The 109859-nt window shown below is 37.7% G+C and overlaps 6 protein-coding genes across 15 annotated transcripts; 4 read left to right on the top strand and 2 right to left on the bottom strand.

Annotated features, from left to right (window-relative positions):
• The first annotated feature begins 13827 nt into the window (after positions 1 to 13827).
• On the top strand, positions 13828 to 16000 carry rassf11 (Ras association domain family member 11). 2 transcript variants are annotated; one of them, XM_038289872.1, is made up of 3 exons: positions 13828 to 13934; positions 14085 to 14245; positions 14325 to 16000. In XM_038289872.1, exons 2-3 carry the CDS (start codon positions 14143 to 14145, stop codon positions 15647 to 15649), a joined length of 1428 nt encoding a protein of 475 aa, XP_038145800.1. In that variant the 5' UTR covers positions 13828 to 13934; positions 14085 to 14142; the 3' UTR covers positions 15650 to 16000. The 2 variants fall into 2 exon arrangements, with proteins under 2 accessions (XP_038145800.1, XP_038145801.1); XM_038289873.1 differs by having other exon boundaries at positions 13831 to 13930.
• A 2814-nt stretch (positions 16001 to 18814) lies between these two features.
• On the bottom strand, positions 18815 to 38561 carry csde1 (cold shock domain containing E1, RNA-binding). 8 transcript variants are annotated; one of them, XM_038289910.1, is made up of 22 exons: positions 38474 to 38561; positions 35481 to 36118; positions 33927 to 34182; positions 31387 to 31585; positions 31102 to 31268; positions 29308 to 29394; positions 29090 to 29187; positions 28932 to 29013; positions 26591 to 26719; positions 26376 to 26501; positions 26026 to 26241; positions 25764 to 25931; positions 25500 to 25664; positions 25354 to 25365; positions 23459 to 23566; positions 23155 to 23333; positions 22947 to 23059; positions 22736 to 22855; positions 22465 to 22643; positions 21151 to 21314; positions 20935 to 21067; positions 18815 to 20251 (listed from the first exon to the last, which is right to left on the bottom strand). In XM_038289910.1, the coding sequence occupies exons 3-22, from the start codon at positions 34050 to 34052 to the stop codon at positions 20204 to 20206; spliced, it is 2619 nt and encodes an 872-aa protein (XP_038145838.1). In that variant the 5' UTR covers positions 34053 to 34182; positions 35481 to 36118; positions 38474 to 38561; the 3' UTR covers positions 18815 to 20203. The 8 variants fall into 8 exon arrangements, with proteins under 8 accessions (XP_038145838.1, XP_038145837.1, XP_038145839.1 ...); XM_038289909.1 differs by lacking the exon at positions 33927 to 34182 and adding an exon at positions 32172 to 32360; XM_038289911.1 differs by lacking the exon at positions 33927 to 34182.
• Positions 38562 to 42265: 3704 nt separating this feature from the next.
• On the top strand, positions 42266 to 47837 carry sike1 (suppressor of IKBKE 1). Its single transcript, XM_038289927.1, has 5 exons — positions 42266 to 42670; positions 44948 to 45053; positions 45128 to 45270; positions 45348 to 45461; positions 47570 to 47837. Exons 1-5 carry the CDS (start codon positions 42512 to 42514, stop codon positions 47702 to 47704), a joined length of 657 nt encoding a protein of 218 aa, XP_038145855.1. The 5' UTR covers positions 42266 to 42511; the 3' UTR covers positions 47705 to 47837.
• A 2966-nt stretch (positions 47838 to 50803) lies between these two features.
• Positions 50804 to 57802, top strand: micos10 (mitochondrial contact site and cristae organizing system subunit 10). 2 transcript variants are annotated; one of them, XM_038289903.1, is made up of 4 exons: positions 50804 to 50938; positions 53620 to 53667; positions 53915 to 54021; positions 57563 to 57802. In XM_038289903.1, the coding sequence occupies exons 1-4, from the start codon at positions 50875 to 50877 to the stop codon at positions 57569 to 57571; spliced, it is 228 nt and encodes a 75-aa protein (XP_038145831.1). In that variant the 5' UTR covers positions 50804 to 50874; the 3' UTR covers positions 57572 to 57802. The 2 variants fall into 2 exon arrangements, with proteins under 2 accessions (XP_038145831.1, XP_038145830.1); XM_038289902.1 differs by having other exon boundaries at positions 57560 to 57802.
• A 6776-nt stretch (positions 57803 to 64578) lies between these two features.
• htr6 (5-hydroxytryptamine (serotonin) receptor 6) lies at positions 64579 to 78960 on the top strand. Its single transcript, XM_038289860.1, has 5 exons — positions 64579 to 64694; positions 64766 to 66187; positions 69046 to 69180; positions 75278 to 75671; positions 78498 to 78960. Exons 2-4 carry the CDS (start codon positions 65276 to 65278, stop codon positions 75632 to 75634), a joined length of 1404 nt encoding a protein of 467 aa, XP_038145788.1. The 5' UTR covers positions 64579 to 64694; positions 64766 to 65275; the 3' UTR covers positions 75635 to 75671; positions 78498 to 78960.
• tmco4 (transmembrane and coiled-coil domains 4) lies at positions 77689 to 100984 on the bottom strand. The gene is made up of 14 exons (XM_038289861.1): positions 100881 to 100984; positions 97595 to 97715; positions 97333 to 97507; positions 93162 to 93189; positions 92940 to 93069; positions 92736 to 92833; positions 92498 to 92641; positions 91071 to 91190; positions 87397 to 87561; positions 87179 to 87315; positions 85252 to 85336; positions 85044 to 85161; positions 84814 to 84931; positions 77689 to 78666 (listed from the first exon to the last, which is right to left on the bottom strand). Exons 1-14 carry the CDS (start codon positions 100921 to 100923, stop codon positions 78217 to 78219), a joined length of 1932 nt encoding a protein of 643 aa, XP_038145789.1. The 5' UTR covers positions 100924 to 100984; the 3' UTR covers positions 77689 to 78216.
• Between the last annotated feature and the right edge of the window lie 8875 nt (positions 100985 to 109859).

The following is a 109859-nucleotide window of genomic DNA, read 5'->3' as shown; positions in this document are numbered from 1 at the left end:
ACTGGAAAATATCTGAAAAATCTAAGTTCCTTTTGAGTAAGTTTGTTGTGCCATCCATCCATCCATCCATCCATCCATCCATCCATCCATCCATCCATCCATCCATCCATCCATCCATCCATCCATCCATCCATCCATCCATCCATCCATCCATCCATCCATCCACCCACCTTTTCTTCATTTATTCAATCTGTCTGTAGCTGGGAAGGAGACATAATCAATTTTACTGACTTACAATGTTTTGTTGCTCTATTACTTTGAGAAGACATTCATGAAAAAAATGTTAAATACAAAACTATAACAGAAGTATTTACACAGTTTGCATTTTTACATTTTTTTTTTTTCCAAAAAATCTTTTGTGTACACTGGATAAACGATCTAGAAATAAGTAAAAAGTTCTTAAATTAAAATGCACTTGAAATAAGACAATGCAATTGTGTTTTCTTATTTTAAGTGTAAATTGTCTTGTTCCATTCGAAAAATGTCTTTGTTACCTCCTCAATCCAAGAGCAAATGCACTTATTTTAAGAAAAAAATGACTTATCTAGATTTTGTTTTTTTTCCAGTGTTACAGAAGAGAAAAGGTAGATAATGTATTGCTTTAATTTTTTTCTGATAAATGTTCATCACAATAGCTCTTTCACTTCCATACTGATGTATGAAAATTAGAGAAACCATTTCCTTGGATAGCTGCTAATCATTAAATAAGGTCCATCTTTCTGTCATTTCACCTCAGTATAAACTAGCTGTTCTGTGAATGCTGCAGAGGTTTGCTGCACAGCAAGCAGTGTCCTACACACCAACAAAAGAAACAGACCGGTCAGGGAAAAAGATGAGGAGAGGTTTATGGCAAACAATTACAGCAATTATTGACAGTAAGGGAAGCAGTTATTTATGCATAAAAAGGCTAAAGGAAAGGCATAGGAAGTATTGTGTGCAGCGCTCTCAATGTATGACCTACATGCTGTGTTGCAGAAAACTAACACTTAATCACCCTGAACACGACATTCACACCAGGTGGTGGCAGCATTATGGTGCTTTTCTTCAGTAGGCTAGTGAGCAAGAGCTGATGGGAAATCCAGGAAGAAAACCTGCAAGGGGAAACAAATTACTTAAGAGTAGTGTAACGCTTTAACGACAGATGCTGCAGCAGTTTCTTCCCCATCCCCATCAGAATGCTGAACTTTTGAAAAAAACTCCCCACAGCCTCCCCTCTGGGTTCCTGAGTAAAACCCTTAACCCCACACTGCTCCCTGAGCACCACACAATGGCAACCCACTGCTCTTCAAGGGATGCAGAGAGTGAATTTCCCCATTGTGGGACAATAAAGGGATTTACATAATTTTTTTCACATAACACTAAACCAAAAATACAGAATATTTGCACCGTATATATTATTTAGTGTTGCGCCAATGCAGTATATGTTTCAAATTGATGTGAGTGTGTATATATGAAGAACTGCATACTTGGATGTAAAATAATTGCCATCATGGCTTTGTCAAGCTGCTGCCTACCTTTGTGAAGCAGGAAAAAGACTAATACAAAGTGAATCCAGAAGAACTTTTTATTGCCTACCTGGAATGGGTGACAATAGTTGAATAAACTTTTGGCTCTAAAAATGGTATCGTGCCCTATTTGTTGGTACTCGCCGATACCGATACCATTTTAGTGCTGGATCGGGGCCCCACCTGATACTGGTATCGGTGCAACACTAATATTAATGCTCTGAACTTCCATATCAATGCATTTTTTGCATCATGTTTTTTCTCCCACACTGTTTACATTTGATCACTGCTGCACTTTATGGATTGGAAATGTTCATTGACTGCCTGAAAAGCTGTACTAAACGAAATTTCTTTTTGTATACACACTGGGTAAACAAAATGACAATAAAAGTTGTCTAAGGCAACACAAAACATGCAGCTACGGCTAAAATTACCAGGTTAAGATCAAACTATATTTGTGTGTCACATGTCCCATGATCAGACATCAAAATGAATGTCTTTTTTCTATGCAATCTGCATAAACTTCAGAGGTTTTTGTACAGGTGAATAAGTAAACAGTTCAGTATCTTCATGGAAAGACCCACAGCATTAAAAGATGCCAAGTTATAGACTCCAGAGAAATGGACCCAAACTCATAACATGCTTTAATGTTTAACTTGTAAAAAAAAAAAAAAAGCATAATATATCATTTTAATTTGTTCAAGTTGTTGATTTATTGCATCAAATCCCAACAAAAGTAATTAAAGTTATACTGACTGAAAAAATGTGGAACGGTTTAAAAAGCTTTCAGTGCTATATTAGCCTTAATGCTCTAAAAACTCTTTCCTATGCCCATGTTGTTACCCTTTAATAGCCCCTATCAGTTTACAAAACACCACATTTTTAGTTTTTTTTCGACAGAGGCTCCTCACATATCATGTTTGTCAAAATATGTTATTTGCAGCACATCTGCTGTCTGTTCATCCTGTCTGAGATGCCTGAGAACGTGTCGCTGAACATCTATTTTTAGTTATGCAATCCTAAATGTCAAAGGTTCTCTTCCAGTACAACTAGTTAAAGAGATCGGGTTAGAAAAGGCCAACCATTCAGTTCAGCTTTCAAATACCAAAAGGAAAATTTGTGTTTTGTTGTTTTTCTTTATTGTTTCCAAAACCCCAACAAAACACATTCTCTTTGATAGATCCTAAAGAGTTATAAACTGTAGCTGAAAAGTTTTTTAACCTCCGTAAATTCCTAAAATGTTTTCTCTGTTTCATAACCAGATTTACACATAAAACCAGATATTCTGGTATAAACAATCAGGAAATAACCATTTATTTTTTTCCCCCTTCCTTTAACTCAAATATTTCTGCATTTTATTTAAAAACTTTGCTAAACTGCTTAGATAAAAACAAAATTGAATCACATACGGAAAGACAAATTGCAAACAACCCAAAAGAACAAATCTCCCGGCCAACTAAAATAAAAGCCTATCTTAAGGTTTGGTTTTGTCTGGATGGGATCAGACTGTTCCTGAACGTTAACTTGAGATGTTAATGAGACGTTTTACACGGGAAAGACGAAGCTACGAATCAAACCTCACCCCACTCATATTACCCTGATCATTGACAGAGACCCCCTAGATTACATAAGGTGTAAACAGTATCCTAAAGCACAGCAGTTATTTCTTTTGATACTGGATATTCTACAATACAAACATCTATTAGACAATTAAATAGGTTAAAAATATATATATTTTTTCAGATTACTTGATTATAATAATTTTAAGCGACACATCTTTACCAGAACATCAAAGGAAACATCACCCTGACTCCTCCATCGATGGATTCACTGTCTTCTTCTGGTGTTGAAAATGTAGCCATCTTGTTTTCGCTTGCTGTAAATCTCACATTTGTATCACATTTTCTAAGAAGGCCCTCCTGGATGTGAAGAAGAGGCCAGGTCATTTTTCTTCCATCCTCGATGGCTTTGCTAACGAGCTAAGGACTATTGAATTCTGCTGAGTACTTCTCTGTACTGGGATCACCATACAGAATGTTCCTGAAAGTACTTTTAGGATTTATTTTCACTCCATCTTTAACTTATAGAGATTCAGTTCACCTTTATGAGAGCAGCCCATGAGGATGGGTGGCTTAAATGTGGTTCTGTGTCCTTTACTAGGCTCCCTGGAGGATTATTTTTAAATTTTAATTTTAGGTTTATATGTATGTGTGTACTTACCTGTTTATAATTGCAGTTTAGGACATTTTTTAGAATGATAATTGACTGTATTCAACTTCAGTTTATTTATAAAGCACCAATTCTCAACACATGGCATCTCAAGACATTTTTACAGAGACAATTAAATCAGATAATACGGGCAGATTGATTAAAAGTTTTCAAATCAAATCCAGCTGGTTGGATTCACTCTTCCTGGACAGTAGATATTTGCCTGCTTTTGTCATTAACTCTACAACACTCCCTCACACTGAGCATGCATTCAGCGACAGTGGAGAGGAAAGACCCAGTTTTAATAGAAAGTAATGTCCAGCAGAACCAGGCTCAGTGCGGACTGGCAGTTCAAGGAGACAAAATTAGACATACAAATGGAAACATTGAAGCACTAATCCAATATTTTCTATGTTAGAAAAGATAACGGTAAATTACCTCCACATGTGGCTTTGGTCTGGGAAAGACACGTATTAGCTCTGATCCAGTTTTCATGGATAAAAGAGCGCTTGTACAGTTACTCACACTAAAAGCCAAACCCATAGATATGTCTAGGAGAGAAAAAGGACTAAACACCGAGCAAAAACAGACCCAGCTCTATCATTGAAGATTTTGATGGCAGCAGCCCAGCTGATAGTTCTCTAAAAGATGGTGTCACAGCCAAAAAGGAACAGACCAGACTAAGCTACCATGATGGGAATAAAACAAAAAGAAAATGAAGACCAGGGTTGAAACAACAAAAACTACAGAATTGGAGGATAAACACAGAATGATAAAAAGTGGTCTCTATGTCCTCCAGTGGTCTAAGCTTACAGCAGCATAACAGTAGAGATAACTCAGGATAACCTCTAACTGTAAACTCTGTTAAAAAGGAAAGTTTTAATCCTAGCCTTAAAAGTAGATGGGGTCTCTGTCTGCTAATTAATAATAATTGCAACTTTCATTTAAATAATCAAATATGCAAATTCTGAAAAGCCCAAAATATTTATACCACCAACAGATTTAGGTGAAACTTTTACCAACTTGTCTTTTCTGAATGGATGCAATTTTAATGTTATAGAGTAGTCCAATCAATCAGCAACCTGACTTGAAACCAATGGATAATCTGTAGAGGGAGGTAAAGATGTAGTGCCGATGAGACGACTTCCAAAAGTTAATGATGACATGAAACTTAAATCATGCAAAGACATTATGAGAATAACTATGTTTACAGTAAAGAATATCCGTAGTTTAGTACATTGTAGTTCAGTTTGAGCACTCTAAGTAATAGATTAAAAGAGATGATCAAAGGTATTCTAAATCTGAATAAATTTAGTAGAATCAGAGACCAGCCTCAGCTAGGTGCCTGCTGGGGTTAATTCCTACATTTAGTTTTTACACCATGAGAATAACAGAAAGGAAACCACATCCATCTAATGGTCTGGATGACCCTGAGGAGATGGCGCCCTGGGCGGTGAGCCACATCATCCTTTTTAGGACCACTACTGGTGTAGAGCACAAACATTACCATTAGCTCTTTTTCACAGTTGTTTCTGTAGCTTGCTCTGAGGAATCGGTACATGCACAGGACAGGCAGTGCAGAGTTACAGCTTGTTTACATGTTAGACTTGTAATCGCTCTTTTCCTGCTGAAAAGATAAAAAATGAACGTCCACAGCCTTAAAACATCTCAACTGTTCAAAAAAAATAACAAGTTGATCCATGTCATGCTTGTCACAAACTGGACTGAATGTTTTGGAAACATTCAGAGCCATTGCAACAGAGCTTTAAATAAATAAAAAAAACATTTAAAAAAACACTATAATATCCTATGCTGTTTTTATAAATATAAAATATTAAGAAATTGGTGACATACAACTGGATTGTATGAAACACCATTTCAGTTTACTATTATGCTGACGATCTTGTGATATTCTGTCCATATAGTGCTGGTCTGCAGCAACTGTTAAGGGTTTGCTCTCAGTATGGGTTACAGCATGACATTAAATAAAAACAGCAAAACATTAAATGTTTTGTTTTGTTATGACTTTATTAATTTACTTATATTTGCTTTTTATTAAGTGTTCGAAATAAATGATCAATAAAAAATACAATGCAAAAAAGAGCAACATCATGATTGTTAAGAGCAAAGAAGACACTAAATTATCTTTTCCTGACTTCACTCTGTCTGGCAGCATCCTCCAGGTCACTGATGAGGTCAAATATTTGGGACATTACATCACTGCTGACCTGTCTGATGATAAAGACAATTACAGGCAGTGTTGTATTCAATATGAACCAGCTAATATTCTCTTCGGAGGTTCTCCATGTGCTCAGCATCTGTCAAAATTGCACTTTTTAAAGCATACTGTACTCCAATGTTTACAGCCCACCTGTGGCGGCATTACAGGAAAAGCAGTATGAATAAACTTCAGGTCCCTTATAATGATGGCACGAGGATGCTGCTTAGTCGATGGTGTAGTGCAAGTCAGATGTTTGTGAATGTCAATGTACCAACCTGCGCTGCTGTGCTTGGAAACCTTCTGCACAGATGTATGTGGAGATTAGCAGACTGCAAACAGTATCATTCAGACTCTGACCAATCCTGTTCAAAGCTCAGTGAGATTCTTCTCCAGTTTGTGGAATCATTGGTGCTTTAGTTTATATGTCACTGATTGATTATTTTATTATTTATATTTTTTTTTCTCTTTTTTTATTATTGTTCTTGTTTTTGTCTGTTTATGGACCATAATTGTGTCTAAATAAAGAGATTGATTAATTGATTGATTATTATAATTAATCATCTGCTTATGGGAATAATCTTTAACACAGATATCGAACACTTAGATTTAGAAAAAAAAAGAACTGAATTGAAGGTCACACAGTGGATATGAAATATTTAATTCAAAACAATCTGGGTATGTAAAATGTATCCTGATTGAATTGCTATAGTCTACTGTCTTTTTGCATACGTACTGCAGCACCACTTGGCTGTCTTACATGAGAACTTAAAGCTACATAGTCACACTATCTGCAGGGGCGGAGCTAGGGACGGAGCCCCCCCATACACTTTTTTCCTGTAATACAGACAGTGGTAACGGTAACACTCTCAAGTGAAATATTCAAACCATTTTAATTTTTCATATATTAACATTTACTTGACAGCAAAGACACTGTGATTAATTATGCACACAAATATACTGAAATTAAAGATAAGTACAGAATTCATGCTCTTTTCAGAACTAGATTTTGTGTTATATAGGGTAAAGAGAAAATTATGTGTCTCTGCAAGGAGTCATCAGGGAAATCATGGATAAATAACTATTTTAATAAAAATATATTAAATAGTCAATTTATGTAGATATTTTTACTAAATATAATTTTTTGCAGAAGGATTATTGATAAAAAATAAGTAATCACAATGGAAAAGATGTTTTCCACAGAACTTAAACCTGAATGAATTGTATCAACTATATATGCTTCTATTTGTTAGCAAAGGCTGTAGGAAAGGATAGTTTGTCTTCATTTAGAAAATATGGATGCTGTGCTTAATAATTTTTCTGTTGGAACAGGATAGATTGACCCTGAGGTTCTGGCGCCTATCCACTTTTAGGCACTTTTAACGTACATTGGTTATTGCATAACCACCCTTATAAAAAATGTCTGGCTACGCCTCTGATTATATGTCTTTAACATAAGACCAAAATCCAGTTAATTATGATAAAATAAGGTTTATCTACTCCAATTATCTGTCCTGATAGTGTTTTCATAGTCCTTTTGAAGCCTAAATAGAACTGGGAGCGATGGGTTAACATGAACAGATGTGGCGCCATCTGCTGGTAGGACAGCTGAACTACTAGAAAGCCAGTTGGTGTCCATTGGTGCAGCTACTAAATCAATCCTAACTGTGCTGCAATGAAAAAAGAAACACCTCAGAGAATAAGGCATTGCAAACATCAACTGCACTAATAGTAATGGCATGTACTCAAGGGTCTATCAACTTTGCGGTGACATCAGAATGCTTCCTGAGCTTTAGCTCCAGCTTTAGAGAACTTCAACAGTAATAATGTTTTCTCAGCAAAACTCTGGTTTTATCCCTCTTAGAATCATTCATCTACTTATGCCTTTTTACACCTGATCTTATTCTTGAAACTACAGGGGTAGTTCCACATTTGCAAGCCTCCATTGCTGAGCAAAATCAAAGCTTAAAGACAAAACATGATTTTGTAATTAGTCATAAAAATGTTGCATGCAGCCAGAGTGAGTGACTATAGTTAAAAAATGTCAAATAGTGTGACTATATACCTGTAAGCCGCTTTGCAGGACTGATTCACTGATAGAAATCAGACATTTTAACCAATTAGTCAATTAAGTTGCATATTTCACTCTAAAGAGCTCTTTAGAGCAAAATGTTAATGGCCTGAAATCATAAAAATTACAATTTTTGTAATAGAGCTGCATTCTTTAGAAATGTGGCAGCCTTTCATTGGGTATGTAGCAATATTATCATTAAAATCTATGGACCCATTGTAAACGTTGAACAAGTCTGACTGTAAACCAACACTAATACCCAGACACAATGGCTCAGAGTTCATGGTAACAATAGTGTGATAGATATTTCCACTTTCTTTTTTTCTGCAATGGACTTTTCGCTTATCTTATCAATTAGTTTTCCTTTTTTTAATTTGTCGTATAAGTTACTGTGAGTATTTTTCATATGTTATATTGAACTTTAATGGTATTTAGTTATACTGCTATCCCATAATGGAAAACTGTACAATAAAGTATAAAAATGGAGCTGCAATTTACCCATAAACAGTAACACTTAGTGTTACCCATAAATACTTAGTGTTTATAAGTTCAGACCATTTTTCAGTGTAGTCCTGTTTCTCTGATTTTGACTGGCTGGATGTGCTCTCTTCATCCTCTGACATGGGAACAGGCTTGGAGCTCGTCTGCCTGGCTGTGTGTTTCCTGGACCGGGCCGCCTGTGCAGCTGGTTTACAGTTGTCTTTTGTATCTTCCTTTTCTATGTCAGCAGATGGCCGCTCACACTGAGCCTGGTTCTATTGGAGGTTTCTTCCTGTTAAAAGGGAGTTTTTCCTCTCCACTGTCGCTACAAGCATGCTTAGTGTGAATCGGTGCAATCAACTGGTTTTCCTTAGATAGAAAACTCTGAATCAACCTGACTGTATGATCTGGTGAGCTGTAAAGTGCCTTGAGATGACATGTGTTGTGAATTGGCGCTTTATAAATAAATTGAATTGAACTGAACTGATTGGCCACATCATAGAGGGAAGGTTTTATTACCAAGGATGATCGTGATCAGTCTTTGTTCTAATGTGATAGATGGAGGTAACGAATAGGATGTATCACTAGTGCTACATGAGACGACTATTTATGATCATAAACTCATCTCAAAATGTTCAAAATTTAAACCTAAAATAAAGTTCAGCCGGTCCAGGCAGGCCAGGATTGCTTAGTAACTACTCTTTTTGCTACACATTTTGCTTTTCTCTATTTACATTTAAAGCAAATGGTTATTCTTTTCCTCTTGTAGCAACATTTTCAGACTTGTATGCCAAGGATTACACTCCATCCATATCCCCATCAGCTCTGAGCAGCTTCCCAATACCTAATAATAAAAAAAAATCCTCTCCAAACCATGTTGTCACCACCACCACATTTCACAGTGATGATTGTGTGTTCATGGTGATGAAGTGTGTTTATATCCATAAATGGAGCAGACCGCTTATTTCCTCTATTGCTGTGTTTTTGTTTTGTGGGAAACTGGATATAAACCTTATTATGGCTTTCCCTCAACTCTGTCCTTCTTTTTGTCAATCCTCAGGCTAAATCAACTGTTGCCGTCTTTTTAGATTCTTTTACAGGAGTTGTGAACCTGTCTTTTGGAGTTTCCATAGACTTTATGGCTGCTTCTTTGTCTGTTTACTTTCCATATTCAGTCTAAAGCCATTTCTGCTTTAAAATTCTTAAACCTTGATCTGTGTGATGTATTTTTAACCTGCATGATGCTGTTTGTCCGCTAAGTTTCTCTTACAAACAACCAAAAAATAATTTATACTTTGATAAAATCCAATACAACTGGACTCCATTTCCTGGTGACTTCTTAAAACAGTTGGTTGTGTTGGAATCAGAGTAAAAGGGATTTATAGTTACAAACCTCCTTGTTCTGACGTGTCAGATAAAATCCTAATGAAATACATAGAAGTTTCTAAAGTATCACAATGAATTGTGGGGAAGCTGGAGCGGTATAATGTATAGACATAGAAACAACATCTTTTGCATGTTTCTTTTTCAGTCAAAGTCTGTTTCATTGATTTTCCTTTTCTAATAAAAAAACAACAACAACAACAACAACAACAACAAATACAGTTCAACAGGGAATCTAAACATTGCTAAAAACAATAACAAGCCAGGACAGAATAGGTAATAACATGCAGGGTAGAGATTACATCAAAAAGAGAAAAAAAGAAAGAAAAATTAAATTAGAAAAACAAGTAAAGGAAAATATTTAACAGTTTAACAAATCAGCTATAATCAAAGAAAAATTAGAGATCATGTCAAGCTTTTAATCCATAGGTACCTTTGTAGTTTTCTAAAGGTAAACGAAACAGAAAAGCATTTTAATGTTTTTCAGCCTCCCCTGTCCTTTACAGTCATCCAACTTAGCAGTGTTTAATCAGTCACCTATAAGTGGAAAGAGTATTCTGCAACTGAAAATCTTTTAGCGGTAGTAATGGGAAATGAGGATGATCTTTGCAAATGTTATCTGACTTTTAAAGTTATACAATGTGTCATGCTTTTAATAAAGCAAATGCATCCTTTGAAGCCAAAAGCTGTTTAAATGAGGATGCTTTTAGTCTTTGAAGGCCATAGTTGCTACTAGCGGTCCGTCTCTCATATTTAGATATCCCTATCTTCACCTAAGAGATGTCAAGAAGACCATCCACTGACAGTGGTGGATCTAGACCAGTTTCACCAGCAGGGACAGAGTTGGGCCAATCTTATTTCATTAAGGCACAGAGCAAGACGCTAAATAAAAAAATATATCATATATCAAGAGAGCCAAGAAGCCACTCACAACTGTGGAGACCCTGATCTAGTTCAAGAAAACTAATCCTAATTTATTATAGCTCATGGTAAAAGTAAAACACATTCATGTCTTAAACATTAGTAAAGTAAAACTGAAAATTATTAAAAATTACATTTGTTGAATGGACTAATCAGGTACACACTGCAAAAATGATCTAGAAATAAGTAAAAATTTCTTAACTCAGGTGTATTTAACCTTAATTATAGTAGGTTAATGAGATAGTTTGCCAATGGAATTATTATTTTTACTCATAAAATAAGATAATTAGATAATATGCACTTGAAATAAGACAATGCAATTGCTTTTTCCTATTTTAAATGTAAATTTTCTTGTCCCATTGGCAAAGAGTCTCACTTACATCCTCAATTCAAGAAAAAATTCACTTATTTAAAGAGAAAATGACTTATTTAGATTTCAACTTTGTGCAGTGCAGTTTCTGTGCCAATCCATATAATCATAAAACAATTGATTTAGCCCTTACAATGCACCTACTTAAAAATCTATTAGTGCAGCAGGGTAACGATTTGGTCATGATGATTTTATGATTATCTAATGTTCACCGGTCTGCTGATTTCCTGCCTTGACATTCTTAATAAATAGGCCCCCTCTACTGGAGGTGGGGAGAACTGAGTGATGGGGTGGATGCTCGGTGGAAACTGGACAAAATCATAAGGATGTTCCACCAACTTCAGGCAGGATCACACTTTGCCTTACTCACTATCACAGACTTCCACTCTCTCCTCGAATTATTAGGGATATTTTAAAACAACCTGCACTGGAAAAAAATCGAAATCTAGATTTATCATTTTTTTTTTTAAATAAGTGCATTTGTTCTTGGATTAAGGAGGTAAAAGACATTTTGCTAGGTAAGACAATTTACACTTATAATAAGAAAACACAACTGCATTGTCTTATTTCAAGTACATATTATCTAAGTATCTTATTTTAAGAGTAAAAATACTCATTCCATTGGGAAACTATATCATTCATCTACTCAAATTAGGGGAAATTCAGTTTTAAAGACATTTTTACTAATTCTAGATCGTCTTTTCAGTGTGGATGTAAAGGTTTGCATGTTTACCCCCAGAGTCATGTTCACACTTTTTGCTGAAAACTTTCTTCCTATTGCAGCAAACTAGAAAGACATTGTCTTCTTTTCATCATTTGTCAGAGTGTGAAAACTCGCCCAACAACAGTCTTAACAGTTTGATCCGTGCCATGAAATGAATACATACAGAGTGAAATAATTACATATAAATTGAAATGTGTTTTTTTTTAATGAACCTAAATTTAAAGGCATTGTGGAGGAATTTCTTAAAAGACTCACCCTCTCCACTTTACGCACAAGCCTATTTCCCATGCAATGCTTAAAAGTTGCTGTTCTCATAGCTCATGCAAGCTTATTGTCGCCGAATGTCAATCCTAACCCCTAAATCCCTCCATCAGTATACAGAGCGGGGCCTTTATAGTGAACAACTTACCGTTCGGACAGAGGATCACTTCCTTGTTGGTCCACAGTGTGGTGCCTGCACCATCTTTGTTAATAGTGACCGCTGTCGGGTAGCAGCAGCAACTCCCATAATGCTTTGCAAGGAGAGCTCTGTACGCATTCCGTGATATATCTGCCTCTTCTGAGGTCTTTCTTTTCTTCTCATTGACTTTTTAGACACTTTTTCTATCACAACCCTCGGCCATTTTCAAAGAACCGCGGTGAGAAAGGTGAGCTTCAATGACTGTCTGAAACCGTAGCTCACCACAGATATATGCCCGACCATTTATTTAGATGATCCATCCGGAAATAAAAGGCGTCCTCTATACCTTTAATTTTTGAAATGACGTATGTTCAATTATTTAATGACACGTTTTATTATTTCATAGCCAGTTTCAGAATTTTATTACTTTATGATTTTTTTCAAAACAAATAAATGGCTCATGTGATTATTTGATGGCACTTTATTTTATCTTGCTTTTATACATTTCATGGTATATTAACATTCACTTTTTTGACATTGATTTCTTTAAATTTTGCCCTATTTAGAGGTTAATCCTTCTCTCTGATTTATGTTTGCTGTTAAGTTCTAGATGGGTCGATTGCAACCTTTTTTGTTAGCCCCAACTATTGTGCAGAAGGCACCTGGGGGCCCTCATTAGCTCCGCCCCTGGACTGAGGCACAGCAAGAAGAAGGAAGCTTACATGTTTTCTTCCATCTTACCCTCAAATTCAACCACTTTTAAATTCTGAAGAATCGTTATCTGAGTTAAAGATAAAAAACAAATGTTTTGTCAGGAGCTTCAAAGTTCCAGTAAGACAACAGTAGTACACTGCAAAAACCATCTTGAAATAAGTAAAAATATCTTCAATTAAGTGTATTTACCCTTAATTTTTATTTATATTTAAGAGTATTTATTTATATTTAAGAGTATTTTTACTCTTAAAATAAGAAAATTAGATAATATGCAATTGAAATAAGACAATGCAACTCTTTTGTCTTATATTAACTGTAAATTATCTTGTTCCATTGGCAAAGTGTCTCACAATTCAAGACAAAATGCACTTATTTTAAGAAAAATTGTTACTTAGATTTCAATTTTTTGCCATTTTACAGTTGCACAGGAAAAATTATCTAGAAATAAGTAAACATTTCTTAAATTAAGTGTATTTACCCTTAATTTGAGTAGGTAAATTAGATAGTTTGCCAATGGAATTAGTATTTTTAGTATTAGTATTTTTTTTTTAAATAAGATAATTAGATAAAATGCACTTGAAATAAGACAATGCAATTTGACTTTCTTATTTTAAGTGTGAATTATCTTGTTCAAATGGCAAAATGTTTCTTTTACCTCCGTAATCCAAGAACAAATGCACTTATTTTAAGAAAAAAATTACTTATCAAGTTTTTGATTTTTTCCAGTGTGTCTGCATCCTTTGGTGTTGCTCTGATGTTTTTTTTTTTTTCCATGATGCTAATTATGTGAGATGGGTGGGATCTTAAAATGTCCACTGAGGTTTCTGCCTTCAGGAATTTTAATGAGCTATAATTGCCCTGCTGTTCCTCTCCATCAGAACATCTACATCAAGACAGAAAAGGTCAGAGGATGATTTCTACAGAAAGGACGGTCGGGTAGGTCTGTGTAATTTTTTATTATACAGAATCATCAGCATTGGCAGAGAATATTACAGCCACAGTCCGCCTGCAATCTTGCTTGATAGGCTGACTGATTACTGTCGGATAATTAGGGGTCATTAAGTTGTCTCCGCTGCTTCCTCCTGGACAGAAACAAGAACTCCGTTTAGTTAGAGACCACTTCATTTACAGCTCAAGAACTGAGCAAAATGGAGGTGAAGGTGTCTGTCAACGGCATCCAACGGGTTGTGTGTGGAGTTACGGAGGAAACAACGTGCCAAGAAGTGGTCCTAGCGTTGGCTCAATCTCTAGGTAAGAATTCCTCTAAGTCCAGATCCAATTCATGCTCAGACATATTGGGTAAAGCTGTACTCTCAATCTCCTTCTGCAGGGCAGTCAGGGCGCTACACCTTGCGAGAGAAATTCAAAGACTTTGAGCGGTGCTTGACCCCTGATGAACGCCTATTGGAGACTTTGGAGAGGTACAGCGAGCAGGCCAAGGAGGTGCAGCTCAGTCTGCAGCACAACGGGCCTTCCACCGCAGAGGAAATGGCCAGAGTAAAAGTCGGCAGATACCAGCCCTGCCCGCCACTGAGAAGAAAAGACGTAGGACCAAAAATGCGTAGAAGCAGCGGCTCCCTAAGTTTGCACCGTCAAAGCTTGCCGCCACTTTCATGCTTGAGAGAAGAGGCTGAGGAGAAAAAAGACAACCTGAAGACGCCTAAAAGAAAGTCTCTATCTCTGGTGGAAGAGGCTTGGGAATGGCTGGAAAGTCTTGGTAAAGGAAAGGTCTACAGTACGGCATGTGACAAGCAAAGCAAGAAGAGGACAGATAAACGGGGCCGTGCCTCTTTAGATTTGTCCCTCTTTGTTACAAAAGAAAACCAGGAACAAAGCTGCAGAGGTGCAGACACAAGTCAGAAAAGTCTGAGGTCTGACTTGGACCATCAAACATCCTGCTGCATTGGAAGTCCCACAAAGGAGAAAAACAAGTGCTCAAAGAAAGGTCGAGAGCTCAAATCTGACCAGAGCAGCTCAATCTGCGCCGCAGTAACCAGAGATGAAAAGAATCGACTCAGAGACTCCATCATATGCCAGCTGCTCTGCTTGCAGGACCTACAGGTCCAAATAGCAAACACAGACACACAGATCTTTGACCTCGAGCAAAAGCAGAAAGCCAAAAAAGCTGAAGAGGAAGCCCAGGAGAGATTGGCTGAAGAAGAGATGGAGCACATCAGATTTTGGGAGAACGAACTGAAAGCAGAGGAGAGTTATGAGAAAGAGCTGCAGCATCAGTTCCTCCAGCTGAAAGCCAAGGCTGTGGATTGCAAAGCTACGTTAGAGGAATACAAGCGCAGGATGCAGGGGTTTGATTTCTTTGCAAATCTGAATATTGCTCAGGAGGACACAGAGGCAGCCGGTGAAAAAGATGCAGTCAAGATGGCTGCCAGCTTGAAAAAGGAAGAAAATCTGGAAGGATGTGATTCCAGTGTGGATGGAAATGTCAACAGGAAGTTCCTGCCCAAAGAGGACCACCTCACTCCTCACGCTCTAGTTCCTCCAAATCAGATAAAGGAGCGGCGGCCCACAGGGCCCACAGAGCTGAGGGAGTGGTGGAAACGCTGGTCAGCAGCTCAGAAGACCCAATCCTTAGAGGAAAGGAAGGTGATTCACCGCTCTGAGCTCACCGTATACCTGAGAAGTACCAAAGTGTAGAACCAACTGCTGAAAACCTGCTTCCTCATCGTTATACCTCCATCAGGACATTTTTAACCCCCAGAACCAAACTATGAAAGACTTCTACTTTCACTTCCTTCCTTATCCTTCAGGTTTTGATGAAAACCAATTGATCATATTTTAAATTTTAATCTTTTATGTAGCTCTATAGAATTCCATTCCTAATCAAACAAATGACTGCATTTCAAATGTTTCCTGCTTTTAATTTTTAGTCTAAATAAAAGGAGAAAATGGTTGGATATACAGAGCTGCGAAAAAGTATTTATCTTTATCCATATTCACTTTTTGAGTTTTATTGTAAAACTTCATTAAATGAGCTCTAATGCCAAAGATTTAAGTCATTTTGTTGAGAAAATAAACCATCTATAACGCTTCATCCTTTTTAAAGAGTATTTGCTGTTTAAGCCTAAGAACCTAAGGTGTGTTTGTGGGGACGGGCATCGAGTTCTTTTATATCACTGTGGGGGAGACTGGGCTCAGCTTTCTGTGGAATATTTTCAATTCTTCCTCTTTTAAAGGTTTTGGCATTCATTTCCCTGTTTGTGACCTCTAAAAAAGATTCAAGTCCAGACTTTGACTAGGACAGTCCTAAAGCCGAGGAGACCTGGTGTGCTTTAGAATTGTCAATCTATATGGGAAGTTTACTGGGCTTAATATGAGAAACTGATGTCCTGGGATTTAAAGCTATAGAGCACTTTTTTTTTTATTACTTTAAAGAGAAACAGGTACATTAGACCGATAAAGGTAAAAGGGGTATATTACAACCTGATACAACAGAAAGGAACACATAGAAACAAAACAACAAAAAACAGTATTAGCTCCAGCACCGTGCATTCTTGCCACTGAAAGTTCCATATTTATTATGTCAATGTACGTGTTAAACCATTGGGGCTTGGTTACTGTATGTGGAGGTTTCCAGCGTAAAGCCAACATCTTTTTGGCAGCAGTGATGCCGGTTAGGAGAATACGTTTTTTCCAGCATGTCAATTTTAATGAGGTGGTATTATTCAGGAGTAACACAACGGGAGAACATGGTACATCAACCTCCAGCACATTAGATAAAGAAGAGCAAACCTCACCCCAGAAAAACCTCACATCCTTGCATTCCCAGTACATATGTAAATAGGATCCTATAAGTCCATCTGGGCACAGGGTGCAGACTGGAGATGCCAAACGTTTCATGAGGAAGTTTAGGAGTGAGGTAAGTCCTGTGTATATAGTTGAAATGTATCTGTTAATGGTTAGGGTTTTTTGAGGCCAAGACAATTGAAGACCAAATCATGTCCCAGTTCAATGAATCACCTCCAATGTAGTGCTTTATTTCACTGGACCACACACGTTCTATAGGAAGGGTTTTATAGGAGGCATCTCCAATAAACTATAGAGCAGACTTTATTGAAGGTCCTAAAGCAGCCAAAGAGCATCACTGACACCAGTCTGGACTCCTTTTATCAGGGTTTTGTCTCAGTCTGCAGAATATTTTTCAAAATGTTCTCAGGGATCAACCTGTTTTTTTTCTGTCAGCAAACCTGAGACATCTTTTTCTTTTGGTTCCTTTAAAATCTGAAGTTTTTATCTTGTCCAAGAGTCTCCCTTATTTTATATTGTGGAGTAATTTTGATTCACCACCGTTTATATTTTATCCATTTGTTAAAGCCTCTCCGTATGCTGCATTGGAGCCGCACTTCATTTTCCCTACAAGTCATACATTGAGTAGAGTTGGTCAAATTAAACACAAATGTCAAAGAAAAAAAAATATAAATGTTCAAACATTTGACAAACGTGTAGGAACATATATACTTCTTAACTTCTTATTTTGTAGTAAACTTTATGAACGATTCAGATGTTTAACTCATTTATTCGGTTTCCAGCTATCTTTAATAGCTGAGAGATCTTATAGTTTTTGAAAATCCTATGACCGACACAACAAAATGCTATTAAGGCCTTTTTTTTTATAATCCATTGGACACATTTCAATTATCAGTTTAGGAATATTGTTGCATTTATTTGACAAATTGTTTAACCTTAAAGGAATAGTACACCCAAAACATGATTAGCCTTCATTTTCTACTCACCTCCATGCTGAACAACACTCTGGAGTACTTTTTTGATATCTCAAATGCATCTGGAGATCTGGGAGGCTTCTTGCTGTCTGCTGACATTCAAATAATGGAGGTCCATGGCGCCCGAGACAGAAAGGTCCATAAAAGTCCACAAAAACGTGTCAATATTCCTCCATACTGCTCGTCCAATGTAATCCAAGTGTCCTGAGTGGGTAGCATCCAGAATTTACTCGAAACGAAGTCATTTAGAATGTTTTTAGAGCATAAACAGTAGTGTATAGGATTTCCTAATAGCGCCCCCATGCGCGCTCACGATTCTACGGAAGCCGGCAGACCAAACCGGAAGGAAGTGCGCATTCAGCGTCTGGTCTGCCGATAATGCAAGCGTAGAAGAAGAAATGTGCTGTTTACCTGTGCAAAGAAAGAAACAACGAAAGAAAAATGTCTGAGGACTTCAGTGTTGAGGAAGAGCATGAGTTCTTTGCCGAGCTGAATGCGCTGGTTTGGTCTGCCGGCTTCCGTAGAATCGTGAGCGCGCATGGGGGCGCTATTAGGAAATCCTATACACTACTGTTTAGGCTCTAAAACGTTCTAAATGACTTCGTTTCGAGTAAATTCTGGATGCTACCCACTCAGGACACTTGGATTACATTGGACGAGCAGTATGGAGGAATATTGACAAGTTTTTGTGGACTTTTCTGTCTCGGGCGCCATAGACCTCCATTATTTGAATGTCAGCAGACAGCAAGAAGTCTCCCAGATCTCCAGATGCATTTGAGATATCAAAAAAGTACTCCAGAGTGTTGTTCAGCATGGAGGTGAGTAGAAAATGAAGGCTAATCATGTTTTGGGTGTACTATTCCTTTAAGTCAAGTAAGCGGATCAGGAACATTAGACAGAGTTTAAGGTATTTATGACTTTCAACTATGACAGATGCATGAGAGGGGTTGGTTTTAGATTTGTCACCACTAGATGGTGCTGCAGTTCTTGAAGTGCCTCAAACTCAGAGAAAAACATCAAAATATAACATTTGTAGAAAGACAGAAATGCTGGGTTTGTTTTCGAAAAATGACAAAAAAACAGATTTTCATAAAACTTTATTCATTTCTTTTTCCATTCAAGCCCAATAACAAAGGACATGAGAACCTCCGTTCGTGGTTCAACTGAAAACCTGTTGATCAAAGAAAATTAGATCTGACAGCAATGTTATGTTCACAGGCACAACAGGTCCCCCTTCTGTCTCCAGAGAACAAAACAGATCCTGATTCATAGCTTTTTATTTTTTAAATCAGAATTCCTGACAGATAACCCATCTCCTTAAATTATGTCAAGTTTGAGCTTACACTCAGAGAGGGAAAAAAACAAAACAAAAAAACAAACGCACACATATACAGTATTCAACCCACAGGTTCGGGATGCATATTTGTATTATTCCTACTAGGGAGAAAAAAAAAAAGCCACCCTAAGATCGTTTTGAATATTTTGGCGGTTGGCTGGGAACATAACGCATCTAATTTTTATTATTTTTTTTTTCCTTTTTGTTTGAAGTTTTAGGCACCTTATTCTTATTCAATATTAGCAGACCAAGTTTCAATAAAAAACAAAAACAAAAAAAAACAAAAAAAAAAAGACAAGCAAAATTATGCGCAGGAAAAGAAATAGTATAAAAGAACTGCAGATATAAGATGCCACAAGGAATTCTGCACCTGGGAAAAAAAAAAAAAAACCTTCTGAAGTGGAGCATGTGAATACCATAAAGGCATCTCAAGGCTCTAGACTGGTAAATTCCTTCAGAGAAACTACTTCGACATTCACATACACACTCACGCCATGCTTTTATACTACAGCCTTTCAAATAAAGCATTTTAAAACTGCTCAAAAAAACCGAGCAGAGATGGATCCCCAAAAGCTCGCACATATAGGACATATGATCCTCCGCATGGAGGAGACATTGATTTATGCAGTTTGAAGGAAAGCATACATAGAAAAGAAGCTTGGTAACCAAAGTTTCCACATGTAAAGGAGAATTGAGGAACAAAAAAGGAGCAGATTAACGACATGCCAACAATCATAACCCATCTAACCCATTCAAACTTACAGGTGCAGAATTCCAGATGAAGCAGACTTTAGAGACAGCCACACAGTCCTCATACTGACTTAGAGAGACAAGGCCCCTTAGGAACAAAACCCCCAATTCACTCTAATCGCTTCTAGGATACGTCACACACGCATACAGTCAGGGATTCCCACGTACTCTGCAGTAAGACACCAGAGCTCTTCATAGATGGGAGGAGGGGAACGTTTCCTTACATGTTGAAATGAGGGCAAGGATTACACATGCCAGTTACTGCATGCGTGTGTATATTTTTTTTGGATAAGTTGGTTAACGAGCATCATGTCAAATCAGTTTCCCTTATCCCCTGCGGCTTTCCATAGGGACAGCATCCCTCCAAGGCTGGCTGTGTATTGCTCAGTCGATGACACCAGGCTGCCGAGTCTTGCGCTCCACACTGAAGCCCTGCATGAACGGAGAAACAAAAAGTTGAATTATTTTCTCAAAGAAGATTTTTAAAGTCGTAGGGAAGCAGCTGCTCCGAATTCTCCTTCGTGGTGCCCGACATTACACAAGTGAATAAAGTGAATGTGATTGGTCGTTTATCAAGAGGGCGGGATGGTTGTGGAGGAAGGTTCGCAAGCAAGTTTGATTGTGGCCGGTTTTCCCTCTGGGATTATTAAAGTATGTCTGAGTCTGAGTTGTCAGAAGCATCTTGCTAACCAGTTAGCAACTTAGTTAAGTGCTAGCAGGGAAATTACATTGGGACCAAGTAGCACAAAATTGGTGACTTAAGGCCTATTTATGCTTCTGATACAGCCTCTGCAACCGTCAAATCTATCAATTTGAGTTGAGAATATTATACTTTAAAGCGTCACTATATGGACCCATATTTATGTTGCATGCTCCCGTTCTCCTAAAGTCCACACTTTCCTGTGTTCCTCTCAAAAACATATTTGGCAAGGACACAAGTCTATACTCGCGTTCTTGTGAATTGAGAAACAGCCAACAATTCGCTCTCCAACTGTACACCTGTAACGGTCACCACTACTCTGCGAAAAGATTCTCATTTCAACCGTTGCGACTCTAAAACCCTCTAACATGCTGCTCAATGTATAATCCTTGCATTTTAAAGGTCAGTTACCTACCTTTGAATTGTCGGGACCGCGAGGCTGTCGAACGATGACCAGACGAGGAGCGCTGGCGTCATCCAGGGTGATGCTTTTCAGGCGGTTCACCAGGCGGTCGGGACGTGGCGTCGCCACTGGTTTGGGTCCCTCGCTGTGACATCATTTCAAAGCTTACAACTCAACCATTTCACAAATTGCTTTTAAAGACTGCATCCTCCAAAAGCTGGTTCTTACCTAACTCTGCGTACGTTGCAGGCGCTACATTTTCCGGTGCGTTGATTGAAGACCACTGAAAACTCCACCTCATCTCCGATCTGGAGCTCAACGCCGTCCTGCACCTCTTTAACGTGGAAAAACAGCTTCTTGCTCTCTCCCACCTCATATGTGATGAAGCCAAACTGAGGGAAAAAAAAGAATTTTCTCTGCATCACATGCATGAAACTGCATCTGGCTTAAGCAGCATCAGTGCAAAGTCTCCCGATCACACAGAGAAAACACGTTAAACGCAAAACAGCTCAAATATAAGCCTTTTTACCCCGAAACAGTTCAGGTGAAAGTTAGTTCACGATAACTAGAAAACTTCCAGTCATGGTAAATGCTCTGAACCTGGTAACATGTGAATTCCACATCCAACAGGCTCCTCCCAGCCATTAGCCCAGCTAGCTGAATCAAAGCTGCTGTGGAAGAAATTGCCCAGCATTAACAAAGGCGGACAAAAATGAGGCTTTCCAGATGTTTAGGCATCAATGAAAACTTTTTAAAGGCTGAGCAGTTGGGATTTGCCTGCAGCGATATATTCTGACCCGTTTTTAAAAGAAAGATATTTTATCTGAAGTCCTTCAGCTCGTCTACCTCGTGATGAGCTGTTGGATAACATATCGTCTACCTCATGCGTTACGTTTATGTAGTATTGTTGTTTACATAGAAACAGGAAAAGTCAATATCTCAAGTACATACAGCTGCTGATGGATTCTTCGTAAGCAGCAGTAAAAAAAAATTGTATTTAGTGTCATTTTATCCATTTTCAGTTCTATATAATAATCTTGAGATGAGAGAAAAAAACAATTATGTAAGAAATAAAGTCTGGTAATTTAAAGTTAACTTATAATAATTGAACTTTATTGATCTCACATTGGAGAAATTGACCTCTAGATCTAACCCATCCCCTGGGGGAGCAGTGGGCTGCCAGTTTGCGGCGCCCGGGGAGCAGTGTGGGGTTAAGGGTCTTGCAGAGAGACCCAGAGTGGCAGTCTGTGGGAGTGGGGCTCTAACTCAGAACCTCAGGATTCCAAGCTCTATGACCGAACCACTAGGCCGCCAATCCCCACTCAACTACATGATTACATCAGACTGGATTTTAGATTTTTCCATAATCTGGACATTGATAACATCTGGTCATAAACTACTGTGATTATTTTAGCCTTATATCTCATTGTACATATTATCAAAACAAGTAATGAACATAAACAGAAACTTTTACAAATCCCTGCATCATAAACAACATTGTTAATTCCAGCGTGTAGCTAATCTATAATGGATGAACCATACCTGGTCTTTGACACACTCCACTGGAGCTCTGCGCTGAGGGATAACATTGCAGGCCATCTTCTGGCCGGTTTGGGACACGGTGCAGACCTGGAACTTAACATGCTCTCCCTTCTGCAGACAGTCTGCCTTGTTTGTCATCCCCATTATACCAAAGGCAAAGTTCTGCCCTTTTTCTCCACCTATAAATATAAGGGTATTAAAAAAACTCTACTTTAGAGTTGATGAATATGATGTGGGTGTTTCGCCGTTGAATTTGTAACACGACACAGACCTTCCTCTGTGACTTCAATCAGGCCTTGGTATTCAGTCTGAGAGGGATCCACACTGCGGATGGGTCGGATGATTTTCCCAGCAAAAACTGATGCGCCAACATCTTCGCCGGTACCATTAACTAAAATTACAAAGGTAGTATGTTTATCATTTTATCTGCCCAAGTTTTATCCATAAAATGATTGGGAACCATTAAGAGGTCGACCTCTTACCTGCAGACACCTTGGTGACCTTTTCAGCGCTGACTTTGTTTCCTTTTCCCTTAGAGAGGGTATACTCCACTGTATCACCTAGCTCCAGGTCATCCACATCCCCACACATTTCACTGGAAGAAAACCCAAATACATGCGTCAGTCATTTTCTTTGCATGTTTTTTTGTATTTTTTATTTTAAAAAAACCCTCCTCCAAAGACCACCTACCTGTAGTGAAAGAACACTTCCTGGTCATGATTGGCTGTTTCAATGAAGCCAAAGTTATCCTTCAGCGCAGCGACAAATCCGTGCAGCCTTCTGGAGTTGGAGGCATTACGGTTGAGAACCCTGATAGAAACTGCACTCTGATGGCCCGTTCGCTTCACCTCATTAATGCAGAACTCAACCTACACCAAAAACATTTGTTTTACCATCCAACAGACATCAACTCTAAAAAGAAACTTTAATATTTATTTTGTTTTACATCTGTAAACATACCCTTTAGCTTATGTTAAAACAATAACAATATTACCTTGTCTCCAGCTTGAGGGTACGGTCCTCCCTCCAGGTCTCTGACATGATACGGCACAGTGAGCTTCACACCGCAGTCTTCATATGCAATTACTCCCTCTTCAGCTTCCTACAGACAGGGTGACAGATTACATTAGTCACTGTCCCTTTACATAAACGAGTCACTTTTCACGACTTGTTGAATAAAACCAAGCAGTTTCTTATTCGAAGACAAGTTTTTTTAAAAGATCTTCAACACTTGAAATCATTAATAAAACCAGCTCAGGTGGGTACAAAAGCATTAGCTCACTCTGTAGCAGCAGTGTTTGTTAGCATCAGCCTGGACCTACATTGTCACGTTTTAACTAGAAACATGTCCACATAAAACAACATAGCTGTAATCAAATAAATACAGGATAAATGCTGGAGAGCTCCTTCAGTGGCAGACTGCTGCACCTTAAATGCACCAGGGAGCGTTATCACAGATCCTTCCCCCTAGCAGCTGGAAGAATATTACCACCAGTTCCCAACAACCTCAGTAAGTTGTTGCAGTTTCTACCGTAGTCAGTTAAATAACATGCTGCTGTCATTTTGCACATCTCTGATGTTGTTGCCATTTTCAAATATCCATTACTGTAAAAAGGTCCGTAGCTGCATATCGGTTATTTATTCTCCAGGTGCACAGCGTGTAACGTTGTCAGGGTGATTTGGCACAAATTTTTTTTTTATGAAGGATAAATGATTATCTCTACAGTGATCTTTAATTATTAAAAAACAGGATGTCTTGTTTATGTGTAGGAATTTACATAATTGTCCACTATGAAAAACATCTGGTTTACGGAAACTGGGGGGGAGGGGAGATTTTTTATGTGTTGATAGTTGACGAGGTGGGTGTATAGCTAATGCTGGCAGTGTGGGTCAGGCCTGGTGGTGAACGGCGCCCCTCCAGGTGAAAGAGACCATTAGCGTGAAACAGATCATCTCATCCCCAAGATTCATAGAAAAGACACTTGTTCTTTTTTAGTATTGGACAATACGGGATTCATTTGATTTGGTGGTTTTGAACTTAATAATAATCAGGTGTAAGGACCATATGACTGTTTGTTGTTTTTTGTATTAAATTATGCCCAGGGCGGCGTAGGCGCCAGTTGCGTGACGTGTTACAAGCATTTATACTGTAAAAACACTTTACAGTATAGTATTTTCAGTTCAAATGAACTACAAACAGCCACAAGTTTACAGAGAGACGTTTACTTTACAAACCAAGTCTGCTGCTTTTAGCATCTTTAAGTGACTGGTCCTGCAGCAGCATCGTGCTAGGTTCTCTCCCAGCCTTGGAAACCTTAGTTAAACAGGTCAGACCATCCAGATCCCATTCACAGATTAACAATTATATAATTTCCTATTTTCTTTCTTTAAACAACATTTTAGTTTAAATCCATTTTATTTGCAAGGTAGAAATCACAGGGCTGATTATTAGAAAGCACCACGCATCTCTGCTGTTTTCTAATCCATCACCTACACATAGCTGCCAGATATATTTGAAATAAAAACAACTCAAACCCCTCCCTCTAAAAAGAAATCACAGCGCAAGAATTGAAAAACTACTATAATTTCTTATTTTCAATATAAAATGCAGATTTTTACAGATAAACACTAGGTTTATCAATGCTCTGCTGTTTACTACAAAACAAAGGGTATGAAAAGAAGTAAGAAATAAAGCTTTTCTACAAATTTATTCTTAAATAGAAATTCAGAATTCAATGTAACTGAGCTAATATTAGTGGAGTGGTGAGATGGTGAAATAACTAAGGCATCAAATATAGTGTTAGTGAGCCAATAGTTCCAGCCATCAACCAGGTTTTTCCTCTAAAGGACGTCCCTGTGCATGTAGCTTCATGCAGATTTCTGTCCTACCTTGTCTTTTTTCTAACCAAAGAAGCAAGAACAGGAGGAGTTCATCGAGGAAGAAAACAAAGACCAACATTAGAACTAAAGAAAAAAACCAAGGTGGCCAAAGAGGGGAGGAAAAACAAATTTTTAGAGGAGGTGCAGAAATATACCTTCTCCTTTCCCTTGGTGGGACTTGCATTCTTATTGGCGGCTGAAACCACCTCCTTCTCCACGACGCCCACAAACCGCTGCTCAGACTGGGTGTGGAAGGACACCGTCCCTTTGGGGAGTTTCTTAATGCGCACTGCGTGGTTTCTCTGAGCGGACAGCATATCCTGGGGACGATATTTGCTTAAGTTTTTTTTTGAAGTGACAAACAATCAGAATGTACTTTTTTTAAAAAAAAAAACAAAACAGTTTCAGGTAATACATACTTTTGTGAAAAGCTTAACAGAACCTACAGGCACAACAGTGAACTCCACTTCATCCGAGATGTGCAGCTGGCTCTCCTCCAGGACCTCGCTGAAGTGGAAGAACATTCTTGCATCTCGATCCACACACTTTATGAAACCAAAGCCATCTCGTATGGCTGCTATCACCCCCTGAGAGAAAGGTTCGGTGGTTAGACACTTGACTTGATGAAACCACAAGCTAAAGCTCATTGTTGAGAGAAGGGAACAAAAAAAATAATCAAACCATTTCACGGGTCTCCTTGGTCAAGTCGAAGGTGTCTGGGAGGATTTCAATGTTTGTAGCCCTCTCTAGTTTATCTCTGCGATCGGTGGAGATGTTGAACTGAATGTGGTCTCCTTCCAAAAGAGTCACCTTAGACTTTGTGTCCTTCTCTCCGAAGGGAAGCTCCTTCTCAGAGAATCCAATCCTAGCACTGATGCGTCCAGGCAGGGGGTCACTCTGCAAGGGGAGGAGGGATTTTTTTAGCTTTGTTTTCTTTTTTTCTTTTTTTAAACACTATAAACCAAGTTAGTGAATTTTCACCATCTGTTACTGTTATATCATCCAATAAAAACAGCTTCTGTTCTACTTGCCTGATTTTTTGTGGGAACCTTAGGAATAACTTTAACAACAGTGCCTTCAAATTGCTCAATGCTTATATCTTCAAAGATGACAGTCCCCTGGGGGAGCAGGCGCACATCTGTAGCTACTTCCTTCCCCTGCAAAAAACAAACAGCATTCGGTTATTTAAATGAATCATCAAGCGGCAAAAGATAAAACCGCACTGTATTCATAAACAGGCGCTTACATTTCTGTCTTTGATGGTGAACTCGACATCATCTCCCGCCTGAAGAGCCTCCAGGTCCCCCTTAAACTCACTGTAGTGGAAGAAGATCTCCTTCACCACATCTGCCCTCTCAATAAATCCAAAGGCCTCCTAAGTGAGAAGCAAAATCACAGGTTTGATGGCTTACATTTACAGTCTTCCCACAAACCAACCCATCTTTATTTACATAGCACTACTGCCCACTACAATGTCAACCCAGTGCTCAACTACTAAACTTGGAGCAATAAAAAAACCACATCAGAATAAAATAAAGCAATAAAAATCAGAACAAAGATGACATTGCTGCAGTAATACGCCAACAATTAGAGTTTTTAATTATCCTGGACGCCTCCCTGGTGAGGTGTTCCAGGATACAGTGGAGGGACTATATTTCTCGGCTGGCCTGAGAACGCCTTGGGATTCCCCGGAGGAGCTGGGCCTCAGTCCCTACTGAAGCTGCTACCCCTGTGACCCAACCCTGAAGTAAGGGTGTCAAAAGTATTGATACTCAAAAAAGTATTAATACTAAAACATATCCGGATACAATACTCATTTTCAAAAGTATCGATACCACTGAAAAGTGTTATTTTCTCTTTAAGTCATAGAATGAAGCAGAGAGAAGTAGACCTCTGTCCAAACTCCATCAAATACAGCCGACTCTACAGTCTATCTTTGACCAACAACAGAAATATGATGCCAAGTCCCCAGAAGCTATGAAAATAAACAAAGCTGTGGCAGGGTACATATGTATGGATCAGGTTCCCATTCAACTGTGGGGAAATCTGGGTTCCAACAACTTATTAAGCAGCTAAACCCAAGGTATGCTGTTCTCTCCCAGAATACAGCATTTATTTTTGTTTGTTGACTGGTTTGGCTAGTTTTATTGTTATGTGTGTAAAGCATAGCCAAGGAAGGAATACTTAACTTGGTGTTGTCATTTTATTTTTTTTTATTATTTTTTTTTAAATCAAGCTTTCTTAATATTGTGCACAGCATACGACCTGAAAATATCATTGTTTATTGTACTCATTTATTGTGTTTTATTTATCAATAAAAAATGTTTCTTTTAAATGTTGGGGTCTTTGTTCTATCCTTGTGGGAGCTAAAATGGTATTGGGTATTGAATATTTTCCTGAGTATCGGTATCGACTTGAAAATTTTAGTATGGTGACAACTCTACCCTGGATAAGCGGGAGATGATGGATGGATAAACCTCAGATCACCAGATTTAAAAGCTCAAGGAAAAGGAGAGTTTCTTTAACAGATTTAAAATCAGCTAAGCTTCCTGTACAAACACAGCAGCCTAGAAAAGGATTTCTATTGGTGGAACTTTCCCCAGGTGCTGGTGAAGATTCTCAGTCTCCATGTCTGTCATTCCAAAAAAAGAAAATTCAAAACAATCCACTTGACTTTGTTTTAAGACGTTTCCCTTCCCATTCAGGAAGCTTTTTCAATGCAAAATGTCAGGCATAGCATTGAGTTTGAGGTTTTATACAGTAGCGCATCAAAACCTTGTTTTTGTTTTGAAAACATGTAAACTGAAACAAACAAAGGTATTAGACTGACGGGTGGGGCTTTGCAGGCTACCAAAAGAAGCTAAACTACCCACGTTCCAAAGAGGTGGACCCCGTTGTCTGTGTTTAATTTGCATGTTTTCAAAAGGATTTGATGGGCTACTGTATAAAACCTCGACCTCAACGCTATCCCTAACATTTTTAATTGAAAAAGCCTCTAGATGGGAAAAGACACGTCTTCAAACTTGGAAACAAAGTCCAGTGGATTGTTTTTAAGTTTCTTGTTGTTGGAACTTTCCTCAGGTTTATATGGCTACAAAAAGGGACAAGTTGGAAAGGCGAAAAGTGTGGCCTCCAAGTCTGTTGGGTAGGCCTCTAGCTTTTTATATCAACAGAATAAAATGTATCCCCCTTAATTTCCCTCCCAACAGATTGAGCACTTTAGCAGCAATTGTTGCTCAAGATGCACTGGCGAGCTGCCCTGAGGGTCTGTGCTTCATTGAGATGCTCAAATAATTAAGTATTAAACAAATTCCACGAATTTCATTCTTAACTAAATGGTTAGTCATTTACAAACGTACTTCAACCAGAAGCCTAAAGAAAACAGCTGATGGACAACAACTGTTTCAAATCAGTGGGAACATGGGAACCCATTGGAATCATTTAATTTGATTCTATATAAAACCAGTATAAAATACTGAAAGCTTGTATATGATGCAAGTTTTTTTTTAGGACAGGTTAAAAAAAATGTTTTAGTTTCATGGATCCTTCGATCAATCTGTGCACCCGTTTCATCTAGTAACCCTTACCTTTGTAGCACACACCACACCCTGGCACCTCGCCTGCTTTTTCTTCACAAGCTGAATATTGCGTGCGCTCACTGCGCCGGTACTGAAACACAAACAAACAATTACTACAGAGTCAAGTGCATGCCATTAAGATAAACTGGATTTAAATTCAAACGTACTGCTTGTTTGTCTCCATATAAAAGCAAACTTTGTCACCCGTCTCCAAAGGGCCACTACCCTCCACATCATCAGGAGTATAGGTCAGATAAAACACTTCCTGCAATGAGCAAACAGTGTTAAAAAGGATTGGGGAAAAAAAGGGCTAATTGAATGAAGAAACATCCATGATGATAAACGTCTGCAAACAGAAGGGAGAAGTTTGAGCTGCTCATCTTACCCCATTTCTCTCATAGCAAACACTGCCGGTGGGAACCTGACCAGGAGCCGCTTTCCCATCCAAGTTTGATGGGACAGACGAGACGACCTGTATTAAAAGAGGAGACAACTCAGCTGCAGGCCAACAACAAACTACAACTCACACAAAATCATTGAATCATATGGTTCAAGGACGGCACAAACATGTAATAATTGAGATCAGTTTGTCAGGAATGTGATTGCATTGAACCCGACTGTCCTTTGATGCGTTTTGCAGGTTGATGAACGAATCCAAAAAATAATGCTACATTCAGACCGCATGCGATAGAAGCAGCAAAAAAAGCTTCTGCTGCTTCATTTTGTATGCTCATACATTAAGATCCGACATGCCTCAAGAGCATCCTTGATGCTCCTGCAGCACGTGTGTACAAGTGTGTACAGATGCTTCGGCTGCTCCTGTGTTCAATAGCAGAGTGGCTTTGCCATATTTGCTGTTATAAGGGGTAAAAAGTAGTCTTACGTTTTTAAGTGAGAAAGTCCAGATAAAAAGTTACTCTGTGCAGTTAGTTCATCAAGATTATTATCCTGACTTCAAATATTTCGCCGTCGGACCAACACAAAACTCCCGTACACCGACGGTGCTCTGTCACTGGAAATCCCCTTCAACAGCAGCCTCTGGCCCAGTCGCCTCTTTGGGGCTTTCCGCTGCTGATCGTGGCGGCTTGAAGGAGATGTTGGTGCTTTTCATGTATGTAACCAGAATAATAAAAGCGAACATATTTTGCCAGTGTTCTGTCAGATGAGCATACCCCGTCAGACCAGCATACCTATATTCAAAACACATGCACAAGACTTCAGATTTGCGTGTTATCCCTTTACTTTTGTACGAGAAATAAACTAAAATACTTCAATGGGTGTGTATCCTTTTAGTCATATACAATTAAAAAAGGAATTTAAGGTCATATCGCCATACGCTTCAAAAAACACCAAAAAAAAGTAAGGCGTCCAGTTTATTTTTCATAAAAACTAAAGGGATAAACCGGTATTGACTATGGGTATGCTGGTGTGACAGAACACCAACAGGTTTCAATATTTTAAGTTAATTTAGGCGTAAAACTGTTTTAGAGGAGCAATTATATGATCTGCATAAGCAGTGCTGTGTCCGTCTCCCTGCAATCATAATCATAGATTTTGCATTTAAACCAGCTACTTCTATGACTCCAGCAGCGTGCGGTCTGAACGTAGCATAAGTTAACACCTAAATCTGTCCAGCTTATGTCTCCGTGAGTCATACTGAAAGGATTAGGTCATCATTTTGTGATTTAGTTTTGACCGAGGTCATAAAAGTTTCCCAAAGAAGTAGATCAGTTGACAGAATCAGTTCATGCAATAACCTTGATCAGGTGTGTTAAGTAGGGATGTCCCGGTCGCCAATACATCCCCCTCAGTCATTAAAGATCAGCGTTTGACAAATATAGTCCTGATTAGATACTAGTGCCAGGGTAAACAGACACAAAGTAGGTTTTGCAAGTTGTGATAAAAAAAAACAAACAAAAAAACCCACAAATGCTGAATACTGAAGCAGACCAAAAATATAAAACAAACAGGACAACAGTATTAAACTGTTATTCTAATAGAGGGCAATTAAAATCTGATGAGGTGGACATCCCATAATGCATGGGATTTAAAATGGATAAGTCATGTAAATGTAAGGAAAAGTCCCCCATATGCTTGTAGCGAGAAACGACAAAACATTTGATTTTCCTCATTAAAGCCGACAGACAATGACAACCAAAAATAAAACGGTGCTCTTAACTGGATGAATATAACCATGCAGCACAGTAAAGGGATAGACGTGCAGGTCTGGCCCCACCTGGCCCGAGATGCGCTCCTCTGGCAGCACTTCTGGCTTTATCTTAAGCAGCTTCACTGCTATGGGCTTGCCAGTGCGCCTGTCAGAGGATACCTCAAACTCTACATCATCTGAGGGCAGGAAAAAAAAGAAGCAGATTTAGAGTAAAAGTAGCAAAAAAGAGCTTTTGATTTAAAAGCAGTATATTTTCCATATCACTAGGTTTTCAAATTCGCCTCAGGTACTGACCTCCTATTTTGAGCTCCTGCAGATTGCCGTTGTATTGGGAGCAATGGAAGAAAAGACGAGCCTGGCGCTCTGAGCATTGGATGAATCCATAGGAGGTCAAGAGCTTCTCCACCACACCGGTCTCTCTAATGCCAGGCCCTGAGCCATTGGCATAGGCAGTATGCCCATTGTTATGAAGCATGCCTGGGTCAAAACTCATCTGAAAAGAGAACAAACTGTTAAATGCATTTGGCAGAGCATTTATATAAACATGTCCAAAAAGGAAAAGGGGTGAGGGAGCAAATTCAATGCAGTGCTTGATGCAAACTTAAAAAAACTAAACAAAAACAAAAAAACATGCAATAACATTAACATTTAGAAAATCTAATAAGTAAACTATGAAAAAATAAATAAAAAAGTAAAAACATGTTAGAACCAGCTGGGATAATCACTTCATTCAGTATATTAAGAACGATACAAAAAAATTCACACCGATTCAGAATACTTAGAATTCACACACTGAATATTCTGAATGTCATCATGCAAAAATAAAAATTCACTTAAACTGCAGTGGACCTTTCCACCAACACAGACGGTTCTAGAAGTTAATGCTGCTCCAGTTAGATGGATCATATGGTTCATCTAAGCACTACCGGCCCAGTGACTGTGTTACAGCGCCATTTCAATAAAAGTCAAAACGTGAACGCCACGATTAATTCATATTCTGCAAACCTCTACAAACCATGCTGTTAGCTGAGTTCACAACGGCAGCTCACAGAGCAGCTTAGTCAATGTTTCCCCCTTACTGATCTCTGATACAAAGGAGTCCGCTTGTACTTTTTACTTCCAGGATGAGGATGGCAAGAGACGGAGGAGGAGCGGGGTATGGGCATGGGGGAGGTGGGTGTGGCAGAGGCTGAGCCACTTTTGCGAGCAACAGGAGGTTCAGAGGAGCCCCTTTCCATTTCGGACACGGGGGATAGAGCCGCAATATGCTGTTGGAAAAGGTCACAGCGTTATACATGCTGAGCAATTTAGCTGAAATTATTGCCCAAAACAAATAAATGCTAGTTTATTGGACACCCCCTTTTTTAAATATATTTTTTTATAAAGATTAACAGTTATACATCACTGTTCTGTGATGGGAAGATGTCTGATCGCCCTGACTTTGCAGAATAGACAAGGAAGGCCAACCTTGACGCCCACATTGTAGCAAATCTAACCTAAAGTATAAAAAAATGTTTAAAACTGTGGGGCCGATAAGTCTTTCCAAGCCCAGCACTGTCCATGCCGCTATGCCAAAATTTTATGAAGGTCTTTGACTCAGTCTATTGCAAGTTGGAGAGGAACGTTGAATTTTAGATGCTGCAACAGCCTCACCTTGCTTTTGTAACCCCCCCCCCCAGAAATTAGCCCCACAAACTCAGTATTATTAGATTGACGACCTTGGCTGAAACTCAAGCAAAGTAATATGAACTTTTAGCTGAAAACAGGCTGATAAAAGTTTAGTTCATACATTTTTTTTTTTAATCAGCCTCCATCATTATCGCATTTTCAATATACTAGTTCAGCTATGGCCAAGTTTGACTGCGATACCATCTTTATGTTGTTAAGATTGTTTTTTTTAACCAACTCAGTGATATCACATCCATTTATTACACATGACCTCAATCTAAAAGGAAAAAGGCCAAGTATGCCTTAATGTGAAACGATTTTAAATCAGATCTAATCATCATTTGCACACAACTTTAATCCAAAATCGCTCATAAATTCCAACAAGTCCCTGCCAGCAGAACTCCCGAAGACTCCTTGTATTTCCGAAGACTCCCTCTTCGGAAATACAAAGGCTTAAAATTTGACCTAAACCACAATAATAGAGAAACACAGAGCAATCAAAAGAAGTCCGATTAAAACCTGAAGGGCATTGCTGCTAATAAAAACAAAACTGAGGATGGAGAGTCAGAAAAACGCAGATGGTTCAAACAGCAGTGGATCTACGGTGAAAGAGCTGGTGATGGATTATGGGTTATGGAGGGAATCCCAGAGAAGCCTCTTTCTGCATTACCGCGATGAGCAGCTCTGGCTGAAACTCAAACACATGAATGTCCATTTACTCTTAAAATTAGGCTTTTTAAAAATATTTTCTTCAGTTTTAGTTAAGGGGTTTAGTTATGGGTGGGCATTTCAGTTTATTTGGCATTTTCCAATCAATTTTCGTTATTTGCTTTCTTGATAAAGAGTGCAAGATCATGCAATCCAAACATGATCTGCTCCGAATGTCCACAAGAGATTATGCAGAGTAGTATATTTAAAAAAACTTAATAACTGAAAGAAGTAAAATTAAGGCTCTCCTGGAATTGCAAGAAAAAAAAAAAATCCTTTAACTTTATATCTAAACATCCCTCGCCCTGCTGGAATATAATTCAGTAGAGGCTCGTCTTGGGAGTCCGAAACAAATGAAAGATTAGGCCATTCATAGCAAAGATGCAGGGCAAGGTGGGTGAATTGGTGTTTGATGGGGGTGGGACTCGTAGTAAAGGAGGTGGGAAGGTGAAACTTACGGATCGGCCATATGGCGACAGGCTGAGTCCCACAGGGGAGGTGCTGCTCAGGTCAGCACTAACAAACGCGGTAGGTGGCGACGCAGGCAAGGTAAACTCAACAAAGCCTTTCCAGGGGCTGCCCATATTTTCCCATAAACTTGAACCAAAGTTGCTTGAGCACTTGCTGAACTTGAATGCTTGTTTAATGTTTGCTTGATTTTTTTTTTCTTTCTAGAACAACTGTTAAGTAACCACCCAATGATACGCTGGATGTCTGCAATGGTGAAGAGAGGAACAAACATGACGGGTGAGGAAGAAAAGTTCAGCCGGTCTGCAGAGTGCCACTAACACACAAAAATATGATGTGGGCTATAACCCAAAGGGAGGGTTGGAAAGGCGAAAATTACTTAGGAAACGACTGAATAAGACGTTGATGCAGAGTTGGGTGAGAGAGCAATTCAAACATTTATCCAAACTGAATGACCAGCTGAGATTAAAGTAGCAGAAGGAGCAGTTCAGCCTGCTACTGCAGTGTTTTAGAAAAAGACTGCAAGTCAATGCACTTCCCAATGGGTTCTAAATTATGACTTGAAAGAACAAAAATCCTAAATGATCTAAAGCAAGAGATCAACACAACGGAAAAGTTACCCAAAACATAGAAAAAAGTTCACTGAACCATTCATACCATAACACTACCAGCAGAGATTGACGCCAGCTAAATATCATCCTCAGCTCTTGCTGGAGCATCTTTACACAAAACGGATCATCTCCACTTTGAAGTCCGACTATGGTTTTTTTGTTGGCTTGAAATTAACCACAGCTATTATCCAATTTTCCAAAGTTTATATGGCAGACATGTTCACAAATTTAGCTAAGGTGATTCCGCTAGATACAAAACAGGTTTTTAGCAGATTTGAATCCAATGGCAACTGCGGAAAAAGATTGGATAAACTTAAGTTTCAAAATAAAACTGCAGGATTATAAAGCACTAAAACCACGACAAGTTTCATTTTTAACTAACAAGAGTGGGGATGAACTTAATGCCTCAAAGTTTTTTGTGCTTATTTGGATTGACACAAGCTTACTTACAGTTACTAATAGTAACCAAGCTAATAAAGGTTTTTTTTAAACATCTTTACAATGATTTTATCTTTGTTAAAAATATACAGCAAGTTATCTCTATATCACCCAATTTCATTTATGTAAATTATTACTGAGAGCCAATGACAGGACTACTGAGTAAAAATTATTTAATTAATAATGTGATATTTTGCTGGCTAAAGTCGGCAAGGTCAAGTTTTGACCAGTTCTGCAGTTTGGAAATCACCCAATTTTCATTCGTGCCTCTAATATTGTGAAGGGTGGGAAAAGCAAAATCAATGTCTGCACGGATTGTAAATGTAATTCAGGATTAACTGGTGAAGTAAAAAAATGCTCTGAAACACATTCCTTTAAAGTATCCATCCACCTAAATATTTCATTTCTAAACCCTAAAGTAATGGAAATAGCACAATAGGTTTGCATACAAATAACAGACAAAAAAAAAAAGTAAATAAAAAGACCAATACTCACCTTTACGGTTTCTTTTATTTCAATTCTCTGGATCTTGATGACTTTGTAGAGCTTCTCACACACAGACACACAGTTTAACACATGCACACTCCTGACAAGTTTCTGGAACAAGATCTAGGTGGTTGCATAAAGTAAGAAAAAAAGAAAAAGGAGAAATCTAGCACACGAAAGGCAGTTGCAGGTGGAATAACACTGCTTAGAAAAGCTATAGAGAAAACAAAAGGAGCAGTAGAGAGAGACGGGTAAACTATGGGAGGGTACTAGCAGATAGCAGCCCACGTGAGTCGGCAGCGTAGTTAGGATGAGGAGGGCTAGGAGCAGCGTTGGGACGTGTGCTTTGTCAAAGCTGTTGAGTAGGCACAAACTTCTGGTTTCAGATCAGTTATCTTCTTAGAATATGCTTGGGTATAGGACTGCTTCTCTTTCACGTTTCAGTTGGGCCGATGTGCGTGTTCTTTGGTCGTTTCAGGATTTGGTTTCTCGTGGTTTAAATCCTTGAAGTGATCCTTTCCCCCCGTCGTTGCTTTTGCGTTGCTATTTATTTTGATCTGGGAGGTTTGTCTTCAGTCCCTTTAGTTGTGATCTGAACTTGAAGCAGTTGCGGATGGTACAAAAATTCAGTTCGGTTTCACTTCATACTGTTGGGAGAAAAAAAGATTGGGTAAGAGGAAAATCCAGTTGCTTTGTGTAAAAACAAAATAGTTTTAGGGAAACTGAAAACTACAGCTGGTAAAATGTGAACTGCAGGTCATCTAGCAGAGTAAATACCCTGATTAATTGGCAGGTGTCATCAGTTTGTGATACTTATGTTTTTCTTGCTGCACTAAATATATTTTTTTTTTCATCTGATATCTCACAGGTGAACAATATGATGCATTTGACGTCTAGTGAAGAACAAACGATAGACCCTTTTTGACGAGGGACAATTATGACTCAATTCAATCCTGGCTAAAAATTCTCCTTTATATTATATGGACAAAACTTTCTCTTAATAGTTGACATTTTTAAAACCTATAAAATAAAGACTGACAAAACACGGATGAGGACTGCTTTATTTTGTAACCAGAGTGTTGTTGACCTAAATACACTGCTTTGTAAACACCATGACTGAACCGTCCTGCGACACTTGAGCCCCAGACTGTGTCGCAACACCACAGATAGGCTACAACTTGAGACCATAACAAGCTTTAAGATGGGTAACATGAAGTTTAACGGGCTGGGAGAAGTGGGATATTGAGAACTTTTAGTAAACATTGAATAAAATCTATTTAGATGAATTTAATGCCACCAATTACGAGGCACTTGGGACATTTATTTATTCAACAAAGAATAGTGAGATATCAGCAAACGAACTGTTACTGGTTAGTTAGCTTTATTGTACCAAATAAAAATGTGTTTCTTTCATTCTGGGTGTTTTTATTGAATTTCTTATAGAAAAACTTCTGTTATTTTTTCTTGATATATTCGGGCCAATTGGCGTTTCTTGTCAATTACATTTACACTCATTTTTGCCATCAAAATATCCATGTTTTTTAGATGTTAAAACGGTAATAAGGTCTGGGTGGTATGGATTCCAATAACACTATTGGCTTGAAATTTTGATTTTCAAAGTATTTAATTGAGTGCCCTATAAAGTGTTAAAAAGGTCATGAGTTAAGAAGAGAGGATAGTTCTTCAGTGAAAAGAAATTGGAGCAAATACACTTCCAATGTAGAAACAAACAACATATATTTATGATAGGGGAATAAACTGAAACATCGTTCTATTAAAGAACAAATTAAAACACAACTCAATCTGTTAGCAAAAGGCCAGGGCCTGAACTATTCCTAGGCCCCAAAGAAAAGCGCTCTGACAGAGCCAAGCATGTGACTTCCTGACAATCCGCTATCCTCTGCTGGAACAGCAGCCATGGCCTGAGCCAACACGTTGCAATATGCACGTCACATCCAGGCTAAGCGAGGCTAACAAGCTCCACTGGAAAAACACATGGAAACGCCAAATACCCCTTTCAATACTGAATAAACAGAGAAACAAAGTTAACATGGACGGTTACTGTCGTCTTGACTGTAATAAATCAGCATGTCGCTTGCATCTAAATCCAAACAGGCTTCGGGAGTGTCCCACTCTTAAAGAGATATTTAAACCCCAAGGAGGAAAATATGCAATAACGCGATTGTTTTTAAAAAGAAATGTATATATATTTGGTAAAAGTAAGACATATAAATTGGGTTTTCATGGACTATTTTCGTATAGAAAGATTAAATATACGTTGGGGTTTCAAGGTTAGTACAAAATGTGACCTGGAACTTAGTAGAGGACTGAGCCACAATGGCGTAATCCCACATCGAGTATCCCACATAATATTTCCATATTATGATGAATAAAATATTTAAGTGTAATTACAGTGCAGTTGGATTTAAATAAAATAAGGGTAAAATTACAACAATTCAAGCTTAGAGTTGACGTTGTAAGGCATATGATAACCAATAAAAGTAGTGGAGCTATTAAATTAACGTAATAGTTACGTTTTTTTTGTTCTGACAGCAAAAAGAGGACAAAACATCCTGAAGGCTAGCGGCACGAGGACTGGAAAACAAAGAAAGTACGTAAGAGCCGCAAGCACACTTTTACGATTCGTTTTACTTATATTTTATCGAGTCAGACATAGTTTCGATAATATAACTATTGAATGTATATATGGGGATAATTGCGAGCATGTTTATTGAAGTTTTCAACAATGTCGTTGAGCCGTTCACAGAGCTAAGCGGCTAGCGACGGTTAGCTCTAGCATGCTGCCGTGCTAACTGGCCCGTTGTGTGAGATTTACACCGAGGCGCCCCCACCCAGGCCCAACGTCTGCGTTAGCGGCTAACGATAGGCACCAAGCTCATTCCGAGCGGTTTGTTGGCCGATAAAAAAATATATATTGACATTGTACGTCTCAGAATTACATTTTACAGTTCAATGAAACTTAAATATGTATAAAAACTTACCCCAACAGCTTTCAGCACTGTCACCAGCGCCGCTAGAAGCAGCACGGCACATTACGTATTGATTAGGGAGGCGGCTCCCGCTATATTTCTTCTTCTTCTTATTGATTTTTTATTGGCGGTTGGCAAAAAACGTTAGGTGAGCATTACCGCCACCAACTGGTATGGAGTGTGGACTACATGGCAGAAAAAAAAAAATAAATAATAAAACTATACCCTATTATAAAACCTAATCTGTTTCAAAAATTCAAATATAACCCGATATCCTCTGCTTCCTGATTCCTTCTGCAATAAATCGACAATGTCAAGTTTCATTTTCATGTCACTAAGTTTCCTTATTAACCTGTTTCTCTGTATCGAATATTTACTACAATTTAAAATGACATGTTCCACAGTCTCATCTTCCCCACAGTCACATTTCCCTGTCTGATGTTTCCCTATCAAAAATAACGATCTATTCAATCCAGTGTGTCCTATTCTAAGTCGAGAAATAATAATCTCTTCTCTCCTGTTCCTTTCTGATCTTCTCATTGGTCCAATTCTCTTTTGTATTTTATAAAGCCACCTTCCTTTCTTTTCTTTTCTTCATTCCATGACTTTTGCCACCTCTCTTTTGCTTTTTGTTTAATTATACCCTTTATTTCTGTTATACCAAAACTAACATTAATGTCTACCCTTAACTTATTGGTACTCTCCTTAGCCATCCTGTCTGCCCTTTCATTTCCTTTTATCTCGTTATGTGCCGGAACCCAAACAAAATTTACCACTAGCCCCATCATATTTATTCTGTAAAGTGTTTGTTGTTCCCGCGATATTTGACAACATCAAGTTCCAGAAAGAGTAGTAGATCTCTCAGCTGGCTCTGAAGTCTCGCGATGATAGACAAAAGGCAACTAAACGGTTGCTTTGTTGGTGAAAATTGACCTCAGTCAAATTAAATATTAGAACACAAGCCTGAAGTCGTGTCGCTGTATCAGTATGAAATCTTTTTATAAGAACATGTTATTCCTTAAACCAAAACCAACCTTATTAAAATACTTTAATGTTTTAATACTTTTTGATACATTCTTGATAGATCTCATTCTGTTTCCTATATTCTGTAAAACTTGTAAGTTATCTTGGGCTAAGGGTGTAACTTTGTGATGAAAGTTAGTGGGGACATTCTAAGTGTGGAGGCTGATGGACCTACAGTTACTCAACACACTTTCAATAGGCAATAGGTTTGTATTTTCCAAAATTGAGCTCAAACATATATTTTTTAAATGCTATCCTATTGTTGAGAACACAAAAGAACCAAAATACACTGATATTTATATTTATGGATAGTTAGACGTATAAAAAAAGGATGAATATCTGCCGATTCTGATGCCAACAGCAATACATCATGCCTCCCTAGTATGCACACAGTTTCAGTCTCATTCATCCATCCATAAAATGTGGATTGATTGATTGGATGCAACTTTCCTTTTATATTTGGTTTCCTAGAAACACTAAGTTAACATTTCTATAGGGACCCGAGTGATTGAAATGGCTCACACCTGACAAACATGTTTAGGCCCAAAGTCATTCATTGGCTCGAGGCCCTGGTGTTTCTTTAATTGGGACATTTAAGGAGACAATTACAATCCTTTAATGTATTATTAGAGAAAACCGTAGATAATTCCTTCAAGCATGGAAGAAAACTGTTTCAACCTTGTGATGCCAATCAAGTCTAGCCTAAAATTGTTCTGTAACTTTGCATGTTTTGTGACAAAAGACAATAAAACCTTGTTTGTATCAAGCTAGACAAGTTTCTGCTCTTTCAAATCTTTGACCTTGGATACATTCACTGACTTGTAGAGAAATGTAAGAGTTGTGCGTAATCAGTATATATCAATTTTCCGACATGCTTAATGGGGTTGAGAGGGGTGCTGGTAGTAATCATCATATTCCATATGGTAAAAGACTCCATAATTCAAGGTGCACATATAAACTAAATGGAGGTGGCCTGGCCTGTAAATGGAGCCTTGAGGAACCGCATATGTGATCTTGAACTGACCATAAATATAACAGCCAAATAAGACATAGTAGCCTGCAATAATCTGCAAGGTGAGATTTAAAAGAGTTAAGCAGAATATCAGGATTCCTCAAACTTGTTAACTTTATTAATCAGTCTGTTATTAAAAACATTGTCACTGCAAAAACAAATAATTAATCTTGCACATTTTATCATGGAAAAATTCACGAGAGTAGAACTTTTTTTTCTTTTAAAAATGATTAACCTTTTGTTAACCTCAACCATAGCAAGATATATTCAATATGCAGTATGGTCAAACCTTTGAAATACTGATTTTATTCTGTTTTTTCATAAGGTGTCCTGTCACACAGAACTGCAGTTAGTGTCAAGCTGCAAGACCCAACAAATTTACCTTCTTAAGCGGATCATCGTCTTTAATGTTCCAAGCTATGTACTTTGCTCTGGGCTTATTTTAATTGTAATAAACACAAAGGTGAAAAAGGAAAGAGAGAGAGTAAAGACTGTCTTTATTCAACATCTACGGTTTACTGATAAAAAAAAAAGCTTGATTTTCTACTCGTACTGGTCTGCTTCTGCCTACCCATAGCGTATGCTTACCCAGCAGTCTTAGCACAGACTCCCAAACTTTCCTCTCTTCAGACACATCCTCCAGCTGCTCGGGGTTATCCACTGTGCCTCCAAATGGTGTGTACCTGGAGCACCTCCTAAAGGAGGCGTCCAGGGAAATTCTAAATGGATGTTTAGAACGTTGCATTAGCTGACTGCTCTCGATGTGAAGAAGATTCGCAGTCTCTCCCTGATGACTGGGCTCCTCTTACTATCTTATCTCTAAGTGAAGGCCCAGCTACATTGAGATGATAGCTCATTTCAGCTGTTTGTATCTGGGCTTGTTCTTTTGGTCATCATCCAGCTTTTATGAATTGCCACCTTAATGTGGTGGAAGAGGTTCAGCGCTCAGACGAGCCCAGAGGCTTAAGGGCCTCTGGTGGGTTCCAACAAGGCTAGCAGTTTTTAAATCGTTTTTATTCAAAAAGATGTTTATTGATGATAAAAAAACAATATGACAAGTATATCTCAAAAGATAAACCAAGCTAAATGTATCACCAACTTATATTTACATTTCATTTTTTATAATAAAAGCTTACATCAAAAATATGCACACCCTTTTTTTAGATAGTCTTGAAGTTTGCTTCTGTAAGGCATTTTATTACAAAGTTTTTTTAGTAGGAACAAATCAACTGATAAAATAAAAAAAACATCAATCAATCAATATTTTAAAGTAAAGTTTTATATATATAATTATAAAACTTTAGTTTCAAATAATGAATATATATATATATATATATATATACATACATACATACATACATACATACATACATACATACATACATACATACATACATACATACATACATACATACATACATACATACATACATACATACATACATACATACATACAAGAGGTCGATCATATTGACCATGTTTATTTTAAAGTAATCCACTAGATGGCAGTATTCTGTCAGACAAAATAAAATATTATATGTCAAGAAAGAAGATTACTGCGGCATTTGTGTAGATCGGAGTTGCCAGCAACACGATATATATGTTGCCGAAATCACATCACGACACACGTGAACTAACAAGGCTAATCCATACTGTGTGTTTTGTTCTTCTGCATTCAGAAAATGTTAAATGTGAGAATTCTCAATGTGTAAAACATCGATATACACCTTGTTGTAAGATTTTCCGAGCTATGCTGTGCGTTTAAATGCAGCACGGTTGAAGGCAAGGGGATGCGGAAGTGACGTTAGGTTTTGCCTTACACGATCGACGAATTTGACAACAAAATCGGTTTATTTTCACTGCCTGCGTCCAGTTTATCGTTTGTTCAAAACCATAGTGTTAAACGTGATCTGCGCTGGTATGAAGACGTTCATATGAAGACGTCTCTGCCTCTCCGCTGACGGTTTTAAAGCCACTCTCTTACGTCACCGAACCAACTTGTCGGTTTGCTGTCAATGGCCTGCACTTTTGAGAAAGTGTTGTGCGATGCGAGGACCCTTCTGGAGAGATTGAAGGATCATGATACAGCCGCCGAGGGTCTGATAGACCAAACCGGGGCCCTGGGACTCCGGGTGCAGAGCATGAAGGAGGTGGGGAACGCTCTGCCTGACAAGGTAGGACCCTTCCGTCTGATTACACGCTGTCAGTACACATAGAAACCACAGAGGGAAGGATGGAAGCGCCTGGTTTTAAGGGGAGTGAAGTAAAAGGAGGAAATCTGAAAATGATGCTGTACAGATATATTCACCCCCTTTTCATCTTATACTTCCTCGATGAAATCCAGGATAAAAGGCAGACTTTAAATGCTATTTTTTTGCTTTAGAAGCAGGTGAACAAGCACACAAGTACAAGGAGGTTCTCTGATAAAATGTAAACTATATAATCTTTTTTTTAACCTATATACAAAATCAAGAGTGTAACTTTGCGATGAAAGTTGGTGGGGACACTCTAAGGGTGGAGGCTGATACACCTACAGTTACTCCACCTAAACACTTTCATTAGGTTTTTGTAGTTTCCAAAATGCAGGGGCGGGGCTAGATGGGGGGCCAGGGGTGGCCCTAAGCCAATCATTTTTAGCTGAAAAACCCCGTATGTCAAACAAACAGGTTTTTCAGTGGTATGATCTCTAATCTTTTTAACCAAGCCGTCTCCTAACTTTTGCTCAAACATCAAAGTAGCTGTAGGTTAATATTCACTGAGTGCTGCTGTGTGTCTCTCCTCCATTGCTAGTTACTCCGTACGCAGTGAAATGTGACCGCAAATCAGATGTCTTAAAGCGAGAGATCCGATGATGTCACGCCGAGAGGTGGGACATCACACGACAGACTAAAAATGCTCTGAACACAGATAGCTGCACCCAACCTCTGTTACCTTCGGCTAAAGTAAATGAGCGGAAAGGGGAAAAGCGGAAAATATTGGTGGGGACTGTCCACACCAGTCCTTCAGAAAGTTACACCTGTGTATGAAATACTAAATATGGTCAAAAGCCATATGTGCTGGCAGCATCATGTTGTGGGGCACCAGTTATTTTCCAGAAACTCAACAATCATTGATTTGGCCCATTATATCCAATCCCTAGATAACACAATGACGAAGGTTCAGGTTGGTAACAGAATGTGAAAACGTTTCAGTGGAATGAAAATATTCCCAAGGTGCACTGTACCTAAAGTCTAAATATGCAGATAAGTCTGTAACACAGTGAGGGATGATGGACAGACTTGATGAAGACTTGCGTGTAATATTTGAATTGAAGATTCAATCTTTATTCAGGATTTAAGCAGAATATGATTAGTTGTATTGGTAGATACAGATTTTTTCCTACAAATTAGGGACCTGGGAATCTTAGTCCTTTTATTGTGGTGATTCTGATGCATTCACTGGAAAGGTTGCAACAATGTGATGGGGAAGATTCCCTGTCATCCAGGTCATAGTCATTCCAAATAGTAAAAAAAAAAAAAAAAATTCCACCTAAATTTGTTTCCAAGTTTGAAGACATTTTGATTCCCATCCAGGACGCTTTTTCGAATAAAAAAGTCAGAAATAGCGTTGAGTTTGAGGTTTTATACAACAGCCTAAAAACAAATAAGTTCTTGGTCCAGTCTATAAAGGTCCAATATTTCCACCTAATGACCCCCTATCATCACAGACATAGACCAGTATTTGGTATTGCAGGGTTAAGGCTGAAGGCTGATTTATACTCAGAAACCAGGTCATCTGCGTTGCAGTGAATGCCATGCAGGATGCCTCTGATTGGTCAAATCTACATCCACTCTATACACATTTCCTGTCTGCTACCTTACCGGCTTGTTTTGTTTGTATGACCACCATTGTGGAAAATTGTGAAGATGGACCAGTAGAAGAGCGAGAACGCTGGGACCCTTTTTCCACCTGGATCCCTGCTCTTTTTACCCTCATGTTCCTCTGTTGTCGGACAAACTTGCCCCCACCTCCTCACCGCCTCGACCGTATCTAGACCCTCAGCTAGATTGTCCCTCTTGCGTTGTGGCGTGGAATAACTTGGCGTAGACCACGCTTCAATACTGCACATTAATTAGAAATATCTGTGACAAGCTCACTGCGACACACTGCTGCGGGAGGATAACCAGCCGTTAACAGAGGTGGAGCTGTTCGTCTGATTCAATTTGCACGTTTTCTAAGCCAAAAAAGGCTTTGTTGGGCTACTGTATAAAGCATCGAACTCAACGCTATTTCTGACAATTTAAATTGAAAAAGCCCCCTGAATGGGAAGCGAAACATCTTAAAAGTTGGAAGTAAAGTCCAGTGAATTGTTTTCTTTGTTTTGTTTTGTTTTTTAATCTTTTGGAAAAAGTTGCAACAAGGCTCTTTTCAAACAACTTCTGTTCTTAGTTGCTTGTCTTTCCTTCTTTCAGCACACAGAAGACAGCTCAGAGATTCAAGATCTGACCAAATACAAGCCTCATGTCCTCCTGACTCAAGAAAACACCCAAATTAAAGAGTTGCAGCAGGAAAATAAAGGTATTATTTCCTTCTGATGCTTTATTTTAGTGGATGTTTTTTTAATATACTAATGCTCTGTACAATCTCTGCAGAACTGTGGCTGTCTCTTGAAGAACACCAATACGCCTTAGAACTAATCATGGGTCGGTATCGCAAGCAGATGCTGCAGCTGATGATGGCAAAAAAGGAGCTGGACACCAAACCCGTGCTCAGCCTTCATCAGGACCATGCCAGAGTAGGGTGGCGTTCTTTGGTTGCTCAAGAAGATTATTTTTACATAGCTAGGATTAAAAATGGCTTCTTTTGCTCCAGGAAGTGCAGAGCCAGGTGGAGCGGATATGTGAGATGGGTCAGGTGATGAGAAGAGCCGTGCAGGCAGACGATCAGCACTACTGCTCTGTTCGAGAGAGGCTTGCTCAGCTAGAGGTGAGAGACATTTTTATTGTTTGTAAACAAAAATCTCAGATTATCCTGGTTTTATGAAATTAAGGTTAACTTGGTAGAAGCTAGAAAAAAAGAGGGCATTTTTCATTCAGTCAGAAAAGCTTCAGAAACTCTATTGTTGATTCAGAGTTTGTTTAAAAAAAACAAAAAAAACCTTCCAACCAGGGCTGTTTTTATTGGTAGATCAGTCCATCAGTAATCTAATTCTGTCCAGGTTACTGCAGCCAAAACAGCAGAAGAAATTTGTTCTTACTTTTTGCAGCAAAAACAGAATTTTTACATCGGCCGCATTTTGGCAGAAGTCAATTACTGAGCCAGACGCTTAATAAGGCCTAATAAATTGTGCCACCGATTAATCAGTAGGGCTCTAATAGAGACGGGAACACAGGAAGAAACCTCCAGCAGAACCAGGCTCAGTGTGAGCGGCCTTCTGCTGAAACAGGGGGATCAAGGAGACAGAAGCAGACATGCAAAAGAAGCATAGAAGCACTGCTGCTCGGTTCAGTTCAGTTTGCTTTCCATTTACACACGATAAGTTATCTCAGTTACTGAGCTCGGACCGGTCTCTGCGCGGTTTTTCAAGGGTAGTGTGAATGGGGTATAGCTATGCTAGAAAAGGTAACAGTAAGCTATTTATACAGGTGACTCTGTCGGGGAAAGAGACAGTCAATCAGACGAGCTCTGGGCTGGTTTTCCTGTGAAAATGGATGAAAGAGCACATTTATACCCCATTTACACTACCCTTGAAAAACTGTGCCGAGACCGGTCCGAGCTCAGTAACTGAGATAACTTATCGTGTGTAAATGGAAAGCAAACTGAACTGAACCGAGCTAGACACAACCGGAACGCGCTAACTGCAGACCAGTTCCAGAGGTGGGCTCGGCTCGGTTTTTCCCTGGCTCGGTTCTCTGATAATAAGAGCGGATGAGCAGAACGCGTCATCTCCGTCTGGCTGCACATCCCGATTCAGACTCCATTCCAGTAGTTGCTGGTAATGCCCCTCCAGAAGTTGCTTGCCAACCAACACAAAACACAAGAAGAAGAACTACTATAAACAATAATCGAAATCTTCTCTTCTTGTGTTTTATGGCGATTGGCAAACAACTTTTGGTGCATTACCGCCACCAACTGCTTGATTTCCTCCTTCAATCTTGGCAGTAACACCGCAGATCGTCACTAGGAGGCGAGGAGTCGATGAACCGAGATAGCGTGATGTGTAAACGGTCGTCAGAACCGAGCTCGGCCTGGTTAACTGATCCGACCTCGGACCGGTCTCGGCATGGATCGGTTTTTTAAGGGTAGTATAAATGGGGTAATAGTGGGTTACAGTAAAGGCAGAGCCTATAGCTATTTCTAAGAGAGAAACAGGACTAATCACTGAAAATGACTGAAGTGGGAGAATAGAGATAGAATGATGAAATATGGTCTCTATGTCCTCAATGGACACGGATTTAAGATAAAAACTTCAGAACTATGAAAGTATCATTAAAAAATTTCCCAGAGCTCCAGTTTATACAGTTTAAATATACAAAAAGTGTAATAATTGTGTAATAGTTACAAGAATTAACTGACTGTATGTTATCTTGCATTGATGGAGGCAGACATCTTTGCTTTTTAGCGGAACAGAGCTGAGAAACTAGTGACTGCAGAGATCGCTACAGTCAATGGTAGAATTACAAGTTAGGCCTATATAAAACCTATTCTACACAGATTGATATCAAAACTATTTATAAAATGATCTGTGTAAGCAAACTTTGTCATCACTTGACAAGAAAGGTGATACGGGGATTGGGGAAGCCATTTATTTACCTTGATGGCCTCCATATCGTTGGAGGGGGAAAGGCGACAAGGGGGCGGTTCATATTGCTGCATTCTGCAGTTTGACCATTAGATGTCGCTGGAAATTACATATTGTAGCTTTTTTTATGTCATGCTAATTCTGATTTCACATAACTGGGAAGATTTGACTTCAGTCCTGTTATTTTTGTTGGTATTAAAACCCACAACAAAATCTAAATCCATCTCTTTCATACGAGTTGTTCTTGGTAATGTATTACTGGTTTAACATTTGGGTTTTCCGCCTCTTTCAGATAGAAAACAAGGAGCTTCGGGACCTTTTATCCATCAGCAAGGGGTCGGTGAAGATAGAGAGAGACGACGCCAAGCAGAAATCCCCACCAGCAGCGGAGTGGGAGCATTCCCCACAGGCATCGTCTGACGACTGATCAGAGCACCAGGACTGAGAAAGCAGACTACAGGGTTGTGAATTTTCTAGCGAAGGTCACTTGAACACAGCATTTTAGCTTTCATTACGTTTACCAGTGTGTGCACTCCAGGGTTAGGGAAGCTCTTTGTAGAGTAACTGTGTCATCACTGCTGTCCTGCAAGTGAATCCATAATCCGTGCTGTTGATATAAGATGTGTAGCTGGTCACTAAGATACCCATCGGAAAAAGGACTTATGTCAGTTACTTTTAAGAGATACAGTTTCTACCTCCTGTTTAGTTTTACTATAGTCCCAGTCTCATTCACTTAGGAGTGAAAAGCCTGCAGAAACAACTGCCACCCCTCTCCACACACACAGGGTAAGACTCTGTGCTCGCTGCCAAAAAAGAAAAGACTCTTGGCCGTTTCACAAAGATTCACCTGCTTCTTATGTCATAATTGCTTTATACTTTTAATTTGTTTGCAAAGGGATTTTTGTGGTAGGGATCTATTCTAATTTTCAGATTTAGAAGCAGTTTAATTGTACCAGCTCAGTCTTTGTACAAAGAAAAAAAAAACATGCCACCTCTTGAAATGTTTGTTGTTGAAACTGTTGTCATCTCAGGAACTTAGTTTTAGACATGCTACAGTATGACTTCATGACCGTGTGCGGCGTGTGTTAAATAAAATTCAATCTATACATTTTGTTGGATCATTTTCATAAACTTTAATTCTAATAACACCGTAGGCAATGGTAGAACAAGAAAAAATACAGCTCTGTTATTAGATTTGACACCGTTAGAGTGTTTTCAGTCAGAGGATTCTTCATCCCTCCTGCTCCCAATCAGCTGTATTTTTGAATAAAAATGGAACTGAATTAAAAATGATTTGAAGAAACTTTACTTAACAGAGAAGGCTTCTAATAATTCAAAATATTTAAAAAGACACAAATAAATGTTATTTTCTCATTGAGTCTGTTTCTAATGTCCATTAATGTCCATGAGCTGTTAAACATTACAACATTACAGTTATCGACAGATGTTCAGCTTCATGTATCTCCCCAGCTCTCATATTTATATTATATATTGTTTTTATTTATCTTTTTTTCACAAATCAAAATAGAAACTCAGAATACGTCAATAAAATAAGAAATGTGATGTGACAGAAACGTCATCGGGCTTATACCGAAGGCCACCCCTAGAAAGACAAAACATCAGGAAACTCACATTATGAAAGACATTTTACTCGAGAGAGAAAACAGAAATGTACTATATATATATATATATATATATATATATATATATATATATATATATATATATATATATATATATAATTTTTTTTTTTTTTTTAACATCTTAAATTTCAGATTTCAGGCAGCCATTATTTGTAAAATCATACATTATTGTCTTTTTTTGGATAACAGTATTTTTTTTTCTTTCTTTCTACCATTTATCTCTAAAGATTCGAAATATTTTCTATATTCATTCTATAGTTTTGCTCCGAGATACCGAAAAATAAAATTGTTCTTGAGTTTTAATACTTAATGGAAAATGAAAAGACAAAGCTTGTCTAGTATTATAAGAATGGACTTGGCAGTTCTTAACAAAATAATTCTTGAAACTATCAGGAGACTAATCTTGTTTTATCATAAAAACAAAGGTACATGTTTGATAAATATTAATTTCATAAATATTCATGTAATTTGGAGAAAATGGGAGCACTATCTCCCCAGCTGTTAGTGGGTGGATATTTCTTTGCAAAAGAAAACAAAATAATCTTGAATCTTAAGTATTTTATGTTGACATAAATAAACGGAAAACTCACTCTGTAGACTAATTTGTATATTTTTATGATAACAATTCTGCAAATATTTGTTTTAATATTTTAAAACTATAGTTTTTTTGGCTCTATGGTAAACTGGAAAAGATATTTTAACTACATCTTGTACTTTTAATTTTCCTTGGGTATATTTTACATAATCAGAAAATAATTCTTTAAGGGGGAAAAAAAGTTTAATCTCTTACACAAACCTTTGGTTTTACACAGAATGGGGTTTCTGAAAGACAATGGAATTACAATATTTTACAGGGAGACCATAATGTTTATGGTACATGGCAAGTCAAAAATCTACCTTGCAAAAATAATTATAGTGCTTGAATTCTGCCCATTTTACTGGTACGTGATATTTTAGACCAAAAATGTTATCTTATTTATTTCTGAAACCAGTTTAAAGATTAGGAACCTTTTAAGTAATTTTAGTAGAAAACATCAAATCAAACATAGCATAACATAATTATATTCCTGCATTTGAAAGCATTACAAACACCAAATGTCCACACAGATAACGCATCTGTGGACCAGCTCTCTTGTGGGCGTGATCTTGTGGAGGATTAAAGTATTGAAGAAAAAAACTCGGATTTTAGAATTACACATCGGTTTCCCCTGTTTGAGTCACTTATTGTGTATTTTTCTCTCTAATTTCTGACTTTAAAGAAATAAGTATTAACATGGAGTTAGTTATAAAAGCAAACAATGACACTGAGTGCTGCAGAATATATTAAATCCACCAGTAAAGCAAGAATCGGATCTCTTTTCAGCACTGTGTTATGTTACGAATTAGCGGGGTCTTTTTTTTTTTCTTTGGGGGTCCGTAGTTCTTATTTTATTGGGTGGCTGGATTGTTGAATAACTGAATAAAAACAGACAGTGGATTACTCTTAACAGCGAGCTCTCTTTCACCCTGCATTCAGAATGTCCTACTGTGTAATATCTTGATATGGATGGAGCCAGTCTGTTGTCGTGTCTCATAGTAATGTGAGCTCAATAAAGTTAAATTATTATTAGGCCTAGATCCTTTTAGAAAATGTTTGTTTTATTTTCACCGGCAGGTGGCAGCATTTTTGCAAAAGTAGCTGCTTGGTGCATTCACGTGAAACAGATAAATAAAAGCCATCTTTGAAAGAGTTTTTTTTTTTAAACCAACAGCATTTTTATGAGTTAAATCTTTATACAGTAATATAAAAAGCTATATGATTCAATGGGAATGTTCTATTCACCGATTTTTCCATGTGTCGTATTTTAACTTTAATTTTCCAACACATCATATTAGTCTTGTACATTTCCGAGCGGTCCTCAAAGGCAGCAGCCAGAGCTGCAGCTGAAACCTTTAGCCAGGAGCTAAAGTCAGAATGTCTGAGAAGGAACTCGGTAAAAAGTGGGACCGCTGCCTGGCAGACGGTGTGACTAAACTGGGTAAATATTCCTCAGCTTTCAGCCAGCAGGGTTTCTGCCATGAAAGATAATAATGAAGCATTAGGCGTTAGTTGGGATTGTAGTTTAATGCTGTCATTGACTGAAGCTAACTAGCTAGCCGCACAGGGCTAGTAAAGGACAACTAATGAGCATTTAGAGGTTAATGTAAACAAACCGGGGTTCATTACTGACCTGTGTCTGTCAATCTGACTTATATGGTTAAAAATACAACTACTGGAAAAGTAGAAACCTTTAATATTATTATTGGTGTAAGTTGCAGACAACACATGGTTCTGGTTTTACAGGAATATATTGCCCAGCTAAGCACGAATTATGTTTAATTGGGTTATATAATGTCGTGTTGGCATGTTTCCAATCACTCTATAATATTATTGTTGCTTCTTTGGTGGCAGGATGAATAAGCCTATATTAGCTATAGGTTAGACATACTATAGATTAGTGGTTTTTAATAATTGCAGCCCTAAATCGGCTTGCTTTGACAAATGAGATGCTGTTGAGTGTCAAGATCCTTTAACATGTATATATATATATATATATATATATATATATATATATATATATATATATATATATATATGCGCAACTTTTTGGCCCCGATACCATCTGTCTGAAATTGATGTGTGTATATATGAAGAACTGCATACTACTTGGATGTTAAATAATTGCCATCATGGCTTTGTCAAGCTGCTGCCTACCTTTGTGAAGCAGGAAAAAGACTAATACAAAGTGAATCCAGTAGAACTTTTTATTGCCTACCAGGAATAGGTGACAAAATGGTATCAGTGCGCTATTTGTTGGAACTCGGCGATACCGATACAACAATTTTAGTGCTGGATCGGGCCCTGCATGATACTCGTATCGGTGCAACACTAATACATTAATACACATTACACTATGTTGATTGCAATGTTAGAAGCATCATACATATATTTCTATATCTATTCTTTCTACCGGGTCCCCTGACCACAAACAGCATATAGAGAAACAGTATTTTATCTAATGTTGATTTATTTTATAATGAAATCACTCCACTCACATAACTCACAGTAAATAAGCATAACCACTGTATTTTCAAATAAATGGCTGATGACAGACCAGATTTTCCTGATTCCTGTTCTATAAAAATCTACACACCAATGTACATTTAAGGTGTTTAAGGGTGATTCTCCATCTACAGTCTAATTCGGTCATAATATTCCTATGAAAAAGAAATAGAACACTAATATATCTTTCAAGTAGACCTTTTTGTAGGAAAATAAGGAAGTTCTGCAGCATTTTAAATAAAGTTACTGTTGAATTATATTTCATTTCAGTCTTAAGAGACCTGGCAAAGGGATACAGGACAAACAATATGAAACCATATTTTATATCATTTTAATAGTAATTTATCAATCTATCATAAATGTTTTTTTATGTCCATTTTTGTGCCTTGTATTTGCAGCATGGTTAAACAATGACAAACCTGTTTTTGTTTTTACTATTTCTGCCAGGGACACAAATTCTTTGATAGTTGGAGAATCAGCTCTGAGTTTATATAAATAATAATATAAAAATTAAATGGGTTGAGCAGTTCTTTATCTGTATTAAAAAAAAAAAAGTCTTAAGATGAATTGCAGAAACACTTAACCTTTGGCCTCACAGAACACAAAAACTCTGAAAAGAGCACAAGTCATATTAAATGTTAGTATATTGATGTAAATAATTTGTTACTGTATTTCTTTAGTCATTTTAGGGTTATTACAGCAACAAATAAAATATCATATTAGTTAGGACAGTCCAACTGAGAGTATCACTGCTGCCACACTCTGTTTTTGTTCCCGGTGCCGAATTAGATCCACATAGGAACACCTGATCACCCTAGTGGCCCAAATGTTCCTACAATTTTATGCTTTGTTTGAACTCCTGCAATAATATATACACTCTGAATTATAGAAGTTAAGATATAATAAAATTGTATGCACAGATAGGACAAGATAATATCAGAAAAAGCTCCAGGGGATCTTCTGCTGATGGAAATCATTTGTAGGAATCATAAAACCACATTTTATGCAACAGTGCAACAGAATTTTTATTTAATCCATTGTTATTCAAATGGGTATAAAAACATGGGCGTCAGTTGACTCACGGTTGATACCAAAGAAAAGGCAAGCTACAAATGGAGTAAAAACCCAGGAATGGAATGAAGAAGCAGCAAAAACATGACATTTTAACCGACTAAAAGCACTATATTGGTTGTAAATTAAATTTGTCAGTTTTGTTTTATCCACTTGTTGAGTATCCTTCTATACTCAGCCAATGTTTTCGGTATCATTTGGCAAATAAAATGGATAATAAACAAATAAAACTTGTGCATTTGTATTCCAAAGCATAGAGTGAATACTGCTGTTGGTGGTTATTCCATAAGTACAGGATTTTCCATACTTGCAGATTCAGAAGGTCGCATCTTTAAAACAGGGCAAGCTTCTCCTGCTTGGGAATTTGCTTTCTTTGAGCTAAAATGCCTTTTTTTCCTATCAAATGCATCACTACTACATGATATTACAAAGAAAACAAATGGCACTCTATTTGTACAGAGGGTAGGTTAGACAAAAATGTTAGAAATGTATCTTTGCAGTTTTTTTGTGCTTATATCTAATGTTTTTTTGTGTTCTGTGTTTCAGGTACTGGTCTCGGGTTAGGAATTGTGTTTTCTGTTCTGTTCTTCAAAAGTAAGCAGTTTCTATTTATTTGTCGCTGTATTTTAATTTAAAACTTACATGTAGCTCGTTGAGGATGTGACCACACAGCTAGGATTGCATTCCTCTGCTGCACATTAACACACAAGTCTTGAGTGCAGTTAGGGAGTCTTTTCTCCTCTATTTACAGTATTCTTATATGAATGTCTTAACTGCACTTGTATTTTTGAGATGTGCTTGTTATTGTTGGAAAAAAGTAACAGAGTATCTCTCTTTGCAGGACGTACATGGCCTATTACGTTATTCTCAGGAGCTGGACTTGGGATGGCGTATGCCAACTGTCAGAATGACCTGAGGTCACATTATCTGCAGCACAGAAGCCAAAAGGTTTGATTTGGCCTTATTTGGTTTTAACAGGTTGCTTAATGCACACATATCCTCATCTTTTATGCCAGCCTTACCCCAAAACACCCTGCTTGGATCACTGCCTGTGTTCACCGATCTACAGGTGCTGGTCATAAAATTAGAATATCATGAAAAAGTAGATTGATTTCAGTAATTCCATTTAAAAAGTGAAACTTGTATATTATATTCATACATTACATACAAACTCATATATTTCAGATGTTTATTTTGTTTAATTTTGATGATTACAAATGACAACAAATGAAAATCTCAAATTCATCATATCAGAAAATTAGAATATTGTGAAAAGGTTCAAAATTGATGGCCCCTGGTGCCACACTCTAATCAGCTAATTAACTCAAACCACCTGCAAAAGCCTTTAAATGGTCTTTCAGTCTAGTTCTATAGGCTACACAATCATGGGGAAGACTGCTGACTTGACAGTTGTGCAAAAGACGACCATCGACACCTTGCACAAGGAGGGCAAGACACAAAAGGTCATCGCTAAAGAGGCTGGCTGTTCACAGAGCTCAGTGTCCAAGCACATTAATAGAGAGGCGAAGGGAAGGAAAAGATGTGGTCGAAAAAAGTGTACAAGCAAGAGAGATAACCGCACCCTGGAGAGGATTGTGAAACAAAACCCATTCAAAAATGTGGGGGAGATTCACAAAGAGTGGACTGCAGCTGGAGTGAGTGCTTCAAGAACCACCACACACAGACGTATGAAAGACATGGGTTTCTGCTGTCGCATTCCTTGTGTCAAGCCACTCTTGAACCACAGACAGCGTCAGAAGCGTCTAAAGAGAAACAGGACTGGACTGCTGGTGAGTGGTCCAAAGTCATGTTCTCTGATGAAAGTAAATTTTGCATTTCCTTTGGAAATCAAGGTCCCAGAGTCTGGAGGAAAAGAAGAGAGGCACTTCATCCACGTTGCTTGAAGTCCAGTGTAAAGTTTCCACAGTCAGTGATGGTTTGGGGTGCCATGTCATCTGCTGGTGTTGGTCCATTGTGTTTTCTGAGGTCCAGGGTCAACGCAGCCACATACCAGGAAGTTTTAGAGCACTTCATGCTTCCTGCAGCTGACCAACTTTTTGGAGATGCAGATTTCATTTTCCAACAGGACTTGGCACCTGCACACAGTGCCAAAGCTACCAGTACCTGGTTGAAGGACCATGGTATCCCTGTTCTTAATTGGCCAGCAAACTCTCCTGACCTTAACCCCATAGAAAATCTATGGGGTATTGTGAAGAAGAAGATGCAATACACCAGACCCAACAATTCAGAAGAGCTAAAAGCCACTATTAGAGCAACCTGGGCTATCATAACACCTGAGCAGTGCCACAGACTGATCGACTCCATGCCACGCCGCATTGCTGCAGTAATACAGGCCAAAGGAGGCCCAACTAAATACTGAGTGCTGTACATGCTCATACTTTTCATGTTCATACTTTTCAGTTGGCCAACATTTCTATAAATCCTTTGTTTTTATTGGTCTTCAGTAATATTCTAATTTTCTGATATGATGAATTTGAGATTTTCATTTGTTGTCATTTGTAATCATCAAAATTAAACAAAATAAACATCTGAAATATATGAGTTTGTATGTAATGTATGAATATAATATACAAGTTTCACTTTTTAAATGGAATTACTGAAATCAATCTACTTTTTCATGATATTCTAATTTTATGACCAGCACCTGTATTAGCTCCGACTAGAAGGTCCGTTAAGAGTAACAATCATTATCCACAGATCATGCAATTCAATTCAATTTATTTCTATAGCACCAATTCACAACACATGTCGTCTCAATGCACTTTACAGTTCACCTTCTCAAACAGTCAAATTGATTTAAAGTTTTCTTAGGACAACCCGTTGATTACATCGACTAATTGACTCAAAGGCAATCCCTCACGCTAAGCATGCTTGTAGCAACAGCGGAGTGCAAAAACTCCCTCTTAACAGGAAATAACCTCCAGCAGAACCAGGCTTAGTGCGAGCGGCCTTCTGCCGAGGCCGACTGGGGTTCAAGGAGACAGAAGCAGAGATACAAAAAGCAGCCCTAAAAGGCGACCCCATCCAGGAAACACACAGCCAGGCAGACGAGCTCCGAACCAACTCCCATGTACGAGGATGAAGAGAGCACATCCAGCCAGTCACAGCCAGAGAAACAGGACTACACTGAAAAACAGGCCGATCTCCAACATCTATAGAGAGCAGCACAGCTGATATTTCTCTCCAGGATGGAGTCACAACCAAACAGGAACAGACGAGGCAAAGCTACTATCAGAAAAAGCAGAGAGAGCAGAACGTAGGAGATTGAACTAACAGATTCTGCAGAATAGGAGAATAGAGAGAGAATGAAGCAGAATGATGATGAAAACAGACAGATAAAAACACAACCCAGTGTGAGTAAATGCAAAACAACCTGCTGTTCCAATAGTGTTTCCGTCAAGACCCCACCATCCAAGACCAAAGAGTATGAGGCCAAGGCCATAAGGCACCGTTTCCCAACCTTTTTTTACTTATATACCCCTTTGGGAATTTTGTCTTACCATCAGTCAAAAGTATTGCTGATTATGCAAATATTGACTTACAATAACTGATTATGAAATGAAAACTCTTTTATTTAATCTTTTAATTATTAGGTATTTTGTTCTTTACATCTCAAATAAAAGAATAACATAAATACGTTGCCTAGCAGTTAGTAAGGAATCAGAATAAATAAAAATTAAAATTCTATTATAAGCCAGTATTTATAAAACCGGAGCTCCTCTGAGTAACTCCCTTATTTAGACTTGATGAATTGGGAACAAAATAAAGAGCAAAAAAAAAAATCATTTACCATATTAATTAGTTTTACTTTGTTTTCATCAAGACATCTGAGCTGCTTTGATGAGCTCCGGCAGCTCAGGGTGAAAACCAGCTGATCCCAGGCTGTTCTCTACATCCAGTCTGAACTCGAACGTATAAGAAAAAATTTTTTTGTGTGTGGATAAAAGCTTTTTTAATTTTTCAGCTGGGTCCTCACAAAGCAAAACAGATCACAGCCGTATTTTATTTTACTACCTACCACGGAGGTCTTCAACAGGGCGTCCGCGACCCCTGGGGGTTTAGTTATTTTAATTTGTATTTTCCTCAAAGTGCATATGTTTTACTTAAACACAAAGGGTGTCACTTGATGAAAATAGACACCTGGTCCCTCTTGGTAGTGCAGTGGTGAGCAGTCTGCCTGACTCGGCTCACTTCAGTGTGTTCTTATCACTACAGACCTGATTTTGTGTATCGTTTGCCAAAACAGATCCGGGTGTTTTGGGGGTAAATTTTTCAAATTTTTCTTAACCTCTTGGTTTGAAGTTGGCAAACACCTGATTTTATTTAATTTTTTAGTTTTGGGTTTTAATCAAAGATTTTGGTTAAATCAATTCTGCATCACCAAAAATCAAAAGTTCTAAAATTTCTGTCTGTATTTTCTACAAATGACAAAATCTTATTTTTTTTTCTCTTTTATTTTTTCCAGCAGGAGCTGTAACTTCGACCCATCAAGCAGTTTTGTTTTTTTTTAAATATCATTTTTGCAATGATTTGGTTTTTGCTGTTGGAGTGTCACAGTTTGCATTATGCTACAGTTGGATCTGTGTCTTCCCATGGAGTTACCGTCCTAAAAATGATTGTATGAGTTTTTTTTTTGCCTGATCAGAGCAATCTGTGTGTATTTAATAAAATAATCAATAATGAAATAAATATATGATGGATGAATGTGCTTTGATATCTATTCAGTGACCCTATTAGATTCAAACAGAGCTGAATTTTAAATCGAAATGGGACTTCCTAATAAATTCCTAATAAAGGTTCCCTTATTGGATCATAACAGCCAGAAGGTTATTATTCTGAGTCTCTATTCAAATGTTTGTAGTTGATCCTCTGAGTTGGTGTAGAGGGAAGTGGTTGGACCAGAGTGCAGAGAATCTGCAGCAGCTCATCTAATGGGGAAGGTGACACGATAGCAAAGATTAGTCACTTTCAGATTTCCATTAACATTTAGGATTTATCTGCATTGAGCTGCAACAAAAAATAAAAATGGTTTAACATTTGTCAGGAAATGAAAAAATATTGTTTCTACATCAACTTAGTTTGGTTTCTGTTTAGGATCATCAGATTAAAACTGAGAAAATAGGAGCAAATGTCTTCTATAACCAGATGCTGCTGGTGGTTCCCTAGACTTATTTAAAAAAAAACCAAATACAGTCACATGAAAAAGTTTGGGCACCCCTATTAATCTTAATGATTTCATTTCTAAATATTTGGGTGTTTGCAACAGCTATTTCAGTTGGATATATCTAATAACTGATGGACAAAGTGATATTTCAGTATTGAATTGAGGTTTATTGGACTAACAGAAAATGTGCTGTATGCATTAAAAGAAAACTTGATGAGTGCAAAAATTTTGTTTGATTTGAATACCCTTAACCACTTTTCACTGACTTACTGAAGCACAAAATTGGTTTGGTAATGTCATAAAGATTTGAACTTCATAGCCAGTAGTATCCAATCATGAGAAAATGTATTTAAGGTGGCCAAATGTGCAAATAGCTGTTTCAAACACCCAAATATTTAAAAATAAATGATTAAGATTAATAGGGGTTCCCAAACTTTTTCATATGACTGTATCTATGAAGATCAGGCTCAGAGGCTCTGGAAATCACTTTCCCTGTTTCCTTGCACCACAGCTCCTACTAACTCTTAAAAATATAAAAAACCCATTAAAGACCGGCTTACTCAGATGTAATTTGACCCAGTTAGTTATTTATCATTGAATTATTCATGTGAGGCCCTTATTGGTGTTTATCTGTAAAGTGCTATATATGCAGTTGTGCTTGAAAGTTTGCAAACCTTCCTATTAAAGAAAATGATACATTCCCACTGGTAGTTCATATACCACAAAACTGAAAAAAGTAATGATAAACACAAATTTAATAGATATATAGTAAAATAAGATATTGATTTTAGAATTTTTATTAAAAAAAAAAATATATATATATATATGTATATATATATAAAAAACTACTAGTCAAATTGAAGCACCTTGTTCATGAACACCGAAGTCTGAAAGGAAGTTTCCTGAACTTTACAAAAAATACCTGATTTCAGTGTTAAGAAAAATTTAGTTCAGGCCAGTGGCTCCATCAGGCATGTTTACTTGACTTATAGGAACATTACAAATATAAAAAAAATGTTATTTATTCGATTTCTCATATTTCCTGGTGTTTATCAGATATTTGTCAGTGATTATTTACAATTTTGGGGATTTATGTCTTAAACACTGATGAGAAAGAAAGTAGTCCATCATCTTGAGTTTATGTGAATAAATGCACTGAGATCGCATCGCCCCCTTGTTTAACAGAAGTCACAGGCTGTTTCTAAAAAAAGGTTCACAAAATCACAGGCCTGTGATGCGCCGTGGGAGGAGCCTCCAGAGCCAAGGCACATATAGAGAAAAATGCTAGACGATGTGGACCCAAAGCCTGACTGTGAGGCTGAGCTGCACTGATGCCATGTGAAGATGCTGAGGAGTCATCAAAGTCATTCAGCTATACCAAAAAGGTCACCAACTCAAAGATACAAGAATTTTGACTAAAATGTATAAATAAAGCTACTAATGAACTTAAAAAGTGTTTTATCGAATTTAATATGTAAATTAAGACAAATATCTATATTTCATAAAATAGTGGTAAATATGGAATATTTAGAGCAGTTGTACTTTTTTTTTGCAAACCCTTTTGTGAAATTCATTTTTTTTTAAAACAATATTTGAATCAAAAAATACTATCAGGAAATATAAATAGTTTAACATTTGAAATTCTTTGGGCAGAAACTGCATTTGTATTTTTTTATTTTTATTGATCATTTATTTCGAACACTTAATAAAAAGCAAATATAAGTAAATTAATAAAGTCATACAAAACAAAACAAAAAAGAAAAAAAAGAAAAAAACATATGTACATCCCATCATGTTCGAAAAGGAGTAGGAAGAAGTAATAAAACTTATTAAATCCTACCCCTGTTCTATATTAACATCTACCTATGTTTAAGCATACATACATATCTACACTATATTGCCAAAAGTATTTGCTCACCTGCCTTGACTCACATATGAGCTTAAGTGACATCCCGTTCCTAATCCATAGGGTTCAATATGACGTCGGTCCACCCTTTGCAGCTAGAACAGCTTCAACTCTTCTGGGAAGGCTGTCCACAAGGTTTAGGAGTGTGTTTATGGGAATTTTTGACCATTCTTCCAGAAGCGCATTTGTGAGGTCGCACACTGATGTTGGACGAGAAGGCCTGGCTCTCAGTCTCCGCTCTAATTCATCCCAAAGGTGTTCTATCGGGTTGAGGTCAGGACTCTGTGCAGGCCAGTCAAGTTCATCCACACCAGACTCTGTCATCCATGTCTTTATGGACCTTGCTTTGTGCACTGGTGCACAGTCATGTTGGAAGAGGAAGGGGCCAGCTCCAAACTGTTCCCACAAAGTTGGGAGCATGGAATTGTCCAAAATGTCTTGGTATGCTGAAGCATTCAGAGTTCCTTTCACTGGAACTAAGGGGCCAAGCCCAGCTCCTGAAAAACAACCTCACACCATAATCCCCCCTCCACCAAACTTTACACTTGGCACAATGCAGTCAGACAAGTACCGTTCTCCTGGCAACCGCCAAACCCAGACCCGTCCATCAGATTGCCAGATGGAGAAGCGCGATTCGTCACTCCAGAGAACGCGTCTCCACTGCTCTAGAGTCCAGTGGCGGCGTGCTTTACACCACCGCATCCGACGCTTTGCATTGCACTTGGTGATGTATGGCTTGGATGCAGCTGCTCGACCATGGAAACCCATTCCATGAAGCTCTCTGCGCACTGTTCTTGAGCTAATCTGAAGGCCACATGAAGTTTGGAGGTCTGTAGTGATTGACTCTGCAGAAAGTTGGCGACCTCTTCGCACTATGCGCGTCAGCATCCGCTGACCCCGCTCCGTCAGTTTACGTGGCCTACCACTTCGTGGCTGAGTTGCTGTCGTTCCCAAACACTTCCATTTTCTTATAATACAGCTGACAGTTGACTGTGGAATATTTAGGAGCGAGGAAATTTCACGACTGGATTTGTTGCACAGGTGGCATCCTATCACAGTTCCACGCTGGAATTCACTGAGCTCCTGAGAGCGACCCATTCTTTCACAAATGTTTGTAAAAACAGTCTGCATGCCTAGGTGCTTGAATTTATACACCTGTGGCCATGGAAGTGATTGGAACACCTGATTCCAATAATTTGGATGGGTGAGCAAATACTTTTGGCAATATAGTGTATATATACACACACACATACATATATACATATATATATGCATACACATACTCATAGATACCTATACATACATATACACACATGCATACTTACACATACACCCGTATCTCAAACACATACACACATACATGCATATACATACACACCCCAATTACTATAGACAGTATACACATATCTCTATCTACATATACGTACACATATATCCATACATATCCATAAACCAAAAACCCTTTTCTCTCACACTTTTTTTTAAAATTATTATTTCATCTCTCTTGACTTCTTATCGATTTTAATTCATAGTGGCAGAGCAAGTTCTATTCCCCCTCAAGCCCCTCCTCCCTGTATCTTGTAAAAATCATTTGTTTATATTTGTTTTTAAACTGGTTGATGTTTGGACATTGCTTCAAATCCATGCTCAGTCTGTTCCATAGCCTCACTCCACTATTTGTTATACAAAATCTTTTCCTTGCAGTTCTGTATCTTTGAATCTTAAAATTAGTTATCTCCCTTAAATCATATCCCCACTCTCTTTGAATGCAGATATTGCATAAGTTTTATGAATGCAGAAAAAAGACCTTCCATTTGATTTAATTGAGATTTTTTTTGGCCTGAAACTGTTATTAACAGCTGCAATAAATAAAATGAGAAATTAAAAACATTGTTTTTTTTCTTGTCCTCTTTTTCCATTATACTGTAGTTCTGGTAATTGATGTCCCAGAGTTAGATGATAGTCCAATAGATTCTCTTTCACAAGCAGACCTGCTTGGTTCATATAGCCTATAGGAGAGTTTATTGAAAATGATTTAAGAATTAAAATCTCATACAACAGAGACAGAAAGGGAGAGGGGATAAGAATTCAGTTTATTTATAGCGCCAGTTCACAACACGTCATCGCAAGACACTTTACAGTTTACCAGATCATACAGTCAAATTGATACAAGGTTTTCTAACAAAGGAAAACCATTTGATTGCATCGACTCATTGACTCGAGTGCAATCCCTCACACTAAACATGCTTGTAGCAACAGTGGAGAGGAAAAACTCCCTTTTAACAAGAAGAAACCACCAGCAGAACCAGGCTCAAAGTGAGCGGCCATCTGCTTAAGCCGACTGGGGTTCAAGGAGACAGAAGCAGACATACAAAAAGCAGCTGCAAAAGGCAGCACCGTCCAGGAAACACACAGCCAGGCAGATGAGCTCCGAGCCAGCTCCCAACAATCTCCAACATCTATAATCAAAGATGTTGATGGAAGCAACACAGCTAATATTTCTCTCCAGGATGGCGTCACAGCCAAACACGAACAGACGAGGCAAAGCTACTGTGAGAAAAAGCAGAGAAATCATGACATTAGAGATTGAACTAACAGATTCTGCAGAGTAGGAAAATAGAGATAGAATGAAGCAGAATGATGAAATAGGGGTCCCTATGTCCTCCAGCAGTCTAAGCCTATAGCAGCATAACTATAGAGATAGCTCAGAATTAAGAGGAAAGAGAAAAGAGAAACAAAACGGCAAAATAAACTACATAGAAGTTATACAGTAAGCATTGAGTTAAAAAAAAAAAAAAAAAAGGAGGGGGCAACTGTAACACATAGCTAGTAGCTGTAGCTCTTAGCCAAAGATGCTAAAATAGAACAACGTTGTTAAACTATCAGTGTTTGTTTCAGATAGATAATGACATGTGCTCTCATTTACAAACTAAATATTTTGTTGGTGTTTTTGATGCGGTTGGCCAGTTCAATTGGTAAGTCACCTGTCCTGCAAACAGGACACCTGGGTTTGTATCCCAGCTGGGGGAAATGAGCTGCCAGTGTGGGTCCTTGGCCAAGACCCTTCATACTAATGCCTGTTTGAGGAGTGGCGGCCCAGTGGTTAGGGTGTTGCACTTGGAATCCTGAAGTTCTGAGTTCAAGTCCCTGAGTAAGTCCCCCCTGGGTTAAGGGTCCTTCACTATGGGTCCTCCCTGGGTGCACAATGGCAGACCACTGCTTCCCAAGGTGATTGGTTAAATGCAGAGAGTTAATTTCTTTGCTCTTACAGTGTAATGACAATAAAATGCTGGATATGAACAAGAACTAGTGTGAAGATGTGATACAGGGTGTTAAAATGTTTTAAAACTAAAATCGGAAGAGTATGGCCGGCTTTTGGACTGGCTCTGATGTTTATATATAAAAATGTGCAAACAAACTTTTTGAGAACATAGTTTTGTAATTCTATCTTTATTCTCAACTTGTTTGTTAAAGCAGTGTTTTGTTAAAACTCATTAGTGAAAACCAGGGAAGACAAGAGAAAGCTAGAAGCATTAGAGTATAAAACAATATCCTAAAATTTCATAAAGCCCTGTTGAATACATGGACCCACAACTGGACTCAAGAACAGCTATATTAACCTATAGTTATACTTTAAATAGAGAAGAAAGAAAAATGACCCTTGATCATTGGAGGAGCTGTAGAGGTCCACGATTTAGAAAAAAAAAACCTTTCTTAACACCTCAGCTTTTTATGGAATAAGTTTAAAGGAAGCAATTTTTTATATAAGCTTGCATTATTCATTCTTTAGTTCACAAATTCTCAGGAGTCACATCCAACATGTCTGTTCAGACGAGACCAATTCTGAACTTTTTGGCCTGTTTTCAGAAATCTTTAATGGCTTTAAACATACCTCCATAGTTAAACACGGTAGAGGCAGCGTCATGCTGTGGGGATGCTTTCTGATCAGTAGGGACAATGAACTAAAAAACAGGACAGAGATTCCTCTTTCAGTGCAGCAAGGGCCCTGAACTTATAATCACAGCTCAAATGGGATTATAAAAGCATTTAAGTTAGCCCCTAAAAACAACCTTATCAACATAAAATATGGAGAATTATATCTAAAACAACAAAAATTGAGCATTTGATTCGGTTTGGTTACCTTTAAATTGTCTCCATACAGAAATTAAATCCAAAAGACAAACAGATTGCAGCAACTTTGAGACAATCAATCAGATTTCAATAAGGCTTTATAAAAATGCGCATAGTTTTATCAGAATGAGAAAAAAAAAAAAAAAAAAAACGCACAACCAAACAGGGAGAAAGACCACCCACACAGTTCCTATGATGCAGAATTAGCATATCTGGGCTCTGTTTGTGCATGGTTATGCATTAACAGCTCCATATTTGACACGCTCTCTCTCAGTAGCCGTCCGCTCCGGCTGGGAAACACGCTGAAGTGGCCGCCTCAGGGATTAACAGCAGCAAGGGATGCGGAGCGTTATAAGGACCATGATACCTGTAGAGCACTTCTGAGCAGAGCCCGGCTTGGTAATGAATGTTGCACAGCTTTTTTTTTTTTTTTTATGTAGTTCTTTTGCATATCTTCTCTTGTTTCCTAGAATAAAAGGACTTGTGGTTTGGAGAGAAAGAACTCCTGCTCAGCTAGACGTACAAAAGCTGGCCGAGTCTTTTCCCTGAGATATATTTTTGAGGATCTCTCTCCATCCTCAGTGGGTCATGTCACTGGAACTGCTTTTATGTTCGAAGTAAAGGCTTATCTCTCTCTGTGCCCTCCTCCCGGCGCCTGTCATCGATGTGGCATGCAGCTTAAAAACCCTCTGTCAGCTACTGAAGAGCTCATTCTGGCTCTCAGCTGTGGATGAAGTAAGGACACGCTGGCCTGAATGGAGAGATGAGGCAAACACTTTGGAAGGTTTGAATTAGTCTATTGGTGGCACTGGAGCAGGAGCCCACTCCACTAAGAGGGATTCCTGCTAACATGGAGATTTTCATCCATGAAGAGGAAGAGTTGGATGGATTTTGAAAAGCAGACCTCTATGGTATTGTTCTGAGGACGGGGCTTTTTCCAGGAGGAGAAGCTGATTCCCTGATCACTGCCAGCCAACACCATGACCGACTCTCACATGTCCAGCTCTGTGGGCAGCTTCAACGGCAGCGCTCCTGCTGCCACCGACTGGAACATCACAGGCAGCGGCCCATGGCTGCTGGCCTTCATGCTGACAGCCATCATCCTTATGACCATCTGTGGCAACATCCTGCTCATCGCTTTGGTGTTTGCCCATCGCTCTTTGCGTTGCACCTCCAACTGCTTCCTGGTGTCTTTGTTCTTCTCCGACCTGATGGTGGCCTTGGTGGTCATGCCTCCGGCCATGCTCAACGTGCTGTGTGGCTCCTGGGTGTTGTGGCCTGCTTTTTGCCCGGTTTGGCTATGCTTTGATGTCATGTGCTGCAGCGCGTCCATCCTAAACCTGTGCGTGATCAGCCTGGACCGTTATATCTTCATTATTTCACCGCTGCGCTACAAGCAGAGGATGACTCCACCACGGGCCCTGCTTCTGGTTGGAGCTGCTTGGGGTCTGGCAGTACTGGCCTCCTTTTTACCCATTGAGATGAACTGGCACAGTTTAGGCCACGGGAATGAAGACCCCCCAATTCCTCAAGTCAGTCTTGGTAACATCAGTTCTTTCTATGAAAAACTGTACCCAGAGTCCTACTTTCAGCTCTCACCATCAGGAGGTGCGTCGTTTCAGTGCCGCCTGCAGGTGACCCTGCCCTTTGCCCTGGTGGCATCCGTGCTTACCTTCTTTCTGCCCTCCAGCGCCATTTGCTTCACCTATTGCCGCATCCTTCTGGCCGCACGCAGACAAGCAAAGAGAGTTGCAGCACTGAGCCACCCACCACACCCTCATCCATCCCTTGGAGAACCTTCCCGGCCTCCTTCCTCCAGAGTTGAAGCAAGGTCAGCTCAGCAGGATGGATATAAATTCAATCACGGACCTCCCATGTGTCAAAATGTACTGGTAAGAAAACATTCTATAGAATTAAATTAAGCTTTTAGGCAAAAATCTATCTCAAAATGTATCTTTTGCTTGTTAAAAATGAACAGAGATGCATAACTGTCGACCTGACCTATTATAAAATAAACATACTAGGAGATGATCTACTGAAGTGAAAGAAAAATCCTGCATTGTAAAATGATCTCCCGGTAAGATTTTTACACCTAAAATCATCCTGATTTTCTTAATTAAAGTTCAGTATAAACAATCCTTTTAATTCAGGGACAATAATACTAATTCCATCGACAGATAATTGTCCTTACCACTAACATACTGTTATTTCAAGACATGAACATTTCAGAATAGTCTTAACAGTGAAGTAATCACGTGGTTGCATCACAACCTTGAACATAAAAAAAAAATTGTTGAGATATTTTTCTTTCTTTCCACAATAGTTAAAGGGAAAATGCGTACAGCGTTACCTAGAGACTATAATTAAAACACCATTGGCCGCGTTTTGCTTTGGAACGCTGTCATAAAAGTAGTAGATGTAGATTCATAGTATAAGAGTGAGATTGGTTTTTCTACCAACTGGCTTTGAAGGACAGGGGTGGTAAAGAAATTATTTTCTTTTTGTTAGTTTTAAGAAAATCCTTCAACACTTTTTATGTAGCTGGAGAGAAAGGATGTGTTATGTTGAATAACCTGTCCCTGTAATTTCATGTCACTTCCTAAATATTAACTTTAAACAGCCTCCAAAAAAATCCTCTATATTGTTTCATTTTAATTAGACCCAAATTAAATGTTAAAACTGTGACTCTTAGGACATGGTTCAAGAAATAAACCCCTGAAAAGCAGGATTAAAACTGAGCAGGTGTTAGATTTACATAAACGTATATATGTATATACATAAATGTATATAAATGTATATGGCCACAACAGATGCTCGCCTAAAGGTCCCTTCAAATGTCTTTGCCAGACCATAGATGTGGCTATGATAGTTTTTTTCATGTGAAAATTAAAAGAAAACTGAATGAATTTTCATTGTTAAATGACTGTTGTTTAAATGTCTTGTTAAAACATAGACAGTTTCTGTTATACTGATCATCTATTTTTTCTAATCAAGAAATCCAAAAGCCTTCAAAATAATTGATCACCATAGTTCTAACTTGTAATATGCATTTCACTTGGATGTGAACCTTAATTTGAATAACTTAAATCACTATATGTTTAACTATAAATGGTGATTAGACTGAACTTATATTGTGCTGTTTCTAATGCTACTGACCCATCAGAGCTTCTAACTAGCCTCGTTCAACCATCTATACTCACTGCCAAGTATGCATATTCATGCACTATTTTTACTACTGGTACTAATGTATTTTAAAGTACCCGAAGAAGGCTTCTAATTGGTTGATAAGGCCTTAGTGACGTCTGCTTCCAAAGATATTTTGGAAGCCTGTAAGCTGCAACGTCTGGACACTGAGTAATCGTCAGAAACAATGCCGAAGCCTTATCTGAGCAGATCAGATAGGGATCTGATTAATCTGTCAGATTTGCGTGCAAATATATATATTTATTTTGAGACTGTTATACCTGCTGTGGTTAAACCTTTGCAAGATTCAATATTTTCAGCATTGCTAAGTAGTTTTCTTAAATCTTTACCAATTTGTATTCAAAGCGGAGAGCCAAAAGACAGTCCCAAAAGAGACCAGTATGCCTGTTTGTCTCAGTCAAACCTGTGGCAGACAGAAACACTGTTTTAGAGACCTAAACCTCCAATCATCAGAGAAGAGAAGCAAGTTGGAAACACAATTAATCAGACATCTGACCCAGTAAGGCTCAGCATGGTAGTGGTCCAGGTGACGATGCCTGAACCATTGAAGCTGGTTCTGAAGGTTGATCTTCAGCCCCCAATTAAATATTAAAACTTAACCATTTTCTTGGGATTCCTGGGTGATCTACTCCTGATAAATGATAGATATTTAATTATTTTCTTTATTGTTTGCATGTTTTGTTTCTCAAAAGTGAGGGATATTCACTGAATTTTAGCTCAAAATGATTCTTCTTCTGATCCTCAGATGTTCATATAAAAGTAGGTTTAATATGAACCTTAAAACCTAAGATATATCAAGACATTTTTCCACAGCTTGATTAAACTAAAAACTAATGGCTCATTGGAAAGTTTATAAATGAAAGCTTCTGACTAATTTCAGTTGATTCTAGCTGGTTTGTTACCGCTAATATAAGCTAATGTAGCTAAATTGTCTTTCTCCTTCCAAATGACCATGAATTAAAAGCCTTACCAGTTCTACTAAATAGTTATTTAAGAAGTACATGTCGGTCCTAGTGATGTATTGATTGATACTGAATAATGTTCCAATTTTGGTAATAAGAGCTCTTTTCTTAGCTAACTAGCTTAGCAGATTCATCAATAGCAAGCTAGTCTTTTGATATAACTCCAATCATAGACATTAATGTGTTATCTAACGTAAAGGTGATTTAAATTTTTTTTTTGTTCTTTTAAGGGGTTGTGACGTGTAAGAGATTAATGTAATATTATCTCTGAATCGTCTTTCATGTCATTCTGACAGCACCTGTCTGAACTGTGGTCCCATCCAAGATGGCCGCCCTCTAGGCACGTCGGCCATCGTCCTCTCATTAGCAAAGGCAATTAGATGTTCCAAAATTAAAAGCAAGCAGATCAGTTCCTTTAGCTTTAATGTCTAAAACCTAGCTAGTTTTAAATTATTTAAACTAAAGGCAAAAGTAACATTGATGTGTTTTTCTCATCCATTAAGTCAAAAGCTGTTACCAAATAAGTCAGGAGTGTTAAATCTTTCCTGGACTGTATTTTAACAACATTTTTCTACTGTCCATAGCTGTCTGTGACCAGTGAGCGCCGTCTTGCTCACAAGCAGGGTCGGAGGGCGCTGAAGGCCAGTCTCACACTGGGAGTCCTCCTGGGACTCTTCTTCAGTGCTTGGTTGCCCTTTTTCATCACCAACATGGCTCAGGTCAGTACGAACACCTGACGGCCGGTTCAGTATAGCCGCTGAACCCTTTAGAGTGGACGTCTTCAACAGGGGGTCCGCGACCCCCTAGGGGGTCCAAGGAGGTACTGCATTGGGGTCGTGAAAGGTTTTGGTTGATTAGACTTTTTTATCATATTAACCTCTGCATTTTCTCCTGATTTTAAATAGAAGCAAAACAAAAAAAATTCAACAGTTTTGGATACACCAGTGCCTTTAGCTTTCTTTTCCAACAGGTCAAAATATTTTTTTCACTCCTAAGATGCAATGCATGTAGTGCAAAGTAGTACTTTCATTTAAATGTTTTTTTTTTTTTCACTTTCAAATGTTGGGTCCCACCCCCCTCCCTTTTTTTTTAGCAGTGTCCAGTCTGGCGATGTGGCAATGAACATAATTGTCTTGATGCCAAAAAGAGCCCAACAGAGTTTACTTTCACAAGTGGAGGAGTAGGGCTATTGCCATAGTGTTCCGCTTGTTTCATGCATATAAATTGCTTTATTATACTTATGCAGGGAGTTTTACAGATTATATGGACGCAAACGCGCTGCTGCTCGAGATGGAAAAATTGAACTTTTGCTGCTCGACGCGCCGCATCAACCAATCAGAGACGCTGATCTGGGAGCTGCCAGGGAGACAAACACATCTCTGATGATACAGAGCCCTATGATCACTCCTCTGAAACAGTTTATTATTGCCTAAATTAACTTAAAATGTAGAGACCTGCTGACAGAATATATTTGCTTTTATTATCCTGCTGCCTGTAGTTTAGATTATTTAAATGAAAAACACCTACCAGCTGCCACGGTAAACCGCGAGGAGGCGACCTGGCCAGAGGCTGCTGTTGAATGGGATTCCTACTGACAGCGCACCACTGGTATGTGGGGGTCTGAGCGGCTCCAATATTATTGGAAGGCAGGATTTTGATCTGGATGAACTGACTGCAATGATTAAGTTTTCAGGTGGACTTTCTCACTTAAAAAACATATTAAAACTACTTTATTCCCACTGATCACAGCAAATATAGCTGCAAGGCAAAGAAAGGAAAGAGAAGCTCAGCCCAACGCGCGTCAGACACACTTTTGCACCGCGTAGCCAGAGCAGCAAAGCTGCTTCAGCCGCGCGTCAGAACTAACTGGTACAAGCAGCAAAAATTAAGCATTTTCAGTCTGCTTCATCACCTGCAACGAGTAAAAAGAACAGCTCCTGGGATCATGTTAGACTGGAACCCAGGGCAAGGATGCTAAAATCAGTGTATATTACATCTAAAATTAAACGTTTTTATTTATTTTTCATCAAAATAGAATATTCCACTTGAAATGCATTTTCCCATTACTTTAAATATAAAAGGTATTTCATTATATAAGTGATCTTTGTAAAACAGAGTAATTTTCATTACTGTGAAACTCAAGATAGCCAGCTGCAGTGAACTATGGGAAATCTATACAGTTTAATGCAATGGGGCTGATAACCTATATTAACACAGCAAAAAATGTATTTACGTTTTTATCTCCTGCCAGAAGTTTTGAATGATATTTAAAAAAAAATTAATGTTAAATATTCCTCACTGTAAATATTTCTTATCTTAACGTCCTAAAAATCAGTTATATAATTTGCAGAAATATTTTCTTCAAACATATTCAGAATAAAAAAGAAGGATCACAGCTGTGTGAATTGCACATTTTTGGCAGATGTGAGAAGAAAATGATAATTTCTCAGCTGTAAATGGTGATATCTGTGGTATTAAGCCTTCTTGCATTTCCCCACACACTGAAATAAAGCTGTGAAGACGGATTCTCTGCACGCTGTAGTTAGGTTTGTGATTTACACTGTGTTTTCTGGGTGAGTTTACATCTTAGTTTAGCCAATATTTTTCAAATTTTGTTTTTCCCAGGAAGATATCTACTTTTTATACATGTTCCTGCTGCTAACAGAAGTAAAATATAAAACTCTAGAAGTATAGATCTATATCGAACCTTCCTTTATCAGTAATAATATTGAAAAAGTTGTTTTAACAGTTAAATATCTTCTTTAAAAAGATCATCTACTTTAATGGGGTTGCAAAAGTTTTGGTTAATTAGACCTTTTTAAAAAAAAAAAAAAAAAAACGTCCCAGTACACCCAGGGCGAAAATACTTTCGGTACATGACAACATATGTAATAGAGGGACTATAGGACCAGTTTGATATAAAACAATTTCATATAATATATAAAATTAGGGGGTCCCCGCTCCATCTCACCATCAGTTTGGGGATCTTTAGTCTGGAAAACGTTGAAGACCCCTGCTTTAAAACTTAAATCCTCTCCCACACACACGCAACACTCCAGGTCTTCACAACAAATTTTTGGAAGACTTTTTTTCTCAGCTTCTAAATCTTGTCCTTTGGAATGATTCTTGTTTGTTTGATTCAGTACTTTTTTTTTCTTACCAAATTAAATTTGTGTTGCAAGTACGAAAGGAATAGCAAAAAATAAGTGTACAAATAGAAAAGAGAAACAAAAAAACAGTTGGATACTGCTCTATTTCTGTGTTTGCCAGCCTTGGCGTCACAGCCCTGCCAAGCCAACAAGGAAATAGATTGGCATTTCAGCTCTGTGTGTCTGACTCATTTCAAAGCCCAACATACACCCCACTAAAGTGCTGTTAATAATTTTCATACAATTGAAACAGTTCATTTTAATTAGTTCAAATTAAATATATAATTACATCAAACCAGAAAGTGCGTTTAAAAGCTCTTTGAGGCCAAGTAAACGTCAACAAGTAGCTTATTCTAAATCAGTAATGGCACTTGCTCTGTTTTTCAAGCTTTCAATGATCGAGTCATTATGATTGCCCATCTGTGCCCTCTTGCCTTTCCTTCTGTATAACATAGAGCACAGAGACTTGACTGTCTGTGCTCTTCTTGCTTTTCACACTCAATGTGGTGTGTGAAACTTTCCCCCCCGTTCTGTCTCATTCCCACTGCCTCCTTGTCTCATCTTGATAATATTGGAAGCTCTCCTCTAACAGCTGTCTCCTCCTTCACTGTCTAAACCCTAATTGTTCAAAATCAGCGTTTGCAGCAATCAGCTGTCAAATGATATGCAGCTAATGAGCAGAGAGCTTATTTGTGTGAGAAACCGATTTTGAAAAATCTGGTTGACAAACTGTCAGCATCATATCTTCAAATGGTTTGAAGATGATAAACTCTTCAGTGTAGATGAGGGAAGTGCTGTAGGAGAAAATATTCTGCAGCCTCTCACAGCTCAAATTTATAGAAAATAACGCAAAGGATTAAAAGGCTTCAGAAAACATCTGAGATTGTCCAAAGAAAGAAATATTCTAAAAGGAGATTTAATTTAAACCTTATGCACATGATACTGTAGAACGGAGGTCTTCAACAGGGGTCCATGACCTCTAGGGGGTCCACAGAGGTACTACATGGGGTCACGAAAATTTTGGTTGTTTTTGGGGTTTTTTTTGTATTCCCCCCTGCAATTTTTTTCACTAATTGAAATGTCTTTAAATCCACATGAACATGAATTAAACACCATGACGTAAACAGATAAATGGAGGCAGAAGATGTCTTTCAGTCATCAATGCACACATTCAGCGACACACAGGAGCTCTTTCAAGCTGGTCACCATTTCATTCACAACACCTGTTCCATCAACCACGAATCAGAATGAGAAATACTTTAATAATCCCAGGGAGAAATTACTTTTGTTGCATTAATCCATCTGTAACAGAGTTACTATAGGACCAGTTTGATATAACACAATTTTATACAATATACATAATAAGGGGGTCCTCGCTCCATCTCGCCATCAGTTTGGGGCTCCTTAGCCTGAAAAACGTTGAGACCCCTGCTGTAGACAGTAAAAAGGTGAAAGGTTAGTTGAAGATGTAACGATACATCCACCCAAATCGATTAACAATCCAAATACATTGATGCAAAATCAAAGCATGAATTCACATTTTTAGGATATACTAGCGTCTTTTTTACCATAAGGACAGGAAGCAAATGATTGTGTTAAAAGGGCATAAACTGTAATATCCCATTATATCAACTGCAGACTTTAAATTGAATTTAATCAAAATCGTATCAGGAGAGACTTTGTGATATCGGAAAACGTATCTTCATCCAAACAATTAAATACAATACTGTATTGTGATGATTTACGTCCCTGATGTTAATACTAAATGGTTTGATAATTAAACATTATGGTTTTGATTTATTGATCAATGATAGACAATATGCTGTGGGGGAAGTTTTTCAGGATTTTTAATTTTTTTGGTGAAAGATTGGGAGGTTTGAAAGCAAAATCATTGAAGGCTTGTCGAGGACCAATAGTCTCCACATATGGAACTAGGACCCTATCTGTGCTTGACCCCTTATTATTCTACTGCTGTCACAATCCCCTCTTTGATGGGGAGTTCAGCAGGGCTCTATCTTAAGCCCAATCTTTTCCTACAATATTTGTTATCATTTGGACAACTAAGATTGCATTTTTCCTCCATTTCTATGTTGATATATTATCTTGATCTTTATGTCAATAATTCCTAGAAGCTCTGTTTTTTTTTCTTAACCTAAAGACATGACATGGAAACTAATTTACTGATTTTAAATCGTTTTATGTTTGGAAATTCAACAGTTTTGGATAGACTAGGCCTTTGGCTTTCTTATAAGAAATCCAACAGCTCAAAATATATATTTTTTTACTTTAAAGTTTCCATGCATGTAACGCAAAGTGGTACTTTAATTATTTTTTTTTTCTCCACCTAATGGAAATAACATCCAAATGTTATAGCCTTAGCTCCAGGGATCATGTTAGATTGGAGCCCATGGGAAAAAAGCTTAAATCAGTGTATATTAGATGTAAAATTATATCTTTTTTTCTTTTTTTGGACAAAATAGAAAACGCTTGTTAAAATGTGACTGAATGTAAAAAATGACTTTAAATAAAAAAACAAAAAAACAATTTCATTATATAAGTGATTATCTTTGCAAAATGGAGAAATTTACATTACTGTAAAACTCAAGCTAGCCAGCTGCAATGAACTGTGGGTAAATGCAGTTTAGGGCAATAGGGCTAATAACATGTTTACACAATTGAAAATATACTTATGGTACATTTTTTTTTACTGACAAACGTTTTGAATTTTATTTAACAAAATTGAATGTTAGGTATTTCTTACTCTAAATATTTCTAACCCAAAACTAAAAATCTGTTATTTATGCTGCAGAAATGTTTTCTTTAAACATATTAAGAAAAACAAAGAAGGATCACAGCTGGGTGATTTCATCCATGCTTTTATCTTTAGTAGAATTGATCACTGCAACAGTTTCTCCAATTCCTTAAAAGTCCATCAGAGCTGCTGCTGATCCAAAGTGCTGCTGCCTGTGTTCTCACTAGCACGAAGAAAGTAGAGCACATCAGCCCGGTTCTGAAGTCTTTCCACTGGCTCCCTGTAGTTCAGAAAATAGACTTCAAAATCCTCCATTTAGTCTATAAATCACTGAATGGATCAGAACCTGTCAGTGTATCAACCTCCCAGACCACTCAGATCTTTTAACCCCAGCGTACTCTGTAGACCCAGAACTAGAACCAAGCATGGAAAAGCAGCATCTAGTTCCTATGCTCCACTGATCTGAAACAAACTCAAAGAAGACTTTAAAAGTGCTGAGAGTCTGAGTAAAAAACATTTTGTTTAGAGCTACCTTTGACTGTTAAAGTTAAACTGTTAACTGAGTTATTAGTTTTAAGTGGTGCAACTGATTTATTTGCTTTACTTCCTGCTTGTATCATTTTTTTTTATCTTTACTTGCTTTTATGTCCCTTTTATTCTATTGTCTAATCAATGTAAAGAACATTTAATTGTGCTTATTAATAAACTTGCCTTGCCTTATGCTGTATATTTCACTAAATGAAGGTAATTTTCTTTTCAATCTGGACACTCTTTAGTTTTTTCTTTTAATTTTCTTTTCTGTATCAATAATTTTTCTGTATTCATTTTATAAATGTCCACCATATTTTGCAAACAACAAAAAAAACAAATTCATAGTTATTCCTTGATGGCAAAATTTCCTCTGTCTTTATCCAGGCAGTGTGCGAGTGTGTCCCACTGGAGCTTTTTGATGCCATCACCTGGCTGGGTTACTGTAATAGCACCATAAACCCCATCATCTATCCGCTGTTCATGAGGGACTTCAAGCGAGCTCTGGCAAAGCTTCTGCCCTGCTGTTCCTCGCGCTCCCCTAGAAGACCCTCACCAGCTCTCTCCATCTCTCTGCGTAACTCAGGGGAGCCCAACATTGCCAGCGACCCCACCTCGCCTCTGAACTCCGACCCCACCCAGCCACCTGCCACCGCCACGGACGCCGTCAACCTGCTGGATGCCGAACACGCTGGGATTGAGATGCCTCTTCTTCTTCCAAATCAGGTTGACACCCTGGAATGAAGAACTATGGAAGCACAAAACATTTAAAGGTTCAGTGGTGAGTTTTGCTGCTCATGGCCATCCTAGATTCATCTAATTTATTTATAATTACTCTTTAAAAGTTGTAAAACATTTTCATTAAATTTATGGAAACAAAAAAAAAGTCACTATTGTTTATCACACTTTCATGACAAAACCAGCTTTAGTTACCAGTGTCTGTATGTATGTACTGTAGCATGCAGAAGTATTCACACCCCATCAAACGTTCTTATATTACAGCAGACTACTGCAATATATTATACTAGTCAGAAAAAATAATGTTGCAGTAATGGAAGTAATGAACCTTTTTAATGCATGAAAATCAGAGAGGTATGCTTCATGTATTCAGCAGCCTTCACTCTGATATCACCAAAATAACATCTTAGTATAAATAAAGGCGTTTAGAGAGGTAATGATTTAATACATTAAAAGAACAAAAGAAGCTGAGATAAAAAATACATATTCTAACAGATCAGCTGCTTTAATGTAAAAGGTGTTTTTCTTCTAATTACTCCCTTAGAGGAACTGAAAACTAAAGAGCTTCACAATTAATTCAGATGTATATTAAATAGCTTCAATTTTCTTCCACAAATGTGCATTATTTTTTGTAATGCACATTTTTGGAAGAAAATTGAAGCTACAGCATGTAAAACTCTAATAAAACAATGTGTGGTTGTAATTAGGGCTTTATTTTGCAAATCGATTAATTTATGGATTATTTTTTCGATTAATAATTAGGAAAAGGTTCCTTAAAGAACTATTTTTTTATGAAATTAAACCAGGGGAAACTAAAACTTTTCCACTTGAGTCGTTGTGGATAGAGTGTATTGACAGATGAAAAATATATATTTTTTTCAATCTTGAATGCAAAATGTTTAAATATTTTTTACAATCTTGATATAATTACTGCTCTATCACCACTCTATCAGCTAAAGGCATGTTTGGCAGTCTCTATACTCCAGTTAACGATTAGCAGATTACTAAATTAGTTGACGATTATTCAAATAACCGATTAATCCAAATAATTGGTTCAGCCTTAGTTGTAATGTAAGAAAAATAGCAAGAGCTCAAGGGTGTGAATACTTTACAGGACTCTAACTTCACTTGCCAGTTAGGCATATCACATTCCTCTGGGAGGGTAGAACATAAAATAAAACTGTCATCTCCTAAAGCAGGGCTTCCCAAAGTGGGGCTCAGGAGTAATGTGATCCCTCAGGTCTATGGAGGGCAAAAATATATCATGAAAAAAAGTGAATATCCCTTCAAAGAGATAAATATACCATAAAAAGTATTTGTTTATTTATCTAACAATTGATTCTAATAATAAATATACAATTAAATTAAAATTAATATTTACAATCAAAAATCACAGTAAATAACCAACAAATACATTTAAAAAAAATATGAATTAGATAATTTAATGTTTTTGTGAATAAAATAATTTATTTTAAAATTACTATAATTACTTCACTTGATATATATAAATATATATAGAGAGTAATTATTGTATTTATAGTGCGTCTTCAATATGTTCTGTTATTTTTTCAGTCACAGGTTGAAATGTTTGTTCTTATGACGGAGTATTAGGGCCAGGCTAGAGATTTTTTTTCTTCTATTATGACAATTAAGTCGTAACATTACGAGAATAAAGTCGTAACGTTACGAGAATGAAGTTGTAATATTACGAGAATGAAGTAATCATACCACAACCCGTTTCATAAAGAAAGCTTTGAGCTCCACCCAGCTTCACCAAACAGCAACATGATGCAACTTTCACACTCCCCAATTTGATCCTGGTGTGCTAAAAGATTTCCTTATTTGTCAAACCGATGCTAAAGCATAACTTCACATGATGCTCCACATTTCTCATTTTAGGGAAGAAAGCTTCTTGTAGGAGTTGTCATAAAATACAACTTGTTTCTCATAACTTTATGACTTTATTCTCTTAATATTGCGACTTTATTCTCGTAATTTTTTTCTCACCTTATTCTCGTCATTTTTTACCACTTTATTCTCGTAATTTTATGAAGATTCTCGTTGCGACTTTATTCTCGTAATTTTACGAACTTATTCTCGTAATGTTACGACTTTAATCTCGAAATAGAAGAAAAAAATCTCTATCTCTAGCCTGGCCCTAATACTCTGTCGTTTGTTCTATAGAAACCAGGCTACAGCAAAAAAATAAAGCAGAAGTAAAAGGATGATAGTTTACTTAACTACCAATTACTAAATGTTCAGAGCTACTTTTTTAGATTTTGAAAATAAACCATTAACAGTTCTTCAAACAAAACAACTATTCATCCTTCATCAGTCTGAATGATAATTAAATTATCAGTACATCAAGAAGTGAAACAAGGCGGTTCATTTAGAGGCTGTTTTTCTAAAAGCTGCCATATGTAGGAGCTTCAATTCACAGTATTTCTGGCACCTCGCTGTGCCAAGGATGAAAGAAAAAAAAATGTTTTCTACCAAAGAAGCTTCTGTGTTTCAAAAAATAACTGGAGGCCATGAGACCTAGAGAGGAAACAGCCGGTCCTGGAACATAAAAATCTCTTTAAAGGTTTTTATTTGTGCGAGCGCTCTGTAGTCCACTGTGCATCATCCCAGCTCCATGATATGTGTTCCTCATCCTGGTCAGCCTCTGTTAAGCCATTGTTCTGTGTGGTTTCCTGGTTTTTAGGTGATGAATTGTTAGGAACAGAGTTTTGATTGTCTGACTCGGTCTCATTCAGAGAGTCTAGCAGGTCGGTGATGTCAGGAATATCCCAGCCATCCTCCGTTTCCTCCGTCTCTGCCACCTCGCTCCAATCTCTGCCCTCTTCTGAACAACTCCTATCTTCCTCAGATGGATTCTGCATCGCGCTGGCTTGCTGTTCCATGTCGTCCACGACGGTCTGGGCGGCTTTTACAGTCTGAGGAAGAACAAACGAAGCTCCTGGCACCTCTTTGGTGGGAACTCCGACTGCCACCAAGATGGTGTCCATCTGACGCATGTAGTCCAAGTGGCCTTTCACCTGAGACAGGATTTAGATTTGTTTTACTTTACTTGTGATTTTATTTACATCATCGTCATTTCAAAATCATCATTTTTAGGAAATTGTAAATTAAATAATTATATAGTTGGAAGCAAATATTTGCAGATGCTGTGAAAGACATGAACTTTTCACTGTTTAAGATTATAGAAAATCAAACCTTTCCTGTTTGGGTCCAGCCAGCTTTACCAAAATCACCTCATCTTTTATAAATTCCAGAATTTTAAGATAAATCTTGGTGTAAGTAGATATTTGTTATTTCAGCCTTTTAGACTCCTTATGACAGCTTTTGGTCCATTTGGTTCAGTTTTTTTTAGTTCCACTACAGAAATGAAACTAAAATAATGAACATTAATGTAAATGCTTCAAAATATAAAAGCAACACTTAAATTCAGATAAAACCAGCAAATTAAAGTATATATAATTAAACTAATGGTTAATTTTATTTGTAGAAAATAGTTTGGGTCATGAGTTGACTCTCTTGGGTCTTTATGGGTCAGAAACTGAAAGTCTGGGAACCTCTGTAGCACGGGACTGAGATCAGGACTCCAAAAGGCATCGAGCTGATTGTATTTGCTGTCAACAAGCTACTTAGTAACTCCTCCTTTTGGTCCATTAGGGCAAAGGTAACAGATTAGTGGACATGATTAGAGGTCATGGATTAGTGGACCGCAGTGCAGATCCGAACCTACCTGCTGGCTAATCCGGACCAAACCTGATTTAAAACATTTATAAATTACCGCATGTCGTCTAACTTCACTTGCGCCTCTTCTCCTATTAATACGGTAAAGTATCCCAGAGCGTCCGGCTCCAGGCTACACGTGGTACAAATTAGCCAATGAGTTTCTGTGAGTCTTGGTTGCTGCTGCTGCTACTTTTAGACACAGCAGGCAAACCTGTGGCAAGCCGGGCGATGGGAAAGAAGGAGAAGATGATGAGAAAAAGAAAGCAGATAAAGTGTGGACTGATGGAAGAACTGCGGTGAACTGGTGAAAGAAAACTGAAATGGCGTGCTCAAAGATAACCCTGCATGTTTTGAGTAAGTTTGGCTCAACTTGCTGCTGTGAAGCAGGATTCTCCACCATGAACAGAATCAAAAATAATATAAAATATAATGTTATAAAATATGTGAATCAGGAAATTGTCTTTATACCAAACTGAACGATTGTTGTTCTCTACTTCAAAAAACACTTTAGATTTTAAAATGGAAACATTTTCTTTTTTTTATTCAAAAAGTCACTGTATAACATGGATGCATAAAAACCTCATTTTATTTTAGTGTTAAATTCTGTTTAAAGTAACAGATTTTAATTGAAAATGTCTCCGGACCTTTGCTGGTTGATGATTTTCTTTATTCGGACCCCGCTGATTTTTAATTGGTTAGCCCTGGCTTAGGGTCACACTCTGTAATCGTGTCCATATTTCCACACATTGTTCTGTCCTCATTCAGTTTGGATGCATGCATTTGGTTTGCATTCAAACACCTGACGTTCAGCAGAAATGTTCCTGCAAGCGACAGGAATCCAGAGAGAGTGCGAAAGGATCCACTGAAACCTGCAGTTGTCTGTTTCACCTCAGCATGGCAGACCTCGATTTTACGCTGCGAGTCGCTCTGCTTTAATTACTTTTGGAAGCCGAACAAAGCCACCGGCGTCCCTGGGGTCAATAGATCCGCCAAGTTTAGGGAGTCCAGGAGCTATGGCTGGATACCAGCCACTTTCTGCCGAGCTTAACGTAAGATTAGAGGGAGCTCAGACAGGAGCTGAAGGATACAGAGCGAGAACCCGGCAGAGAGAGCACCAGAACTGGGATGAGGCAGCTGCTGCCCAGTGTCTGCTCTGGAGCTAAGGGAGGACATTGAATGATTTAACAGTCCTTCTGGGTCTTTTCTTTTAAAGCCACCTACAAACCTCTTAAGAGGATCACCTGCTACATCTTTAGCAACATTATTTTACATTTTGATTGAAAAAAAGCTCATCTCCGCTGCTCTTGTTCGCCCTTCATTACAACCTCATTTAGATACTGATTGGTTTTGCCGATGCAACATGAAAACACACAAAAGTTCAGATTTTTCAACTCATTTGAATGTTATTTGAGAACTTTTTGGGTGCAGCAGCGTAGCCATAAAGGAGGATGGGGATCTACGACCAGCATGAGGTGTTAGGAAAAAGCCAACATAGTTATGAAAGCTTACTTCCTTTTTTCCTAACTGGCCTAAAACAGGAAAGGTTTTTATTCTCATTTGATCAAAGACGGTAGAAAAAAATAGTTTTTATACATTGTGTGAAACTATCTGGTTTATACCATATATATTAACATACTGTAATTAATAACAATGGTTATATCCATCATTTATATTGTTGACTGAATATGTTATGAATCTTAAGTTATACTGGGTTCAAACCAGCAGAATACCGTTTGTTGAAAATGTGTTTGTGTATCTTCTGTTGTTTTTTTTTTTTGTTCTTAAATAAAGCTGCTGTCTCACTGTTTCTTAACTTGTCTGTTGGTGTATGTGAAATAAATCTTCTGTAGGTTCAAAGGGTGTAACTTTATGATGAAATTTGGTGGGGGCAAATGGTGGGGGCTGATGGACCTACAGTTACTCCACCTGAACGCTTTCATTAGGTTTTTGTATTTTCCAAAAATGAGCTCAAACATATATTTATTGAATGCTTTCCTATTGCTGAGAACACAAGAGAGACAGCGGGAGAGAGGAGGGAAAAAAAAATGGACTGAAAACGCTCTGAACACAGATAGCTGCACCCAACGTCTGTTACCTTCGGCTAAAGTAAATGAGCGGAAAGGGGGGGAAAAGCGGAGATTATTGGTGGAACTGTCACCACCAGTCCTTCAGAAAGTTACACCTGTGATTGGGACATTGTGTGTAAATGCACTGCAGTGATCTTTATTTATATAAAAACAAACAAATATCTGAGCTTGTTAACAAATTATATATGCTACAGTATCAGGTGTTTAGAAGGCAATGCTGGCTCAGTGTCTACTTAGATAAATTTAATTGTCTATAAACTGCTCATTAATTATGTAAATTTGGGGGAAATTTAGTTTTAAGGCTCAGAATAAAAACAGAAATGGTATTAGCATATGCAATCTAAAAAATAGTATAAAAAAATATATAATGAACATATAAGCAAAACAAAAACTGATTAAAAATATAGTGATCTTTGTCACTTTTCTGTTTTTAAAGGAAAGGACAGAAACCGTTGTTAATGTGGGGGCATGTGTCAACACCAGCTTTTGTTATGCTCATTTAGAAGAAGGGAATGGAGAGATTAAACCAGAGACACAAATGTTTGGTTTTTCAAACTTTGTCCCAACAATTTCTATAGATTTAAATGTGCAGTTAGCAAGTTTAAAATAAAAAACAAAACATTTTTATTTCCAAAATGCGGCCTTAAAACTCCCCGACAAAATCAGCGTAAATATTGGGGGAGTTTTCGAGCTCAGATCTTCCCTGGAAATGGTGTTTATTTCCTAGAAAGGTAAGATGCTCCATTTAAAACAACGTCCAATATTTCTAACTTTCTCACCCTTAGACGACATTATGCCTCTAAGCAACAGACCTAGAGCTGCAGACTGCAGAGCTTTATCTCTTCTCTTCTGCACAGCACTGGTGTCATTTCAGCTTGTCGGGTTTCTGCAAAAACCCTGGAACTTGCACTATAATCCTTTACGTTTACTGTTCTGATCGATGAAGTGCAAAAGCAAATCACTTGTTTCAACATGTTTAAAAAAAGCTAATAAAATGTTTTAAACCTCATTATATGTGGAATTGAGCTGGTTTATAGCATGACTAAAAAGGCTGCTACTGTAATTATTAACACAAACCATCAGAAACCTTAAAAATATAATAAAATATCCTGTCTTTTTCACAGGGAAAATAAAGTCAGTTGGTCACGATCAAAACAATGTCTAATATCTTGTTTTCTAGGAGCAGCAGTTGGTTATATTTCTAGAGAGCTCATTTTAGCGATGTAGTCTCTAGAACAGAAAAAAAAACAAGTTTACAGCAGCTAACAGCAGCTTTTAACGTCAAGAGGCAAAAAAGCCCAAACTGAGGCACCACAAAGGCCAAGCAAATGCTAAATTTTTTCCAGAAATTATTTATTTTGAAAAACAACTAATTACAGAAACTAGAACTTGTAATTCTGGACTAAATAAACATCTACACCTTTGATTAAACATTATTTCTGAGACAATGTTTTTTTTCCCCTGTGGAATGTTTTTGTCTAAAATATATTAAGTTAATCTAATCCAGATTAGGGTTTCCCAAAGTGTGGGGGTTATTAAACCAAAGTGAAGTAATTATATGTCTTTTTAGGGGCTTCTCCAGTCAGTTGCATTATTATTTTTCGGACCCCTGGACTAGAATACCACTCGTCAGAAAGCCTTTAAAAACTAGTAAACATTTAGGTAATTGGCAAATCCTTTTGAGTTGAATGTTCAGTTCTTAGAAGCGTTGCAGATTATTATTTGTCCCAGCATTCATGAAACCAACACCTCCTGGCATCAGGTGCTGCTCTAATCATGTCCTTTTAAAAGAAAAATCCGGTCAGCAAGGAATCACCAATGGGTCATTATTTATACCTAAAACTAATAGGTTCGCTGTTATTTAATGAATTTAGCGCTAATCAGTAAAAAAAAATAAAATATGTTTTGCCCAAATATAGTCATTTTTCCCCAAATATAGTAACACCTCACTCCTGAGACCTTCCAGCAGTGACGTCACGGTGCAGTAAGCCTTACGCCATTCTCACCGCTTTACAAGCAAAATCAATGGGAGCTACTAGACACATCTGCAATCAACAACAATTATTGAAGATTTCCAGAGGACTTCACCATTGAAATTCACCAGAGCTATAGTGAAACTGACAATGCCCACGTGCATGGCAGATGGATGTTGGAATACATTAGGTAAAAGTGAAAAAAGAATGAGTTATTTCACCTTTCTGATTCATGATTCACCACAGGTTCGTTGTTGGATTGCCAACTTGAAGATGGAGGATGTGCCATCAAACATCTTGCCAGAGAAAAAACACGTCATTAATCCGTTACTTTCTGCTTCTCATAATGCACTGGTCGTCACCATCATGGATAATAGCGCATCGCGACAATTACCAGATACAGCACTGGGACTTGCTCAACAGTCGATACCGCACCGTGACGTCACAAACCGGTAGGTGGCAGTAGTGTTTTTTGACAAACATGGATGCCTCCAGTAAAGCACATTCAAATGAAAATGACTCTTATGCTACGGTATGAATAGTATGTAATAATGTCATACTTAGAGTACTTTCAGAAGTTTGAATTCTGTGACAGACTTTTCCTTTAAAAATTCTACATCCAAATGAAGATGTTGCCTCATCAGCGTCCTTCATACATTGTACATATCTGTTGATATTTTTTGCATTTGACTGAAATTTTCATGTTTCAACAGACCACAGCTCACACTGATGTGACGGCTCTGCTTTTAGGCTATCAGGATATTAGATTAGCATTCTGTTTTCACTTTATTCTAATTACCCAAAGTCAAAAAGATGCCAACAAATTAAGAAAAATACCAAACTCAAAAGAATTAAATTTAAATAACGAGAAAACATAACATGGCATGTTTTATCTGGTTTGTTGTTGCGTTTTTATTTTTATTTTACTGGTGTTTTTAAATTTCATTTTTAAAGTAATTGACTGTTTTAAAAGCCACTTGTAAATGAAATGTGATTATTATTATCATTATTTTTTATTAGACATTAAAGTAATTTACATTAAAGCGAGAGATCAGGGTCAGTTTGCTGTTATCATTAGTACCTTGTTATCTACGACAGGTTTAAACTGAAGGCTCTAGACTTGTGCTGCTTTCCAGACCACATCCTGAATAGATGTCGAAGGTAAAAATCCTGTTTCCTTTGATTTAATCCTGAAGTGGGTGCTAAGACCAGGATGACTCAGAGTTTGCACAGGCACAACCTTGAAAGAATATCTGAAAGATTTGTATTTTTTACTAGTCTGTTTAAACAACCTTCAACTCTCTCATTTTCCATTAAAATTTGCCAACAAAGCTAAATTCAAGTTTCTTTGCCTTTATTCTATTTGAAATGTACGAGGACTCACCACTGATGAGAGGTCCACATTAATTATCCGCCGATCCTGGATGTTGATTGGCTGCAGCCCAGCAACAGACAGCTGTGCAGCTGAGCTCCGGTACAAGAAGCCCAGCAGCCAGTCTCCTCTGACAGGTGGAAAATTACAGAAAGCCTTTTACTGATGCTCCGCCACAAACAGCTGCGAATATCGACTGATCAATTTTCAAAATTTAGAAGAAAGAATTAGTGATCGTTTACCTGCAGTAGCCGTTCACTATTTTTCCTGCCACCACCTTCACCATTTTCTCCCAGGACTTCTCAGAACCGTCTACAGGCGCCCCGAGGAGGACCACATCCTCAACCATCCCTTCACTACCTGAAGATTTAAAACATTTGAAAATATTTCATCTTCAGTTAGCTTTTTATTTAAAAGCAGACAAGACGACTGCAGTTGAAATTAAATCACCTTTATCACTGGCAAGCTCCTGCAGACAGTAGTAGATGACTCGAGCCCCAAGACTAAAGCCAATCAGGCTGACAGGTCGCTTTCCCTTTTAAAATAAGCAGAAAAAAAGTCAATTAAGAATTTTTACAATATTTCAGTGCAAACATTGAATTGCATATTTTCTAACTTGCTATACAAACTTAAGGGCAGAAAAGTGTGCAGCTTGAGCCTCTGGCTGGTATCACTAAAGGTGAGCTCCTTAGAGCTTTCTGGACTCAAAATCAGCTCCCAATCAATACTGACAGCTTTTAGTGGGAGCTTCATGCAACCAGTGATGCTGGAGGAAGTCTCCATCTTTCAAGAAAACCACGTATTTATCCTGCAGGACAATATTTACTATGTACCTAAGTCCTCCATTGCATGACTAACCAGTGCAGGAGCCTCTCTGAGTTTTGCCTTTGAGTCAAAATGATCATTAAGACATAAAAACTGCCAAATGCAAAAAATGTGATTTTGTAAAAATATAATGGGAATTACGTTTAAAGAAATGAAAATGCAGCAGTAAAGGCTGTGGGATGGTTTAATTAGGAAAGCTGGGAGGGCAGTGTTGTTATTTATAAAGAGAGTAGAGCGATAAGTGATATACTTTCCTGCTCTGTCACACCTTTTTTTTTTCCAGGGGGGGCTACTTTACTTGATCTGTTTTCTGTGCTTCTAATCTCCTATTAAAGGTCAGGTATATTGATTATTCATGCCTGGATCTGCCCTGCCTGCTATATGCATGCTGTGTGATTACAAATTTGGCAAAACTGACTGTTTTCCCTTGCCATTGAGAGATTTTATTTTGCATTCCCTCCAGAGTGAAAGCATATTCCTTTGTTACCACATCTCTCTTCCCATCAGAAGCTGAATTGTCTTCTCTTCCAAATCCATCCTTTAGAGTTCTTCTTAGGCCCCTCAAAGAGCTTACTATGCTCTTGAGAGCAAAGCAATACAACACATCTCTGTGTCATTACAGATAACAACTGATAATATTAACTGTGAATTCATTGCTATCAAAAAATGAAAACTCTATTTTATTAACTCTTCACCTCATCTTTAAAAGACAGCTAATATGCATGCTTGGTGTGAGGGATTGCTGCAGAATCAATGACTTGATTCTATCAGCTCTCTTTTCCTTTGATAGAAAACACTGAACCAATCTGATTGGAAGATCTGATTAATCGTTTCTCTAAAGTGCCTTAAGATGACATGTTTTTTGAATTGGTGCTATATAAATAAACTGAATCAAACTGAAGCTCAGTGGCTTAGTGAGTAGCACAACTGCCTTGCAGGTTTCGGGTTTGATACCCGGTCCGGGGTCTTTCTGCATGGAGTTTGCATGTTCTCCCCCGATAGGTTCTCTCTGGGTACTCCGGCTTCCTCCCATATTCCAAAAACACTAATGTAAGGTTGATGTTTTTTTCCTTAGGTTTGCATGAATGGTTGTTTGTCCTGTTTCTCTCTGTGTTGCCCTGCGATGGACTGGCGACCTGTCCAGGGTCTACCCTGCCTCTCGCCCATAGACAGCTGGAGATAGGTACCAGCACCCATCGCGACCCGTATGGGATAAGCGTGACAGAAAATGGATGGATGTCACTGAGGAGTTTTTTTTATGTAATAAATGTATATTTGAACATCTAAACCACACATTTTGGATTCCACAGTAAAGCTTTAGTTTTTTATTAGTAAAACCCACTTCTCAGAAAAATACTACTCACCTAAGAACCATGGAACAGTTTTTCGTAAGAGGACAAAATAATAGAATAAAGCTACATAAAAGGGTATAGAGCAAATTAATAATCTAATTCAAAGGCTTTATTTTTTTTTTAAGCAGAAAGAGAAAGCAAGGTTGAAGTTACCAAATATTCCTAAAATTTAAAACTATTGAGACTAAACACCAACATACCTGCTGCCTACTTCTCAGAACCTGAGCCAGGTGTTTGCCCACCTCAGCTGAGCGGTTCAGGCAAACGCACCAGGGGTTGTCGATGACGCTGGCAGCAGCTAACAAAGACGCAGGCCACGTCAGGGCCGTCACAATACCTGAGGACAGAAACAGAAAACAAACAGATCCAGAACAGGTCTGCCTCTAGATATGGTTTTAATGAGCAAAGGTCAAAGTACCTGACAGCACTGTGTATTTAAGGGCTTCCTGAGCCATCATGCTGACCAGTCCGTCCAGTAGAGAGGTCATGGCGGAGCCCAGGTCCCTGAGGAAACGTGACTCCCACACCAGGCAGTACTGGTCTCCACAGTCTCCCAGGCTGCACCACGGGGCCTGGAACGAATCTGGAAACAGCAGATATAATAATATCAATAATAAATCTTATTTGTTATGCATTTTACATTTAATAAAAATCTCAAAAAGCTTCATCATAAATATATATTCGTTTATTTGATAGGGACAAGTATGTTTCATGCATCATGTCACACACTACAACATTTTAGCTACGGCTAATTCTCAATGTCTGTCCCCAGTTAGGCTTTTACACAAACACAGTGACTGTACACAAGAAAAAACAGAGCAAATTACACACTAAAACATCACAGAAATAAAATCAGGTCAGTTAGGTTATTAATGTTCACATGTCTGACCTCTCAATAAAAAGTCTTTAAGTTTATGTTTAAAAAGGACCCAGTTTAACTCTCCCTTCAGTTCTGCAGGTAATGTGTTCCAAGTTTTGGTAGCTTGTACAATGAAAGCTGATTGACCGAAAGAGGTTTTGCGTCTGGGAACTTGACAGTTTCCACTGTGGGCTCCTCTTGTGACTGAGCCCACAGCTCTGAGAGGAATTACACAGTCGCTCAAAACCTTAGGGGCCTTATCATGCAAGCATTTATATACCAGTTTTAACTGAGCAAATTTCACAAAGTTTTCGAAATTCAGCATTTTTAAATTGTTCAGACTAACACAGTGATGAGACCTGACTGGTTTTTTATCTAAGATTTTTATAGCTCTATTATAGATCATCTGAAGAGGCTTGATAGTAGTGCTTGTGGCCTGTGACCAAGAACTAATGCAGTAACTTAGATGTGAAAAGATCATGGAGTGCAGAAAACTGTGAGCAGCGTGAAACGGTAGGGAATCTCTAATCAGTTTGAATGTGTACAAGTTTGCTTTTGTTACTCTGGACACTTTTTTTACATGGCTTTCAAATTTCAATTGTGAGTCAAGTATTAGTCCTAGATACTTGATTTCTGAGACCTGCTGGATTCTAGCTCCATTTATCTGTAAATTTAGTTATTGAGATATGAGCTTGGTCCTAGAAGAGAAACAGACAGACATAGTTTTTTTAACATTCAGAGACAACCCTGCATTATGGAACCACACTGACACAGTTTGTAGATGTCCTGACAGTTCATTAGAAACTGCTTGCACAGTCTTTCCACGAACATAAATTACTGCATCGTCTGCATATAACTGAAAACCTGCTGTTGGACAAGACTCTGGCAAGTCATTTATGTATAATGTAAATAGTAGAGGGCCAAGGATGGATCCCTGTGGCACTCCTGTATTTATCTTTAAAAATGATGATTTTTCATTGTTTATTGTGACACACTGCTCTCTTCCTTCTAAGTATGATTCAAACCACTGTAAAGTTTTCGGTGAAAATTTTAATTTGGATAATTTTGTAATTAGAATTTTATGATTTAACGTATCAAATGCCTTTTTGAGATCCAAAAAGACTGCGCCTACTATTTCCCCGCTGTCTATTGCCAACTTTATTTGTTCAACAAAATAACAGTTTGCTGTATCCGTATTTAAAACTAATAACTAATTTAAAACTAAACATCATTGTAGAGTACATATAATTAAATATGTCGGTGGCATAATTATAAAAGCTTAACAGTCGTAAGTTCTGCTAAAAGGAAATGTTTTTAAATCCTTTTATAAAAGTCTGGATAGTCTGTGGTTCCCTCAGATGATCAGGGAGGGCATTCCAGGTCCGAGGAGCGGCAGAGCAGAAGGCACGGTCGCCCATGGAGCTTAGCTTAGCTTATTTGTTTGTTTTCAGGGGAACATCCAGGTGGTCCTTGAATGCTGAGTGCTTTTGCAGCCATTGTTAGTGAAGGGGACACTAAGCTTTTGACAGTGTTTCAGAGGAAGGGAGGCGCACAGTTTTATGCAAAAGCATAAATTTGATCTGCCTTTTCTTTTTTAATTACACATAGAAACAATAGATAGAGTTCAAAATTTTGTGCATTTAATGTCTCTTTATCTATGCTAATTTCTTCCCAGGAATTAATCAAACAATGTAATGCACAAAGATGAACCTTTGAAGTTCATTGAATCACCTAAATATCAAAGCTAATATGTGCAGGATTCTTTTGTGCATTTACTGTAATTATTTGTCAGTTTTTTCATATAAAGCTTCAATGTTTCCGGTGTGTCAATGTTATTTAAATAACAATGTGATGTAAAATATAAACGGAAATATAATTACCATCATTTAACATTTTACGGCAACTCAGTCAGTTTTTAGTGTATTTTATAATGATCAAATGTTATATTATAAATGTGGGAAGAACTTGTCTGTAGTGAAGCTGTTGGTTTATTTATTCATCAGGGTTTATACAGGAATGAGTAACTCTTATTTAATGTTTTTTAATGCTCTTAGAAATAATTTTAATGACATCAACAAGTACTCATGACTCTCATATATACCCGGCAAAATCTTTCGTCATCTTTACCGTCGACAGGCTGCAGCCAGGTCCAGAATTCCTCGTTTTCCACGCAGTTTTGTGGAAATTTTAAATTTCCCAATCTCTAGCTTTTTCTCCGCCTTGAGCTTCTTTCCCGAACAAACGGCTTTATGATCAATCGGAAGCAGTATTGCGATATATCTGACAAAAATTGTTTTTATAAGCTTTTTTTTTTTTTAATAAGGCATTTTAAATGCCACAATAATCACATTTAATGCATTTTAATGCCAATTAAGGCCTTAATTTAAAAAATAATAATTTAATGACTTTTAATGACTTGTAGAAAGCTGGATTCATGTTTCTGTCATATTTTACTGCAGTTTTTCTGAAACCTGTGGGCTAATCAGTGGCTTGATAGGGGTGTCCCCCTTTTATTCACCATTTGCTGTAATTGTTGATCTTTTCCAGTCCACTTTAAACCTTTTTCCACACCATGTTTTTTTATCTAGCTCCTACTTTCCTTGCTAAACCATATGTGTCACTACGTTAATTAAATGAATCAAATTCTGTACCTGGAGGAATATCTTAATTTCCCCCTTTTAATATAACGAAATATGCCCGTCACCAAAGCAACCAGACCCTGCATGCCGTTTGCCTAAACAGGACAGATGAGCACTGAGAGACGTTTTTATGGCACGCTGTCGATGGTTTACTTTAAGATTTCATCAAATATAAACCCTCACTGTTTGATGAAATGTAAAGAAACTAAACTAACCTTTGAAACAATATAACAAAGTGCGGCTTAATTAAAATAAAACATATCTACAGTACTAGTGGTAAGCATCTATCATAGTCCTCATATTGTGATAAGTTTCTAGTCATGATAAATATTTTTGATTTACTGTCAAATCAATGATGATTAAAAATTCCAGAAAAAAATTGGGGAATTCTCTGATATTTTTTTTTTTCTTTCATTTTCTTCTATTTAGGCAGTTAACAATTTGAAGAATTTGATTAAACTTGGTAACTGAGAAATTTAAAGATATAAATCATATTTCTTTATAAATCTGGTTTCCTGAAGAAGCTGAAGCTGATTATCGTTCCTAAAGCGCAAACCTCCAAACCTGTTTGCAGAAAGCGGAACCTTTACTTACTATATTTACCACTACAGAGCCAGCCCGTCACTGCGATGGTCAGGTGAAGATGCTTCCCGGAGCTCATGGGTCGAAATTCAAACTCCTCTATGGCGCCAACACACTTATTCATCTTATAGCCTTCAGAGAGGATGCAGGGAAAATCAAGCATCAAGAAGAATCAAGGAGGGGTGTTAGATTGAAATGTTCACCGACTACATATTATGACTCACAGTCTAAGAGCTGCTGTTGCCTTAAACAATGCAATCTCATCCAGACCCTGATCTTTTATATATTTACCTTAAAGGAATAGTACACCCAAAACATGATTAGCCTTCATTTTCTACTCACCCCCATGCTGAACAACACTCTGGAGTACTTTTTTGATATCTCAAATGCATCTGGAGATCTGGGAGGCTTCTTGCTGTCTGCTGACATTCAAATAATGGAGGTCTATGGTGACCGAGACAGAAAGGTCCATAAAAGTCCACAAAAAACGTGTCAATATTCCTCCATACTGCTCGTCCAATGTATTCCAAGTGTCCTGAGTGGGTAGCGTCCATAATTTACTCGAAACAAAGTAATTTAGAATGTTTTTAGAGCATAAACAGTAGTGTATAGGATTTCCTAAAAGCGCGTTCACGAGTCTACGGAAACCGCGGCCAGACCAAACCAGACTTTCGTCTGGTTTGGTCTGGTTTGAAATCCTAAAGGATTTCAAAAGTCATGAAATCCTTCATGACTCCTTCAAAAGTCATGAAATCCTTTAGGATTTCATGCGCTTTTCCGCATGAGTCTACGGAAACCGCGGCAGACCAAACCAGACGAAAGTGCGCATTCAGCTCGGCAAAGAACTCATGCTCTTCCTTAACACTGAAGTCCTCAGACATTTTTCTTTTGTTGTATCTTTCTTTGCACAGGTAAACAGCACATTTCTTCTTCTACGCTTGCATTATCGGCGGAGCAGACGCTGAATGCGCACTTTCGTCTGGTTTGGTCTGCCGCGGTTTCCGTAGACTCGTGAACGCGCTTTTAGGAAATCCTATACACTACTGTTTATGCTCTAAAAACATTCTAAATTACTTTGTTTCGAGTAAATTATGGACGCTACCCACTCAGGAGACTTGGAATACATTGGACGAGCAGTATGGAGGAATATTGACACGTTTTTTGTGGACTTTTATGGACCTTTCTGCCTCGGGCACCATAGACCGCCATTATTTGAATGTCAGCAGACAGCAAGAAGCCTCCCAGATCTCCAGATGCATTTGAGATATCAAAAAAGTACTCCAGAGTGTTGTTCAGCATGGGGGTGAGTAGAAAATGAAGGCTAATCATGTTTTGGGTGTACTATTCCTTTAAAACCCAGCACTTTCTCTATTATATACCCATTTGTTTATTTTTACTTCCATTGAGTTTTTCTCTGTGTTTTTGTGGAGTTTTCTTACCAGTCAGTCCAGCTCCAGCGGCCCCAAACAGAGAAGCCATGATGGCGATGCCAGCAGTTGATCCCAGTGCAGCGGCCCCCCCGGCCCCCAGGACGGCACCTGCTCCAGCTGCCACCAAAGGGGCTGCCAGGCCACCTGTCACACCTGGCAAAAAAAAACCATGGTTGCAGAATGTAGAAAACCTCACATAGACTCCAGTTTAGAGAATATTGTTGCTATGATGAGCAGAAATAATCACCAATCAAAGTCCCTCCTCCCACAGTGGCCAACCCAATGAGAAGGTAGCGTCTTAACTTTCGTCCTCTTTCTCTCCTCCGCCGGCGGGAGGACTCCTCTCTGGAGAAAACAGCGAGATAAAGCTAAACTGATCCGACTCCTCCAATCCCTCCTAGATAAAACTTCTAAGCTCTCTCATATAAATCCATCCATTCATCCATCTTACTCGCTCTCCTCTACTGCTTCCCTCAGCCTCTCTCCAAGCGTCTCCTCAAACTCCTCCAGCTGCTGCGGGGACACTCGCAGCAGGCAGCTAACATGGCGGATCAGGACTCTGGATCTGGCATCATACTGACCTGATAGGGACCAACCAAAGATCACCATCTTAGGATAACTTTTGTTTAGTTTTTTATCTGTACCAACAGATGTGATGTCATAGGTTCCTCACCATCTTTGACAGACAAAGACACCAGATCCTGGAAAAGAAGAGAAGAGCTGGTTAGAGCAGAAAGTCATTCCACTGCCATTTTTGTTTTCTGTGTAATTCAAATTATTTTGGTAAATTTTTGACGTATAAATTAATAATAAAGAGCTAGTAATCAAACCAATTATTTACCATAAAGGTTTTGGTCTTTCTCAGTCTACATAAGAAAAAACATCACTTTCCATAAACATACGTCCAGACATAACATTAAACATACATGTAACATACCTAATCACAGATATAAGAGGTTATATCATTTTTTCCTTAGCATGTTCAAAAATACCATCAGTAAATTATATTTATTCAGTTTTTAACTCAAACAGGTTCTGAATTCCAGAAGGGAGACTTAGATTCAATGCTTTGCATGCTATTTCTTATATTTTTCTATATGCAGTGTTTTTAATTTTTAAAGTGTTCCTTTGAACAAAAAGTTTAGTTACTGGTTTGTTATATCCCATTTTATTATTGGGTCCAATTGTTTCTTTGTTTTGTAACTGTACAAATATGTAAAAAAAATATATATATTTTATTTGCATTTTCCAGTATTTTTGAGCAACATGAGAAATAAGGCAAAACCACAGAGACATTTATAATATGCACAACTTTTACATAAAGTTTGTAAACTAAATTTGTTGTCCAAAAGTATACCTAAAAATGTGTTATTAAAGACTCTTTGTGTGGCTTAACTTTATTATTGATCTGATTACCAGAAAATACATGAAACTTTATCTTATTTTCATTTCAGGATTGCTTACTGTCATCTAGAGATCAACAGATAATATGGAGCTAAATCAGTGACAGCTTGCATTGGCACCAGGGCTGGGTAAAAAAATCGATTTAATCGATTTTGAAACGATTCCTTTACATTTTTGCAAATCGATGTCTAGGGAATGAGATTGATTCATTTTATAGTGACCCACGTGACGTTCACATTCAAATAAGCAGGAAAGATGCACTCAAGATGACTTCAAGCCAGACAGCTGCAAATATACCCCATAGGTTGACTGAAGACATTTGAAATGGGGGCTGACTAGAAAACACCCTGTAGTTGTTACAGACAATGCTGCAAATATGGTTTGTGCAGTGAAGATAATGCAGCTCATGCATGTCTGCTGTCTCATGTCTGCTTGCTCGAGTGAGGCTTCACTTTTTCACTTTTCACAAACAAGTTTGCACTTTTGAGACAGTTTTGTTCACATCTCGTTTAAACTGTCTGATTTACAACTTTGCACTTTGTGTTTAATGTGACAGGAAAAAACAAAATACATGAGTATTTTGAAACACAGTTGAAACACTTTCATTATTGTAAAAAAACAGATCGAATCAAAATTAATCGATTTAGAACTGTAGGAATCAAAATCGAATCGATTCAGGACTTTGGCGAAAAATAACCAGCCCTAATTGGCATTAAATGTAAGATTTAGCATTGAAATTGTAAACATTGAAAATTCAAACATTGAAAATAGAAACAATGAAATTTAAAACCTTGAACATTAAAATATTGAAAATTCAATTGCAAAAAATAAAAAATTTAACATAAAAAATGTAAAAAAATAAAATGATGAAGCTGTCATTTGTAGCTAGAGCTTTATTTATGATGAGAGATGATTGCAGAGTGACTTTAGGCTATGATGTCACTACAAGCTGGCACTACTTTTGCATCCTGGGGGCGGGGCTAAACTGAAGCATCCTTCAGGGTACTTTTTTTGTTTTCCCGGTACCTCGCCATCTACCTGTAGTAAACTAATGAAGGGCTCCAGCTGAAGTGCTGCTGCTCAGCCACAAATAAGGTTGTTGATTTTGTTGTATAAAATGACAAGTAATCTAGTAGGTTTAGTTTCAAACTAAGCTAAGTGACGACCTACATTTCAAGAAGAAAACAAGAGCTTGCAATATCTATGGAGTGAAATCAGTGAAGGACCCCGAAGGAGGCTTCAGTTTAGCCCCGCCCCCTTGATTCAAAACCAGTACCAGCTTGTAGTGACATCATAGTTTAAAGGTATAGCGGAGGATGTTATTTTTCTGGGTTGATCATCAAAATAAGTGATCCTCCTAATTGTCAATCATTCTGGCGATATGTTAATGTAAGGCTGTCCTACGAGCTCGTCCCCATTTTAATTTACCGGCAATGAGTCTGACATAGTGGAAAAATTGCAAATCTTCTTTTGGAAAGTAAGTTTGTATGAGTGAGTGTGCACAAGGAGAAATGGGTTTGTGCATGCTCTCGCACGCATTTCCCTCTCTGGAGCGGGTACAGGGTTTTAAATGTGCACAACCCTGGAGCGCCCTCTCCAGGGTTGTGCACATTTAAAACCCTGTACCCGTATAAAATGAAAATAAATCCTCCACTATACCTTTAAGCAACTCTGCAGCCAGTCACATATTTCCTCTCTCATGGAAAATATGTTCCATCTGAGAATGACAGCTATGTCATATTTTTTTTATGGAGAAATTTGAATGTTTGACTTTTTAATGTTTGAATATTTAGTGTTTCCATTTCCAATGTTTCAAATGTCAGTATTTAAATTTCCAATGCCAAATCTGGTATTATATTTCAATGCAATTTTATATTGATTTAGCTCCATATGATAAAGGTTTTTCCGACGGATACTGATTATTCTGTCATAATTCTAATCATCCTCGATATGTGCTGAGGAGATTTTTGGGCTGATTCTTGGAGCTAATATTTCCTTTTCTTCCATTCATCATAACATGATGAATGTTACACGATACTCAGTTTAAACAAAAAACAAGGAAATATTAACAAATGAAACAAAACATTAACAACAAACAAAAATTTAAAAAACACTTCATACTCAGAAAAAGGTTTTGAAATTACTTTACTTGTTTTAGATTTTCTTTTTAAAATTTTTTTTATATATTATTCTTTCAAGCTTTTTTTTTCATTGTTTATCTGTTGAATTTATTTCTATTTCTCTTTCAGATAGAGTTGTACGAATTTTACTAACGTCCAGCAGACCAATAGACATGCTTCTTCACTCCTCACTACAGAGGAAAGCCTGCGCCCAGAAATAAAGGGAGTGATCTGTAAAACGCAATGTTGAAAAGGATGCTATTCATAAAAGTTAGTCTGAAAAAGATAATTTTGAAAAAAATAAAATAAAATGGAAAACAATAAAGTATGAAAAAACAAAAAACTAAATGTGAGAATACAGCTAACTCTCAAAACCTCTCAAATTTGTCAAATTTCCATTTTCTTTTCATGCAACAATAATGGAGCAAAATTCACTCTACTGGATAACAAATGCAGGAGGCAGCAGTGCATGCACTTCACCTTCTGATAATGTGTAGCTTTTAGACGCACTAATGAATCGACCAATGTATGCACATACCGACTAAAAAAATGAAGAAAAAATGCTCTTTTTCTACTATTTGTTTCAATGTGTTCATATTCTCATTTTTCTTCAAAGAAGAAAAAATGTTTCATCTTTAACACAACAGACACACAAAAGACTCTATTTTTTACTCCTAATTAGATTTTTAAGTCAATCTCTGACTCCCATTTATACCTTGGTTCTATAACAAGCATAATCTTCTGTCCTTGTGTTGTGCTAATGATAGGACATCATTTGCTCTCCTTTCTTAATAATAATTCACAGACATTATTTTAATTTTGTAATGACCCAGTTTCCAACAAAAGGTGTTATTAACCATCCTCCACACTTATTAGCACCACTGGTAGAAAATTGTGTGTAAAAAAAAAAAATCCTAATCACGTTTTTTAACAAAGCTTTTAGATATATCAGCAGCAGAAGGAATAATTGCTGCTTTCAGATTCTGCATAAAAGCAACTGGAACATTCAATACATGATTGTTTTAAACAGTAGAGTAAATACCATAAAAATGGAAAAATGTAAAAAAAAAATCAAGGTTTTAAGGGACTTAATGATGTTAAAGGAGAGCAATGATTTATAAAATAATCTAAATAACTGCAACTGTGAAAATGAGGCTGGACGATGACCGGGGGTTTATCTTCCAACATCTGCTGTGAGCAGAACGGTGAGAGTGGAAACAAACCTCTTTTAACTCCGATTTTTAACTAATCTTTACATGTTTTATCATAAAAGCAGCTATAGAGCAGCACCATTTCCTTCTTTATTAAAGCGTCAAACACCTGTATGATGGGTGTGGCTCCTGCAGCCACCAATGGATCAGCCAGTAGGATGGAGAGAAAGGTATCGATCCCCTCGAAACCCAGACCAGACAGGAAAGCCCCCATAACTGGCATCACCGACTCATCCAGATCCAGCCACTGGACCAAGCTCTGCAAGTACTGCTCCCTAAACACCCTAAGGAAGAGATAAGAACAAGAATGAAGCTTTAATTACAGTAAACAGGACTCAGGATTTGATGATGCGATACGATCGCCCACACACCTGTTTTCAGATCCAGCGAACAACTGGCCTAAGGAGACACTGCACAGAGCAGCAAAAGCAAAGCGGCTCTGTTCGCTCAGCTGTCGGCTGATTATGTCCTCCGGCCTGTGATCTTCCTTCCCTGCTCCGCGAGGTGATAAATGGACAAGGTTGAACGATTAATAACATAACCAGAATTAGACACATGGTGGGAAAAAAAGCAAACATTACTCCATGTCACATGGTGCATTAGTATACATTTGTATTCAGCACCACGGACAGAATCTATTCACTTTCACTGCAAATTCAAATGTACTTCAAATAAATGTCTCGACTTGAACCCCACAGCATATTGTTTCCACCACCATGTGTTAAGGTGGGGTACAGAGTGATGCAGTGAATTTAGCTTCAAACAAATAGACATCTACAATCTTTTCAGTGTATGTTATCTTTAATAGATGTCTTATTTGTGAAGGAGAGTTATAAAAAAAAAATATTCTGAGCTTCCTGTATAGATATGCTACTATAGACTTAGACTGCTGGAGGACATAGGGACCCCTTTTCATCATTCTATTCTCCCATTCTGCAGTATTTGTTAGTTTAATCTCTAATGTTATGCTCTCTCTACTTTTTTTTCATGATAGCTTCATCTGGTCTGTACCTGCTTGGCTGTGACGCCAGCCCAGAGAGAAATATCAGCTGTGCTGCTGCCACCATCAGCTTTGTTTATACAGGTGCTGGTCATAAAATTAGAATATCATGAAAAAGTAGATTGATTTCAGTAATTCCATTTAAAAAGTGAAACTTGTATATTATATTCATACATTACATACAAACTCATATATTTCAGATGTTTATTTTGTTTAATTTTGATGATTACAAATGACAACAAATGAAAATCTCAAATTCATCATATCAGAAAATTAGAATATTGTGAAAAGGTTCAAAATTGATGGCCCCTGGTGCCACACTCTAATCAGCTAATTAACTCAAACCACCTGCAAAAGCCTTTAAATGGTCTTTCAGTCTAGTTCTATAGGCTACACAATCATGGGGAAGACTGCTGACTTGACAGTTGTCCAAAAGACGACCATCGACACCTTGCACAAGGAGGGCAAGACACAAAAGGTCATCGCTAAAGAGGCTGGCTGTTCACAGAGCTCAGTGTCCAAGCACATTAATAGAGAGGCGAAGGGAAGGAAAAGATGTGGTCGAAAAAAGTGTACAAGCAAGAGAGATAACCGCACCCTGGAGAGGATTGTGAAACAAAACCCATTCAAAAATGTGGGGGAGATTCACAAAGAGTGGACTGCAGCTGGAGTGAGTGCTTCAAGAACCACCACACACAGACGTATGAAAGACATGGGTTTCTGCTGTCGCATTCCTTGTGTCAAGCCACTCTTGAACCACAGACAGCGTCAGAAGCGTCTTGCCTGGGCTAAAGAGAAACAGGACTGGACTGCTGGTGAGTGGTCCAAAGTCATGTTCTCTGATGAAAGTAAATTTTGCATTTCCTTTGGAAATCAAGGTCCCAGAGTCTGGAGGAAAAGAAGAGAGGCACTTCATCCACGTTGCTTGAAGTCCAGTGTAAAGTTTCCACAGTCAGTGATGGTTTGGGGTGCCATGTCATCTGCTGGTGTTGGTCCATTGTGTTTTCTGAGGTCCAGGGTCAACGCAGCCACATACCAGGAAGTTTTAGAGCACTTCATGCTTCCTGCAGCTGACCAACTTTTTGGAGATGCAGATTTCATTTTCCAACAGGACTTGGCACCTGCACACAGTGCCAAAGCTACCAGTACCTGGTTGAAGGACCATGGTATCCCTGTTCTTAATTGGCCAGCAAACTCTCCTGACCTTAACCCCATAGAAAATCTATGGGGTATTGTGAAGAAGAAGATGCAATACACCAGACCCAACAATTCAGAAGAGCTAAAAGCCACTATTAGAGCAACCTGGGCTATCATAACACCTGAGCAGTGCCATAGACTGATCGACTCCATGCCACGCCGCATTGCTGCAGTAATACAGGCCAAAGGAGGCCCAACTAAATACTGAGTGCTGTACATGCTCATACTTTTCATGTTCATACTTTTCAGTTGGCCAACATTTCTATAAATCCTTTGTTTTTATTGGTCTTCAGTAATATTCTAATTTTCTGATATGATGAATTTGAGATTTTCATTTGTTGTCATTTGTAATCATCAAAATTAAACAAAATAAACATCTGAAATATATGAGTTTGTATGTAATGTATGAATATAATATACAAGTTTCACTTTTTAAATGGAATTACTGAAATCAATCTATTTTTTCATGATATTCTAATTTTATGACCAGCACCTGTAGATGTGTGACTAACCGAATGTGCTCTCTTCATCCTCTGACATTGGAGCTGGCTTGGAGCTTGTCTGCCTGGCTGTGTGTTTTCTGGATGGAGCTAACTGTGGAGCTGGTTGACAATTAACTTTTGTATCTCTGCTTCTTTTCCTATCTCCTCTTCAGTCTCCCTGAACCCCAGTTGGCCTCGGCAGATGGCCGCTCACACTGAGCCTGGTTCTGCTGGAGGTTTCTTCCTGTTAAAAGGGACTTTTTCCTCTCCACTGTTGCTACAAGCATGCTTAGTGTGAGGGATTGCCTTGGAGTCAACGAGTCGATGCAATCAACTGATTTTCCTTAGATAGAAAACTTTGAATCAATCTGACTGTGTGATCTGGTTGAATTGTTTCTTTAAAGTGCCTTGAGATGACATGTGAATGTGACATTGTGAGTTCGCGCTATATAAATAAACTTAATTGAATTTCCTTTTGGAGTAAAGCTCCACTTTACTGTAATGTTGGTTTATTACGTTGAAAATATTCATGTGGAGCTCGGTGGATAATCTTTTCCACTGATTTTAGTCAGTCAAAATAACATTACGGTTCCATTTTAAAAAGATTTGAACTTCCTGAGTTATAAATGCAGCCTTTTTCTTACAGTGTCATTTATAAAAACTGGATTAAAGTCTAAGTTTATACTTCTCATTATCTCTCTAATGAGCTGACCTGAATTCAGCTGCTTAACGGCGGCCCACATATTCAGTTTCGCTCCGTCTTTTCATTAAAATACATTTTCCGGTTATTGCTACAAAACTCTTGAATTCAATAACAGCAGCAGCAGCAGTGCATTAGTTCCAACAGCTGTCCCCTCTGATCAGTTCTGCCTCTATTTTAGTCAGTAAGCTAGCTTTATAAAACACAAATGTTGCAGCGGGTTAACGTCCTTATTTCAATACAATAATCATAAAAAAGTTCAAAGAATGTAGTTTCACCTGGAGAGAAGTCGCTGTGAGTTTTGCTTTGTTTTTCCTCCATGATTGTAGCTCAATAGCAACTCAAGAGGACTGAACTTTTGTTGCATTCACGTTCCCTCTGCGGGCTCGGACATTGCATATTCCAAAATCTATGGAGGTCCAGGAGAGTCAGTGAAAAAGAGAAAACAGCCATTTGAAATATGTGAAACGCGGTTTTTGGATCTCTATTTTACAACTGATTTGAAAAAAAAAACGTTTTCAAATTGCAGTATTTGATAAAGTTGCTCTTTAATAGTTCAGTTTAAAATTTGCAATTAAAGACACTTTTCAGAATTGATTTCTAATAGAATGATTTAAATGCTAAATTTGAAAGGCCTTTTTTCTCTTTTTAAGTGATTCTACTGGTGTTCCATTACAACAGAGCATTAGGGCCAGGCTAGCGATTTATTTTTCTTCTATTTCAAGAATAAAGTGGTAACGTTACAAGAATAAAGTCATAAATGTATAATAATAAAGTCGTAAAATTACGAGAATAGTCATAAAATTAGGATAATAAAGTCACAATGAGAATAGTCATAAAATTACAAGAATAAAATCATAATATTAAAAAAATAAAGTTCTGAGATTAAGAAAAATAAGTTGTATTTTATGACAACTCCTACAAGAAGCACCTTGTTCACTAAAATGAGGAATGTGGAGCATCGCTGAAGTTATATTTTGGCTCTGGTTTGACAAATAAAGAAATATTTTAGCAGCAGCATCAAACTGGGCAGAATGTCAGACTGGCCTCAGGTTGCTGTTTGGTGGAGCTGGTCGACCGTCATAAGCTGGTCGGAGCTCCAAGCTTTCTTTCTGAAACAGGTTGTGGCAAAGGCATAACTTTCTGAAGGACTGGTGTGGACAGTCCCCATCAATAATTTCAATAAGTAGACTTTGGCAATAAGTGGGACAAATTTCTAAATCAGATCTTGCTGCTTTTGAAGGAGGATATTCACTAGTGTAGCTGAAAGGGAAGACATCCAATCAATCAATCCAAATTTTTTTTTGGATGAATTGAGAGATGAATGAATGAAATTGAAATTGTGTATGTACTAGGGAGGCATGGTAACTTGCAGTTGGCATTGGAATCAGCTGTTCATCCTTTTGTTTATACATGAACTATCTATAAATATAAATATCTGTGCATTTTGTTTTTTTTTTGGGTTCTAAACAATAGGAGAGCATTCAATAAATACATGTGTGAGTTAATTTTTAAAACTACATGTTTCAGCCATGACATTAAGGTAATATAACTGAAAAAATGTATTTGTACTGATTAAAATACATGGGAGTATGAATCAGTAAAATTTCAATTACTAAACAGTGTTTTACACATACAATGAATTTGGGGGCAAGATACTCCACATGAACCAGAATACATTTGGAAGTATGTGATGCAGAATAAAAAGATTGGATTTAACTTAAAATAACTTTATTGATCCCAAAGAATTATTAAATTAATGTAGGTTTAAATTAATGTTATGAGAATAGAGAAAAATATGATCAAGTATTCATAAATAAATAATAAAAACTGCTGATCTGAATGTTTTCTTTTTGAATAGCTTAGGGTAGAATATAAACCTTCATAAAAATATATTTTATCTGTGCATTCATATATATATATATATATATATATATATATATATATATATATATATATATATATATATATATATATATATATATATATATATATATATATATATATATATATATATATAAATATAAATATATATATATATATAATTTAAAACAGCAAAACTCCATCGTATTTGAAACACTTGAAAACTTTGTCAAGTTTGTCTTTGGCGTTTATTGGGTAGAATTTTTCCCACTGTCCTCAAATGCATCACGCGCTCGCTCAGATAAGATTGACGTAACTTCCACGTTCTCTTAGACGTGTTCTCACGATACCAGCGTTTAAACACATATTTAATGAATTTCTATTTTAATAAACGGGTTGCATAGGAGACATTTAAGTTTTATAACCAAAACTTTTTTAAATAAAACGAACCAGCTGCTCTGTAGTTGGAAACTCCGCTTAATAAAGAGACAGAAACAGAAACAGGCCCCTGAATCAGTGTTATATAGAGGTGGCCAGTAGGTGTAAGTGTAGCTTCTATTTTCTTCTCACATATCCGTTTTTATTGTTCCCTTTCAAGCAGCATTCTCAGTCTTTCTGGCAGTTTATTTGTCCCTACTGTTAGTGAACACATGATGGTGATGATATAGATAGTTATTTACCAGATATTCTCAAATGTTTCTTGATCAGGGTTGTTTGTTCAGCGTCTGTGAAGGTTGACCCCAGCTGAATGCCTTGCATGAAATACTTTGGTGCTGATAGATCAGACAGATTGAAGGTTGCCTGCCAAGCAGCTACAGTCAAGGACACTCTTTAAAGAGCACATTGGTGCCGGTTGAATAGATGCAGCCTTTGGATTTTTATGCAGCACCACATGTGCTGGATGTCAGAAAATAAAGAAATGCAAATATATATATTAAGGCAATACAATTCTATTTAATGCAAATAAATGGAAACTAATTATATTGTGAAGGTAACTCTGAGAGATTTTTAAGAGTATTTCTGGACAACTACTAGCTGAAGTGTTCACACCCATTGAACATTTTTTAAATTCTGTCTTATTCCTTGTTAAATGCATTTATGCATTTTATTTGTATTTTGGTTAACAGACCACAGGTAACTATTTAGAAATTCCAGAATGAATCACAACTTTGGCTGACTTTTCACAACAAAAATTATAATAAATGAACTTTATTGATCTCACTTTGGAGAAATTTATCTCTGCATTTAACCCTTGGGGAGCAGTGGGCTGCCATTGTGTGGCGCCCAGGATGCAGTGTAAGGGTTAAGGGTCTTGTTCAGGAACCCAAAGTGAAGGCAGATGGGGTTCGAACCAGGTACTTGCAACCTTCTAAGAGAAAATATTGCTACAAGTACTAGTATTAAGTCAAATTCAGGTCTATTTTTCCTGTTATTCTGTTAGAAACTGTATATTTTCTTATATGAATATCAGCATCCCTAATAAAAGATATCCATCCTATTTAAAAAAAAAAAAAAGCTTTGGTGTCATTTTAAACCCCAAAAACATAAGTAGAATGGTGGTTCTTAATAAAAAAGCATAGCTGTCAGAACTCAGAAGCTATCCTTTCTGAAAAGGGCATAAAACATTTGCAGCTCTGATTGAGTAACTGTGAGGGACCGAGCCAGTCAAGCATGAGAACACAGCGTTGAAAAAATATCGAGGTTAAGCATAACAAAACCTCATACTAACCTGACACAAACAAATTAATCAAACAAAGGGGACTCAAATGCTGCACTGGAAAAATTTGAAATCCAAGTTTTTTTTTTCTTAAAATAAGTGCTTTTTTTTTTTTATTGAGAAGGAAAGTGAGACACTTTACCAATGGAACAAGACAATTTATATTTTAAATAAGAAAAAAAATATATTTCAGGTGCATATTATCTAATTACCTTATTTTAAGAGTATAAGTCCTCATTCTATTGGCCAATCATCTTATTAACCTTCTCAAATTAAGGGTAAATACAGTTAATTTAAGACATTTTGACTTATTTCTAGATGGTGTTTGCAGTGTGGCTGATCAGACCAAACTGACAAACGGAGGAAGAGGTAGGGAGAACATCTACACAAATTTTACAAAAATAACAAAACAGTTAGATTAAGAGATACACTGAAATTACTATAACTAAACAAAATGAACAAATTAAAAGAATCAAAAGAGAGATAATTATGCAGAAAAATAAAGTGAGGACTCCATGGTCGTCCCCCCATAGAGCAACTCCAGATAGTATCTTCCAATCTGTCAATCAGACAATCGAAGGATTGATGGTGCCAGGGTTGAGTCCTTTGCCTTTGCCTAGTTGAAAGTATTCCCCTCATCACCAGAAAAGGAAGCACAAAAAACATTAAGTATTTGACAAAAGGAGATATGTAAAAGTTAACCAAATGTGTGTGCTACAATTAGAACCAATGTCTTTCAATATTGTCAAAATAAAAATAAACATGAAAACATATCTATGCTGCCATGTGTGAAAACCAGAGTGATACAGTGGTTGTGTGTGGCGTTACCAACAGTGTGACCATCACAGTAATATTTAGTTGGACTGTGGGCAAAAAAAAAAGCATTCTCTTTGGGTTTTAAAGGTCGCAGAGCCCTTTTATACACTTACAATTGCTCATAAAAACTCATAAATGTGAAGTGGAAGAAAAATGGTGGTTTGCAGTTTCTATGTGGTATAATAAGAAAGTAGCAGCTACGGGCCATTCATTAAAGTCAATGCAATGGTCCTGTGAAATAAAAAATGAGATGTCCTTTATGTCACATTTACATCTCCTTGGTAAAAATGAGCAGCAATCAAAACTGAAGTGTATTTTTATCCTTCTTGAATTCCTGACCTCTGCTAAGAGAAAAATGCTGATTTCAAATACATCTCAATTTGATATCCGTAGTGTAGGAGATAGTTGTTTTTTTATCATTATTAATTACATTTTTATTTAATGGGTGATTTAGGGGCTTGGGCTGGAATTTAAGGTTATTTATTTAATTTGTGTATATATTAGTAAAAAAATGTTTGAGTTATTCAGTTATGTTTCTGGTTAGTAATCAGCAATTTGGGTGGAAGGACCAGCATGCACCCTGGTGGGTGTATGTTTTTTTTGTTTTTTTTAAACCAGTGCAAGAGAAGGAGTGATGTTCCTGTGATCCTGCTTTCTCGCAAAGGATAATAAACTATAAAATGAAAGGACTTTGTCTGGAACACTGCATTCTTATTGCTTGCATAAATTATTTGTCCATAGTGGATCTGTGGCCCTTGTGTTTTTTTTTGTTTTGTTGTTCAAGGTGGGCCAAATCACTTACTAAGAAGCAGGTGCATGGGTTAAGACATGTGAACTATTTACACAGGTTTCAAGTTCATTTCCCAGTCTGTAAACTTGTGTCACACTTGAATTCTTGAATAAAGTCTAGTAGAGGAAAAAATCTTATGTTAAGCTCCTTAATTCTCCTTTAAAATAACCAAAACATAATTGATAACAGAGACGTACTATTATCAGATGCTCAGATATCAGATTGCTCTTAAGGGCCCCTTGGGAGACATACTTCAGTACCAAATGATCACAGAATATTACGAATCTGAGACACTAAAAAAATTATCCGAATAGATCTGTTGAATTCAACAGATAAGCAACACATTTCCCCACTGGGTGACAACATTTAGGGCAGGGGAAACCAATTAAAAATCAGCAGGGTCCGAATAAAGAAAATCATCAACCAGTTAAGGTCAGAAGGCATTTTTACCATAATCTGTTACTTTAAACAGAATTTAACACTGAAATAAAATGAGTTTTTCATGCATCCATGTTATACATCGACGTTTTAAATAAAAAATAAATAGTTTTTATGGCACTAGTGGCTCTTTCTTTCAACAGTAGGCTAACAGGAAAGCGGGTATGAGATAGGGGGATAGATATGTGGCAAAGGACCACAGGAAGGATTCGAACCCTAACCCTAACGAACCGTATCACTAATCCGAATCCTAACGAACCCTAACCCGCATCAAGGTTTAAGGCCTCCGTACATGGGTTATGCTCGCTGACTACAGCTCCACCTGCACACCTAAACATTTTTCCATTTTAAAATCTGAAGTGTTTTTTGAAGTAGAGAACAACAATCGCTCAGTTTGGTATATAGACAATTTCCTGATTCACATATTTTAAAAAAAACCCTGAACTGACTGTTCGTCATTTTTCTTTCTTTTCTTCTGGCTTAATGAGAGCAGTGGTCTTTATGCTGCCCTGCAAGGCTGTAAACCTGGGTTTGAATGGAAACAAAGTCATTCTAAAGCACATATCAAGGTTCTCATTTTGAGCCTGGATCCATATTTATTTTTGATTCTGTTCATTGTGGAGAATCCTGCTTCACAGCAGCAGGTTGAGCCAAACCTACTCTAAATGTGCAGGGTCAGTTTTGAGAACCATTTCACTTTTCTTTCACCAGTTCACACAGTTCTTCCAGCAGTCCAGACTTTCTCTGCCTCTTTTTCTCATCATCTTCTCCTTCTTTCCCATTGTCCGGCTTGCCACAGATTTGCCTGCTGTGTCTAAAAGTAGCAGCAGCAGCAACCCAGACTGACAGCAGCTCATTGGCTAATTTGTATCTCGTGTAGCCTGGTGCCGTGTTTTAAATCAGGTTGGGTCCAGCAGGCGGGCCCGGATCCTGACCGCGTTCCGCAAATCCGTGACCTCTGCTTTAGTTTGACAACCTGAAGGAAAAACATCTTTTTTCCCACTCATTAAACTGAGAACAGTCATAAGTTTATTTACAAACAAATGGAAGTCAATCTTTGTACAGATAGAAAGTTTAATCACAGGCTGAAAACATGACAGAGAGCTCACACATTTCCTAAATGCTGATCTCTGGTAAAAACACCCTAATGTCCTGCGAGGCAGTGCTCAGAGAAAATGCAAAAAATAGAAACCCTACATAGCATTATGATTATATGCATATGTTCTGTGAGCTAAGTGTGTGTCTCCTGGATATTTCCTCTTCAGCCATCGTGTGACCTCCTCCCCCTCCCCTCCCATGTGCTTCATCGGCTCAAATATGTTCAAAATGTCTCGTGTTTTCCAGTCCAATCTGAGCAACGACCAAGAGACAAAAGACAAAAAGCCAAAACAGGAAAAGTGTTAAGAGTGTGGGTTAGACTTCCAACTGTGGCTGCGTGTAGAGGAGTGTTTTTTTTACAGTTCTGGTGCTTTGTCAAAATAATATCCTGGATTTGTCTCTAAGGAGCCTGCAAACCTGCGCCATGTGCGTATCTGAGAGGCATCCTGTTTATATTTTCAGCTGCATGGGTTTCAAGAGAGTCATAAATAGATCTTTAAAAACGGCAAAAAAACTATGTAGTAAAAAAAAATGTCTGTTTCTCCTTTATGCATCTGACTCAGGTTGCTGCCTTTAAAAATTATAAATTAGAAACAACTGAAATTTCCTCTATAACATAATTAAGAGAGTAGGGGAGACTAATGATGGCTGTCACATTTATTACAAAGTTCTAAAATACTAAAACACAAAAACTTAAAGACTCAATTGTTTAAACAAAATACTGATAATTCTGAATCTATTCATATGTTATTGATCACTAGATCAAAAATGTCACCTTTGACAATCCAGTTGGTTTTCAAACCCAATGGAGTCAGTTGTCCCACTGTTAATAAAATCTAGAATTTCTTAATTTACTTTTAAATGTTTGATATAATTTGGGTTTACAGATGCAGTATATTTATGGACTTGTTATGATTTAATGAGCAAGAAATAACATGTTAAAAATTCATTCTCATATTGAATGCACTGACCTGTGGCTTTTTAACTGATGGGTCCTTACTTATTTCCATGAATTTACCAAATCAATCTGTTTTTGCTATATTGTTTTCTTCACAGTTTTAAACAAAGCGTATTTGAGATTGAATAGCAAGGTAAAGTCACATTTGACAACAACACTGACTGGATTTATTTTGCCAGTGGCTAAACTAAATCCTACCTTTTCTCACCTTTTAAAATTTTTTTTTCACGTTGCACAACGATGGAAAGAAAGGACAAGCACGGTGCAAAAATAAGGAAAAAAGTACTTGCTGTAAAAAAAAAACAGATGTGCAAAGACTGATATGATCTTTTCAGACACAGTTCATCTGATTCAGGCTATGTAGATCTGCACACCTGTTAACGGCATCATATTTTTGATCCTATCAAATTCCTGGAATAGGTCATTTTAAGTATAGGTTTTTTTTTTATGTAGTTTCTACAGTCAAACTATAATTCGTTAAAACTATACTCTAGTTTAAATAAATTAATAAACTATAATTTATAGTACTTCAAGGTTTCTTGCTACTAGAGTTTCACACATTCATATTTGCTCTGATTTTAGAAATGAAAGCACATGAACTAAAGCTCAATTTCTCAGATATATGATTCTTTCTCATCAGATGGAGGGTCAAAGACGGTAGATTTAATGTGTATTTGTGTTTTTGGTAATAGATTTAAAGATAGCGCTGATGTAAATCTTTTATTTACCAATGGTCCCAGCTGGGGGGCTGCTCAGTGGGGCAATGGGTAGCAATGCCACGTTGCAGCAATGCTACCAGGTGTTATCGGTTCTGGTTTCGATACCCGGCCCGGGGTATTTCTGCATGGAGTTTGCGTGTTTTCCCTGAGCATGTGTGGGTTCTCTTCGGGTACTCCGGCTTCCTCCCACAGTGCAAAAACATGACTGTTAGGTTGAATGCTCCTTAGGTATGTATGTGTGTGTGTCCATGAATGGTTGTCTGTCCTGTTTGTCTCTGTGTTGCCCTACGATGGACTAGCTGCCCAGGGTATACCCTGCCTCTCACCAATAGCCAGCTGGAGATAGGCACCAGCACCCCTCGTGACCCTGTTTGGGATGAACGTGACGGAAAATGGATGATCATAGTTTACAGTTTTATTTATCCAAGATGTCAGAAACTAGTGATTGAACCCAATCTTGGAGCCTGAGTTTAAATGTAACAAAGTAATAGTCAACTTTATTTACTGTATGACTGTAAGCACATCTATCAGTATGCATGAAGCAGAATGATGCAAAATAAGGCATCATGTCAACATTTTATTCAAATGAGTCATTTAGTTGCTCCAGACTTTGCAATGCTGTCAGAGAGTAATGATGTATTTCATCATTTCAGGCAAGAATGATGAATCTATGTTATCTGTCAAACCGCAGATTATTTCTCTGCATGCATGGGCAGGAGATGCAACATGTGAAGTTGAGGTAGGAGAGCTACGTGGCACAGGAGAGGAAGAACTTTGCAAGGATGAAGAGGACAGCACAAGAGATAGATGCTGTCTAGCTGATCTAGACTTTGTTTCAATCCGAAAGCAATCAAATTG

This window comes from Cyprinodon tularosa, unplaced genomic scaffold (assembly GCF_016077235.1).
Source record: "Cyprinodon tularosa strain WSP-4 unplaced genomic scaffold, ASM1607723v1 ctg273, whole genome shotgun sequence".
NCBI classification, from domain to species: domain Eukaryota; kingdom Metazoa; phylum Chordata; class Actinopteri; order Cyprinodontiformes; family Cyprinodontidae; genus Cyprinodon; species Cyprinodon tularosa.
The sequence above is the reverse complement of the archived record's forward strand: the minus strand, read 5'-3'. Positions and strand labels throughout refer to the sequence as shown.

What these genes read in the sequence shown, in the direction of transcription:
- rassf11 (XM_038289872.1), top strand. Translation starts at nt 14,143, where the DNA reads ATGGAGGTGAAGGTGTCTGTCAACGGCATCCAACGGGTTGTGTGTGGA. An exon ending in AGCGTTGGCTCAATCTCTAG is followed by an intron (nt 14,246 to 14,324) that starts GTAAGAATTCCT and finishes CTCCTTCTGCAG; the next exon opens with GGCAGTCAGGGCGCTACACC.
- tmco4 (XM_038289861.1), bottom strand. Translation starts at nt 100,923, where the DNA reads ATGGAGGAAAAACAAAGCAAAACTCACAGCGACTTCTCTCCAG. An exon ending in CGCTGGAGCTGGACTGACTG is followed by an intron (nt 91,191 to 92,497) that starts GTAAGAAAACTC and finishes TCCTCTCTGAAG; the next exon opens with GCTATAAGATGAATAAGTGT. An exon ending in TTCTGAGAAGTAGGCAGCAG is followed by an intron (nt 85,337 to 87,178) that starts GTATGTTGGTGT and finishes TTATTTTAAAAG; the next exon opens with GGAAAGCGACCTGTCAGCCT.
- htr6 (XM_038289860.1), top strand. Translation starts at nt 65,276, where the DNA reads ATGACCGACTCTCACATGTCCAGCTCTGTGGGCAGCTTCAACGGCAGC. An exon ending in CCATGTGTCAAAATGTACTG is followed by an intron (nt 66,188 to 69,045) that starts GTAAGAAAACAT and finishes TACTGTCCATAG; the next exon opens with CTGTCTGTGACCAGTGAGCG. An exon ending in TCATCACCAACATGGCTCAG is followed by an intron (nt 69,181 to 75,277) that starts GTCAGTACGAAC and finishes GTCTTTATCCAG; the next exon opens with GCAGTGTGCGAGTGTGTCCC.
- sike1 (XM_038289927.1), top strand. Translation starts at nt 42,512, where the DNA reads ATGGCCTGCACTTTTGAGAAAGTGTTGTGCGATGCGAGGACCCTTCTG. An exon ending in GGAACGCTCTGCCTGACAAG is followed by an intron (nt 42,671 to 44,947) that starts GTAGGACCCTTC and finishes TCCTTCTTTCAG; the next exon opens with CACACAGAAGACAGCTCAGA. An exon ending in AGAGGCTTGCTCAGCTAGAG is followed by an intron (nt 45,462 to 47,569) that starts GTGAGAGACATT and finishes CGCCTCTTTCAG; the next exon opens with ATAGAAAACAAGGAGCTTCG.
- micos10 (XM_038289902.1), top strand. Translation starts at nt 50,875, where the DNA reads ATGTCTGAGAAGGAACTCGGTAAAAAGTGGGACCGCTGCCTGGCAGAC. An exon ending in AGACGGTGTGACTAAACTGG is followed by an intron (nt 50,939 to 53,619) that starts GTAAATATTCCT and finishes TCTGTGTTTCAG; the next exon opens with GTACTGGTCTCGGGTTAGGA. An exon ending in TTCTGTTCTGTTCTTCAAAA is followed by an intron (nt 53,668 to 53,914) that starts GTAAGCAGTTTC and finishes CTCTCTTTGCAG; the next exon opens with GACGTACATGGCCTATTACG.
- csde1 (XM_038289909.1), bottom strand. Translation starts at nt 32,330, where the DNA reads ATGGAAAGGGGCTCCTCTGAACCTCCTGTTGCTCGCAAAAGTGGCTCA. An exon ending in CTCCTTTGTATCAGAGATCA is followed by an intron (nt 31,586 to 32,171) that starts GTAAGGGGGAAA and finishes TTCTCTTTTCAG; the next exon opens with ATGAGTTTTGACCCAGGCAT. An exon ending in CTGTTAAGCTTTTCACAAAA is followed by an intron (nt 25,665 to 25,763) that starts GTATGTATTACC and finishes TATCGTCCCCAG; the next exon opens with GATATGCTGTCCGCTCAGAG.